The sequence below is a fragment of the Petromyzon marinus genome (genome assembly GCF_048934315.1).
Source record: "Petromyzon marinus isolate PM22_M1 ecotype Great Lakes invasive population chromosome 80 unlocalized genomic scaffold, UKy_Petmar_22M1.pri1.0 chr80_unloc.3, whole genome shotgun sequence".
In the NCBI taxonomy this organism is placed as follows: domain Eukaryota; kingdom Metazoa; phylum Chordata; class Hyperoartia; order Petromyzontiformes; family Petromyzontidae; genus Petromyzon; species Petromyzon marinus.
Window position 1 is genome coordinate 356,083 of NW_027422631.1, and position 137,221 is coordinate 493,303.

At 51.4% G+C, this 137,221-nt stretch overlaps 10 protein-coding genes across 10 annotated transcripts in view; all 10 read left to right on the forward strand.

Annotated features, from left to right (window-relative positions):
• The first annotated feature begins 2,637 nt into the window (after positions 1-2,637).
• On the forward strand, positions 2,638-17,418 carry LOC142908345 (uncharacterized). Its single transcript, XM_076058910.1, has 9 exons — positions 2,638-2,853; positions 4,769-4,936; positions 6,336-6,412; positions 7,229-7,421; positions 8,136-8,270; positions 8,972-9,237; positions 9,965-10,032; positions 10,721-10,977; positions 13,642-17,418. The coding sequence occupies exons 1-9, from the start codon at positions 2,733-2,735 to the stop codon at positions 14,664-14,666; spliced, it is 2,310 nt and encodes a 769-aa protein (XP_075915025.1). The 5' UTR covers positions 2,638-2,732; the 3' UTR covers positions 14,667-17,418.
• A 7,842-nt stretch (positions 17,419-25,260) lies between these two features.
• On the forward strand, positions 25,261-33,853 carry LOC142908346 (histone-lysine N-methyltransferase PRDM7-like). Its single transcript, XM_076058911.1, has 8 exons — positions 25,261-25,421; positions 27,340-27,507; positions 28,990-29,066; positions 29,884-30,076; positions 30,643-30,777; positions 31,250-31,575; positions 32,715-32,896; positions 33,484-33,853. The coding sequence occupies exons 1-8, from the start codon at positions 25,301-25,303 to the stop codon at positions 33,836-33,838; spliced, it is 1,557 nt and encodes a 518-aa protein (XP_075915026.1). The 5' UTR covers positions 25,261-25,300; the 3' UTR covers positions 33,839-33,853.
• Positions 33,854-34,103: 250 nt separating this feature from the next.
• On the forward strand, positions 34,104-35,352 carry LOC142908347 (uncharacterized). Its single transcript, XM_076058912.1, has 2 exons — positions 34,104-34,128; positions 34,214-35,352. The coding sequence occupies exons 1-2, from the start codon at positions 34,104-34,106 to the stop codon at positions 34,990-34,992; spliced, it is 804 nt and encodes a 267-aa protein (XP_075915027.1). The 3' UTR covers positions 34,993-35,352.
• Positions 35,353-38,015: 2,663 nt separating this feature from the next.
• LOC142908348 (histone-lysine N-methyltransferase PRDM7-like) lies at positions 38,016-45,518 on the forward strand. Its single transcript, XM_076058913.1, has 6 exons — positions 38,016-38,222; positions 39,979-40,146; positions 41,410-41,486; positions 42,304-42,496; positions 43,707-43,810; positions 44,949-45,518. The coding sequence occupies exons 1-6, from the start codon at positions 38,102-38,104 to the stop codon at positions 45,516-45,518; spliced, it is 1,233 nt and encodes a 410-aa protein (XP_075915028.1). The 5' UTR covers positions 38,016-38,101.
• Positions 45,519-46,353: 835 nt separating this feature from the next.
• Positions 46,354-52,208, forward strand: LOC142908349 (uncharacterized). Its single transcript, XM_076058914.1, has 3 exons — positions 46,354-46,641; positions 47,330-47,595; positions 48,662-52,208. The coding sequence occupies exons 1-3, from the start codon at positions 46,637-46,639 to the stop codon at positions 49,438-49,440; spliced, it is 1,050 nt and encodes a 349-aa protein (XP_075915029.1). The 5' UTR covers positions 46,354-46,636; the 3' UTR covers positions 49,441-52,208.
• Positions 52,209-60,990: 8,782 nt separating this feature from the next.
• LOC116937519 (uncharacterized) lies at positions 60,991-76,354 on the forward strand. The gene is made up of 8 exons (XM_076058915.1): positions 60,991-61,156; positions 63,072-63,239; positions 64,708-64,784; positions 65,602-65,794; positions 66,625-66,759; positions 67,321-67,793; positions 70,404-70,716; positions 71,766-76,354. The coding sequence occupies exons 1-8, from the start codon at positions 61,036-61,038 to the stop codon at positions 72,962-72,964; spliced, it is 2,679 nt and encodes an 892-aa protein (XP_075915030.1). The 5' UTR covers positions 60,991-61,035; the 3' UTR covers positions 72,965-76,354.
• Positions 76,355-82,768: 6,414 nt separating this feature from the next.
• On the forward strand, positions 82,769-96,985 carry LOC116937524 (histone-lysine N-methyltransferase PRDM9-like). Its single transcript, XM_076058916.1, has 9 exons — positions 82,769-82,894; positions 84,941-85,108; positions 87,787-87,863; positions 88,695-88,887; positions 89,548-89,682; positions 90,253-90,518; positions 91,386-91,453; positions 92,103-92,368; positions 93,461-96,985. The coding sequence occupies exons 1-9, from the start codon at positions 82,774-82,776 to the stop codon at positions 94,237-94,239; spliced, it is 2,073 nt and encodes a 690-aa protein (XP_075915031.1). The 5' UTR covers positions 82,769-82,773; the 3' UTR covers positions 94,240-96,985.
• Positions 96,986-103,074: 6,089 nt separating this feature from the next.
• On the forward strand, positions 103,075-105,415 carry LOC142908343 (histone-lysine N-methyltransferase PRDM7-like). The gene is made up of 2 exons (XM_076058906.1): positions 103,075-103,195; positions 105,109-105,415. The coding sequence occupies exons 1-2, from the start codon at positions 103,075-103,077 to the stop codon at positions 105,336-105,338; spliced, it is 351 nt and encodes a 116-aa protein (XP_075915021.1). The 3' UTR covers positions 105,339-105,415.
• A 1,298-nt stretch (positions 105,416-106,713) lies between these two features.
• On the forward strand, positions 106,714-117,349 carry LOC116937520 (uncharacterized). Its single transcript, XM_076058917.1, has 7 exons — positions 106,714-106,974; positions 107,785-107,977; positions 108,638-108,772; positions 109,416-109,681; positions 110,559-110,626; positions 111,280-111,542; positions 113,353-117,349. Exons 1-7 carry the CDS (start codon positions 106,723-106,725, stop codon positions 114,297-114,299), a joined length of 2,124 nt encoding a protein of 707 aa, XP_075915032.1. The 5' UTR covers positions 106,714-106,722; the 3' UTR covers positions 114,300-117,349.
• An 8,517-nt stretch (positions 117,350-125,866) lies between these two features.
• The window catches only part of LOC142908350 (histone-lysine N-methyltransferase PRDM7-like), a 12,932-nt gene continuing 1,577 nt past the window's right edge, over positions 125,867-137,221 (forward strand). The window contains exons 1-8 of the mRNA XM_076058918.1: positions 125,867-126,138; positions 128,057-128,224; positions 129,693-129,769; positions 130,587-130,779; positions 131,610-131,744; positions 132,306-132,778; positions 133,868-133,935; positions 134,997-135,265. Coding sequence (XP_075915033.1) covers positions 126,018-126,138; positions 128,057-128,224; positions 129,693-129,769; positions 130,587-130,779; positions 131,610-131,744; positions 132,306-132,778; positions 133,868-133,935; positions 134,997-135,265 — 1,504 coding nt within the window. The 5' untranslated portion in view covers positions 125,867-126,017. The remainder of the gene's footprint in view (positions 126,139-128,056; positions 128,225-129,692; positions 129,770-130,586; positions 130,780-131,609; positions 131,745-132,305; positions 132,779-133,867; positions 133,936-134,996; positions 135,266-137,221) is intronic.

Below are 137,221 nucleotides of genomic sequence, written 5' to 3' on the forward strand. Positions count from 1 at the left end.
ACCATAAAGATTCAGATTTATTTTAAAAAAATCTGATTACGTCATTGCGTAGTGACGTCACCCGTATCGCATCTCCCCTCTCGGAGTCTGTTGGGATCAAAGCGCGATGACGTCATACGTCTCCCTCACCCCCCGCAACCCCCACCCCCACTCCCCACTCCTCTCGACCCCCACTTCCTAAACTCCCCCCACTCCCCCCACCCCACCCCCCACCCCCACTCCCCCATTCGAATTTTCCCGCGCCGAGCCAAGGAAGGGAGAAGCCGCGTCAATGGCGTCAGCTCCCTCAGAGGCACGGACGTTACATTACACGGGGATTACATTACACGGGGATTACATTACACTGGGATTACATTACACGGGGATTACATTACATGGGGATTACATTATATAGGGATTGCATTACACGGGGATTACATTTGGGTTGCGTTACACGGATATTACATTCACATGACATACGGGGATTACAAGTTACATCACCTGAGGTAATATTACCTTATCTGAAGGATTACATTTAGATTACATTACACGATGATTATTATAAGGGTTACATTACACGGGGGTTACATTGCAGTCCGTATTTAAAATCGTGTAAGATTTACGCTACGAGACGACTTCACGTTACGATTACAGCTCCACATCTAGTACAGTGTTGACACGAGCGACTAATTAATTGTACAATATTTACTTTGCACTGAATGAGAATGTCGCGGTGAAGATTACCTTATAATATAACGTGATTTTATTCGGATTGCATCACATTCTGATTACCTTACCCTCAGTGAGGTAATGTTACCTCACCTGAGGTAAAGTTATCTCACCTGAGGTAAAGTTACCTCTACCTAACGTAATGTTACCTCACTTGAGGTAAAGTTACCTCACCTGAGGTAAAGTTATCTCACCTGAGGTAAATTGAACTAACGTGGGGTAATGTTACCTCTACCTGAGGTAAAGTTACTTCACCTCAGGAAAAGTTACCTCAACTGAAGTAATTTAACTTCACCTACGGTAATGTTACCTCGCATGAGGTAAAGTTACCTCATTTGAGATACTGTTACTTTACCTGAGGTAAATTTACCTCGCCTAAGGTAAAGTTACCTCATCTGAGGTAAAGTTATCTCACCTGAGGTAAAGTTACCTCTACTTAACGTTATATTACATCACTTGAGGTAAAGCTACTTCACCTGAGGTAATGTTTCCTCTACCTGAAGTAAAGTTATCTCATCTGAGGTAAATTTACCTCGCCTAAGGTAAAGTTATCTCAACTGAGGTAAAGTTTCCTCTACCTGAGGTAAAGTTACCTCTCCTGAGGTAACGTTACCTCCCCTGAGGTAACGTTACCTCTCCTGAGGTAAAGTTACCTCTACCTAACGTAATGTTACCTCACTTGAGGTAAAGTTATCTCATTTGAGGTAAAGTTACCTCACCTGAGGTAAAGTTATCTCACCTGAGGTAAATTTAACTAACGTTGGGTAATGTTACCTCTACCTGAGGTAAAGTTACTTCACCTCAAGAAAAGTTACCTCACCTGAAGTAATTTTACTTCACCAAAGGTAATGTTACCTCGCATGAGGTAAAGTTATCTCTCTTGAGATGTTACTTCACCTGAGGTAATTTTACCTCTGCCTGAGGTAAAGTTACCTGGCCTGAGGTAAAGTTACCTCTGCCTGAGGTAAAGTTACCTCACCTGAGATAAAGTTACCTCTACCTAACGTAATGTTACCTCACTTGAGGTAAAGTAATCTCATTTGTGGTAAAGTTACCTCACCTGAGGTAAAGTTAGCTCACATGAGGTAAAGTTAGCTCACATGAGGTAAAGTTAGCTCACATGAGGTAAAGTTACCGCATCTGAGGTAAATTTAACTAACGTGGGGTAAAGTTACCTCTATCTGGAGCTAGTACGTCATGGTAGAGGTGGGGAGTCCTCACACTTTACCACAAAGACAAAGATCCCCCGTGTAGCCTCTAACAGGCTGTTAGTGAGCAGCACCCATTTAGGCTACCGGCACTGTGGCACACGAGGGGGTGGGTGGCCAGCACCACGCCCGGCCGCCTTTGTCTCCCCAGTGGCGATGTTCACACACCGCTACACCGGGTGCTCATTTGAGGCCGAGTCGACCTAGGGGACGAGGTCCCAGGACCGGTTCAGATGGTCGTCACCGCTGTTGGTGGTGGCCGTGAGCGGGAATGGAACTCGGGTCTCTGCCGGCTTCGTAGCGCAGCGCTCGGCCAACACCGGCGACGATCTTCTAACCCGGTCCTGGGCCTCGTCCCCTAGGTCGACTCAGCCTCAAATGAGCACCTTGTGTAGCGGTGTGTGAACATCGCCACTGGGGAGACAAAGGCGGCCGGGCGTGGTGCTGGCCACCCACCCCCTCGCGCTTTGTTCCGGCCTTCATAGGCGCTGCTCGCTAACAGCGCTTGCCCAGACAGTCTGTTAAGGCCACACGGGGGATCTTTGTCTCGTATCCCTGTGACTCGCTATCCGTGTGACTACATCTCCGTGACTCGCTATCCGTGTGACTCCATCTCCATGACTCGCTATCCGTGTGACGCCATCTCCGTGACTCGCTATCCGTGTGACTCCATCTCCGTGACTCGCTATCCGTGTGAGTCCATCTCCGTGACTCGCTATCCGTGTGACTCCGTCTCCGTGACTGCTTCTCCGTGACTGCGTCTGACCGTCGTCCGCGTCTCGTCCCCTCCGTGTCTCTGCGCCTCAGCAGCAGGAGATGGGCGACTTCCGAGACATCAGAGGCTTCTTCACCAAGGCCGAGTGGAGCGACCTGGCCGAGTGCGAGAAGCGGCGCTACAGGAACATCAAGCAGAACCACGCCGTCATGCTGAACCTCGGTGGGTACGGCAGGCCCGAGCCTCTTCACAAATAAACTAATTGTCGTAGTGATTATAATGATAATGAGACCAGAACGTCGTAGCAGAGTGCCATGCACGGGGCGCCACGGTGGCTATGAGATGTTAACTACCTCGCCTGGTATACAGGAGGTCGTGGGTTCGATGCCGACCCTGACGATGCCTGTCACATATCTGGAGTCTGCGTGTGTCTCTCCCTGGTGAGATGTTAACTACCTCGCCTGTTATACAGGATGTCGTGGGTTTGATGCCGACCCTGACGATGGCTGTCATATATCTGGAGTCTGCGTGTGTCTCTCCCCGGTGAGATGTTAACTACCTCGCCTGGTCTACAGGAGGTCGTGGGTTCGATGCCTGTCCTCTGGGTTGTTGCTCCACAATGTAGAATCAACATCACGCGTTTAACGTATTTGGCTGCTGCTGTAAATGTCCACGTGGTGAGCCACTTGGTTGAGCTGTCATTTGTGGCAGCCAGGTGGCTTCTGAAGAAGAAGCCGATAGCTCAGTGGACTTCACTTGGTGAAGTAAAAATAGATTTAGTTTGTGTATTGTGTCGTTGTAACTTTCCTGGCCCCGTGCCCCCTATGGGACATCTGTGAAAAAGAGCTTCATAGCTCATCGGATTCCTAATGTTGGAGAGTAAACCCACAACATTTACAAAAATAGTTTATTTTGTGTGTGTGTGTGATTTGTTTACCTTTCCTATACTTTGCACTCCTATCGTGTTTACTGTATTGCTTGGTGTTGTTGTAGCAGCCACATTATATAGATGAACGTAGTGGCGGTGGTACACCGTTACGCTGTGTAAAATAATCAGCACATTTTTGGCAATAATTACGTTTTTTTCCTCGCGATTCGAGACACCGGACAGAAGGATATTTCGGGTTGGTGGTGGTAGTGGTGGTGGTGCGTCAAAATCAGTTGTCGTGATGCCGTAGTGGCAGGAAGACGGAACGTGACACGAGCAGAATTGAACACGAAGCTTCGCAGTCTGTTGACGTACAGCGGCGCCCAGTCTGATGACGATCTGCTGCTCCGTGCTCCAGTCGTGCCCAGTGTGATGACGATCTGCTGCTCTGTGCTCCAGCGGCTGCTCCGTGCTCCAGCGGCAAGATTTGACTCCTCGTGCCCCTAGAGACTCGGTGGGACGGTTCCTCGATATGACTCGTGGTGTCGCCACCGCACGTTCGGAATGGGGGACGCGGCTGCTGAATCTGAGGGCAACTTCTGACGGAGAGTCCTGCAGCTCACTCAAGGGACGACAGCGACGCCGTCGGGACTGTGAAAAATAAGAATAGGTTTTACGCTTTAGGGGAATGAAACAGGAGGCGGTTAAGATGTTCAAACACCAGATAGATTGTAGCTTTTGCAAGGAATCAAGTTACCGCATTAACCACGCGTACTTGTGGCGAACACGACAAACAAACACTCTCTGATAATATTTAATCGTTGTCTTTGAAACTGATTGGTCTACCCCAGAGACAGCCTTCTTCATGGTCTAGTCTCACCAGTGTCAGACCAGAGAACAACACCAAAAGGCGACCGGTACAAAGACAATGCAGCATCGAGAGCATTGATAGCTCGGGATGAGCAGCTACATGACGGGACCTTTTTGCGAGTATCAAAGTGTGAAAAATAAAAATCGATTTTTCCCTTTCTGGCAATCAAACAGGAGGGAGGCGTTAAGATGTCCACACACCAAATAGATTATTCCTTTTGCAAGGAATCAAAGCTACTGCATTAACCACGCGTGCTTGTGGCGAACACGACAAACAAACACTCTCCGATAATAATCACATCGTCAGGACTGTGTTACGAGGAACCGGTGTGTCGCTATGCTGCACCGGTGTACCGCCAATACGTCCAAATAACAATGACCGACTGCCTCCTTGCGCAGGGATGAACCCGGCCCAGCCCGAGTTCATGCGCGCACGCGGCAAGCGCAGAGCGAGGAGGAATGGAGCGGAGTGCGGGCGGTCGAGCGACTCCGACGAGGAATGGACGAGGAGGAGGAAGAGGAAGGAGGTGGCGGTGCACGGAGGACGAAGAGGCGGAGGAGGCAAACGTAAAAGGGCGCTTGCACAGCGTGCAGAAACCCCCTGTAGACTCACACAGAGACCCCTGTAGACTCACGCAGAGACCCCCTTTAGACTCACACAGAGACCCCCTGTAGACTCATACAAAGACTCCCTGTAGACTCATACAGAGACTCCCTGTAGACTCATATAGAGACCCCCTGTAGACTCACACAGAGACCCCCTGTAGACTCACACAGAGACCCCTGTAGACTCACGCAGAGACCCCCTGTAGACTCATACAGAGACCCCCTGTAGACTCACACAGAGACCCCTGTAAACTCACACAGAGACCCCCTGTAGACTCACACAGAGACCCCCTGTAGACTCACACAGAGACCCCCTGTAGACTCACACAGAGACCCCCTGTAGACTCACACAGAGACCCCCTGTAGACTCACACAGAGACCCCTGTAGACTCACACAGAGACCCCTGTAGACTCACACAGAGACCCCCCGTAGACTCACACAGAGACCCCCTGTAGACTCACGCAGAGACCCCTGTAGACTCACACAGAGACCCCTGTAAACTCACACAGAGACCCCTGTAGACTCGCACAGAGACCCCCTGTAGACTCACACAGAGACCCCCTGTAGACTCACACAGAGACCCGTGTAGACTAACACAGAGACCCCCTGTAGACTCACACAGACCTGTGTAGACTCACACAGAGACCCCCTGTAGACTCACACAGAGACCCCTGTAAACTCACACAGAGACCCCTGTAGACTCACACAGGGACCCCTGTAGACTCACACAGAGGCCCCCTGTAGACTCACACAGAGACCCCCTGTAGACTCACACAGAGACCCCCTGTAGACTCACACAGAGCCCCCTGTAGACTCACACAGAGCGCCCTGTAGATTCACACAAAGACCCCTGTAGACTCATGCAGAGGCCCCCTGAAGACTCACGAAGAGACCCCCTGTAGACTCACACAGAGACCCCTGTAGACTCACACAGAGACCCCCAACCCATGGAACCTGGTTCTGTCCTGTGATAACAGTCTGTTAAGGCTGCACAAGGTAGATCATTAATTTATTTGTAAATATGTGAGTGAGTAAATGCCTGCATGCGTAAATACACACGTGGGTGTGTTCACACGTGTGTGCGTGTGTTAACGGGTATCCATGTGTTCACACACATGGACACGTGTGTGCGTGTGTTCACTTGTGTGCGTGTGTTCATGTGTGTGTGGGTTCACACGTGCGTGCGTGTGTTCACGTGTGTGTGCGTGTGTTCACACGTGTGTGCGTGTGTTCACGTGCGTGTGTTCACGTGTGTGCGTGTTTTCACGTGTGTGCGTGTGTTCACACGTGCGTGTGTTCACGTGTGTGTATTCACACGTGTGTGCGTGTGTTCACACGTGTGTGCGTGTGTTCACGCAGGAGGAGGCAAGGGGGCTGCTTCACGCTGGGCTACCGTGGGAGAGTCGCACGCGAGGGCAGCTCCCAGCAAGCGCAAGGTCTCTGTGCACAGCGCACGGCACTCCTCTCGTTACAGCTGCTGTTGTTGTTGTCTTTAGTTTGTTGACCTTCCCACGCACCTCCCATTAGCGAGGTTGGCTACGTACGGTGCCAAAGAAATTCAACATACGTACGGACTACTAAACACTACTATACCAGGGACGTGCGGTCAGGGGAGGCAGGCGAGGCTAGAGCCTCACCTGTCATATACTCCAATGAAAATAGCTGTTACGAAAAGTAAAAAAGAAATTCCACTGATCTGTGTTATAAATGTCATTTCTGTATGATTCCAATCATTACAGAGAGATGGTAACAGGCACGCACTTATTGCCCGCGCTCCATCCAGTTTCTGAGGGGTTGCGCAATCAGAGGGGAGGCTGAGCTCGTCGCTGCCTCACCTCTCGTCTCCCTGTATTAGCAGCGGATCTCCGCAAATTTGGCGATTTTGACGATCAAAATTATTGGAGTCGTACAGAAATGACGTAACACAGATCAGCGGAAGAATCTTAATTTGTATTTTATTACTTTTTACTTTTCGTAGAAGAGGCTTGGCCTGCCATACCCACCGAGGTTCAGCATGACGACGGCATGGTTCTGCTTGATGTATGGAATCAGATATACAGAATCAGAATATCAGAATTAGAATTTGTATTGTACTGGAGGAATCCGATGAGGTGTCAGGGTCGAGATCAAACCCGCGACCTCCTGCGTACCAGGCGAGGGAGTTAACATCTCCTAGCCACCGCTGGTCACCGCACCAACTCTGCCCCCCGCACCCCCTTCCGCCCCCTCACCCCACCGCCCCCTCCGCTCAGACTAAAGCGGAAGCCCTGGAGTACGTGTGGAGCATCTTGCAGGGCATGGAGGAGGAGCAGCAGCAGGAGGAGGAGTTCAGGGGATTTGAGCTGAGGGAGGTGCACAAGGCCAGGATGGCGATGTTCAGGCTGGAGCGCAGAGCCACCGCCTGCAAGGAGGCCCTGAGGGTGGTGCTCCAGAGGATACGTGGAGGTGCGTAGCCTGCAGCGGTGATTTCTATTCACACCGCAACTCCACGCTCCCCCTCTATTCTCACCGGAACTCCACGCTCCCCTCTATTCCCACCGCAACTCCACGCTCCCCTCTATTCTCACCGGAACTCCACACTCCCCTCTATTCTCACCGGAACTCCACACTCCCCTCTATTCTCACCGGAACTCCATACTCCCCTCTATTCTCACCGGAACTCCACACTCCCCTCTGTTCTCACCGGAACTCCACGCTCCCCTCTATTCCCACCGGAACTCGGCAATCTTCTGCTGCTGCTGATGGAAGTCGCCACTGCTGTTGATGCTACTGCTACATGTGCTCCCGTCAGTGCTGCTGCTGGTACTGATGCAGCCTATGAACCAAACAATGTTTATTTTACCAGGGTGAGCCCCACTGAGCTGTGTAGCTGTTTTTTCAGAAGCGTCCTGGCTATCACAAATGATAGCTCAAAGTAGTTGACTTTTCACCATCGTCATCACGTGGACATTTATAGCGGCCAAATTACCCTCAACGCGTGACGTCGATTCTGAACGTCGAGGGGAAAACCGGAGGACCCGGGGAAAAATCCACGCAACCACGTGGAGGTACAACACGCAGACTCCAAACATATAGCATGGGTCGTCAGGGTCGGGATGGAACCCACGACCTCCCGTACACCGGGAGAGGTGTTCAACATCTCGCCGCGTTTGCCCGCAGGCTCCTCCGTGCCGCCGGCCTCCTCCGCCCAGGCTGCGGCGGTGTCGCTCAGCGCTCGCTCTCGCTACGGCCTGCGGCAGCGCGAGAGGAAAGTCTACACAGAGGTGGAGGAGCCCCAGGACGACGACTTCTTCTGTGAGACCCCTGCTCCCTCTACCTCTCTCTTTCTCACTCTCACTCTGTTACTTTCTCACTCTCTGTCACTCTCTCTCACACTCTCACTTACTCACACTCTCACCTATCTCTCACTTTCTCACACTCTCTCTCACTGTCACTCTCTCTCTCTCACTGTCACTCTCTCTCACTCTCTCTCACTGTCACTCTCTCACTCTCTCTCTCACTGTCACTTTCTCACTCTCTCCCTCACTCACTGCCACTTACTCAAACTCTCACCTATCTCTCTCGCTTTGTTACAGTCTCACTGTCTCACACTCTCACCTATCTCTCTCACTTTGTTACACTCTCACTTTCTCACACTCTCACCTATCTCCCTCTATTGCTCCCGCGCTCTCACTCCATATATTCCACCTGCTCCCTCTCACTCTCTCCCCCTCGCCCTCCTTCTCACACGCTCCCTTTCTTGCACTCTCACTCACCTCTCTCTCTTTTGCTTCCTCGCTCAGGGATGCTGGCAGGTAGGGAGGGGAGGGATGCAGGGAGGGTTACAGGGGATACATCTCCGATGAGCGAGCTAAATAAGTTCACCATGCAGAGAGGGAGGGATGGAGGCATCTGTCTGGAGCGCTCCTCACCCTCTCACTCTCTCACAGTGCCACTGCTGCTGCTGCTACTGCGATTCGCCCCCCTCCTGCTGCTGCTGCTGCTGTGGCTCTCAGTCTGCGAGCTGTGCAGGGATTTCTACCTGGGGGAGTGCTCCGTGCACGGCCCGCCAGAGTTCATCGCGGACGCGGCCGTGGCCCCGGGAGTGGCCGACAGGGCCCGGCTCAGCCTGCCCCAGGGCCTCACCGTCGGCGCCTCCTCCATCGCCGGCGCCGGCCTCGGGGTGTGGAGCAACAGGAAGAAGCTGCCCAAGGGGGTGATGTTTGGGCCCTACCAGGGAGAGGTGTCTGAGGAGAACCCCGTGAGCGAGTACTGCTGGCTGGTGAGCTGCTGCTGATGCTGCTGCCACTGCCACTGCTGCAGCCTTCTCCTATTCCTACATCATCATCGACGTCGTGTGTGTGGAGAGGAGGCTCGTGAGGGAGATACAGAGAAACCCATAGCTTCACACAGTCACCCACAGACTCACACAGAAGAGACCCAGAGACTCGCACGGAGACCTAGAGACTCGCACAGGGACCCAAAGTCTCGCACAGAGCCCTAGAGGCTTGCACAGAGACCTAGAGACTCGCACAGAGACCCAAAGTCTCGCACAGAGACCCAGAGACTCACACAGAGACCCAGAGACTGGCACAGAGAGACCCAGAGACTTTCACAGAGACTCAAAGTCTCGCACAGAGACCCAGAGACTCACACAGAGACCCACAGATTCATAGAGAGACCCAAAATTTAACGTCATTATGAGTTCAACTTGTAACCCACAGCAGCCGCTCGCTCGCAAGGACAGAACAACTTCGATGCGCGAGGAGGAACCACAGACGCGTGGTTCCATCTCACGCGCTCCTTACGCAAAAATAAACCACGACACCTCGCCGCTGATCTCGTTTAAAATTCATTTCTTTAGAACTGCTCTTAGTGTTTAGTTTGTTGTCCTTCCCCCCGCACCTCCGATCAGCACGGTTGGCTACGTCCGGTACGAAAGAAGTTCAAGTTACGGTCCAACTCACATGAATTATCCGTGGATCTGCTCGTGTGCGTGTGTGTTTCAGATTTACAAAAACAAAAAGGATCGTGAATATGTTGATGCTCAGGATGAATCAAAATCAAATTGGATGAGGTGATTCGTGTCTTAAGGACCACTACACAGAGAGACCAGAACCACTCCACACAGAGACCAGAACCACTACAGAGACCAGAACCACCAAACAGAGACCAGAACCACCACACAGAGACCAGAACCACTACACACAGAGACCAGAACCACCACACACAGAGACCAGAACCACTACACATAGACCAGAACCACGACACACAGAGACCAGAACCACTACACACAGAGACCAGCACTACTACATACAGAAACCAGAACCACTACAGAGACCAGAACCACCACACAGAGACCAGAACCACGACACAGAGACCAGAACCACTATACAGAGACCAGAACCACCACACACAGAGACCAGAACCACCACACACAGAGACCAGAACCACTACAGAGACCAGAACTACTACACACAGACCAGAACCAGTACACACAGAGACCAGAACCACTACACATAGAGACCTGAACCACGACACACAGAGACCAGAACCACCACACACAGAGACCAGAACCACCACACACAGAGACCAGAACCACTGCACCCAGAGACCCTGGGCCTCCCCTTGGTCGACTCTGCATCAAATGAGCACCCGGTACTGAGCGTGGTTCCAGCCCCACCACCCCCACGTAGCGCCCAGTGCCGGCCCTTAATAGGCGCTCGCTAACGGCCCCACCCCGCCCCCCGCGTCTGCCCCCGCAGGTTCGTCAACTGCGCGAGGAATGAGCAGGAGCAGAACCTGGTGGCCTTCCAGCACCGGGGGCAGATTTACTACCGCACGTTCCGTGCCGTGGGGCCCGGCTCTGAGCTGCTGGTCTGGTACGGCGAGGAGTTCGCCCAGGAGCTGGGCATCGCCTGCGAGGCCGGGCCCTCGCGACGCAGCAGCAGCAGCGAGTTGGCTCCCAGGGCCACCGCCAGAGACCTGCAGCCCGTGCAGCCTCCACCAAGCGAGGAACACTGTGAGCACCGCTCACCAGAGACTCACCACTGCTCACCAGACTATAGCCACCACTCACCAGACTATAGCCACCACTCACCAGAGATGATAGCCACCACTCACCAGAGATGATAGCCACCACTCACCAGAGATGATAGCCACCACTCACCAGAGATGATAGCCACCACTCACCAGCAATGATAGCCACCACTCACCAGAGATGATAGCTACCGCTCACCAGAGATGATAGCCACCACTCACCAGAGATGATAGCCACCACTCACCGGAGATGATAGCCACCACTCACCAGAGATGATAGCCACCACTCACCAGCAATGATAGCCACCACTCACCAGAGATGATAGCTTCCGCTCACCAGAGATGACAGCAACCACTCACCAGAGATGATAGCCAACGCTCAGCAGAGATGATAGCCACCACACACCATAGATGATAGCCATCACTCACCAGAGATGATAGCCACCACTCACCAGAGATGATAGCCACCACTCACCAGAGATGATAACCACCACTCACCAGAGATGATAGCCACCACTCACCAGAGATGATAGCCACCACTCACCAGAGATGATAGCCACCACTCACCAGAGATGATAGCCACCACTCACCAGAAATAATAGCCACCTCACCAGAGATGATAGCCACCACTCACCAGAGGTGATAGCCACCACTCACCAGAGATGATAGCCACCGCTCACCAGAGATGATAGCCACCACTCACCAGCAATGATAGCCACCACTCACCAGAGGTGATAGCCACCACTCACCAGAGATGATAGCCACCACTCACCAGCAATGATAGCCACCACTCACCAGAGATGATAGCTACCGCTCACCAGAGATGATAGCCACCACTCACCAGAGATGATAGCCACCACTCACCAGAGATGATAGCCACCACTCACCAGAGGTGATAGCCACCACTCACCAGAGATGATAGCCACCGCTCACCAGAGATGATAGCCACCACTCACCAGCAATGATAGCCACCACTCACCAGAGATGATAGCCACCACTCACCAGAGATGATAGCCACCACTCACCAGCAATGATAGCCACCACTCACCAGAGATGATAGCTACCGCTCACCAGAGATGATAGCCACCACTCACCAGAGATGATAGCCACCACTCACCGGAGATGATAGCCACCACTCACCAGAGATGATAGCCACCACTCACCAGCAATGATAGCCACCACTTACCAGAGATGATAGCTTCTGCTCACCAGAAATGACAGCAACCACTCACCAGAGATGATAGCCACCGCTCAGCAGAGATGATAGCCACCACACACCATAGATGATAGCCATCACTCACCAGAGATGATAGCCACCACTCAACAGAGATGATAGCCGCCACTCACCAGAGATGATAACCACCACTCACCAAAGATGATAGCCACCACTCACCAGAGATGATAGCCACCACTCACCAGAGATGATAGCCACCACTCACCAGAGATGATAGCCACCACTCACCAGAAATAATAGCCACCTCACCAGAGCTGATAGCCACCACTCATCAGAGATGATAGCCACCACTCACCAGATATGATAGCCACCACTCACCAGACATGATAGCCACCACTCACCAGAGATGATAGCCACCACTCTCCAGAGATGATAGCTACCACTCACCAGAGATGATAGCCACCACTCACCAGAGATGATAGCCCCTGCTCACCAGAGATGATAGCCACCACTCACCAGAGATGATAGCCACCACTCACCAGAGATGATAGCCACCACTCACCAGCAATGATAGCCACCACTCACCAGAGGTGATAGCCACCACTCACCAGAGATGATAGCCACCGCTCACCAGAGATGATAGCCACCACTCACCAGCAATGATAGCCACCACTCACCAGAGGTGATAGCCACCACTCACCAGAGATGATAGCCACCACTCACCAGAGATAATAGCCACCACTCAACAGAGATGATAGCCACCACTCACCAGCAATGATAGCCACCACTCACCAGAGATGATAGTCACCACTCACCAGGGATGATAGCCACCACTCACCAGAGACGATAGCCACCAATCACCAGAGATGATAGCCAACGCTCACCAGAGATGATAGCCATCACTCGCCAGAGATGATAGCCACTGCTCACCAGACTATAGCCACCACTCACCAGAGATGATAGCCACTGCTCACCAGAGATTATAGGCACCACCCACACTGATAAGGTGCAAGTTAGTAACTGGTGTGGTGTGTAGTAGTAAACATCGCCACTGAGAAGACAAAGGCGGCCATGTGTGGTGCTGGCCACCCTCCCACTCGTGTGCCGTGCTGGCCTTCATCGGTGCCCGATAACAACACTTGTCCCAAAAGTGTATACAGGCTAGACGGGGGTTCTTTGTCTCTGTGTGTGTATATAGAATGGAGCCCACTGCACTACGAACCCGGCCACCTGAGTTCGATTCCCACTCACGGTCAAAGTCAGTGGTGAATGTTTAGGCCTCCCCTAGGTTGACTCAGCCTCAAATGAATACCTAGCTTAAACGTGGAAACATCGCCACTGGAGAGACAAAAGCGGCCGGGCCTGGTGTTGGCCACCTACTCCCTCTTGTGCCATGCCGGCCTTCATAGGTACTCGCAAACAGCACTTGCCCAACAGTCTGATATGGCTGTTGGGGACCTTTACCTTTATATATACACACACACACACGTGTTCAAGAGTGTTCATGTCTAGGTGTTGGTGTGTGCGTCTTGTGCCTCTGGGATGACGCAGGTGGAGTGGGTGTGGAGGTCACAAGGCTGCCGTGTCCTGCCTGCAACCGTCAGTTCATCTGCCGCTCTAGTCTAGAGCATCACGTGCAGAAAAGACACGCCCCTAAGCCCAGTAACAAAAGTCATCAGTGTGACCAATGTCCATACAGCACAGACCGCAAGAGTAGCTTGAAGATACACCAGAGAACACACACGGGAGAGAAACCGTTCAAGTGCACCGTGTGTGAGAAGGCGTTTGCACAACTACCAGATCTTCACAGGCACCAGAGAACACACACGGGAGAGAAGCCGTTCAAGTGCACCGTGTGTGAGAAGGCGTTTGCAGACCCATCAACTCTTCACAGGCACCAGAGAACACACACGGGAGAGAAGCCGTTCAAGTGCACCGTGTGTGAGAAGGCGTTTGCACAACTACCAGATCTTCACAGGCACCAGAGAACACACACGGGAGAGAAGCCGTTCAAGTGCACCGTGTGTGAGAAGGCGTTTGCACAACTACCACATCTTCACAGCCACCAGAGAACACACACGGGAGAGAAGCCGTTCAAGTGCACCGTGTGTGAGAAGGCGTTTGCACGGCTATCAACTCTTCACAGCCACCAGAGAACACACACGGGAGAGAAGCCGTTCAAGTGCACCGTGTGTGAGAAGGCGTTTGCACGGCCATCAACTCTTCACAGCCACCAGAGAACACACACGGGAGAGAAGCCGTTCAAGTGCACCGTGTGTGAGAAAGCGTTTGCAGACCCATCCAGTCTTCACAGCCATCAGAGAACACACACGGGAGAGAAGCCGTTCAAATGCACCGTGAGTGAGAAGGCGTTTGCACGGCCATCAACTCTTCACAGCCACCAGAGAACACACACCGGCCAGAATGCATTTTCTCATCCACGTGGAAACAGAAAAGTCAGCCATCCTGAGCACAAAGCGCACAACGCCGAGCTGTGAATTAGTTTCCAACAACAGGCCACGTGATTAGCCGAGGCTGTGCCACTCTTGAAACTGATTTTGAATGTGAACACGGAAACCTACGGAATCCTCCTACACCTGCCTCACACCCTGTGGGGGGCGGGAGATTAAACCGACCCGGCCACCCCTCGATTGCAAGTGCGGAGTTCTCGGTACCAACCACTGCACGTCCCCCACCTCCACCCCCACCACCTGGGGGTCCCTGTGTGTGTGAGTGTGCAGAGTCCCCCGTGCAGAGCTGCACTGTTGTTACCCTAGAGGGGGGCACCGCAGGGCGATCCACCTACAGATACCCCAGTCTGCACGTCTCCCGCCGGTCTCCGTGAGCACCGCGTGCCGTCTCGTAGCCCTGCCCCGTGCGACGTACGTACAGTACGTACAGTGCGTACCCATCCAGCGGTAGGCCGAACCGCGGCCGATGACGAAGGCGGCGTCCGCTCACGAATCTCCGTGCACTCAGTCCCGTAGCCCCGAGCCATCGCTCGCGCGATATTCACTTTGCTGCTGAGAGGAAAGCTACGGGGAGGAGGTGGGGGGGTGGGGGGTTGGTAGGAGAGGACATCTGTGGAACGGCTGGAGATCTGCGGAGAAGAGCTTCACAGCTCATCGGATTCCTGCGGTCTGAAAAAAAATATTCTGAGATGGCGTTTGGGGGGGTGTAGGCATGAGTGGGGCATCTGCACTTGGATCGCCCTGCGTGTTGTTGCTGCTGCCTCCCCCGTTGAAAATGTTCCCGGCGTGAACTTCGCCCTTTGCCGTTGCGACGACGCCGCTCGCAGTGCGTGAACGTCGTCGTCGGAACAACGAAACGCAGTGAGAACTAAAGTAACTTTATCGGTAGCGAGGCTCCCACAGGGCCACGCGGGGCAGGGAGCGTGGCACAGTTTTGGCGCCGGCTAGCGCAGAGTGGCGGCGGTCGTGTCGCTACGCTTCTCTGCGGTGAGCAACGACGTCTTGATAACAACAACAGCAGCAGCCGCTCGCTCAATTCGTGGGATTCTGTGGTGAATGGTGACACCCACCCTGTAACTCTGCGGATGTCTCGGACGAGTGAAAGTGTTGAGAGATTCTCTGCATCGTCCCGGTTGCTCGCGTGTCGTCGCACGGTGGTGGCGCGCGTTGACTCTTACACGGTTAAGAAAGTTGAGCGTTAGTTTGTGATTCTGTTTAAAATTATATATATACATACTTAAACTAACAAAAATAATCTTGGGATTTTACCAAGTAAGGTCCAACTGGATACGTAGTGGCTCTTTTATCAGACGCTACCACCTGGCCATCACAAATGAAAGCTCAGCGAAGTGGCTCATCATTGTGTGGACATTGATTGCGACCAGATACTCTGATTGCGTGATCTCGATTGTAAATGTCGAGGGAAAATCCGGAGGACCTGGAGAAAAATCCACACGATCACAGGGAGAGAGAGAGAGACGCGCAAACTCAAAATATACAGCAGGCATCAGGGTCGGAATCGAACCAACGATCTCCTGTATACCAGGAGAGGTGGTTAACATCTCAACATGCGTTCAGAGTATTTGGCTGCTGTAAATGTCACGTGACAAGCCATTTCGGTGCGCCGCCGTCATTTGTGATAGGCAGGTCGCTACCACACAGCTCAGTGGAGGCCTTACCTGGAAAAGTAAAGTGAAGTAAAAAAACAAAAACCTGCTGTTGAGAATGACCTCACCGGACCGGTGGAGGCAGCGCTGACGTCTTGGTCCCAGTTGGCAGCGCCGGCGTCTCGTTGGTTGTGAAGGCAGCCCAGCTCACACAGCCCGTGCCGGTGTCTCCAGGAGGTCCCAGCGACTTGCTCTGTGTCAGTGTCTCCAGGAGGTGGGAGCGACTTGCTCTGTGGTGACACTTTTCCGTGACAAAGGTTTGGTCTTTGTTGTTATTGGGTTCGAGATCTCGTAAACATAAACATTGTGTCGTTAATTCTAGATTTGAAGCTTTCGTGACTGCAAGGATCCATACTCTTTGGTTCTATTCGGTAAAGTAACGTAGGTAAAAAATAAATAAACAAAAATCACGACGTTTCGGCCACAACACAAGTGGCCTTCATCAGGTGAAGGGACCAACCTGTCCAGAGGACAGCGTTGGAGTGAAAAAGTCAAGCGCAGGTCGCCTCCTTTAAGCTGTGAATGGGTAAACAGAAAAAACGCTTTGACAAAGGAATTATCATAAAATGTAAAGCTGTGCAAGCTCGCAAATAGCATCAAAAATACAGTAGCACCACCGTGAGAGTTTGGGATGCCACTAATTGAATGAACATACTGTACCATTAAAAATTCCTTTAACGTTTTGTTCGATTTGGAACATCTTTCCAATGGTTGCTTAATTTGAAGCCATCTTCTCGGTTGAAATTGTGACTGTGTTTGTTAATCTGAATTGCCTCGTGAACAAATCTCTGATAGAAACCCGTGGGTTTACATAGAACCTTGGTATCGGAGAAAACTATATCGTGATCACCCACAGCGTTGTAACAGTGATCAGCCACGCCAGAAAAATTCGTTCTGCCATGTTTCAAATCTGATTTGGGCTCGCGAATTCGGTCAGAGACATGTCGTTTCGTTTCCCCGATATAGCAGTCACCACAGGTGCAGATCAATTTGTAAACTCCAGGGTACTGTAAGTCAGGAATGACATCCTTCACGGAAGGGATCAGGTCACGGATTTTGTGTACTGTATTGAACCGGACCAGGATCTTGTGTTTGTTTAGAATTTTGGAGATCTTTTTACTAACGCCTGCTATATATGGTAGTGTGATGGTTTTGATCGGAGTATCAAGTGGTTGTTTCTGTATGGAGGGAGAAACAGCTTGGCGGATGGTACGGTCAGAGTATCCATTCCTTTTGAGGGTCAGATGTACATGTTTTAATTCACTGGTCAAGTGGTGTTGGTCCGAAATTCAATGAGCCCTGTGGTATAACGTTTTGATGAGATAATTATTTTGTGTCGGGTGGTGGTGGGAATCAGGTTTCAAGTAGGAATCTGTGTGGGTGGGTTTCCTGTAGACAGAATGTCCCAATGAGCCATCAGGTCTCCTCTCAAACAGAACATCCAAGAATGGCAGCTTGCCATCTTTCTTCACTTCCATGGTGAATTTGATGGCGGGGTGTCTGGAATTGATGTGGTCTAGGAAAAGGTTCAAAGCTGGGAGGCCATGTGGCCAAATGACGAAAGTGTCATCCACATATCTCTTCCACAGGGAAGAGATATGTGATTCCCACCACCACCCGACGCAAAATAATTATTTCATCAAAACGTTATACCACAGGGCTCATTGCATTTCGGACCAACACCACTTGACCAGTGAATTAAAACATGTACATCTGACCCTCAAAAGGAATGGATACTCTGACCGTACCATCCGCCAAGCTGTTTCTCCCTCCATACAGAAACAACCACTTGATACTCCGATCAAAACCATCACACTACCATATAAAGCAGGCGTTAGTAAAAAGATCTCCAAAATTCTAAACAAACACAAGATCCTGGTCCGGTTCAATACAGTACACAAAATCCGTGACCTGATCCCTTTCGTGAAGGATGTCATTCCTGACTTACAGTACCCCGGAGTTTACAAATTGATCTGCACCTGTGGTGACTGCTATATCGGGGAGACGAAACGACATGTCTCTGACCGAATTCGCGAGCACAAATCAGATTTGAAACACGGCAGAACGAATTCTTCTGCCATGGCTGATCACTGTTACAACGCTGTGGGTGATCACGATATAGTCTTCTCCGATACCAAGGTTCTATTTAAACCCACGGGTTTCTATCAGATATTTTTTCACGAGGCAATTCAGATTTACAAACACAGACACAATTTCAACCGAGAAAATGGCTTCAAATTAAGCAACCATTGGAAAGATGTTCTAAATCGAACCAAACGTTAAAGGAATTTTTAATGGTACAGTATGTTCATTCAATTAGCGGCATCCCAAACTCTCACGGTGGTGCTAATGTATTTTTGATGCTATTTGCGAGCTTGCACAGCTTTACATTTTATGATAATTCCTTTGTCAAGGCGTTTTTTCTGTTTACCCACTCACAGCTTAAAGGAGGCGACCTGTGCTTGACTTTTTTCACTCCAACGCTGTCTTCTTGGACAGGTTGGTCCCTTCACCTGATGAAGGCCACTTGTGTTGTGGCCGAAACGTCGTGATTTTTGGTTTTTTTTTTTACCTACGTGACTTTACCGAATAGAACCAAAGGGTATTGTGTCGTTAACCCACCATCACCCACCACCATCGCCTGACATGGCCAGTCAGGGTTTGTCACGTAAACGAAACGTGCCAATTGGTTACCGACTTCAGCACACACGGCGCTTGCGTGTCGGGGAGAGTGAACCCACCACAGCGTTTACAATTCGAGTACCGGTGACGTTTCGCCGGCGATTACAAACACCGGCGACCGGCTTCATCGGGCGACGTGCCAGGATTGTGATCCAATGCCATCTAACCCGGCGGCAACGACGACAAAAACCTTCGTCGCAGATACCGCCGGTCGCGAGAGACCGCGCGTGGCGCTTTGTGTTGCCGTCGCGTTGCCGCGAATCGTCGAAGCGCGTTCACGGTCCGTCGTTCTCCCGCAACGCGGCGGTGGTTGTTGCGTTCCTGAAGAACAACCGCGTTGTGGAGAAATAATATAAACTATAGGGGGGGTGGGGGGGGTGAAGCGTGGTCCGCGATAACACGCGAGATGATGGGCAAGACAGAGGCGGGACTAAGACCGAGGCGCGTGGGTAGCGTCTAGAAGCATCCAGCAGCATCCCAACGCCTCCTCTTCGTTGCGACGCCGCTACGCCGAGGGCAGCCGCACGTAGAACCGCTTACTCCTACTCGCGTTGAGACGTAGTTCCGTTCGCTCGGTCGCGTCGCATCCAATCCGCGTCCTCGTTACGGACGGCGTGTGTCCCCTTACGATACATTCACGGCGTTACGTCGTCCAGTTGGCGTCGTTAGAACTAACACGCGGCGTTGTAGCGGAACCAGACTGTACCCGTTGTCTCCTGCTGTTCAACGCTGAGGCCGCATCGACCGTTCCAATAGTCGCTGTAGCCATTGCGAGCCCCAAGCTGTTGTTGGCTCCCGGCTCTTAAACTCGCGTTTTTCTGGATTTTCTTGTTGTTATTCTGTCTCTCGCTGTTCAAATAAACCTACCGTTAAAATTATAGACTGATCATTTCTTTTGTCAGTGGGCAAACGTACAAAATCAGCAGGGGATCAAATGCTTTTTTCCCCCTCACTGTCATCTGTAATCGTTACACACAGCAGCACCTGGTCACAACTGCTCGCCGCTGATCCTAACAACACCAATCCTAGTCGTCATCCCTGCACGTCAAGGATGGTAAAACTATGACCCAACAAACTTACACATCACACTGTCCTACAGACTTCACTTCACACGCCCCTACAGACTTCACTTCACACGCTCCTACAGACTTCACTTCACACGCCCCTACAGAGTTGTGTTGGTCACGTGCCTACCTTTCCTATACTCTGCACTCCCATGGTGTTTATTGTATTGTGTTTGTTGTTGTGGCGTTCTGACCCCGTGCACCTACTGTGGACGTCTGTGGATAATAAAGAGCTTCACAGCTCATCGGATTCCTCCTCCAGAATAAAAAAAATAAACTTAAAAACTCTGATGACGTCACTGCGTGGTGACGTCACGCGTCTCGCCCCCCCCACTCCCCCGTTACCCCCCACCCCTCCCACCCGCGATGCCCCCCCCCACTCCCCCGTTACCCCCCACTCACCCCCACCCCCGATGCCCCCTCCCCCCACCCCCCACTCCCCCCCACCACCACCAACCGCCGCCATTGGCCACTCAGTGACGGTGACGTCCACCCGGCGCCTGTGCCAGGCTGGGTGCACTTCGAGGCTGCCGCGTGAAGTGAGGTGGTGACGTCACGCGAGCGTTGTGTTTAACGATTACAGTGGCACGCGGCCTGCACTACGTGAGGGTTACTTTGACACAACGTTACCTCTATCTGAGGTAAAGTTACCTCTATCTGGGGTAAAGTTACCTCTTCCTGAGGTAAAGTTACCTCACCTGAGGTAAAGTTACCTCTATCTGAGGTAATGTTACCTCTACCTGAGGTAATGTTACCTCTACCTGAGGTAAAGTTACCTCTATCTGAGGTAACTTTACCTCTATCTGAGGTAATGTTACCTCTATCTGAGGTAAAGTTACCTCTTCCTGAGGTAAAGTTACCTCACCTGAGGTAAAGTTACCTCTTCCTGAGGTAAAGTTACCTCTATCTGAGATAATGTTACCTCTACCTGAGGTAATGTTACCTCTATCTGAGGTAAAGTTACCTCTTCCTGAGGTAAAGTTACCTCACCTGAGGTAAAGTTACCTCTTCCTGAGGTAAAGTTACCTCTATCTGAGGTAATGTTACCTCTACCTGAGGTAAAGTTACCTCTATCTGAGGTAAAGTTACCTCTATCTGAGGTAAAGTTACCTCACCTGAGGTAATGTTACCTCTACCTGAGGTAAAGTTACCTCTATCTGAGGTAATGTTACCTCTATCTGAGGTAATGTTACCTCTACCTGAGGTAAAGTTACCTCATCTGAGGTAAAGTTACCTCATCTGAGGTAAAATTACCTCGCCTGAGGTAAGATTACCTCTACCTAACGTTATATTACATCACAAGGGGCACAGCAAAATGACTCTACAGTAATTTTGCTGTGCGCCTTTTTTACACCTGATGAAGGAAGCTTGTGTTGCCCCGAAACGTCGTGATTTAATTTAGTTGTTTTGTTTTATTTTTTACCTTCGTTACTTTACCGAAAAAACCAAATAGTATGAATCCTTATTCTTGGTTCTTTCGGTAAAGTCACCACGTAGAAGGGAAACAATAAAATAATAAAAATATAAAACAATAAAATTCTCACCTGACGATGATTGCTGCTTTGTGTTGCAGTCGAAACGTCGTGAGAATTTTGTTTTTATATTTTTATTATTTTATTGTTTCCCTTCTACGTGGTGGTGACTTTACCGAAAGAACCAAGAATATAAATCCGTGCAGTCACGAAAGCTTTAAACCAAAGAGTATGAATCCTTGTAAAAGGTTTAAGTTTGGTGTTTTAACATCTTAACGCAGCTGTTTTGTTGCCAGAAAAAAGGGGAAAACCTCTTCTTATATTTTCGGTCCTGACAAAGGAGGTCACCGTGAAATTAATTAATCGATTTGAGATTTTGTTTTTGTCGTTGGAGGTTTTTATTCAGATTGAGGATCCATAATTAGAGGTTTGTTTTTTTCTAGCGTTGCGTCGCGTCAATATAAATGTTGTGTCGTTAAAACCGACACCACCCGACACAGCCAATTAGCAAGAGGGTTTGTCACGTGAACAGAACGTGCCAACTCGTGATTTAGTACAGCACTAGTGTATAGTGTAGTGCATATTGTAGTGTATAGTGTAGTGTATAGTGTAGTGTATAGTGTAGTGTATAGTGTGTAGTGTAGTGTATAGTAGTGTAGTGTATAGTGTAGTGTATAGTGTAGTGTATAGTAGTGTAGTGTATAGTAGTGTATAGTGTAGTGTATAGTAGTGTAGTGTATAGTGCAGTGTATAGTGTAGTGTATAGTGTAGTGTATAGTAGTGTAGTGTATAGTGTAGTGTATAGTAGTGCAGTGTATAGTGTAGTGTATAGTGTAGTGTATAGTGCAGCGTATAGTGTAGTGTATAGTGTAGTGTATAGTGTAGTGTATAATGTAGCACTACACCGGTTGTGTGTTGGAGAGCAAATCCACAACATTTATAAATCTGAGTAAGACGTTTCGCCAGTAATCACAACCAGCATCATCAGGCGGACAGCCAGATTGTGCCCCTTACTGAATATCTGTGACACAAAGAGCTTCATAGCTTATCGGATACCCCCTACACCATAAAGATTCAGATTTATTTTTAAAAAAAATCTGATTACATCATTGTGTGGTGACGTCACCCGTATCGCATCTCCCCCCTCGGAGTCTGTTGGGATCAAAGCGCGATGACGTCATACGTCTCCCTCACCCCCCACAACCCCCACCCCCCCACACTCCTCTCGACCCCCACTCCCTAAACTCCCCCACCCCTCCTCACCTTCACCCCCCCACCCCCCACCCCACCCCCACTCCCCCCACCTCCACCCCCCACTCCCCCATTCGAATTTTCCCGCGCCGAGCCAAGGAAGGGAGAAGCCGCGTCAATGGCGTCAGCTCACACAGAGGCAAGGACGTTACATTACACGGGGATTACATTACACGGGATTACATTACACGGGGATTACATTGCACGCCGATTACATTACACGGGGATTACATTACAATGGGATTACATCACACGGGCATTGCATTACACGGGGATTACATTGCACGGGGATTACATTACACGGGGATTACATTACACGGGGATTACATTACACGGGGATTACATTATATGGGGATTGCATTACACGGGAATTACATTTGGGTTGCGTTACACGGATATTACATTCACATGACATACGGGGATTACAAGTTACATCACCTGAGGTAATGTTACCTTATCTGAAGGATTACATTTTGATTACATTACACGGTGACTATTATAAGGGTTACATTACACGGGGGTTACATTGCAGTCCGTATTTAAAATCGTGTAAGATTTACGCTACGAGACGACTTCACGTTACGATTACAGCTCCACATCTGGTACAGTGTTGACACGAGCGACTAATTAATTGTACAATATTTACTTTGCACTGAATGAGAATGTCGCGGTGAAGATTACCTTATAATATAACGTGATTTTATTCGGATTGCATCACATTCTGATTACCTTACCCTCAGTGAGGTAATGTTACCTCACCTGAGGTAAAGTTATCTCACCTGAGGTAAAGTTACCTCTACCTAACGTAATGTTACCTCACTTGAGGTAAAGTTACCTCACCTGAGGTAAAGTTATCTCACCTGAGGTAAATTGAACTAACGTGGGGTAATGTTACCTCTACCTGAGGTAAAGTTACTTCACCTCAGGAAAAGTTACCTCAACTGAAGTAATTTAACTTCACCTACGGTAATGTTACCTCGCATGAGGTAAAGTTACCTCATTTGAGATACTGTTACTTTACCTGAGGTAAATTTACCTCGCCTAAGGTAAAGTTACCTCATCTGAGGTAAAGTTATCTCACCTGAGGTAAAGTTACCTCTACTTAACGTTATATTACATCACCTGAGGTAAAGTTACCTCTCCTGAGGTAATGTTACCTCACCTGAGGTAAAGTTACCACTACCTAACGTAATGTTACCTCACTTGAGGTAAAGTTATCTCATTTGAGGTAAAGTTACCTCACCTGAGGTAAAGTTATCTCACCTGTGGTAAATTTAACTAACGTGGGGTAATATTACCTCTACCTGAGGTAAAGTTACTTCACCTCAAGATAAGTTACCTCACCTGAAGTAATTTTACTTCACCAAAGGTAATGTTACCTCGCATGAGGTAAAGTTATCTCTCTTGAGATGTTACTTCACCTGAGGTAATTTTACCTCTGCTTGAGGTAAAGTTACCTGGCCTGAGGTAAAGTTACCTCACCTGAGATAAAGTTACCTCCCCTGAGGTAAAGTTATCTCACCTGAGGTAATGTTACCTCTCCTGAGGTAACGTTACCTCACCTGAGGTAAAGTTACCTCTACCTAACGTAATGTTACCTCACTTGAGGTAAAGTAATCTCATTTGTGGTAAAGTTAACTCACCTGAGGTAAAGTTAGCTCACATGAGGTAAAGTTAGCTCACATGAGGTAAAGTTATCTCACCTGAGGTAAAGTTACCTCACCTGAGGTAAATTTAACTAACGTGGGGTAAAGTTACCTCTATCTGGAGCTAGTACGTCATGGTAAAGTGTGGGGAGTCCCCACACTTTACCACAAAGACAAAGATCCCCCGTGTAGCCTCTAACAGGCTGTTAGTGAGCAGCACCCATTAAGGCTACCGGCACTGTGGCACACGAGGGGGTGGGTGGCCAGCACCACGCCCGGCCGCCTTTGTCTCCCCAGTGGCGATGTTCACACACCGCTACACCGGGTGCTCATTTGAGGCCGAGGCGACCTAGGGGACGAGGTCCCAGGACCGGTTCAGATGATCGTCACCGCTGTTGGTGGTGGCCGTGAGCGGGAATGGAACTCGGGTCTCTGCCGGCTTCGTAGCGCAGCGCTCGGCCAACACCGGCGACGATCTTCTAACCCGGTCCTGGGCCTCGTCCCCTAGGTCGACTCAGCCTCAAATGAGCACCCGGTGCAGCGAGTGTGAAGTAGTGAACATCGCCACTGGGGAGACAAAGGCGGCCGGGCGTGGTGCTGGCCACTCACCCCCTCGCGCGTCGTTCCGGCCTTCATAGGCGCTGCTCGCTAACAGCGCTTGCCCAGACAGTCTGTTAAGGCCACACGGGGGATCTTTGTCTCGTATCCCTGTGACTCGCTATCCGTGTGACTCCTTCTCCGTGACTCGCTATCCGTGTGACTCCATCTCCGTGACTCGCTATCCGTGTGACTCCGTCTCTGTGACTGCTTCTCCGTGACTGCGTCTGACCGTCGTCCGCGTCTCGTCCCCTCCGTGTCTCTGCGCCTCAGCAGCAGGAGATGGGCGACTTCCGAGACATCAGAGGCTTCTTCACCAAGGCCGAGTGGAGCGACCTGGCCGAGTGCGAGAAGCGGCGCTACAGGAACATCAAGCAGAACCACGCCGTCATGCTGAACCTCGGTGGGTACGGCAGGCCCGAGCCTCTTCACAAATAAACTAATTGTCGTAGTGATTATAATGATAATGAGACCAGAACGTCGTAGCAGAGTGCCATGCACGGGGCGCCACGGTGGCTATGAGATGTTAACTACCTCGCCTGGTATACAGGAGGTCGTGGGTTCGATGCCGACCCTGACGATGCCTGTCACATATCTGGAGTCTGCGTGTGTCTCTCCCCGGTGAGATGTTAACTACCTCGCCTGTTCTACAGGATGTCGTGGGTTTGATGCCGACCCTGACGATGGCTGTCATATATCTGGAGTCTGCGTGTGTCTCTCCCCGGTGAGATGTTAACTACCTCGCCTGGTCTACAGGAGGTCGTGGGTTCGATGCCTGTCCTCTGGGTTGTTGCTCCACAATGTAGAATCAACATCACGCGTTTAACGTATTTGGCTGCTGCTGTAAATGTCCACGTGGTGAGCCACTTGGTTGAGCTGTCATTTGTGGCAGCCAGGTGGCTTCTGAAGAAGAAGCCGATAGCTCAGTGGACTTCACTTGGTGAAGTAAAAATAGATTTAGTTTGTGTATTGTGTCGTTGTTGTAACTTTCCTGGCCCCGTGCCCCCTATGGGACATCTGTGAAAAAGAGCTTCATAGCTCATCGGATTCCTAATGTTGGAGAGTAAACCCACAACATTTACAAAAATAGTTTATTTTGTGTGTGTGTGTGATTTGTTTACCTTTCCTATACTTTGCACTCCTATCGTGTTTACTGTATTGCTTGGTGTTGTTGTAGCAGCCACATTATATAGATGAACGTAGTGGCGGTGGTACACCGTTACGCTGTGTAAAATAATCAGCACATTTTTGGCAATAATTACGTTTTTTTCCTCGCGATTCGAGACACCGGACAGAAGGATATTTCGGGTTGGTGGTGGTAGTGGTGGTGGTGCGTCAAAATCAGTTGTCGTGATGCCGTAGTGGCAGGAAGACGGAACGTGACACGAGCAGAATTGAACACGAAGCTTCGCAGTCTGTTGACGTACAGCGGCGCCCAGTCTGATGACGATCTGCTGCTCCGTGCTCCAGTCGTGCCCAGTGTGATGACGATCTGCTGCTCTGTGCTCCAGCGGCTGCTCCGTGCTCCAGCGGCAAGATTTGACTCCTCGTGCCCCTAGAGACTCGGTGGGACGGTTCCTCGATACGACTCGTGGTGTCGCCACCGCACGTTCGGAATGGGGGACGCGGCTGCTGAATCTGAGTGCAACTTCTGACGGAGAGTCCTGCAGCTCACTCAAGGGACGACAGCGACGCCGTCGGGACTGTGAAAAATAAGAATAGGTTTTACGCTTTAGGGGAATGAAACAGGAGGCGGTTAAGATGTTCAAACACCAGATAGATTGTAGCTTTTGCAAGGAATCAAGTTACCGCATTAACCACGCGTACTTGTGGCGAACACGACAAACAAACACTCTCTGATAATATTTAATCGTTGTCTTTGAAACTGATTGGTCTACCCCAGAGACAGCCTTCTTCATGGTCTAGTCTCACCAGTGTCAGACCAGAGAACAACACCAAAAGGCGACCGGTACAAAGACAATGCAGCATCGAGAGCATTGATAGCTCGGGATGAGCAGCTACATGACGGGACCTTTTTGCGAGTATCAAAGTGTGAAAAATAAAAATCGATTTTTCCCTTTCTGGCAATCAAACAGGAGGGAGGCGTTAAGATGTCCACACACCAAATAGATTATTCCTTTTGCAAGGAATCAAAGCTACTGCATTAACCACGCGTGCTTGTGGCGAACACGACAAACAAACACTCTCCGATAATAATCACATCGTCAGGACTGTGTTACGAGGAACCGGTGTGTCGCTATGCTGCACCGGTGTACCGCCAATACGTCCAAATAACAATGACCAACTGCCTCCTTGCGCAGGGATGAACCCGGCCCAGCCCGAGTTCATGCGCGCACGCGGCAAGCGCAGGGCGAGGGGGAATGGAGCGGAGTGCGGGCGGTCGAGCGACTCCGACGAGGAATGGACGAGGAGGAGGAAGAGGAAGGAGGTGGCGGTGCACGGAGGACGAAGAGGCGGAGGAGGCAAACGTAAAAGGGCGCTTGCACAGCGTGCAGAAACCCCCTGTAGACTCACACAGAGACCCCTGTAGACTCACGCAGAGACCCCCTTTAGACTCACACAGAGACCCCCTGTAGACTCATACAAAGACTCCCTGTAGACTCATACAGAGACTCCCTGTAGACTCATATAGAGACCCCCTGTAGACTCACACAGAGACCCCCTGTAGACTCACACAGAGACCCCTCTAGACTCACGCAGAGACCCCCTGCAGACTCACACAGAGACCCCCTGTAGACTCACACAGAGACCCCTGTAGACTCATACAGAGACCCCCTGTAGACTCACACAGAGACCCCTGTAAACTCACACAGAGACCCCCTGTAGACTCACACAGAGACCCCCTGTAGACTCACACAGAGACCCCTGTAGACTCACACAGAGACCCCCTGTAGACTCACACAGAGACCCCTGTAGACTCACATAGAGACCCCTGTAGACTCACACAGAGACCCCTGTAGACTCACACAGAGACCCCCCGTAGACTCACACAGAGATCCCCTGTAGACTCACGCAGAGACCCCTGTAGACTCACACAGAGACCCCTGTAAACTCACACAGAGACCCCTGTAGACTCGCACAGAGACCCCCTGTAGACTCACACAGAGACCCCCTGTAGACTCACACAGAGACCCGTGTAGACTAACACAGAGACCCCCTGTAGACTCACACAGACCTGTGTAGACTCACACAGAGACCCCCTGTAGACTCACACAGAGACCCCTGTAAACTCACACAGAGACCCCTGTAGACTCACACAGGGACCCCTGTAGACTCACACAGAGGCCCCCTGTAGACTCACACAGAGACCCCCTGTAGACTCACACAGAGACCCCCTGTAGACTCACACAGAGACCCCCTGTAGACTCACACAGAGCGCCCTGTAGATTCACACAAAGACCCCTGTAGACTCATGCAGAGGCCCCCTGAAGACTCACGAAGAGACCCCTGTAGACTCACACAGAGACCCCTGTAGACTCACACAGAGACCCCCAACCCATGGAACCTGGTTCTGTCCTGTGATAACAGTCTGTTAAGGCTGCACAAGGGAGATCATTAATTTATTTGTAAATATGTGAGTGAGTAAATGCCTGCATGCGTAAATACACACGTGGGTGTGTTCACACGTGTGTGCGTGTGTTAACGGGTATCCATGTGTTCACACACATGGACACGTGTGTGCGTGTGTTCACTTGTGTGCGTGTGTTCATGTGTGTGTGGGTTCACACGTGCGTGCGTGTGTTCACGCGTGTGTGCGTGTGTTCACACGTGTGTGCGTGTGTTCACGTGCGTGTGTTCACGTGTGTGCGTGTTTTCACGTGTGTGCGTGTGTTCACACGTGCGTGTGTTCACGTGTGTGTATTCACACGTGTGTGCGTGTGTTCACACGTGTGTGCGTGTGTTCACACGTGTGTGCGTGTGTTCACACGTGTGTGCGTGTGTTCACGCAGGAGGAGGCAAGGGGGCTGCTTCACGCTGGGCTACCGTGGGAGAGTCGCACGCGAGGGCAGCTCCCAGCAAGCGCAAGGTCTCTGTGCACAGCGCACGGCACTCCTCTCGTTACAGCTGCTGTTGTTGTTGTCTTTAGTTTGTTGACCTTCCCACGCACCTCCCATTAGCGAGGTTGGCTACGTACGTTGCCAAAGAAATTCAACATACGTACGGACTACTAAACACTACTATACCAGGGACGTGCGGTCAGGGGAGGCAGGCGAGGCTTGAGCCTCACCTGTCATATACTCCAATGAAAATAGCTGTTACGAAAAGTAAAAAATAAAAATTTCCACTGCTCTGTTATAAATGTCATTTCTGTATAATCCCAATCATTACAGAGAGATGGTAACAGGCACGCGCTTATTGCCCGCGCTCCATCCAGTTTCTGAGGGGTTGCGCAATCAGAGGGGAGGCTGAGCTCGTCGCTGCCTCACCTCTCGTCTCCCTGTATTTGCAGCGGAGCTCCACAAATTTGGCGATTTTGACGATCAAAATTATTGGAGTCGTACAGAAATGACGAAATACAGATCAGTGGAAGAATCTTAATTAGTATTTTATTACTTTTTACTTTTCGTAGAAGAGGCTTGGCCTGCCATACCCACCGAGGTTCAGCATGACGACGGCATGGTTATGCGTGATGTATGGAATCAGATATACAGAATCAGAATATCAGAATTAGAATATGTATTGTACTGGAGGAATCCGATGAGGTGTCAGGGTCGAGATCGAACCCGCGACCTCCTGCGTACCAGGCGAGGGAGTGAACATCTCCTAGCCACCGCTGGTCACCGCACCAACTCTGTCCCCCACACCCCCTTCCGACCCCTCACCCCACCGCCCCCTCCGCTCAGACTAAAGCGGAAGCCCTGGAGTACGTGTGGAGCATCTTGCAGGGCGTGGAGGAGGAGCAGCAGCAGGAGGAGGAGTTCAGGGGATTTGAGCTGAGGGAGGTGCACAAGGCCAGGATGGCGATGTTCAGGCTGGAGCGCAGAGCCACCGCCTGCAAGGAGGCCCTGAGGGTGGTGCTCCAGAGGATACGTGGAGGTGCGTAGCCTGCAGCGGTGATTTCTATTCTCACCGCAACTCCAACATCAATAGTCCCGCACCACTTCTTCATGACCCTTGGGCAACACCCATTTCAAACCTTTTAAAACACTCTGCCTCAGCAGCAGACCATGCTTTCTCACTTGATGACGGACGCTTGTGTTGCACCCGAAACGTCGTGATTTATTTTATTTTATACCTACTACGTGACTTTACCGAAAGAACCAAAGAGTATGGATTCCTGCAGTCACGAAAGCTTCAAATCAAGCGTGACGTTGATTCTAAATGTCCAGGAAAAAAACCGGAGGACCCGGAGAAAAATCCACGCAACCACGTGGAGGTACGACACGCAGACTCCAAACGTACAGCGTGGGTCGTCAGGGTCGGAATGGAATCCACGACCTCCCGTAGACCACGCGAGGGAGTCAACATCTCGCCACGGAGGAGAGAGAGAGAGAGACGCGCGGGCTCCAGATGTACGGCAGGCTTCGTCAGGGTCGGGATGGAACCCACGACCTCCCGCACACCGGGAGAGGTGGTCAACATCTCGCCGCGTTTGCCCGCAGGCTCCTCCGTGCCGCCGGCCTCCTCCGCCCAGGCTGCGGTGGTGTCGCTCAGCGCTCGCTCTCGCTACGGCCTGCGGCAGCGCGAGAGGAAAGTCTACACAGAGGTGGAGGAGCCCCAGGATGACGACTTCTTCTGTGAGACCCCCTGCTCCCTCTACCTCTCTCTCTCACTTTCTCACTCTCTCTGTTACTCTGTTACTTTCTGTCACTCTCACTCACTGTCACTCTCTCACTGTCACTTTCTCACTCTCTCACTGTCACTCTATCACACTCTCACCTATCTCTCTCGCTTTGTTACGCTCTCACTGTCTCACACTCTCGCCTATCTCTCTCGCTTTGTTACACGCTCCCTTTCTCGCACTCTCACTCACCCCTCTCTCTTTTGCTCCCTCGCTCAGGGATATAGGGAGGGAGGGGAGGGATGCAGGGAGGGTGACAGGGGATACATCTCCGATGAGCGAGCTAAATAAGTTCACCATGCAGAGAATGAGGGAGGGAGGCATCTGTCTGGAGCGCTCCTCACCCTCTCACTCTCTCACAGTGCCACTGCTGCTGCTGCTACTGCGATTCGCCCCCCTCCTGCTGCTGCTGCTGCTGTGGCTCTCAGTCTGCGAGCTGTGCAGGGATTTCTACCTGGGGGAGTGCTCCGTGCACGGCCCGCCAGAGTTCATCGCGGACGTGGCCGTGGCCCCGGGAGTGGCCGACAGGGCCCGGCTCAGCCTGCCCCAGGTCCTCACCGTCGGCGCCTCCTCCATCGCCGGCGCCGGCCTCGGGGTGTGGAGCAACAGGAAGAAGCTGCCCAAGGGGGTGATGTTTGGGCCCTACCAGGGAGAGGTGTCTGAGGAGAACCCCATGAGCGAGTATTGCTGGCTGGTGAGCTGCTGCTGCTGCTGCTGCAGCCTCCTCCTATTCCTACATCATCATCGTCGTCGTGTGTGGAGAGGAGGCTCGTGAGGGAGATACAGAGAAACCCATAGCTTCACACAGTCACCCACAGACTCACACAGAAGAGGCCCAGAGACTCACACAGAAGAGGCCCAGAGACTCACACAGAGACCCAGAGACTTGCACAGAGACGCATAGACTCACACAGAGACCCAGAGCCTCACACAGAGACCCAGATACTTGCACAGAGACCTACAGACTCACACAGAGACCCAGAGACTCGCACAGAGACCCAGAGACTTGCACAGAGACCCAGAGACTCGCACAGAGCCCTAGAGACTTGCACAGAGACTCACACAGGGACCCACAGATTTACAGAGAGACCCACAGACTCACACAGAGACCCAGAGTCTCACACAGAGACCCAGAGACTCGCACAGAGAGCCCCACAGACTTGCACAGAGACCCAGAGACTCGCATAGAGACCTAGATACTTGCACAGAGACCAGAGACTTGCACAGAGACCCACAGTCTTACACAGAGACCCAGAGTCTCGCACAGAGACCCAAAGTCTCGCACAGAGACCCAGAGACTCGCACAGAGACCCAGAGTCTCGCACAGAGACCCAAAGTCTCGCACAGAGACCCAAAGACTCGCACAGAGACTCAGATAATCGCACAGAGACCCAAAGTCTCACACAGAGACCCACAGACTCGCACAGAGCCCTAGAGACTTGCACAGAGACTCACACAGGGACCCACAGATTCACAGAGAGACCCAAAATTTAACGTCATTATGAGTTCAACTTGTAACCCACAGTAGCCGCTCGCTCGCAAGGACAGAACAACTTCGATGCGCGAGGAGGAACCACAGACTAGTGGTTCCGCCTCACGCACTCCTTACGCAAAAATAAACCACGACACCTCGCCGCTGATCTCGTCAAGAAGCATAAACCATCATCACGTAAACTCTGTTCATGCTCGCAGCGGCGGCGGCGGCGTTTGTCTACACATCGTGCAAAGACGGTGGTCACCGCATGGCGCGGCGCTTACAGACGCACTTCTGCGGCCGTCTGGAAGGTTCTTGCTTCCAATATTAGGAAGCCACTGGGAGCTATGCACTTTTAAATCTTGTAGATTTAAAATTCATTTCTTTAGAACTGCTTTTAGTGTTTAGTTTGTTGTCCTTCCCCCGCACCTCCGATCAGCACGGTTGGCTACGTCCGGTATGAAAGAAGTTCAAGTTACGGTCCAACTCACGTGAATTATCCGTGGATCTGCTCGTGTGCGTGTGTGTTTCAGATTTACAAAAACAAAAAGGATCGTGAATATGTTGATGCTCAGGATGAATCAAAATCAAACTGGATGAGGTGATTCTTGTCTTAAGGACCACTACACAGAGAGACCAGAACCACACCACACAGAGACCAGAACCACTACAGAGACCAGAACCACCAAACAGAGACCAGAACCATCACACAGAGACCAGAACCACAACACACAGAGACCAGAACCACCACACACAGAGACCAGAACCACTACACATAGACCAGAACCACCACACACAGAGACCAGAACCACTATACAGAGACCAGAACCACCACACACAGAGACCAGAACCACCACACACAGAGACCAGAACCACTACAGAGACCAGAACTACTACACACAGACCAGAACCACCACACACAGAGACCAGAACCACGACACACAGAGACCAGAACCACTACACACAGAGACCAGAACCACTAGACACAGAGACCAGAACCACTACACACAGAGACCAGAACCACTGCACACAGAGACCCTGGGCCTCCCCTTGTTCGACTCGGCATCAAATTAGCACCCGGTACTGAGCGTGGTTCCAGCCACACCACCCGCACGTAGCGCCCAGTGCCGGCCCTTAATAGGCGCTCGCTAACGGCGCCCACCCCGCCCCCCGCGTCTGCCCCCGCAGGTTCGTCAACTGCGCGAGGAATGAGCAGGAGCAGAACCTGGTGGCCTTCCAGCACCGGGGGCAGATTTACGACCGCACGTTCCGTGCCGTGGGGCCCGGCTCTGAGCTGCTGGTCTGGTACGGCGAGGAGTTCGCCCAGGAGCTGGGCATCGCCTGCGAGGCCGGGCCCTCGCGACGCCGCAGCAGCAGCAGCAGCAGCGAGTTGGCTCCCAGGGCCACCGCCAGAGACCTGCAGCCCGTGCAGCCTCCACCAAGCGAGGAACTCTGTGAGCACCGCTCACCAGAGACTCACCACTGCTCACCAGACTATAGCCACCACTCACCAGGGATGATAGCCACCACTCACCAGAGATGATAGCCACCGCTCACCAGAGATGATAGCCACCACTCACCAGAGATGATAGCCACTGCTCACCAGAGATGATAGCCACTGCTCACCAGAGGTGATAGGCACCACACACACTACTAAGGTACACATTTGTAACAGTTGTGGTGTGTAGTAGTAAACATTGCCACTGGGGAGACAAAGGCGGCCATGTGTGGTCCTGGCCACCCTCCCACTCGTGTGCCGTGCCGGCCTTCATAGGTACTCGCAAACAGCACTTGCCCAACAGTCTGATATGGCTGTTGGGGACCTTTACCTTTGTATATACACACACGCGTGTTCAAGAGTGTTCATGTCTAGGTGTTGGTGTGTGCACGTGTGTCTTATACCTCTGGGATGACGCAGGTGGAGTGGGTGTGGAGGTGACAAGGCTGCCGTGTCCTGCCTGCAACCGTCAGTTCATCTTCCGCTCTAGTCTAGAGCATCACGTGCAGAGGAGACACCCCACTAAGCCCAGTAACAAAAGTCATCAGTGTGACCAATGTCCATACAGCACAGACAACAAGAATCACTTAAAGATACACCAGAGAACACACACGGGAGAGAAGCCGTTCAAGTGCACCGTGTGTGAGAAGGCGTTTGTACAATTAGCACATCTTCATAGGCACCAGAGATCACACACGGGAGAGAAGCCCTTCAAGTGCACCGTGTGTGAGAAGGCGTTTGCACAACTACCAGATCTTCACAGGCACCAGAGAACACACACGGGAGAGAAGCCGTTCAAGTGCACCGTGTGTGAGAAGGCGTTCGCAGACCCATCAACTCTTCACGAGCACCAGAGAACACACACGGGAGAGAAGCCGTTCAAGTGCACCGTGTGTGAGAAGGCGTTTGCACAGCTATCAACACTTCACAGGCACCAGAGAACACACACGGGAGAGAAGCCGTTCACGTGCACCGTGTGTGAGAAGGCGTTTGCACGGCTATCAACTCTTCACAGCCACCAGAGAACACACACGGGAGAGAAGCCGTTCAAGTGCACCGTGTGTGAGAAGGCGTTTGAACGGCCATCAACACTTCACAGGCACCAGAGAACACACACCGGCCAGAATGCATTTTCTCATCCACGTGGAAACAGAAAAGTCAGCCATCCTGAGCACAAAGCGTACAGCGCCGAGCTGTGAATTAGTTTCCAACAACAGGCCACGTGATTAACCGAGGCTGTGCCACTCTTGAAACTGATTTTGAATGTGAACACGGAAACCTACGGAATCCTCCTACACCTGCCTCACACCCTGTGGGGGGCGGGAGATTAAACCGACCCGGCCACCCCTCGATTGCAAGTGCGGAGTTCTCGGTCCCAACCACTGCACGTCCCCCACCTCCACCCCCACCACCTGGGGGTCCCCGTGTGTGTGAGTGTGCAGAGTCCCCCGTGCAGAGCTGCACTGTTGTTACCCTAGAGGGGGGCACCGCAGGGCGATCCACCTACAGATACCCCAGTCTGCACGTCTCCCGCCGGTCTCCGTGAGCACCGCGTGCCGTCTCGGATACCCCCTACACCATAAAGATTCAGATTTATTTTCAAAAAATCTGGATACGTCATTGCGTGGTGACGTCACCCGTATCGCATCTCCCCCTCGGAGTCTGTTGGGAGCAAAGCGCGATGACGTCATACGTCTCCCTCACCCCCCCCACTCCCCCCAACTCCCCCACCCCCAACTCCCCCACCCCCCACCCCACCCCCACCCCCCACTCCCCCCACCCCCCACTCCCCCATTCGAATTTTCCCGACGCCGATCCAAGGAAGGGAGAAGCCGCGTCAATGGCGTCAGCTCACACAGAGGCAAGGACGTTACATTACACGGGGATTACATTACACGGGATTACATTACACGGGGATTACATTACACGGCGATTACATTACACGGGGATTACATTACAAGGGGATTACATCACACGGGCATTGCATTACACGGGGATTACATTGCACGGGGATTACAGTACACGGGGATTACATGACACGGGGATTACATTACACGGGGATTACATTATATGGGGATTGCATTACACGGGAATTACATTTGGGTTGCGTTACACGGATATTACATTCACATGACATACGGGGATTACAAGTTACATCACCTGAGGTAATGTTACCTTATCTGAAGGATTACATTTTGATTACATTACACGGTGACTATTATAAGGGTTACATTACACGGGGGTTACATTGCAGTCCGTATTTAAAATCGTGTAAGATTTACGCTACGAGACGACTTCACGTTACGATTACAGCTCCACATCTGGTACAGTGTTGACACGAGCAACTAATTAATTGTACAATATTTACTTTGCAGTGAATGAGAATGTCGCGGTGAAGATTACCTTATAATATAACGTGATTTTATTCGGATTGCATCACATTCTGATTACCTTACCCTCAGTGAGGTAATGTTACCTCACCTGAGGTAAAGTTATCTCACCTGAGGTAAAGTTACCTCTACCTAACGTAATGTTACCTCACTTGAGGTAAAGTTACCTCACCTGAGGTAAAGTTATCTCACCTGAGGTAAATTGAACTAACGTGGGGTAATGTTACCTCTACCTGAGGTAAAGTTACTTCACCTCAGGAAAAGTTACCTCAACTGAAGTAATTTAACTTCACCTACGGTAATGTTACCTCGCATGAGGTAAAGTTACCTCATTTGAGATATTGTTACTTTACCTGAGGTAAATTTACCTCGCCTAAGGTAAAGTTACCTCATCTGAGGTAAAGTTATCTCACCTGAGGTAAAGTTACCTCTACTTAACGTTATATTACATCACTTGAGGTAAAGCTACTTCACCTGAGGTAATGTTTCCTCTACCTGAAGTAAAGTTATCTCATCTGTGGTAAATTTACCTCGCCTAAGGTAAAGTTATCTCAACTGAGGTAAAGTTTCCTCTACCTGAGGTAATGTTACCTCACCTGAGATAAAGTTACCTCCCCTGAGGTAACGTTACCTCACCTGAGGTAAAGTTACCTCTACCTAACGTAATGTTACCTCACTTGAGGTAAAGTTATCTCATTTGAGGTAAAGTTACCTCACCTGAGGTAAAGTTATCTCACCTGAGGTAAATTTAACTAACGTGGGGTAATATTACCTCTACCTGAGGTAAAGTTACTTCACCTCAAGAAAAGTTACCTCACCTGAAGTAATTTTACTTCACCAAAGGTAATGTTACCTCGCATGAGGTAAAGTTATCTCTCTTGAGATGTTACTTCACCTGAGGTAATTTTACCTCTGCCTGAGGTAAAGTTACCTGGCCTGAGGTAAAGTTACCTCACCTGAGATAAAGTTACCTCACCTGAGGTAAAGTTACCTCTACCTAACGTAATGTTACCTCACTTGAGGTAAAGTAATCTCATTTGTGGTAAAGTTACCTCACCTGAGGTAAAGTTAGCTCACATGAGGTAAAGTTAGCTCACATGAGGTAAAGTTACCGCATCTGAGGTAAATTTAACTAACGTGGGGTAAAGTTACCTCTATCTGGAGCTAATACGTCATGGTAGAGGTGGGGAGTCCTCACACTTTACCACAAAGACAAAGATCCCCCGTGTAGCCTCTAACAGGCTGTTAGTGAGCAGCACCCATTAAGGCTACCGGCACTGTGGCACACGAGGGGGTGGGTGGCCAGCACCACGCCCGGCCGCCTTTGTCTCCCCAGTGGCGATGTTCACACACCGCTACACCGGGTGCTCATTTGAGGCCGAGTCGACCTAGGGGACGAGGTCCCAGGACCGGTTCAGATGATCGTCACCGCTGTTGGTGGTGGCCGTGAGCGGGAATGGAACTCGGGTCTCTGCCGGCTTCGTAGCGCAGCGCTCGGCCAACACCGGCGACGATCTTCTAACCCGGTCCTGGGCCTCGTCCCCTAGGTCGACTCAGCCTCAAATGAGCACCCGGTGTAGCGAGTGTGAAGTAGTGAACATCGCCACTGGGGAGACAAAGGCGGCCGGGCGTGGTGCTGGCCACCCACCCCCTCGCGCGTCGTTCCGGCCTTCATAGGCGCTGCTCGCTAACAGCGCTTGCCCAGACAGTCTGTTAAGGCCACACGGGGGATCTTTGTCTCGTATCCCTGTGACTCGCTATCCGTGTGACTCCTTCTCCGTGACTCGCTATCCGTGTGACTCCATCTCCGTGACTCGCTATCTGTGTGACTCCGTCTCCGTGACTGCTTCTCCGTGACTGCGTCTGACCGTCGTCCGCGTCTCGTCCCCTCCGTGTCTCTGCGCCTCAGCAGCAGGAGATGGGCGACTTCCGAGACATCAGAGGCTTCTTCACCAAGGCCGAGTGGGGCGACCTGGCCGAGTGCGAGAAGCGGCGCTACAGGAACATCAAGCAGAACCACGCCGTCATGCTGAACCTCGGTGGGTACGGCAGGCCCGAGCCTCTTCACAAATAAACTAATTGTCGTAGTGATTATAATGATGAGACCAGAACGTCGTAGCAGAGTGCCATGCACGGGGCGCCACGGTGGCTATGAGATGTTAACTACCTCGCCTGGTCTACACGAGGTCGTGGGTTCGATGCCGACCCTGACGATGCCTGTCACATATCTGGAGTCTGCGTGTGTCTCTCCCCGGTGAGATGTTAACTACCTCGCCTGGTCTACAGGAGGTCGTGGGTTCGATGCCTGTCCTCTGGGTTGTCGCTCCACAATGTAGAATCAACATCACGCGTTTAACGTTTTTGGCTGCTGCTGTAAATGTCTACGTGGTGAGCCACTTGGTTGAGCTGTCATTTGTGGCAGCCAGGTGGCTTCTGAAGAAGAAGCCGATAGCTCAGTGGACTTCACTTGGTGAAGTGCCCCCTATGGGACATCTGTGAAAAAGAGCTTCATAGCTCATCGGATTCCTAATGTTGGAGAGTAAACCCACAACATTTACAAAAATAGTTTATTTTGTGTGTGTGTGATTTGTTTACCTTTCCTATACTTTGCACTCCTATCGTGTTTACTGTATTGCTTGGTGTTGTTGTAGCAGCCACATTATATAGATGAACGTAGTGGCGGTGGTACACCGTTACGCTGTGTAAAATAATCAGCACATTTTTGGCAATAATTACGTTTTTTTCCTCGCGATTCGAGACACCGGACAGAAGGATATTTCGGGTTGGTGGTGGTAGTGGTGGTGGTGCGTCAAAATCAGTTGTCGTGATGCCGTAGTGGCAGGAAGACGGAACGTGACACGAGCAGAATTGAACACGAAGCTTCGCAGTCTGTTGACGTACAGCGGCGCCCAGTCTGATGACGATCTGCTGCTCCGTGCTCCAGTCGTGCCCAGTGTGATGACGATCTGCTGCTCTGTGCTCCAGCGGCTGTTCCGTGCTCCAGCGGCAAGATTTGACTCCTCGTGCCCCTAGAGACTCGGTGGGACGGTTCCTCGATACGACTCGTGGTGTCGCCACCGCACGTTCGGAATGGGGGACGCGGCTGCTGAATCTGAGTGCAACTTCTGACGGAGAGTCCTGCAGCTCACTCAAGGGGCGACAGCGACGCCGTCGGGACTGTGAAAAATAAGAATAGGTTTTACGCTTTAGGGGAATGAAACAGGAGGCGGTTAAGATGTTCAAACACCAGATAGATTGTAGCTTTTGCAAGGAATCAAGTTACCGCATTAACCACGCGTACTTGTGGCGAACACGACAAACAAACACTCTCTGATAATATTTAATCGTTGTCTTTGAAACTGATTGGTCTACCCCAGAGACAGCCTTCTTCATGGTCTAGTCTCACCAGTGTCAGACCAGAGAACAACACCAAAAGGCGACCGGTACAAAGACAATGCAGCATCGAGAGCATTGATAGCTCGGGATGAGCAGCTACATGACGGGACCTTTTTGCGAGTATCAATGTGTGAAAAATAAAAATCGATTTTTCCCTTTCTGGCAATCAAACAGGAGGGAGGCGTTAAGATGTCCACACACCAAATAGATTATTCCTTTTGCAAGGAATCAAAGCTACTGCATTAACCACGCGTGCTTGTGGCGAACACGACAAACAAACACTCTCCGATAATAATCACATCGTCAGGACTGTGTTACGAGGAACCGGTGTGTCGCTATGCTGCACCGGTGTACCGCCAATACGTCCAAATAACAATGACCGACTGCCTCCTTGCGCAGGGATGAACCCGGCCCAGCCCGAGTTCATGCGCGCACGCGGCAAGCACAGGGCGAGGGGGAATGGAGCGGAGTGCGGGCGGTCGAGCGACTCCGACGAGGAATGGACGAGGAGGAGGAAGAGGAAGGAGGTGGCGGTGCACGGAGGACGAAGAGGCGGAGGAGGCAAACGTAAAAGGGCGCTTGCACAGCGTGCAGAAACCCCCTGTAGACTCACACAGAGACCCCTGTAGACTCACGCAGAGACCCCCTTTAGACTCACACAGAGACCCCCTGTAGACTCATACAAAGACTCCCTGTAGACTCATACAGAGACTCCCTGTAGACTCATATAGAGACCCCCTGTAGACTCACACAGAGACCCCCTGTAGACTCACACAGAGACCCCTGTAGACTCACGCAGAGACCCCCTGCAGACTCACACAGAGACCCCCTGTAGACTCACACAGAGACCCCTGTAGACTCATACAGAGACCCCCTGTAGACTCACACAGAGACCCCTGTAAACTCACACAGAGACCCCCTGTAGACTCACACAGAGACCCCCTGTAGACTCACACAGAGACCCCCTGTAGACTCACACAGAGACCCCCTGTAGACTCACACAGAGACCCCCTGTAGACTCACACAGAGACCCCTGTAGACTCACACAGAGACCCCTGTAGACTCACACAGAGACCCCCCGTAGACTCACACAGAGACCCCCTGTAGACTCACGCAGAGACCCCTGTAGACTCACACAGAGACCCCTGTAAACTCACACAGAGACCCCTGTAGACTCACACAGGGACCCCTGTAGACTCACACAGAGGCCCCCTGTAGACTCACACAGAGACCCCCTGTAGACTCACACAGAGACCCCCTGTAGACTCACACAGAGTGCCCTGTAGATTCACACAAAGACCCCTGTAGACTCATGCAGAGGCCCCCTGAAGACTCACGAAGAGACCCCTGTAGACTCACACAGAGACCCCTGTAGACTCACACAGAGACCCCCAACCCATGGAACCTGGTTCTGTCCTGTGATAACAGTCTGTTAAGGCTGCACAAGGGAGATCATTAATTTATTTGTAAATATGTGAGTGAGTAAATGCCTGCATGCGTAAATACACACGTGGGTGTGTTCACACGTGTGTGCGTGTGTTAACGGGTATCCATGTGTTCACACACATGGACACGTGTGTGCGTGTGTTCACTTGTGTGCGTGTGTTCATGTGTGTGTGGGTTCACACGTGCGTGCGTGTGTTCACGTGTGTGTGCGTGTGTTCACACGTGTGTGCGTGTGTTCACGTGCGTGTGTTCACGTGTGTGCGTGTTTTCACGTGTGTGCGTGTGTTCACACGTGCGTGTGTTCACGTGTGTGTATTCACACGTGTGTGCGTGTGTTCACACGTGTGTGCGTGTGTTCACACGTGTGTGCGTGTGTTCACGCAGGAGGAGGCAAGGGGGCTGCTTCACGCTGGGCTACCGTGGGAGAGTCGCACGCGAGGGCAGCTCCCAGCAAGCGCAAGGTCTCTGTGCACAGCGCACGGCACTCCTCTCGTTACAGCTGCTGTTGTTGTTGTCTTTAGTTTGTTGACCTTCCCACGCACCTCCCATTAGCGAGGTTGGCTACGTACGGTGCCAAAGAAATTCAACATACGTACGGACTACTAAACACTACTATACCAGGGACGTGCGGTCAGGGGAGGCAGGCGAGGCTTGAGCCTCACCTGTCATATACTCCAATGAAAATAGCTGTTACGAAAAGTAAAAAATAAAAATTTCCACTGCTCTGTTATAAATGTCATTTCTGTATAATTCCAATCATTACAGAGAGATAGTAACAGGCACGCGCTTATTGCCCGCGCTCCATCCAGTTTCTGAGGGGTTGCGCAATCAGAGGGGAGGCTGAGCTCGTCGCTGTCTCACCTCTCGTCTCCCTGTATTTGCAGCGGAGCTCCGCAAATTTGGCGATTTTGACGATCAAAATTATTGGAGTCGTACAGAAATGACGAAACACAGATCAGTGGAAGAATCTTAATTTGTATTTTATTACTTTTTACTTTTCGTAGAAGAGTCTTGGCCTGCCATACCCACGGAGGTTCAGCATGACGACGGCATGGTTCTGCTTGATGTCTGGAATCAGATATACAGAATCAGAATATCAGAATTAGAATATGTATTGTAATGGAGGAATCCGATGAGGTGTCAGGGTCGAGATCGAACCCGCGACCTCCTGCGTACCAGGCGAGGGAGTTAACATCTCCTAGCCACCGCTGGTCACCGCACCAACTCTGTCCCCCACACCCCCTTCCGACCCCTCACCCCACCGCCCCCTCCGCTCAGACTAAAGCGGAAGCCCTGGAGTACGTGTGGAGCATCTTGCAGGGCGTGGAGGAGGAGCAGCAGCAGGAGGAGGAGTTCAGGGGATTTGAGCTGAGGGAGGTGCACAAGGCCAGGATGGCGATGTTCAGGCTGGAGCGCAGAGCCACCGCCTGCAAGGAGGCCCTGAGGGTGGTGCTCCAGAGGATACGTGGAGGTGCGTAGCCTGCAGCGGTGATTTCTATTCACACCGCAACTCCACGCTCCCCTCTATTCACACCGCAACTCCACGCTCCCCTCTATTCTCACCAGAATTCCACGCTCCCCCTCTATTCTCACCGGAACTCCACACTCCACCTCTATTCTCATCGGAACTCCACACTCCACCTCTATTCCCACCGGAACTCCACGCTCCCCTCTATTCTCACCGGAACTCCACACTCCACTCTATTCTCACCGGAACTCCACGCTCCCATCTATTCTCACCGGAACTCCACACTCCCCTCTATTCTCACCGGAACTCCACGCTCCCCTCTATTCTCACCGGAACTCCACGCTCCCCCTCTATTCTCACTGGAACTCCACACTCCCCTCTATTCTCACCGGAACTCCACGTTCCCCTCTATTCTCACCGGAACTCCACGCTCCCCCTCTATTTTCACCGGAACTCCACACTCCCCTCTATTCTCACCGGAACTCCATGCTCCCCTCTATTCTCACCGGAACTCCACGCTCCCCTCTATTCTCACCGGAACTCCACGCTCCTCTATTCTCACTGGAACTCCACGCTCCCCTCTATTCTCACCGGAACTCCACACTCCCCTCTATTCTCACCGGAACTCCACGCTCCTCTATTCTCACCGGAACTCCACGCTCCCCCGCTATTCTCACCGGAACTCCACACTCCCCTCTATTCTCACCGGAACTCCACGCTCCCCTCTATTCTCACCGGAACTCCACGTTCCCCTCTATTCTCACCGGAACTCCACACTCCCCTCTATTCTCACCGGAACTCCACGCTTCCCTCTATTCTCTTCGGAACTCCACGCTCCCCTCTATTCTCACCGGAACTCCACTCTATTCTCACCGGAACTCCACGCTCCCATCTATTCTCACCGGAACTCCACACTCCCCTCTATTCTCACCGGAACTCCACACTCCCCTCTATTCTCACCGGAACTCCACGCTCCCCTCTATTCTCACTGGAACTCCACGCTCCCCCTCTATTCTCACCGGAACTCCACGCTCCCCTCTATTCTCACCGGAACTCCACGCTCCCCTCTATTCTCACCGGAATCCACGCAACCACGGGGAGGTACAACACGCAGACTCCACACGTACAGGGTGAGTCGTCAGGGTCGGGATCGCTTCCACGACCTCTCGTAGACCACGTGAGGGAGTCAACATCTCGCCGCGTTTGCCCGCAGGCTCCTCCGTGCCGCCGGCCTCCTCCGCCCAGGCTGCGGCGGTGTCGCTCAGCGCTCGCTCTCGCTACGGCCTGCGGCAGCGCGAGAGGAAAGTCTACACAGAGGTGGAGGAGCCCCAGGACGACGACTTCTTCTGTGAGACCCCCTGCTCCCTCTACCTCTCTCTCTCACTGTCTCAGTCACTCACTGTCACATTCTCAACTATCTCTCTCACTTTGTTACACTCTCACTGTCTCACACTCTCACCTATCTCTCTCGCTTTGTTACACTCTCACTGTCTCACACTCTCACCTATCTCTCTCACTTTGTTACACTCTCACTGTCTCACACTCTCACCCATCTCTCTCGCTTTGTTACACTCTCACTGTCTCACACTCTCTCCTATCTCTCTCACTTTGTTACACTCTCACTGTCTCACACTCTCTCCTATCTCTCTAACTTTGTTACACTCTCACTGTCTCACACTCTCACCTATCTCTCTCACTTTGTTACACTCTCACTGTCTCACACTCTCACCTATCTCTCTCACTTTGTTACACTCTCACTGTCTCACACTCTCACCTATCTCTCTCGCTTTGTTACACTCTCACTGTCTCACACTCTCACCTATCTCTCTCACTTTGTTACACTCTCACTGTCTCACACACTCACCTATCTCTCTCGCTTTGTTACACTCTCACTGTCTCACACTCTCACCTATCTCTCTCACTTTGTTACACTCTCACTGTCTCACACTCTCACCTATCTCTCTCGCTTTGTTACACTCTCACTGTCTCACACTCTCACCTATCTCTCTCACTTTGTTACACTCTCACTGTCTCACACTCTCACCTATCTCTCTCACTTTGTTAGTCTCACTGTCTCACACTCTCACCTATCTCTCTCGCTTTGTTACACTCTCACTGTCTCACACTCTCACCTATCTCTCTCGCTTTGTTACACTCTCACTGTCTCACACTCTCACCTATCTCTCTCGCTTTGTTACACTCTCACTGTCTCACACTCTCACCTATCTCTCTCGCTTTGTTATACTCTCACATTCTCACACTCTCACCTATCTCTCTCACTTTGTTACACTCTCACTTTCTCACACTCTCACCTATCTCCTCTCTATTGCTTCCGCGTTCTCACTCGATATATTCCACCTGCTCCCTCTCACTCTCTCCCCCTCGCCCTCCCTCTCACACGCTCCCTTTCTCGCACTCTCACTCACCCCTTTCTCTCTTTTGCTCCCTCACTCAGGGATGCAGCGAGGAAGGGAGGGATGCAGGGAGGGTGACAGGGGATACATCTCCGATGGGCGAGCTAAATAAGTTCACCATGCAGAGAGGGAGGGAGGGAGGCATCTGTCTGGAGCGCTCCTCACCCTCTCACTCTCTCACAGTGCCACTGCTGCTGCTGCTGCTGCTACTGCGATTCGCCCCCCTCCTGCTGCTGCTGCTGCCGCTGTGGCTCTCAGTCTGCGAGCTGTGCAGGGATTTCTACCTGGGGGAGTGCTCCGTGCACGGCCCGCCAGAGTTCATCGCGGACGCGGCCGTGGCCCCGGGAGTGGCCGACAGGGCCCGGCTCAGCCTGCCCCAGGGCCTCACCGTCGGCGCCTCCTCCATCGCCGGCGCCGGCCTCGGGGTGTGGAGCAACAGGAAGAAGCTGCCCAAGGGGGTGATGTTTGGGCCCTACCAGGGAGAGGTGTCTGAGGAGAACCCTGTGAGCGAGTACTGCTGGCTGGTGAGCTGCTGCTGCTGCCAATGCTGCAGCCTCCTCCTATTCCTACATCATCATCGTCGTTGTCGTGTGTGGAGAGGAGGCTCGTGAAGGAGATACAGAGAAACCCATAGCTTCACACAGTCACCCACAGACTCACACAGAAGAGACCTTAGAGACTCACGCAGAGACCCAGAGACTCACACAGAGACCTTAGAGACTCGCACAGAGACCCAAAGTCTCACACAGAGACCCAGAGACTCGCACAGAGACCCAGAGAATCGCACAGAGACCCACAGACTCACACAGAGAGACCCACAGACTCACACAGAGACCTAGAGACTTGCACAGAGACCCACAGTCTCACACAGAGACCCAGAGACTCGCACAGAGACTTGCACAGAGACCCACAGAATCGCACAGAGACCCACAGTCTCACACAGAGACCCAGAGAATCGCACAGAGACCCACAGTCTCACACAGAGACCCAGAGACTCGCACAGAGACCCAGAGACTCGCACAGAGACTCAGAGACTCGCACAGAGACCCACAGTCTCATATAGAGACCCAGAGACTCGCACAGAGACTCACACAGAGACCCACAGATTCACAGAGGGACCCACAGATTCACAGAGAGACCCAAAATTTAACGTCATAATGAGTTCAACTTGTAACCCACAGTAGCCGCTCGCTCGCAAGGACAGAACAACTTCGATGCGTAAGGAGGAACCAGAGACTAGTGGTTCCTCCTCACGCGCTCCTTACGCAAAAATAAACCATGACACCTCGCCGCTGATCTCATCAAGAAGCATAAACCATCATCACGTAAACTCTGTTCATGCTCGCAGCAGCAGCAGCAGCGGCGTTTGGCTACCCATCGTGCAAAGACGGTGGTCACCGCATGGCGCGGCGCTTACAGACGCACTTCTGCGGCCGTCTGGAAGGTTCTTGCTTCCAATATTAGGAAGCCACTGGGAGCTATGCACTTTTAAATCTTGTAGATTTAAAATTCATTTCTTTAGAACTGCTTTTAGTGTTTAGTTTGTTGTCCTTCCCCCGCACCTCCGATCAGCACGGTTGGCTACGTCCGGTATGAAAGAAGTTCAAGTTACGGTCCAACTCACGTGAGTTATCCGTGGATCTGCTCGTGTGCGTGTGTGTTTCAGATTTACAAAAACAAAAAGGATCGTGAATATGTTGATGCTCAGGATGAATCAAAATCAAACTGGATGAGGTGATTCTTGTCTTAAGGACCACTACACAGAGATCGGAACCACTACACACAGAGACCAGAACGACCACACACAGAGAACAGAACCACCACATATAGAGACCAGAACCACTAAATACAGAGACCAGAACCACTACACACAGAGACCAGAACGACCACACACAGAGAACAGAACCACCACATATAGAGACCAGAACCACTAAATACAGAGACCAGAACCACCACACAGAGACCAAAACCACTACACACAGAGACCAGAACCACTACACACAGAGACCAGAACCATCACACACAGAGACCTGAACCACTACACACAGAGACCAGAACCACTACACACAGAGACCAGAACCACGACACACAGAGACCAGAACCACTACACACAGAGACCAGAACCACCACACACAGAGACCAGAACCACGACACACAGAGACCAGAACCACTACACATAGAGACCAGAACCACTACACACAGAGACCAGAACCACGACACACAGAGACCAGAACCACCACACACAGAGACCACAACCACTGCACACAGAGACCCTGGGCCTCCCCTTGGTCGACTCGGCATCAAATAAGCACCCGGTACTGAGCGTGGTTCCAGCCACACCACCCCCACGTAGCGCCCAGTGCCGGCCCTTAATAGGCGCTCGCTAACGGCCCCACCCCGCCCCCCGCGTCTGCCCCCGCAGGTTCGTCAACTGCGCGAGGAATGAGCAGGAGCAGAACCTGGTGGCCTTCCAGCACCGGGGGCAGATTTACTACCGCACGTTCCGTGCCGTGGGGCCCGGCTCTGAGCTGCTGGTCTGGTACGGCGAGGAGTTCGCCCAGGAGCTGGGCATCGCCTGCGAGGCCGGGCCCACGCGACGCCGCAGCAGCAGCAGCAGCAGCGAGTTGGCTCCCAGGGCCACTGCCAGAGACCTGCAGCCCGTGCGGCCTCCACCAAGCGAGGAACACTGTGAGCACCGCTCACCAGAGACTCACCACTGCTCACCAAACTATAGCCACCACTCACCAGAGATAATACCCACCACTCACCAGAGATGATAGCCACCGCTCACCAGAGATGATAGGCACCACTCACCAGAGATGATAGGCACCACTCACCAGATATGATAGTCACCACTCACCAGAGATGATATCCACCGCTCACCAGAGATGATAGCCACCACTCACCAGAGATGATAGTCAACACTCACCAGAGATGATAGCCACCACTCACCAGAGATGATAGCCACCACTCACCAGAGATGATAGCCACCACTCACCAGAGATGATAGCCACCACTCACCAGAGATGATAGCCACCACTCACCAGAGATGATATCCACCACTCACCAGATATGATAGCCACCACTCACCAGAAATGATAGCCACCACTCACCAGAGATGATAGCCACCACTCACCAAAGATGATAGCCACCGCTTACCAGAGATGATAGCCACTGCTCACCAGAGATGATAGGCACCACCCACACTAATAAGGTGCAAGTTAGTAACAGGTGTGGTGTGTAGTAGTAAACATCGCCACTGGGGAGACAAAGGCGGCCATGTGTGGTGCTGGCCGCCCTCCCACTCGTGTGCCGTGCTGGCCTTCATCGGTGCCCGATAACAGCACTTGTCCCAAAAGTATATACAGGCTACACGGGGGTTCTTTGTCTTTGTGTGTATATATAATGGGGCCCATTGCACTATGAACCCGGCCACCTGAGTTCGATTCCCACTCACGGTCAACGTCATTGGTGAATATTTAGGCCTCCCCTAGGTTGACTCAGCCTCAAATGAGTACCTAGCTTAAACGTGGAAACATCGCCACTGGAGAGACAAAAGCGGCCGGGCCTGGTGTTGGCCACCTACTCCCTCGTGTGCCATGCCAGCCTTCATAGGTACTCGCAAACAGCACTTGCCCCAACATTCTGAAATGGCTGTTGGGGACCTTTACCTTTGTATATACACACACACGTGTTCAAGAGTGTTCATGTCTAGGTGTTGGTGTGTGCGTCTTGTGCCTCTGGGATGACGCAGGTGGAGTGGGTGTGGAGGTCACAAGGCTGCCGTGTCCTGCCTGCAACCGTCAGTTCATCTGCCGCTCTAGTCTAGAGCATCACGTGCAGAGGAGACACCCCACTAAGCCCAGTAACAAAAGTCATCAGTGTGACCAATGTCCATACAGCACAGACCGCAAGAGTAGCTTGAAGATACACCAGAGAACACACACGGGAGAGAAGCCGTTCAAGTGCACCGTGTGTGAGAAGGCGTTTGCACGGCTATCACACCTTCACAGGCACCAGAGAACACACACGGGAGAGAAGCCGTTCAAGTGCACCGTGTGTGAGAAGGCGTTTGCATTACTATCAACTCTTCACAGCCACCAGAGAACACACACGGGAGAGAAGCCGTTCAAGTGCAACGTGTGTGAGAAGGCGTTTGCACTGCTATCAGCTCTTCACAGCCACCAGAGAACACACACGGCAGAGAAGCCGTTCAAGTGCACCGTGTGTGAGAAGGCGTTTGCACAACTACCACATCTTCACAGCCACCAGAGAACACACACGGGAGAGAAGCCGTTCAAGTGCACCGTGTGTAAGAAGGCGTTTGCAGACCCATCAAATCTTCACAGGCACCAGAGAACACACACGGGAGAGAAGCCGTTCAAGTGCACCGTGTGTGAGAAGGCGTTTGCAGACCCATCAACACTTCACAGGCACCAGAGAACACACACCGGCCAGAATGCATTTTCTCATCCACGTGGAAACAGAAAAGTCACCCATCCTGAGCAAAAAGCGCACAGCGCCGAGCTGTGAATTAGTTTCCAACAACAGGCCACGTGATTAGCCGAGGCTGTGCCACTCTTGAAACTGATTTTGAATGTGAACACGGAAACCTACGGAATCCTCCTACACCTGCCTCACACCCTGTGGGGGGCGGGAGATTAAACCGACCCGGCCACCCCTCGATTGCAAGTGCGGAATTCTCGGTCCCAACCACTGCACGTCCCCACCCCCACCACCTGGGGGTCCCTGTGAGTGTGCAGAGTCCCCCGTGCAGAGCTGCACTGTTGTCACCCTAGAGGGGGGCACCGCAGGGCTATCCACCTACAGATACCCCAGTCTGCACGTCTCCCGCCGGTCTCCGTGAGCACCGCGTGCCGTCTCGTAGCCCTGCCCCGTGCGACGTATGTACAGTACGTACAGTGCGTACAGTACGTACCCATCCAGCGGTAGGCAGAACCGCGGCTGATGACGAAGGCGGCGTCCGCTCACGAATCTCCGTGCACTCAGTCCCGTAGCCCCGAGCCATCGCTCGCGCGATATTCACTTTGCTGCTGAGAGGAAAGCTACGGGGAGGAGGTGGGGGGGTGGGGGGTTGGTAGGAGAGGACATCTGTGGAACGGCTGGAGATCTGCGGAGAAGAGCTTCACAGCTCATCGGATTCCTGCGGCCTGAAAAAAAATATTCTGAGATGGCGTTTGGGGGGGTGTAGGCATGAGTGGGGCATCTGCACTTGGATCGCCCTGCGTGTTGTTGCTGCTGCCTCCCCCGTTGAAAATGTTCCCGGCGTGAACTTCGCCCTTTGCCGTTGCGACGACTCCGCTCGCAGTGCGTGAACGTCGTCGTCGGAACAACGAAACGCAGTGAGAACTAAAGTAACTTTATCGGTAGCGAGGCTCCCACAGGGCCACGCGGGGCAGGGAGCGTGGCACAGTTTTGGCGCCGGCTAGCGCAGAGTGGCGGCGGTCGTGTCGCTACGCTTCTCTGCGGTGAGCAACGACGTCTTGATAACAACAACAGCAGCAGCCGCTCGCTCAATTCGTGGGATTCTGTGGTGAACGGTGACACCCACCCCGTGAACGGTGACACCCACCCTGTAACTCTGCGGATGTCTCGGACGAGTGAAAGTGTTGAGAGATTCTCTGCATCGTCCCGGTTGCTCGCGTGTCGTCGCACGGTGGTGGCGCGCGTTGACTCTTACACGGTTAAGAAAGTTGAGCGTTAGTTTGTGATTCTGTTTAAAATTATATATATACATACTTAAACTAACAAAAATAATCTTGGGATTTTACCAAGTAAGGTCCAACTGGATACGTAGTGGCTCTTTTATCAGACGCTACCACCTGGCCATCACAAATGAAAGCTCAGCGAAGTGGCTCATCATTGTGTGGACATTGATTGCGACCAGATACTCTGATTGCGTGATCTCGATTGTAAATGTCGAGGGAAAATCCGGAGGACCTGGAGAAAAATCCACACGATCACAGGGAGAGAGAGAGAGACGCGCAAACTCAAAATATACAGCAGGCATCAGGGTCGGAATCGAACCAACGATCTCCTGTATACCAGGAGAGGTGGTTAACATCTCAACATGCGTTCAGAGTATTTGGCTGCTGTAAATGTCACGTGACAAGCCATTTCGGTGCGCCGCCGTCATTTGTGATAGGCAGGTCGCTACCACACAGCTCAGTGGAGGCCTTACCTGGAAAAGTAAAGTGAAGTAAAAAAACAAAACCTGCTGTTGAGAATGACCTCACCGGACCGGTGGAGGCAGCGCTGACGTCTTGGTCCCAATTGGCAGCGCCGGCGTCTCGTTGGTTGTGAAGGCAGCCCAGCTCACACAGCCCGTGCCGGTGTCTCCAGGAGGTCCCAGCGACTTGCTCTGTGTCAGTGTCTCCAGGAGGTGGGAGCGACTTGCTCTGTGGTGACACTTTTCCGTGACAAAGGTTTGGTCTTTGTTGTTATTGGGTTCGAGATCTCGTAAACATAAACATTGTGTCGTTAATTCTAGATTTGAAGCTTTCGTGACTGCAAGGATCCATACTCTTTGGTTCTATTCGGTAAAGTAACGTAGGTAAAAAATAAATAAACAAAAATCACGACGTTTCGGCCACAACACAAGTGGCCTTCATCAGGTGAAGGGACCAACCTGTCCAGAGGACAGCGTTGGAGTGAAAAAGTCAAGCGCAGGTCGCCTCCTTTAAGCTGTGAGTGGGTAAACAGAAAAAACGCCTTGACAAAGGAATTATCATAAAATGTAAAGCTGTGCAAGCTCGCAAATAGCATCAAAAATACAGTAGCACCACCGTGAGAGTTTGGGATGCCACTAATTGAATGAACATACTGTACCATTAAAAATTCCTTTAACGTTTTGTTCGATTTGGAACATCTTTCCAATGGTTGCTTAATTTGAAGCCATCTTCTCGGTTGAAATTGTGTCTGTGTTTGTTAATCTGAATTGCCTCGTGAACAAATCTCTGATAGAAACCCGTGGGTTTACATAGAACCTTGGTATCGGAGAAAACTATATCGTGATCACCCACAGCGTTGTAACAGTGATCAGCCACGCCAGAAAAATTCGTTCTGCCATGTTTCAAATCTGATTTGGGCTCGCGAATTCGGTCAGAGACATGTCGTTTCGTCTCCCCGATATAGCAGTCACCACAGGTGCAGATCAATTTGTAAACTCCAGGGTACTGTAAGTCAGGAATGACATCCTTCACGGAAGGGATCAGGTCACGGATTTTGTGTACTGTATTGAACCGGACCAGGATCTTGTGTTTGTTTAGAATTTTGGAGATCTTTTTACTAACGCCTGCTATATATGGTAGTGTGATGGTTTTGATCGGAGTATCAAGTGGTTGTTTCTGTATGGAGGGAGAAACAGCTTGGCGGATGGTACGGTCAGAGTATCCATTCCTTTTGAGGGTCAGATGTACATGTTTTAATTCACTGCTCAAGTGGTGTTGGTCCGAAATTCAATGAGCCCTGTGGTATAACGTTTTGATGAGATAATTATTTTGTGTCGGGTGGTGGTGGGAATCAGGTTTCAAGTAGGAATCTGTGTGGGTGGGTTTCCTGTAGACAGAATGTCCCAATGAGCCATCAGGTCTCCTCTCAAACAGAACATCCAAGAATGGCAGCTTGCCATCTTTCTTCATTTCCATGGTGAATTTGATGGCGGGGTGTCTGGAATTGATGTGGTCTAGGAAAAGGTTCAAAGCTGGGAGGCCATGTGGCCAAATGACGAAAGTGTCATCCACATATCTCTTCCACAGGGAAGAGATATGTGATTCCCACCACCACCCGACGCAAAATAATTATTTCATCAAAACGTTATACCACAGGGCTCATTGCATTTTGGACCAACACCACTTGACCAGTGAATTAAAACATGTACATCTGACCCTCAAAAGGAATGGATACTCTGACCGTACCATCCGCCAAGCTGTTTCTCCCTCCATACAGAAACAACCACTTGATACTCCGATCAAAACCATCACACTACCATATAAAGCAGGCGTTAGTAAAAAGATCTCCAAAATTCTAAACAAACACAAGATCCTGGTCCGGTTCAATACAGTACACAAAATCCGTGACCTGATCCCTTTCGTGAAGGATGTCATTCCTGACTTACAGTACCCCGGAGTTTACAAATTGATCTGCACCTGTGGTGACTGCTATATCGGGGAGACGAAACGACATGTCTCTGACCGAATTCGCGAGCACAAATCAGATTTGAAACACGGCAGAACGAATTCTTCTGCCATGGCTGATCACTGTTACAACGCTGTGGGTGATCACGATATAGTCTTCTCCGATACCAAGGTTCTATTTAAACCCACGGGTTTCTATCAGATATTTTTTCACGAGGCAATTCAGATTTACAAACACAGACACAATTTCAACCGAGAAAATGGCTTCAAATTAAGCAACCATTGGAAAGATGTTCTAAATCGAACCAAACGTTAAAGGAATTTTTAATGGTACAGTATGTTCATTCAATTAGCGGCATCCCAAACTCTCACGGTGGTCCTAATGTATTTTTGATGCTATTTGCGAGCTTGCACAGCTTTACATTTTATGATAATTCCTTTGTCAAGGCGTTTTTTCTGTTTACCCACTCACAGCTTAAAGGAGGCGACCTGTGCTTGACTTTTTTCACTCGAACGCTGTCCTCTTGGACAGGTTGGTCCCTTCACCTGATGAAGGCCACTTGTGTTGTGGCCGAAACGTCGTGATTTTTGGTTTTTTTTTTTACCTACGTGACTTTACCGAATAGAACCAAAGGGTATTGTGTCGTTAACCCACCATCACCCACCACCATCGCCTGACATGGCCAGTCAGGGTTTGTCACGTAAACGAAACGTGCCAATTGGTTACCGACTTCAGCACACACGGCGCTTGCGTGTCGGGGAGAGTGAACCCACAACAGCATTTACAATTCGAGTACCGGTGACGTTTCGCCGGCGATTAAATAACAACGGCGACCGGCTTCATCGGGCGACGTGCCAGGATTGTGATCCAACGCCATCTAACCCGGCGGCAACGACGACAAAAACCTTCGTCGCAGATACTGCCGGTCGCGAGAGACCGTGCGTGGCGCTTTGTGTTGCCGTCGCGTTGCCGCGAATCGTCGAAGCGCGTTCACGGTCCGTCGTTCTCCTGCAAAGCGGCGGTGGTTGTTGCGTTCCTGAAGAACAACCGCGTTGTGGAGAAATAATATAAACTATAGTGGGGGTGGGGGGGTGAAGCGTGGTCCGCGATAACACGCGAGATGATGGGCAAGACAGAGGCGGGACTAAGACCGAGGCGCGTGGGTAGCGTCTAGAAGCATCCAGCAGCATCCCAACGCCTCCTCTTCGTTGCGACGCCGCTACGCCGAGGGCAGCCGCACGTAGAACCGCTTACTCCTACTCGCGTTGAGACGTAGTTCCGTTCGCTCGGTCGCGTCGCATCCAATCCGCGTCCGCGTTACGGACGGCGTGTATCCCCTTACGATACATTCACGGCGTTACGTCGTCCAGTTGGCGTCGTTAGAACTAACACGCGGCGTTGTAGCGGAACCAGACTGTACCCGTTGTCTCCTGCTGTTCAACGCAGAGGCCGCATCGACCGTTACAATAGTCGTTGTAGCCATTGCGAGCCCCAAGCTGTTGTTGGCTCCCGGCTCTTAAACTCGCGTTTTTCTGGATTTTCTTGTTGTTATTCTGTCTCTCGCTGTTCAAATAAACCAACCGTTAAAATTATAGACTGATCATTTCTTTTGTCAGTGGGCAAACGTACAAAATCAACAGGGGATCAAATGCTTTTTTCCCCCTCACTGTCATCTGTAATCGTTACACACAGCAGCACCTGGTCACAACTGCTCGCCGCTGATCCTAACAACACCGATCCTAGTCGTCATCCCTGCACGTCAAGGATGGTAAAACTATGACCCAACAAACTTACACATCACACTGTCCTACAGATTTCAATTCACACGCCCCTACAGACTTCACTTCACACGCCGCTACAGACTTCAATTCACACGCCCCTACAGACTTCAATTCACACGCCTCTACAGACTTCACTTCACACGCCCCTACAGACTTCACATCACACTGTCCTACAGACTTCAATTCACACGCCCCTACAGACTTCACTTCACACGCCGCTACAGACTTCAATTCACACGCCCCTACAGACTTCACTTCACACGCCCCTACAGACTTCACTTCACACGCCCCTACAGATTTCAATTCACACGCCCCCACAGACTTCAATTCACACGCCCCTACAGAGTTGTGTTGGTTCCTATACTCTGCACTCCCATGGTGTTTATTGTATTGTGTTTGTTGTTGTGGCGTTCTGACCCCGTGCACCTACTGTGGACGTCTGTGGATAAAAAGAGCTTCACAGCTCATCGGATTCCTCCAGAATAAAAAAAATTAAACTTAAAAACTCTGATGACGTCACTGCGTGGTGACGTCACGCGTCTCGCCCCCCCCACTCCTCCGTTACCCCCCACCCCTCCCACCCCCGTTACCCCCCCCACTCCCCCCCACCACCAACCACCGCCATTGGCCACTCAGTGACGGTGACGTCCCCACGGCGCCTGTGCCAGGCTGGGTGCACTTCGAGGCTGCCGCGTGAAGTGAGGTGGTGACGTCACGCGAGCGTTGTGTTTAACGATTACAGTGGCACGCGGCCTGCACTACGTAAGGGTTACTTTGACACAACGTTACCTCTATCTGAGGTAAAGTTACCTCTATCTGAGGTAAAGTTACCTCTACCTGAGGTAAAGTTACCTCTATCTGAGGTAATGTTACCTCTACCTGAGGTAAAGTTACTTCTATCTGAGGTAATGTTACCTCACCTGAGGTAATGTTACCTCTATATGAGGTAAAGTTACCTCCATCTGAGGTAACGTTACCTCTACCTGAGGTAATGTTACCTCTATATGAGGTAATGTTACCTCTACCTGAGGTAAAGTTACCTCTATCTGAGGTAAAGTTACCTCTACCTGAGGTAAAGTTACCTCTATCTGAGGTAAAGTTACCTCACCTGAGGTAAAGTTACCTCTACCTGAGGTAAAGTTACCTCTATCTGAGGTAAAGTTACCTCTACCTGGGGTAATGTTACCTCCATCTGAGGTAATGTTACCTCCACCTGAGGTAAAGTTACCTCTACCTGAGGTAAAGTTACCTCTATCTGAGGTAAAGTTACCTCTACCTGAGGTAAAGTTACCTCTACCTGGGGTAATGTTACCTCTATCTGAGGTAATGTTACCTCCACCTGAGGTAAAGTTACCTCTACCTGAGGTAAAGTTACTTCACCTGAGGTAAAGTTACCTCTTCCTGGGGTAAAGTTACCTCTACCTGAGGTAATGTTACCTCTATCTGAGGTAAAGTTGCTTCACCTGAGGTAACGTTACCTCACCTGAGGTAACGTTACCTCACCTGAGGTAAAGTTACCTCACCTGAGATAATGTTATCTCTACCTGAGGTAAAGTTACCTCACCTGAGATAATGTTACCTCTACCTGAGGTAAAGTTACCTCACCTTCCATTGCATTCCGATTATCTAACCCTGAGGTAATAATCACGCGAGCATTGTGTTTAACGATTTAACCACGTGAGATTATAACGCTAATATTACGATATGAGCATTATCTGAAGTGAAGTGAATACGTTAGGATTACCTCAAATAATGTTACATTTACCTGAGGTGATGTTACCTCCCCGAGGTAAAGTTACCTCTACCTGAGGTAAAGTTACCTCATCTGAGGTAAAGTTACCTCTATCTGAGGTAAAGTTACCTCACCTGAGGTAATGTTACCTCACCTAAGGTAAAGTTACCTCACTTGAGATAATGTTACCTCTTCCTGAGGTAAAGTTATCTCGCCTGACGTAAAGTTAACTCACCTAAGGTAAAGTTACCTCATCTGAGGTAACGTTACCTCGCCTGAGGTAAAGTTATCTCATCTGAGGTAAAGTTACCTCACTTGAGATAATGTTTCCTCTATCTGAGATAAAGTTATCTCGCTTAAGGTAAAGTTACCTCATCTGAGGTAAAGTTACCTCACCTGAGGTAAAGTTACCTCGCCTGAGGTAAGATTACCTCTACTTAACGTTATATTACATCACAAGGGGCACAGCAAAATGACTGGTTCTTTCGGTAAAGTCACCACGTAGAAGGGAAACAATAAAATAATAAAAATATAAAACAATAAAATTCACACCTGATGATGATTGCTTGTGTTGCAGTCGAAACGTCGTGAGAATTTTATTGTTTTTATATTTTTATTATTTTATTGTTTCCCTTCTACGTGGTGATGACTTTACCGAAAGAACCAAGAATATGAATCCCTGCAGTCACGAAAGCTTTAAACCAAAGAGTATGAATCCTTGTAAAAGGTTTAAGTTTGGTGTTTTAACATCTTAACGCAGCTGTTTTGTTGCCAAAAAAAAGGTGAAAACCTGTTCTCATATTTTGGTCCTGGCAAAGGAGGTCACCATGAAATTAATTAATCGATTGAGATTTTGTTTTTGTCGTTGGAGGTTTTTATTCAGATTGAGGATCCATAATTAGAGGGGTTTTTTTTCTGGCGTTGCATCACGTCAATATAAATGTTGTGTCGTTAAAACCGACACCACCCGACACAGCCAATTAGTAAGAGGGTTTGTCACGTGAACAGAACGTGCCAACTCGTGATTTAGTACAGCACTAGTGTATAGTGTAGTGCATATTGTAGTGTATAGTGGTGTAGTGTATAGTGTAGTGTATAGTGTAGTGTGTAGTGCAGTGTATAGTGTAGTGTATAGTAGTGTAGTGTTTAGTGTAGTGTATAGTGTAGTCTGTAGTGTAGTGTATAGTGTAGTGTATAGTAGTGCAGTGTATAGTGTAGTGTATAGTATAGTGTGGTGTATAGTGTAGTGTATAGTAGTGTAGTGTGTAGTGCAGTGTATAGTGTAGTCTGTAGTGTAGTGTATAGTGTAGTGTATAGTGTAGTGTATAGTGTAGTCTGTAGTGTAGTGTATAGTGTAGTGTATAGTGTAGTGTATAGTGTAGTGTATAGTAGTGTAGTGTATAGTGTAGTCTGTAGTGTAGTGTATAGTGTAGTGTATAGTAGTGTATAGTGTAGTGTATAGGAGTGTAGTGTATAGTGTAGTCTGTAGTGTAGTGTATAGTGTAGTGTATAGTGTATAGTAGTGTAGTGTATAGTGTAGTGTATAGTGTAGTGTATAGTGTAGTGTATAGTAGTGTATAGTGTAGTGTATAGTGTAGTGTATAGTAGTGTAGTGTATAGTGTAGCACTACACCGGTTGTGTGTTGGAGAGCAAATCCACAACATTTATAAATCTGAGAAAGACGTTTCGCCAGTAATCACAACCAGCATCATCAGGCGGACAGGCAGATTGTGCCGCTTACTGAATATCTGTGACACAAAGAGCTTTATAGCTTATCGGATACCCCCTACACCATAAAATTACAGATTTAAAAATATCTGATTACGTCATTGCGTGGTGACGTCACCCGTATCGCATCTCCCCCCTCCGAGTCTGTTGGGATCAAAGCGTGATGACGTCATACGTCTCCCTCACCCCCACAACCCCCACCCCCCACCCCCTCCCCCACCCCCCACGCCCACTCCCCCCACCCCCCACCCCCCCATTCGAATTTTCCCGCGCCGAGCCAAGGAAGGGAGAAGCCGCGTCAATGGCGTCAGCTCCCACAGAGGCAAGGACGTTACATTACACGGGGATTACATTACACGGTGATTACATTACATGGGGATTACACTACACGGGGATTACATTACAAGGGAATTACATTACACGGGCATTACATTACATGGGGATCACATTACACGGAGATTACATTCACAATACATTATACGGGGATTATAAGTTACATCACCTGAGGTAATGTTACCTTATATGAAGGATTACATTTGGATTGCATTGCACGGTGATTATTATAAGGGTTACATTACACGGGGGTTACATTGCAGTCCGTATTTAAAATCGTGTAAGATTTAGGCTACGAGACGACTTCACGTTACGATTACAGCTCCACATCTAGTACAGTGTTGACACGAGCGACTAATTAATTGTACAATATTTACTTTGCACTGAATGAGAATGTCGCGGTGAAGATTACCTTATAATGTAACGTGATTTTATTCGGATTGCATCACATTCTGATTACCTTACCCTCAGTGAGGTAATGTTACCTCACCTGAGGTAAAGTTATCTCACCTGAGGTAAAGTTACCTCTACCTAACGTAATGTTACCTCACTTGAGGTAAAGTTACCTCACCTGAGGTAAGTTATCTCACCTGAGGTAAATTTAACTAACGTTGGGTAATGTTACCTCTACCTGAGGTAAAGTTACTTCACCTCAGGAAGAGTTACCTCAACTGAAGTAATTTAACTTCACCTACGGTAATGTTACCTCGCATGAGGTAAAGTTACCTCATTTGAGATACTGTTACTTTACCTGAGGTAAATTTACCTCGCCTAAGGTAAAGTTACCTCATCTGAGGTAAAGTTATCTCACCTGAGGTAAAGTTACCTCTACTTAACGTTATATTACATCACTTGAGGTAAAGCTACTTCACCTGAGGTAATGTTTCCTCTACCTGAAGTAAAGTTATCTCATCTGAGGTAAATTTACCTCGCCTAAGGTAAAGTTATCTCAACTGAGATAAAGTTTCCTCTACCTGAGGTAATGTTACCTCACCTGAGATAAAGTTACCTCTATCTGAGGTAACGTTACCTCACCTGAGGTAAAGTTACCTCTACCTAACGTAATGTTACCTCACTTGAGGTAAAGTTATCTCATTTGAGGTAAAGTTACCTCACCTGAGGTAAAGTTATCTCACCTGAGGTAAATTTAACTAACGTGGGGTAATATTACCTCTACCTGAGGTAAAGTTACTTCACCTCAAGAAAAGTTACCTCACCTGAAGTAATTTTACTTCACCAAAGGTAATGTTACCTCGCATGAGGTAAAGTTATCTCTCTTGAGATGTTACTTCACCTGAGGTAATGTTACCTCACTTGAAGTAAAGTTACCTGGCCTGAGGTAAAGTTACCTCACCTGAGGTAAAGTTACCTCACCTGAGGTAAAGTTACCTCTACCTAACGTAATGTTACCTCACTTGAGGTAAAGTAATCTCATTTGTGGTAAAGTTACCTCACCTGAGGTAAAGTTAGCTCACATGAGGTAAAGTTAGCTCACATGAGGTAAAGTTAGCTCACATGAGGTAAAGTTACCGCATCTGAGGTAAATTTAACTAACGTGGGGTAAAGTTACCTCTATCTGGAGCTAATACGTCATGGTAGAGGTGGGGAGTCCCCACACTTTACCACAAAGACAAAGATCCCCCGTGTAGCCTCTAACAGGCTGTTAGTGAGCAGCACCCATTAAGGCTACCGGCACTGTGGCACACGAGGGGGTGGGTGGCCAGCACCACGCCCGGCCGCCTTTGTCTCCCCAGTGGCGATGTTCACACACCGCTACACCGGGTGCTCATTTGAGGCCGAGTCGACCTAGGGGACGAGGTCCCAGGACCGGTTCAGATGATCGTCACCGCTGTTGGTGGTGGCCGTGAGCGGGAATGGAACTCGGGTCTCTGCCGGCTTCGTAGCGCAGCGCTCGGCCAACACCGGCGACGATCTTCTAACCCGGTCCTGGGCCTCGTCCCCTAGGTCGACTCAGCCTCAAATGAGCACCCGGTGTAGCGAGTGTGAAGTAGTGAACATCGCCACTGGGGAGACAAAGGCGGCCGGGCGTGGTGCTGGCCACCCACCCCCTCGCGCGTCGTTCCGGCCTTCATAGGCGCTGCTCGCTAACAGCGCTTGCCCAGACAGTCTGTTAAGGCCACACGGGGGATCTTTGTCTCGTATCCCTGTGACTCGCTATCCGTGTGACTCCTTCTCCGTGACTCGCTATCCGTGTGACTCCATCTCCGTGACTCGCAATCCGTGTGACTCCATCTCTGTGACTCGCTATCCGTGTGACTCCATCTCCGTGACTCGCTATCCGTGTGACTCCGTCTCCGTGACTGCATCTCCGTGACTGCGTCTGACCGTCGTCCGCGTCTCGTCCCCTCCGTGTCTCTGCGCCTCAGCAGCAGGAGATGGGCGACTTCCCAGACATCAGAGGCTTCTTCACCAAGGCCGAGTGGGGCGACCTGGCCGAGTGCGAGAAGCGGCGCTACAGGAACATCAAGCAGAACCACGCCGTCATGCTGAACCTCGGTGGGTACGGCAGGCCCGAGCCTCTTCACAAATAAACTAATTGTCGTAGTGATTATAATGATGAGACCAGAACGTCGTAGCAGAGTGCCATGCACGGGGCGCCACGGTGGCTATGAGATGTTAACTACCTCGCCTGGTCTACAGGAGGTCGTGGGTTCGATGCCGACCCTGACGATGCCTGTCACATATCTGGAGTCTGCGTGTGTCTCTCCCCGGTGAGATGTTAACTACCTCGCCTGTTCTACAGGATGTCGTGGGTTTGATGCCGACCCTGACGATGGCTGTCATATATCTGGAGTCTGCGTGTGTCTCTCCCCGGTGAGATGTTAACTACCTCGCCTGGTCTACAGGAGGTCGTGGGTTCGATGCCTGTCCTCTGGGTTGTCGCTCCACAATGTAGAATCAACATCACGCGTTTAACGTATTTGGCTGCTGCTGTAAATGTCCACGTGGTGAGCCACTTGGTTGAGCTGTCATTTGTGGCAGCCAGGTGGCTTCTGAAGAAGAAGCCGATAGCTCAGTGGACTTCACTTGGTGAAGTAAAAATAGATTTAGTTTGTGTATTGTGTCATTGTTGTAACTTTCCTGGCCCCGTGCCCCCTATGGGACATCTGTGAAAAAGAGCTTCATAGCTCATCGGGTTCCTAATGTTGGAGAGTAAACCCACAACATTTACAAAAATAGTTTATTTTGTGTGTGTGTGTGATTTGTTTACCTTTCCTATACTTTGCACTCCTATCGTGTTTACTGTATTGCTTGGTGTTGTTGTAGCAGCCACATTATATAGATGAACGTAGTGGCGGTGGTACACCGTTACGCTGTGTAAAATAATCAGCACATTTTTGGCAATAATTACGTTTTTTTCCTCGCGATTCGAGACACCGGACAGAAGGATATTTCGGGTTGGTGGTGGTAGTGGTGGTGGTGCGTCAAAATCAGTTGTCGTGATGCCGTAGTGGCAGGAAGACGGAACGTGACATGAGCAGAATTGAACACGAAGCTTCGCAGTCTGTTGACGTACAGCGGCGCCCAGTCTGATGACGATCTGCTGCTCCGTGCTCCAGTCGTGCCCAGTGTGATGACGATCTGCTGCTCTGTGCTCCAGCGGCTGCTCCGTGCTCCAGCGGCAAGATTTGACTCCTCGTGCCCCTAGAGACTCGGTGGGACGGTTCCTCGATACGACTCGTGGTGTCGCCACCGCACGTTCGGAATGGGGGACGCGGCTGCTGAATCTGAGTGCAACTTCTGACGGAGAGTCCTGCAGCTCACTCAAGGGGCGACAGCGACGCCGTCGGGACTGTGAAAAATAAGAATAGGTTTTACGCTTTAGGGGAATGAAACAGGAGGCGGTTAAGATGTTCAAACACCAGATAGATTGTAGCTTTTGCAAGGAATCAAGTTACCGCATTAACCACGCGTACTTGTGGCGAACACGACAAACAAACACTCTCTGATAATATTTAATCGTTGTCTTTGAAACTGATTGGTCTACCCCAGAGACAGCCTTCTTCATGGTCTAGTCTCACCAGTGTCAGACCAGAGAACAACACCAAAAGGCGACCGGTACAAAGACAATGCAGCATCGAGAGCATTGATAGCTCGGGATGAGCAGCTACATGACGGGACCTTTTTGCGAGTATCAAAGTGTGAAAAATAAAAATCGATTTTTCCCTTTCTGGCAATCAAACAGGAGGGAGGCGTTAAGATGTCCACACACCAAATAGATTATTCCTTTTGCAAGGAATCAAAGCTACTGCATTAACCACGCGTGCTTGTGGCGAACACGACAAACAAACACTCTCCGATAATAATCACATCGTCAGGACTGTGTTACGAGGAACCGGTGTGTCGCTATGCTGCACCGGTGTACCGCCAATACGTCCAAATAACAATGACCGACTGCCTCCTTGCGCAGGGATGAACCCGGCCCAGCCCGAGTTCATGCGCGCACGCGGCAAGCGCAGGGCGAGGGGGAATGGAGCGGAGTGCGGGCGGTCGAGCGACTCCGACGAGGAATGGACGAGGAGGAGGAAGAGGAAGGAGGTGGCGGTGCACGGAGGACGAAGAGGCGGAGGAGGCAAACGTAAAAGGGCGCTTGCACAGCGTGCAGAAACCCCCTGTAGACTCACACAGAGACCCCTGTAGACTCACGCAGAGACCCCCTTTAGACTCACACAGAGACCCCCTGTAGACTCATACAAAGACTCCCTGTAGACTCATACAGAGACTCCCTGTAGACTCATATAGAGACCCCCTGTAGACTCACACAGAGACCCCCTGTAGACTCACACAGAGACCCCTGTAGACTCACGCAGAGACCCCCTGTAGACTCATACAGAGACCCCCTGTAGACTCACACAGAGACGCCTGTAAACTCACACAGAGACCCCCTGTAGACTTTTTACAGAGACCCCCTGTAGACTCACACAGAGACGCCTGTAAACTCACACAGAGACCCCCTGTAGACTCACACAGAGACCCCCTGTAGACTCACACAGAGACCCCCTGTAGACTCACACAGAGACCCCCTGTAGACTCACACAGAGACCCCCTGTAGACTCACACAGAGACCCCTGTAGACTCACACAGAGACCCCTGTAGACTCACACAGAGACCCCCCGTAGACTCACACAGAGACCCCCTGTAGACTCACGCAGAGACCCCTGTAGACTCACACAGAGACCCCTGTAAACTCACACAGAGACCCCTGTAGACTCGCACAGAGACCCCCTGTAGACTCACACAGAGACCCCCTGTAGACTCACACAGAGACCCGTGTAGACTAACACAGAGACCCCCTGTAGACTCACACAGACCTGTCTAGACTCACACAGAGACCCCCTGTAGACTCACACAGAGACCCCTGTAAACTCACACAGAGACCCCTGTAGACTCACACAGGGACCCCTGTAGACTCACACAGAGGCCCCCTGTAGACTCACACAGAGACCCCCTGTAGACTCACACAGAGACCCCCTGTAGACTCACACAGAGCCCCCTGTAGACTCACACAGAGCGCCCTGTAGATTCACACAAAGACCCCTGTAGACTCATGCAGAGGCCCCCTGAAGACTCACGAAGAGACCCCCTGTAGACTCACACAGAGACCCCTGTAGACTCACACAGAGACCCCCAACCCATGGAACCTGGTTCTGTCCTGTGATAACAGTCTGTTAAGGCTGCACAAGGTAGATCATTAATTTATTTGTAAATATGTGAGTGAGTAAATGCCTGCATGCGTAAATACACACGTGGGTGTGTTCACACGTGTGTGCGTGTGTTAACGGGTATCCATGTGTTCACACACATGGACACGTGTGTGCGTGTGTTCACTTGTGTGCGTGTGTTCATGTGTGTGTGGGTTCACACGTGCGTGCGTGTGTTCACGTGTGTGTGCGTGTGTTCACACGTGTGTGCGTGTGTTCACGTGCGTGTGTTCACGTGTGTGCGTGTTTTCACGTGTGTGCGTGTGTTCACACGTGCGTGTGTTCACGTGTGTGTATTCACACGTGTGTGCGTGTGTTCACACGTGTGTGCGTGTGTTCACGCAGGAGGAGGCAAGGGGGCTGCTTCACGCTGGGCTACCGTGGGAGAGTCGCACGCGAGGGCAGCTCCCAGCAAGCGCAAGGTCTCTGTGCACAGCGCACGGCACTCCTCTCGTTACAGCTGCTGTTGTTGTTGTCTTTAGTTTGTTGACCTTCCCACGCACCTCCCATTAGCGAGGTTGGCTACGTACGGTGCCAAAGAAATTCAACATACGTACGGACTACTAAACACTACTATACCAGGGACGTGCGGTCAGGGGAGGCAGGCGAGGCTTGAGCCTCACCTGTCATATACTCCAATGAAAATAGCTGTTACGAAAAGTAAAAAATAAAAATTTCCACTGCTCTGTTATAAATGTCATTTCTGTATAATCCCAATCATTACAGAGAGATGGTAACAGGCACGTGCTTATTGCCCGCGCTCCATCCAGTTTCTGAGGGGTTGCGCAATCAGAGGGGAGGCTGAGCTCGTCGCTGCCTCACCTCTCGTCTCCCTGTATTTGCAGCGGAGCTCCGCAAATTTGGCGATTTTGACGATCAAAATTATTGGAGTCGTACAGAAATGACGAAATACAGATCAGTGGAAGAATCTTAATTAGTATTTTATTACTTTTTACTTTTCGTAGAAGAGGCTTGGCCTGCCATACCCACCGAGGTTCAGCATGACGACGGCATGGTTATGCGTGATGTATGGAATCAGATATACAGAATCAGAATATCAGAATTAGAATATGTATTGTACTGGAGGAATCCGATGAGGTGTCAGGGTCGAGATCAAACCCGCGACCTCCTGCGTACCAGGCGAGGGAGTGAACATCTCCTAGCCACCGCTGGTCACCGCACCAACTCTGCCCCCCACACCCCCTTCCGATCCCTCACCCCACCGCCCCCTCCGCTCAGACTAAAGCGGAAGCCCTGGAGTACGTGTGGAGCATCTTGCAGGGCGTGGAGGAGGAGCAGCAGCAGGAGGAGGAGTTCAGGGGATTTGAGCTGAGGGAGGTGCACAAGGCCAGGATGGCGATGTTCAGGCTGGAGCGCAGAGCCACCGCCTGCAAGGAGGCCCTGAGGGTGGTGCTCCAGAGGATGCGTGGAGGTGCGTAGCCTGCAGCGGTGATTTCTATTCACACCGCAACTCCACGCTCCCCCTCTATTCTCACCGGAACTCCACGCTCCCCTCTATTCTCACCGGAACTCCACACTCCCCTCTATTCTTACCGGAACTCCACGCTCCCCCTCTATTCTCACCGGAACTCCACACTCCACTCTATTCTCACCGGAACTCCACACTCCTCTCTATTCTCACCGGAACTCCACACTCCACCTCTATTCTCACCGGAACTCCACGCTCCCCTCTATTCCCACCGGAATTCCGCAATCTTCCTCTGCTGCTGATGGAAGTCGCCAATGCTGTTGATGCTACTGCTACATGTGCTCCCGTCAGTGCTGCTGCTGGTACTAATGCAGCCTATGAACCAAACAATGTTTATTTTACCAGGGTGAGCCCCACTGAGCTGTGTAGCTGTTTTTTCAGAAGCGTCCTGGCTATCACAAATGATACCTCAACGTAGTTGACTTTTCACCATCGTCATCACGTGGACATTTATAGCGGCCAAATTACCCTCAACGCGTGACGTCGATTCTGAACGTCGAGGAGAAAACCTGAGGACCCGGAGAAAAATCCACGCAACCACGGGGAGGTACGACACGCAGACTCCAAACGTACAGCGTGGGTCGTCAGGGTCGGGATCGCACCCACGACCTCCCGTAGACCACGCGAGGGAGTCAACATCTCGTCACGGAGGAGAGAGAGAGAGAGACGCGCGGGCTCCAGATGTACGGCAGGTTTCGTCAGGGTCGGGATGGAACCCACGACCTCCCGTACACCGGGAGAGGCGGTCAACATCTCGCCGCGTTTGCCCGCAGGCTTCTCCGTGCCGCCGGCCTCCTCCGCCCAGGCTGCGGCGGTGTCGCTCAGCGCTCGCTCTCGCTACGGCCTGCGGCAGCGCGAGAGGAAAGTCTACACAGAGGTGGAGGAGCCCCAGGACGACGACGACTTCTGTGAGACTCCCTGCTCCCTCTACCTCTCTCTCTCACTTTCTCACTCTCACTGTCACTCTGTTACTTTCTCACTCTCTCTCTCACTGTCAATCTCTCACTGTCACTTTCACACTCTCTCTCACACTGTCACTTTCCCACACCCTCACCTATCTCTCTCGCTTTGTTACACTCTCACTGTCTCACACTCTCACCTATCTCACTCGCTTTGTTACACTCTCACTGTCTCACACTCTCACCTATCTCTCTCCCTTTGTTACACTCTCACTGTCTCACACTCTCACCTATCTCTCTCCCTTTGTAACACTCTCACTGTCTCACACTCTCACCTATCTCTCTCGCTTTGTTACACTCTCACTGTCACTTTCTCACCTATCTCTCTCGCTTTGTTACACTCTCACTGTCTCACACTCTCACCTATGTCCCTCTATTGCTCCCGCGTTCTCACTCGATATATTCCACCTGCTCCCTCTCACTCTCTCCCCCTCGCCCTCCCTCTCACACGCTCCCTTTCTCGCACTCTCACTCACCTCTCTCTCTTTTGCTCCTCGCTCGGGGATGCAGGGAGGGAGGGGAGGGATGCAGGGAGGGTGACAGGGAATACATCTCCGATGAGCGAGCTAAATAATTTCACCATGCAGAGAGGGAGGGAGGGAGGCATCTGTCTGGAGCGCTCCTCACCCTCTCACTCTCTCACAGTGCCACTGCTGCTGCTGCTGTTGCTACTGCGATTCACCCCCCTCCTGCTGCTGCTGCTGCTGTGGCTCTCAGTCTGCGAGCTGTGCAGGGATTTCTACCTGGGGGAGTGCTCCGTGCACGGCCCGCCAGAGTTCATCGCGGACGCGGCCGTGGCCCCGGGAGTGGCCGACAGGGCCCGGCTCAGCCTGCCCCAGGGCCTCACCGTCGGCGCCTCCTCCATCGCCGGCGCCGGCCTCGGGGTGTGGAGCAACAGGAAGAAGCTGCCCAAGGGGGTGATGTTTGGGCCCTACCAGGGAGAGGTGTCTGAGGAGAACCCCGTGAGCGAGTACTGCTGGCTGGTGAGCTGCTGCTGCTGCCACTGCTGCAGCCTCCTCCTATTCCTACATCATCATCGTCATCGTGTGTGTGGAGAGGAGGCTCGTGAAGGAGATGGAGAGAAACCCATAGCTTCACACAGTCACCCACAGACTCGCACAGAGACCTTAGAGACTCGCACAGAGACCCAAAATCTCGCACAGAGACCCAGAGACTCTTACAGAGACCCAGAGAATCGCACAGAGACCCACAGACTCACACAGAGAGACCCACAGTCTCACACAGAGACCTAGAGACTCGCACAGAGACTTGCACAGAGACCCACAGAATCGCACAGAGACCCACAGTCTCACACAGAGACCCAGAGAATCGCACAGAGACCCACAGTCTCACACAGAGACCCAGAGAATCGCACAGAGACCCACAGTCTCACACAGAGACCCAGAGACTCGCACAGAGACCCAGAGACTCGCACAGAGACTCGCACAGAAACCCACAGTCTCATACAGAGACCCAGAGACTCGCACAGAGACTCACACAGGGACCCACAGATTCACAGAGGGACCCACAGATTCACAGAGGGACCCAAAATTTAACGTCATAATGAGTTCAACTTGTAACCCACAGTAGCCGCTCGCTCGCAAGGACAGAACAACTTCGATGCGTAAGGAGGAACCACAGACTGGTGGTTCCTCCTCACGCACTCCTTACGCAAAAATAAACCACGACACCTCGCGGCTGATCTCGTCAAGAAGCATAAACCATCATCACGCAAACTCTGTTCATGCTCGCAGCAGCAGCAGCGGCGGCGTTTGGCTACACATCGTGCAAAGACGATGGTCAGCGCATGGCGCGGCTCTTACAGACGCACTTCTGCGGCCGTCTGGAAGGTTCTTGCTTCCAATATGAGGAAGCCACTGGGAGCTATGCACTTTTAAATCTTGTAGATTTAAAATTCATTTCTTTAGAACTGCTCTTAGTGTTTAGTTTGTTGTCCTTCCCCCCGCACCTCCGATCAGCACGGTTGGCTACGTCCGGTACGAAAGAAGTTCAAGTTACGGTCCAACTCACATTAATTATCCGTGGATCTGCTCGTGTGCGTGTGTGTTTCAGATTTACAAAAACAAAAAGGATCGTGAATATGTTGATGCTCAGGATGAATCAAAATCAAATTGGATGAGGTGATTCTTGTCTTAAGGACCACTGCACAGAGACACCAGAACCACCACACACAGAGACCAGAACCACTACAGAGACCAGAACCACCAAACAGACCAGAACCGCTACACACAGAGACCAGAACCACTACAGAGACCAGAACCACTACACACAGAGACCAGAACCACCACACACAGAGACCAGAACCACTACACAAAGTGACCAGAACCACTACACACAGAGACCAGAACCACTACACACAGAGACCAGAACCATGACATACAGAGACCAGAACCACCACACAGAGACCAGAACCACTACACATAGAGACCAGAACCACTACACAGAGACCAGAACTACTACACACAGAGACCAGAACCACTACACATAGAGACCAGAACCACTACACACAGAGACCAGAACCACTACACATAGAGACCAGAACCACTACACACAGAGACCAGAACTACTACACACAGAGACCAGAACCACTACAGAGACCAGAACCACTACACAGAGACCAGAACCACTACACAGAGACCAGAACCACCACACACAGAGACCAGAACCACCACACACAGAGACCAGAACCACTACACATAGAGACCTGAACCACGACACACAGAGATCGGAACCACTACACACAGAGACCAGAACCACCACACAGAGACCAGAACCACTACACACAGAGACCAGAACCACCACACGTAGAGACCAGAACCACTACACACAGAGACCCGAACCACTACACACAGAGACCAGAACCACTACACACAGAGACCAGAACCACCACACAGAGACCAGAACCACCACACACAGAGACCAGAACCAAGACACACAGAGACCAGAACTACTACACACAGAGACCAGAACCACTACACACAGAGACCAGAACCACGACACATAGAGACCAGAACCACTGCACATAGACCAGAACAACTACACAAAGACCAGAACCACTACACAGAGACCAGAACCACCACACACAGAGACCAGAACCACGACACATAGAGACCAGAACCACTACACACAGAGACCAGAACCACCACACACAGAGACCAGAACCACTACAGAGACCAAAACCACCAAACAGAGACCAGAACCACTACACACAGAGACCAGAACCACTACAGAGACCAGAACCACTATACAGAGACCAGAACCACCACACACAGAGACCAGAATCACCACACACAGAGACCGGAACCACTACAGAGACCAGAACTACTACACACAGACCAGAACCACTACACACAGAGACCAGAACCACTACACATAGAGACCTGAACCACGACACACAGAGACCAGAACCACCACACACAGAGACCAGAACCACTACACACAGAGACCAGAACCACTGCACACAGAGACCCTGGGCCTCCCCTTGTTCGACTCGGCATCAAATGAGCACCCGGTACTGAGCGTGGTTCCAGCCCCACCACCCCAACGTAGCGCCCAGTGCCGGCCCTTAATAGGCGCTCGCTAACGGCGCCCACCCCGCCCCCCGCGTCTGCCCCCGCAGGTTCGTCAACTGCGCGAGGAATGAGCAGGAGCAGAACCTGGTGGCCTTCCAGCACCGGGGGCAGATTTACTACCGCACGTTCCGTGCCGTGGGGCCCGGCTCTGAGCTGCTGGTCTGGTACGGCGAGGAGTTCGCCCAGGAGCTGGGCATCGCCTGCGAGGCCGGGCCCTCGCGACGCCGCAGCAGCAGCAGCAGCAGCGAGTTGGCTCCCAGGGCCACCGCCAGAGACCTGCAGCCCGTGCAGCCTCCACCAAGCGAGGAACACTGTGAGCACCGCTCACCAGAGACTCACCACTGCTCACCAGACTATAGCCACTACTCACCAGAGATGATAGCCACCACTCACCAGAGATGATAGCCACCACTCACCAGAGATGATAGCCACCACTCACCAGCAATGATAGCCACCACTCACCAGAGATGATAGCCACCACTCACCAGCAATGATAGCCACCACTCACCAGAGATGATAGCCACCGCTCACCAGAGATGATAGCCACCGCTCACCAGAGATGATAGCCACCACTCACCAGAGATGATAGCTCCCACTCACCAGCAATGATAGCCACCACTCACCAGAAATGATAGCCACCACTCACCAGAGATGATAGCCACCACTCACCAGAGATGATAGCCACCACTCACCAGAGATGATAGCCACCACTCACCAGAGATGATAGCCACCGCTTACCAGAGATGATAGCCACCGCTCACCAGAGATGATAGCCACCGCTTACCAGAGATGATAGCCACTGCTCACCAGAGATGATAGGCACCACCCACACTAATAAGGTGCAAGTTAGTAACAGGTGTGGTGTGTAGTAGTAAACATCGCCACTGGGGAGACAAAGGCGGCCATGTGTGGTGCTGGCCGCCCTCCCACTCGTGTGCCGTGCTGGCCTTCATCGGTGCCCGATAACAGCACTTGTCCCATAAGTATATACAGGCTACACGGGGGTTCTTTGTCTTTGTGTGTATATATAATGGGGCCCAGGCCACCTGAGTTCGATTCCCACTCACGGTCAACGTCAGTGGTGAATATTTAGGCCTCCCCTAGGTTGACTCAGCCTCAAATGAGTACCTAGCTTAAACGTGGAAACATCGCCACTGGAGAGACAAAGGCGGCCGGGCCTGGTGTTGGCCACCTACTCCCTCGTGTGCCATGCCAGCCTTCATAGGTACTCGCAAACAGCACTTGCCCCAATAGTCTGATATGGCTGTTGGGGACCTTTACCTTTGTATATACACACACGTGTTCAAGAGTGCTCATGTCTAGGTGTTGGTGTGTGCGTCTTGTGCCTCTGGGATGACGCAGGTGTAGTGGGTGTGGAGGTCACAAGGCTGCCGTGTCCTGCCTGCAACCGTCAGTTCATCTTCCGCTCTAGTCTAGAGCATCACGTGCAGAGGAGACACCCCACTAAGCCCAGTAACAAAAGTCATCAGTGTGACCAATGTCCATACAGCACAGACCGCAAGAGTAGCTTGAAGATACACCAGAGAACACACACGAGAGAGAAGCCGTTCAAGTGCACCGTGTGTGAGAAGGCGTTTGCACATCTACAACATCTTCACAACCACCAGAGAACACACACGGGAGAGAAGCCGTTCAAGTGCACCGTGTGTGAGAAGGCGTTTGCACAACTACCACATCTTCACAGCCACCAGAGAACACACACGGGAGAGAAGCCGTTCAAGTGCACCGTGTGTGAGAAGGCGTTTGCACATCTACAACATCTTCACAGCCACCAGAGAACACACACGGGAGAGAAGCCGTTCAAGTGCACCGTGTGTGAGAAGGCGTTTGCACAACTACCACATCTTCACAGCCACCAGAGAACGCACACGGGAGAGAAGCTGTTCAAGTGCACCGTGTGTGAGAAGGCGTTTGCACAACTACCAGATCTTCACAGGCACCAGAGAACACACACGGAAGAGAAGCCGTTCAAGTGCACCGTGTGTGAGAAGGCGTTTGCACGGCTATCAGATCTCCACAGCCACCAGAGAACACACACGGGAGAGAAGCCGTTCAAGTGCACCGTGTGTGAGAAGGCGTTTGCATTACTATCAACACTTCATAGCCACCAGAGAACACACACGGGAGAGAAGCCGTTCAAGTGCACCGTGTGTGAGAAGGCGTTTGCACGGCCATCAACACTTCACAGGCACCAGAGAACACACACGGGAGAGAAGCCGTTCAAGTGCACCGTGTGTGAGAAGGCGTTTGCATTACTATCAACACTTCATAGCCACCAGAGAACACACACGGGAGAGAAGCCGTTCAAGTGCACCGTGTGTGAGAAGGCGTTTGCACGGCCATCAACTCTTCACAGCCACCAGAGAACACACACGGGAGAGAAGCCATTCAAGTGCACCGTGTGTGAGAAGGCGTTTGCACGGCCATCAACACTTCACAGCCACCAGAGAACACACACCGGCCAGAATGCATTTTCTCATCCACGTGAAAACAGAAAAGTCAGCCATCCTGAGCACAAAGCGCACAGCGCCGAGCTGTGAATTAGTTTCAAACAACAGGCCACGTGATTAGCCGAGGCTGTGCCACTCTTGAAACTGATTTTGAACGTGAACACGGAAACCTACGGAATCCTCCTACACCTGCCTCACACCCTGTGGGGGGCGGGAGATTAAACCGGTCCCAACCACTGCACGTCCCCACCCCACCCCCACCACCTGGGGGTCCCTGTGTGTGTGAGTGTGCAGAGTCCCCCGTGCAGAGCTGCACTGTTGTTACCCTAGAGGGGGGCACCGCAGGGCGATCCACCTACAGATACCCCAGTCTGCACGTCTCCCGCCGCTCTCCGTGAGCACCGCGTGCCGACTCGTAGCCCTGCCCCGTGCGACGTACGTACAGTGCGTACCCATCCAGCGGTAGGCCGAACCGCGGCCGATGACGAAGGTGGCGTCCGCTCACGAATCTCCGTGCACTCAGTCCCGTAGCCCCGAGCCATCGCTTGCGCGATATTCACTTTGCTGCTGAGAGGGAAGCTACGGGGAGGAGGTGGGGGGTGGGGGGTTGGTAGGAGAGGACATCTGTGGAACGGCTGGAGATCTGCGGAGAAGAGCTTCATAGCTCATCGGATTCCTGTGGCCTGAAAAAATATTCAGAGATGGCATTGGGGGGGTGTATGCATGAGTGGGCCATCTGCGCTTGGATCACCATGCGTGTTGTTGCTGCTGCCTCCCCCGTTGAAAATGTTCCCGGCGTGAACTTTGACCCTTTGCCGTTGCGACGACGCCGCGCGCCGTGCGTGAACGTCGTCGTCGTCGGAACAACGAAACGCAGTGAGAACTAAAGTAACTTTATCGGTAGCGAGGCTCCCACAGGGCCACGCGGGGCAGGGAGCGTGGCACAGTTTTGGCGCCGGCTAGCGCAGAGTGGCGGCGGTCGTGTCGCTACGCTTCTCTGCGGTGAGCAACGACGTCTTGATAACAACAGCAGCAGTCGCTCGCTCAATTCGTGGGATTCTGCGGTGAACGGTGAAACCCACCCCGTGAAAGGTGACGCCCACCCCGTGAACGGTGACGCCCACCCCGTGAACGGTGACGCCCACCCCGTGAACGGTGACGCCCACCCCGTGAACGGCGACGCCCACCCCGTGAACGGCGACGCCCACCCAGTGAACGGCGACGCCCACCCCGTGAACGGTGACACCCACCCCGTGAACGGCGACGCCCACCCAGTGAACCGTGACACCCACCCTGTAACTCTGCAGACGTCTCGGACGTGGGAAAGTGTTGAGAGATTCTTTGCATCGTCCCGGTTGCTCGCGTGTCGTCGCACGGTGGTGGCGCGCGTTGACTCTTACACGGTTAAGAAAGTTGAGCGTTAGTTTGTGATTCTGTTTAAAATTATATACTTACTTAAACTAACAAAAATTATCTTGGGATTTTACTAAGTAAGGTCCAACAGAATATGTAGAGGCTCTTTTATCAGACGCTACCACCTGGCCATCACAAATGAAAGCTCAGCGAAGTGGCTCATCATTGTGTGGACATTGATAGCGGCCAGATACTCTGATTGCGTGATCTCGATTCTAAATGTCGAGGGGAAAAACCGGAGGACCTGGAGAAAAATCCACACGACCACGGGGAGAGAGAGAGAGACACGCGCAAACTCAAAATATACAGCAGGCGTCAGGGTCGGAATCGAACCAACGATCTCCTGTATACCAGGAGAGGTGGTTAACATCTCAACATGCGTTCAGAGTATTTGGCTGCTGTAAATGTCACGTGACAAGCAACTTCGGTGCGCCGCCGTCATTTGTGATAGGCAGGTCGCTACCGCACAGCTCAGTGGGGGCCTTACCTGGAAAAGTAAAGTGAAGTAAAAAAACAAAAACCTGCTGTTGAGAATGACCTCACCGGACCGGTGGAGGCAGCGCTGACGTCTTGGTCCCAATTGGCAGCGCCGGCGTCTCGTTGGTTGTGAAGGCAGCCCAGCTCACACAGCCCGTGCCGGTGTCTCCAGGAGGTGGGAGCGACTTGCTCTGTGTCAGTGTCTCCAGGAGGTCCCAGCGACTTGCTCTGTGTCAGTGTCTCCAGGAGGTCCCAGCGACCTGCTCTGTCAGTGTCTCCAGGAGGTGGGAGCGACTTGCTCTGTGTCAGTGTCTCCAGGAGGTGGGAGCGACTTGCTCTGTGTCAGTGTCTCCAGGAGGTCCCAGCGACTTGCTCTGTGTCAGTGTCTCCAGGAGGTGGGAGCGACTTGCTCTGTGTCAGTGTCTCCAGGAGGTGGGAGCGACTTGCCCTGTGTCAGTGTCTCCAGGAGGTGGGAGCGACTTGCTCTGTGTCAGTGTCTCCAGGAGGTCCCAGCGACTTGCTCTGTCAGTGTCTCCAGGAGGTGGGAGCGACTTGCTCTGTGGCGACACTTTTCCGTGACAGAGGTTTGGTTTTTGTTATTGTTGTTGTTGGGTTAGAGATCTCGTAAACATAAACATTGTGTCGTTAACCCACCACCACCCACCACCATCGCCTGGCACGGCCAATCAGTAACGGTTTGTCACGTAAACGAAACGTGCCAATTGGTTACCAACTTCAGCACACACGGCGCTTGTGTGTCGGGGAGAGTGAACCCACCACAGCATTTACAATTCGAGTACCGGTGACGTTTCACCGGCGATTACAAACAACGGCGACCGGCTTCATCGGGCGACGTGCCAGGATTGTGATCCAACGCCATCTAACCCGGCGGCAACGACGACAAAAACCTTCGTCGCAGATACCGCCGGTCGCGAGAGACCGCGCGTGGCGCTTTGTGTTGCCGTCGCGTTGCCGCGAATCGTCGAAGCGCGTTCACGGTCCGTCGTTCTCCCGCAACGCGGCGGTGGTTGTTGCGTTCCTGAAGAACAACCGCGTTGTGGAGAAATAATATAAACTATAGTGGGGGGTGAAGCGTGGTCCGCGATAACACGCGAGATGATGGGCAAGACAGAGGCGGGACTAAGACCGAGGCGCGTGGGTAGCGTCTAGAAGCATCCAGCAGCATCCCAACGCCTCCTCCTCGTTGCGACGCCGCTACGCCGAGGGCAGCCGCACGTAGAACCGCTTACTCCTACTCGCGTTGAGACGTAGTTCCGTTCGCTCGGTCGCGTCGCATCCAATCCGCGTCCTCGTTACGGACGGCGTGTATCCCCTTACGATACGTTCACGGCGTTACGTCGTCCAATTGGCGTCGTTAGAACTAACACGCAGAGTTGTAGCGGAACCAGACTGTACCCGTTGTCTCCTGCTGTTCAACGCAGAGGCCGCATTGACCGTTCCAATAGTCACTGTAGCCATTGCGAGCCCCAAGTTGTTGTTGGCTCCCGGCTCTTAAACTCGCGTTTTTCTGGATTTTCTTGTTGTTATTCTGTCTCTCGCTGTTCAAATAAACCAACCGTTAAAATTAAAGACTGATCATTTCTTTTGTCAGTGGGCAAACGTACAAAATCAGCAGGGATCAAATGCTTTTTTCCCCCTCACTGTCATCTGTAATCGTTACACACAGCAGCACCTGGTCACAACTGCTCGCCGCTGATCCTAACAACACCGATCCAGTCGTCATCCCTGCACGTCAAGGATGGTAAAACTATGACCCAACAAACTTACACATCACACTGTCCTACAGACTTCACTTCACACGCCCCTACAGACTTCACTTCACACGCCGCTACAGACTTCAATTCACACGCTCCTACAGACTTCAATTCACACGCCCCTACAGACTTCACTTCACACGCCCCTACAGACTTCACATCACACTGTCCTACAGACTTCAATTCACACGCCCCTACAGACTTCACTTCACACGCCCCTACAGACTTCTATTCACACGCCCCCACAGACTTCAATTCACACGCCCCTACAGAGTTGTGTTGGTCACGTGCCTACCTTTCCTATACTCTGCACTCCCATGGTGTTTATTGTATTGTTTGTTGTTGTGGCGTTCTGACCCCGTGCACCTACTGTGGACGTCTGTGGATGATAAAGAGCTTCACAGCTCATCGGATTCCTCCAGAATAAAAAAAATTAAACTTAAAAACTCGGATGACGTCACTGCGTGGTGACGTCACGCGTCTCGCCCCCCCCCCACTCCCCCGTTACCCCCCACCCCTCCCACCCCCGTTACCCCCCCCCCACTCCCCCCCACCACCAACCACCGCCATTGGCCACTCAGTGATGGTGACGTCCCCACGGCGCCTGTGCCAGGCTGGGTGCACTTCGAGGCTGCCGCGTGAAGTGAGGTGGTGACGTCACGCGAGCGTTGTGTTTAACGATTACAGTGGCACGCGGCCTGCACTACGTGAGGGTTACTTTGACACAACGTTACCTCTATCTGAGGTAAAGTTACCTCTACCTGAGGTAAAGTTACCTCTATCTGAGGTAAAGTTACCTCTACCTGAGGTAAAGTTACCTCACCTGAGGTAAAGTTACCTCTATCTGAGGTAAAGTTACCTCTACCTGGGGTAAAGTTACCTCTATATGAGGTAATGTTACCTCTACCTGAGGTAAAGTTACCTCTATCTGAGGTAATGTTACCTCTACCTGAGGTAAAGTTACCTCTATCTGAGGTAATGTTACCTCACCTGAGGTAATGTTACCTCTATATGAGGTAAAGTTACCTCCATCTGAGGTAACGTTACCTCTACCTGAGGTAATGTTACCTCTATATGAGGTAATGTTACCTCTACCTGAGGTAAAGTTACCTCTATCTGAGGTAAAGTTACCTCTACCTGAGGTAAAGTTACCTCTATCTGAGGTAAAGTTACCTCACCTGAGGTAAAGTTACCTCTACCTGAGGTAAAGTTACCTCTACCTGAGGTAATGTTACCTCGACCTGAGGTAAAGTTACCTCTACCTGAGGTAATGTTACCTCACCTAAGGTAAAGTTACCTCATCTGAGGTAAAGTTACCTCACTTGAGATAATGTTACCTCTACCTGAGGTAAAGTTATCTCGCCTGACGTAAAGTTAACTCACCTAAGGTAAAGTTACCTCATCTGAGGTAACGTTACCTCGCCTGAGGTAAAGTTAACTAACCTGGGGTATAGTTACCTCTACCTGAGATAAAGTTATCTCGCTTAAGGTAAAGTAACCTCATCTGAGGTAAAGTTACCTCTACCTGAGGTAATGTTACCTCTATCTGAGGTAAAGTTACCTCGCCTGAGGTAAAGTTATCTCATCTGAGGTAAAGTTACCTCACTTGAGATAATGTTTCCTCTATCTGAGATAAAGTTATCTCGCTTAAGGTAAAGTTACCTCATCTGAGGTAAAGTTACCTCACCTGAGGTAAAGTTACCTCGCCTGAGGTAAGATTACCTCTAATTAACGTTATATTACATCACAAGGGGCACAGCAAAATGACTGGTTCTTTCGGTAAAGTCACCACGTAGAAGGTAAACAATAAAATAATAAAAATATAAAACAATAAAATTCACACCTGATGATGATTGCTTGTGTTGCAGTCGAAACGTCGTGAGAATTTTATTGTTTTTATATTTTTATTATTTTATTGTTTCCCTTCTACGTGGTGATGACTTTACCGAAAGAACCAAGAATATGAATCCCTGCAGTCACGAAAGCTTTAAACCAAAGAGTATGAATCCTTGTAAAAGGTTTAAGTTTGGTGTTTTAACATCTTAACGCAGCTGTTTTGTTGCCAGAAAAAAGGGGAAAACCTGTTCTCATATTTTGGTCCTGGCAAAGGAGGTCACCATGAAATTAATTAATCGATTGAGATTTTGTTTTTGTCGTTGGAGGTTTTTATTCAGATTGAGGATCCATAATTAGAGGGGTTTTTTTCTGGCGTTGCGTTGCGTCAATATAAATGTTGTGTCGTTAAAACCGACACCACCCGACACAGCCAATTAGTAAGAGGGTTTGTCACGTGAGCAGAACGTGCCAACTCGTGATTTAGTACAGCACTAGTGTATAGTGTAGTGTATAGTGTAGTGTATAGTAGTGTATAGTGTAGTGTGTAGTGTATAGTGTAGTGTATAGTGTTGTGTATAGTAGTGTATAGTGTAGTGTATAGTGTAGTGTATAGTGTAGTGTATAGTAGTGTAGTTTATAGTGTAGTGTATAGTATAGTATACAGTAGTGTAGTGTATAGTGTAGTTTATAGTAGTGTAATGTATAGTAGTGTATAGTGTATAGTAGTGTAGTGTATAGTGTAGTGTATAGTAGTGTAGTGTATAGTGTAGTGTATAGTGTAGTGTATAGTAGTGTAGTGTAGTGTATAGTGTAGTGTATAGTGGTGTAGTGTATAGTAGTGTATAGTGTAGTGTATAGTGTAGTGTATAGTGTCGTGTATAGTGTAGTGTATAGTGTAGTGTATAGTGTAGTGTATAGTAGTGTAGTGTATAGTAGTGTAGTAGTGTATAGTGTAGTGTATAGTGTAGTGTATAGTAGTGTATAGTGTAGTGTATAGTGTATAGTAGTGTATAGTGTAGTGTATAGTGTAGTGTATAGTGTAGCACTACACCGGTTGTGTTTTGGAGAGCAAATCCACAACATTTATAAATCTGAGTAAGACGTTTCGCCAGTAATCACAACCAGCATCATCAGGCGGACAGCCAGATTGTGCCCCTTACTGAATATCTGTGACACAAAGAGCTTTATAGCTTATCGGATACCCCCTACACCATAAAGATTCAGATTTATTTTAAAAAATCTGATTACGTCATTGCGTAGTGACGTCACCCGTATCGCATCTCCCCTCTCGGAGTCTGTTGGGATCAAAGCGCGATGACGTCATACGTCTCCCTCACCCCCCGCAACCCCCAATCCCACTCCCCACTCCTCTCGACCCCCACTCCCTAAACTCCCCCACCCCTCCTCACCTTCACCCCCACCCCCACTCCATTCCCCACCCCCACTGCCCCCACCCCCCACTCCCCCAACTCCCTAAACTCCTCCCACTCCCCCCACTCCCCCACCCCCAACCCCCACCCCCCACCCCCCACCCCCACCCCCACCCCCCACCCCCACCCCCACCCCACCCCCACTCCCCCATTCGAATTTTCCCGCGCCGAGCCAAGGAAGGGAGAAGCCGCGTCAATGGCGTCAGCTCCCACAGAGGCAAGGACGTTACATTACACGGGGATTACATTACACGGGGATTACATTACACGAGGATTACATTACACGGGGATTACATTACACGGGGATTACATCGCACGGGGATTGCATTACCACGGAGATTGCATTACCACGGGGATTACATTACACGGGGATTACATTACACGGGGATTACATTCGGGTAACATTACACGGAGATTACATTCACAATACATTATACGGGGATTATAAGTTACATCACCTGAGGTAATGTTACCTTATATGAAGGATTACATTTTGATTACATTACACGGTGATTATTAGAAGGGTTACATTACACGGGGGTTACATTGCAGTCCGTATTTTAAATCGTGTAAGATTTAGGCTACGAGACGACTTCACGTTACGATTACAGCTCCACATCTAGTACAGTGTTGACACGAGCGACTAATTAATTGTATAATATTTACTTTGCACTGAATGAGAATGTCGCGGTGAAGATTACCTTATAATGTAACGTGATTTTATTCGGATTGCATCACGTTCTGATTACCTTACCCTCAGTGAGGTAATGTTACCTCACCTGAGGTAAAGTTATCTCACCTGAGGTAAAGTTACCTCTACCTAACGTAATGTTACCTCACTTGAGGTAAAGTTACCTCACCTGAGGTAAAGTTATCTCACCTGAGGTAAATTGAACTAACGTGGGGTAATGTTACCTCTACCTGAGGTAAAGTTACTTCACCTCAGGAAAAGTTACCTCAACTGAAGTAATTTACCTTCACCTACGGTAATGTTACCTCGCATGAGGTAAAGTTACCTCATTTGAGATACTGTTACTTTACCTGAGGTAAATTTACCTCGCCTAAGGTAAAGTTACCTCATCTGAGGTAAAGTTATCTCACCTGAGGTAAAGTTACCTCTACTTAACGTTATATTACATCACTTGAGGTAAAGCTACTTCACCTGAGGTAATGTTTCCTCTACCTGAAGTAAAGTTATCTCATCTGAGGTAAATTTACCTCGCCTAAGGTAAAGTTATCTCAACTGAGATAAAGTTTCCTCTACCTGAGGTAATGTTACCTCACCTGAGGTAAAGTTACCTCTCCTGAGGTAACGTTACCTCACCTGAGGTAAAGTTACCTCTACCTAACGTAATGTTACCTCACTTGAGGTAAAGTTATCTCATTTGAGGTAAAGTTACCTCACCTGAGGTAAAGTTATCTCACCTGAGGTAAATTTAACTAACGTGGGGTAATATTACCTCTACCTGAGGTAAAGTTACTTCACCTCAAGAAAAGTTACCTCACCTGAAGTAATTTTACTTCACCAAAGGTAATGTTACCTCGCATGAGGTAAAGTTATCTCTCTTGAGATGTTACTTCACCTGAGGTAATTTTACCTCTGCCTGAGGTAAAGTTACCTGGCCTGAGGTAAAGTTACCTCACCTGAGATAAAGTTACCTCACCTGAGGTAAAGTTACCTCCCCTGAGGTAAAGTTACCTCACCTGAGGTAAAGTTACCTCTACCTAACGTAATGTTACCTCACTTGAGGTAAAGTAATCTCATTTGTGGTAAAGTTACCTCACCTGAGGTAAAGTTAGTTCACATGAGGTAAAGTTAGCTCACATGAGGTAAAGTTACCGCATCTGAGGTAAATTTACCTTTAACTAACGTAATGTCACCTCACCTGAGGTAAAGTTATCTCACCTGAGGTAAAGTTACCTCACCTGAGGTAAATTTAACTAACGTGGGGTAAAGTTACCTCTATCTGGAGCTAGTACGTCATGGTAAAGTGTGGGGAGTCCCCACACTTTACCACAAAGACAAAGATCCCCCGTGTAGCCTCTAACAGGCTGTTAGTGAGCAGCACCCATTTAGGCTACCGGCACTGTGGCACACGAGGGGGTGGGTGGCCAGCACCACGCCCGGCCGCCTTTGTCTCCCCAGTGGCGATGTTCACACACCGCTACACCGGGTGCTCATTTGAGGCCGAGTCGACCTAGGGGACGAGGTCCCAGGACCGGTTCAGATGATCGTCACCGCTGTTGGTGGTGGCCGTGAGCGGGAATGGAACTCGGGTCTCTGCCGGCTTCGTAGCGCAGCGCTCGGCCAACACCGGCGACGATCTTCTAACCCGGTCCTGGGCCTCGTCCCCTAGGTCGACTCAGCCTCAAATGAGCACCCGGTGTAGCGGGTGTGAAGTAGTGAACATCGCCACTGGGGAGACAAAGGCGGCCGGGCGTGGTGCTGGCCACCCACCCCCTCGCGCGTCGTTCCGGCCTTCATAGGCGCTACTCGCTAACAGCGCTTGCCCAGACAGTCTGTTAAGGCCACACGGGGGATCTTTGTCTCGTATCCCTGTCACTCGCTATTCGTGTGACTCCATCTCCGTGACTCGCTATCCGTGTGACTCCATCTCCGTCACTCGCTATTCGTGTGACTCCATCTCCGTGACTCGCTATCCGTGTGACTCCATCTCCGTCACTCGCTATCCGTGTGACTCCATCTCCGTCACTCGCTATCCGTGTGACTCCATCTCCGTGACTCGCTATCCGTGTGACTCCATCTCCGTGACTCGCTATCCGTGTGACTCCATCTCCGTGACTCGCTATCCGTGTGACTCCATCTCCGTGACTCGCTATCCGTGTGACTCCATCTCCGTGACTCGCTATCCGTGTGACTCCATCTCCGTGACTGCGTCTCCGTGACTGCGTCTGACCGTCGTCCGCGTCTCGTCCCCTTCGTGTCTCTGCACCTCAGCAGCAGGAGATGGGCGACTTCCCAGACATCAGAGGCTTCTTCACCAAGGCCGAGTGGGGCGATCTGGCCGAGTGCGAGAAGCGGCGCTACAGGAACATCAAGCAGAACCACGCCGTCATGCTGAACCTCGGTGGGTACGGCAGGCCCTAGCCTCTTCACAACTAAACTAATTGTCGTAGTGATTATAATGATGATGAGACCAGAACGTCGTAGCAGAGTGCCATGCACGGGGCGCCACGGTGGCTATGAGATGTTAACTCCCTCGCCTGGTCTACAGGAGGTCATGGGTTTGATGCCGACCCTGACGATGCCTATCACATATCTGGAGTCTGCGTGTGTCTCTCCCCCGTGAAATGTTAACTACCTCGCCTGGTCTACAGGAGGTCGTGGGTTCGATGCCTGTCATATATGTGGAGTCTACGTGTGTCTCTCCCCGGTGAGATGTTAACTACCTCGCCTGGTGTACAGGAGGTTGTGGGTTCGATGCCGACCCTGACGATGCCTGTCATATATCTGGAGTCTGCGTGTGTCTCTCCCCCGTGAGATGTTAACTCCCTCGCCTGGTCTACAGGAGGTCGTGGGTTCGATCCCGGTCCTCTGGGTTGTCGCTCCACAATGTAGAATCAACATCACGCGTTTAACGTATTTGGCTGCTGCTGTAAATGTCCACGTGGTGAGCCACTTGGTTGAGCTGTCATTTGTGGCAGCCAGGTGGCTTCTGAAGAAGCCGATAGCTCAGTGGACTTCACCTGGTGAAGTAAAAATAGATTTAGTTTTAGAATAATGATTTGTTTACCTTTCCTCTACTTTGCACTGCTATCGTGTTTGTGTATTGTGTCGTTGTTGTTGTCATTTTCCTGGCCCCGTGCCCCCTATGGGACATGTGTGAAAAAGAGCTTCATAGCTCATCGGATTCCTAATGTTGGAGAGTAAACCCACAAAATTTACAAAAATAGTTTATTTTGTGTGTGTGTGATTTGTTAACCTTTCCTATACTTTGCACTCCTATCGTGTTTACTGTATTGCTTGGTGTTGTTGTAGCAGCCACATTATATAGATGAACGTAGTGGCGGTGGTACACCGTTACGCTGTATAAAATAATCAGCACATTGTTGGCGATAATTTTTTATTTTCCTCGCGATTCGAGACCCCGGTCAGAAGGATATTACGGGGTGGTGGTGGTGGTGGTGCGTCAAAATCAGTTGTTGTGATGCCGTAGCGGCGGGAAGACGGAACGGGACACGAGCAGAACTGAACACGAAGCTTCGCAGTCTGTTGACGTACAGCGGCGCCCAGTCTGATGACGATCTGCTGCTCCGTGCTCCAGTCGTGCCCAGTGTGATGACGATCTGCTGCTCTGTGCTCCAGCGGCTGCTCCGTGCTCCAGCGGCAAGATTTGACTCCTCGTGCCCCTAGAGACTCGGTGGGACGGTTCCTCGATACGACTCGTGGTGTCGCCACCGCACATTCGGAATGGGGGACGCGGCTGCTGAATCTGAGTGCAACTTCTGACGGACAGTCCTGCAGCTCACTCAAGGGGCGACAGCGACATCGTCGGGACTATGAAAAATAAGAATAGGTTTTACGCTTTAGGGGAATGAAACAGGAGGCGGTTAAGATGTTCAAACACCAGATAGATTGTAGATTTTGCAAGGAATCAAGTTACCGCATTAACCACGCGTACTTGTGGCGAACACGACAAACAAACACTCTCCGGTAATATTTAATCGTTGCCTTTGAAACTGATTGGTCTACCCCAGAGACAGCCTTCTTCATGGCCCAGTCTCACCAGTGTCAGACCAGAAAACAACACCAAAAGGCGACCAGTACAAAGACAATGCAGCATCGAGAGCATTGATAGCTCGGGGTGAGCAGCTATATGACGGAACCTTTTTGCGAGTATCAAAGCGTGAAAAATAAGAATCGGTTTCACCCTTTCTGGCAATAAAACAGGAGGCGTTAAGATGTCCACACACCAAATAGATTATTCCTTTTGCAAGGAATCAAAGCTACTGCATTAACCACGCGTGCTTGTGGCGAACACGACAAACAAACACTCTCCGATAATAATCTTACATCGTCAGGACTGTGTTACGAGGAACCGGTGAGTCGCTATGCTGCACCGGTGTACCGCCAATACGTCCAAATAACAATGACCGACTGCCTCCTTGCGCAGGGATGAACCCGGCCCAGCCCGAGTTCATGCGAGCACGCGGCAAGCGCAGGGCGAGGGGGAATGGAGCGGAGTGCGGGCGGTCGAGCGACTCCGACGAGGAATGGACGAGGAGGAGGAAGACGAAGGAGGTGGCGGTGCACGGAGGACGAAGAGGCGGAGGAGGCAAACGTAAAAGGGCGCTTGCACAGCGTGCAGAGACCCCCTGTAGACTCACACAGAGACCCTCTGTAGACTCACACAGAGACCCCTGTAGACTCACACAGAGACCCACTGTAGACTCACGCAGAGACCCCTGTAGAGTCACACAGAGACCCCTGTAGACTCACACAGAGACCCCTGTAGACTCACACAGAGACCCCCTGTAGACTCACACAGAGAACCCTGTAGACTCACACAGAGACCCACTGTAGACTCACGCAGAGTCCCCCTGTAGAGTCACACAGAGACCCCTGTAGACTCACACAGAGACCCCTGTAGACTCACACAGAGACCCCCTGTAGACTCACACAGAGACCCCTGTAGACTCACGCAGAGGCCACCTGTAGACTCACACAGAGACCCCCTGTAGACTCACACAGAGGCCCCCTGTAGACTCACACAGAGACCCCTGTAGACTCACACAGAGACCCCCTGTAGACTCACACAGAGACCCCTGTAGACTCACACAGAGACCCCCTGTAGATCCACACAGGGACCCCCTGTAGACTCACATAGAGACCCCTGTAGACTCACACAGAGACCCCTGTAGACTCACACAGAGACCCCCTGTAGACTCACACAGAGACCCCCTGTAGACTCACGCAGAGGCCACCTGTAGACTCACACAGAGACCCCCTGTAGACTCACACAGAGGCCCCCTGTAGACTCACACAGAGACCCCTGTAGACTCACACAGAGACCCCCTGTAGACTCACACAGAGACCCCTGTAGACTCACACAGAGACCCCCTGTAGATCCACACAGGGACCCCCTGTAGACTCACATAGAGACCCCTGTAGACTCACACAGAGACCCCTGTAGACTCACACAGAGACCCCCTGTAGACTCACACAGAGACCCCTGTAGACTCACGCAGTGACCCCTGTAGACTCACACAGAGACCCCCTGTAGACTCACGCAGAGACCCCCTGTAGACTCACACAGAGACCCCCTGTAGACTCACACAGAGACCCCCTGTAGACTCACACAGAGACCCCTGTAGACTCACACAGAGACCCCTGTAGACTCACACAGAGACCCCTGTAGACTCACACAGAGACCCCCTGTAGATTCACACAGGGACCCCCTGTAGACTCACATAGAGACCCCTGTAGACTCACACAGAGACCCCCTGTAGACTCACACAGAGACCCCCTGTAGACTCACGCAGTGACCCCTGTAGACTCACACAGAGACCCCCTGTAGACTCACACAGAGACCCCTGTACACTCACACAGAGACCCCCTGTAGACTCACACAGAGACCCCTGTAGACTCACACAGAGACCCCCTGTAGACTCACACAGAGACCCTTGTAGACTCACACAGAGACCCCCTGTAGACTCACACAGAGACCCCTGTAGACTCACACAGAGACCCCTGTAGACTCACACAGAGACCCCCTGTAGACTCACACAGAGACCCCTGTAGACTCACACAGAGACCCCCTGTAGACTCATACAGAGCCCCCCTGTCGACTCACACAGAGACCCCCTGTAGACTCACACAGAGACCCCTGTAGACTCACACAGAGACCCCCTGTAGACTCACACAGAGACCCCTGTAGACTCACACAGAGACCCCTGTAGACTCACACGGAGATCCCCTGTAGACTCACAGAGACCCCTGTAGACTCACACGGAGACCCCCTGTAGACTCACACAGAGACCCTGTAGACTCACACGGAGACCCCCTGTAGACTCACACAGAGACCCCCTGTAGACTCACACAGAGACCCCCTGTAGACTCACACAGAGACCCCCTGTAGACTCACACAGAGACCCCTGTAGACTCACACAGAGACCCTGTAGACTCATGCAAACACCCCTGTAGACTCACACGGAGACCCCCTGTAGACTCACACAGAGACCCCTGTAGACTCACACAGAGACCCCTGTAAACTCACACAGAGACCCCCTGTAGACTCACACAGAGACCCCTGTAGACTCACACAGAGACCCCTGTAGACTCACACAGAGACCCCTGTAGACTCACGCAGAGACCCCTGTAGACTCACACAGAGACCCCCTGTAGACTCACACAGAGACCCCCTGTAGACTCACACAGAGACCCCTGTAGACTCACGCAGAGACCCCTGTAGACTGTTAAGGCTGCACAAGGGAGATAATTTATTTGTAAATATGTGAGTGAGTAAATGCGTGCATGCGTAAATACGCACGTGGGTGTGTTCACACGTGTGTGCGTGTGTTAACGCCTGTGCATATGGGTAGCGGTAGTGTAGCGGTAAGCGCGCTGCGCTATGAACCTGGCGACCCGGGTTTGATTCCCGCTCACGGTCAACACCAGTGACAATTATCTGAACCGGTCCTTGGCCTCCCCTAGGTCGACTCAGCCTCAAATGAGCACCTGGTGCGGTGTGTAAACATTGCCACTGGGGAGACAAAGGCGGTCGGGCGTGGTGCTGGCCACCCACCCCCTCGTGTACCATTCCGGCCTTCGTAGGTGCTCACTAAGAGCACTTGCCCCTACAGTCTGTTAAGGCTATACGGGGGATCTTTGTCTTTGCATATATTCATGCGTGTCCGTGTGAACACACGTGTGTGCGTGCGTTCACACGTGTGTGTGTTCACACGTGTGTGCGTGTGTTCACGTGTGTGCGTTCACACGTGTGTGCGTGTGTTCACGCAGGAGGAGGCAAGGGGGCTGCTTCACGCTGGGCTACCGTGGGAGAGTCGCACGCGAGGGCAGCTCCCAGCAAGCGCAAGGTCTCTGTGCACAGCGCACGGCACTCCTCTCGTTACAGCTGCTGCTGTTGTTGTTGTCTTTAGTTTGTTGTCCTTCCCACGCACCTCCCATTAGCGAGGTTGGCTACGTACGGTGCCAAAGAACTTCAACGTACGTACGTACTACTAAACACTACTATACCAGGGACGTGCGGTCAGGGGAGGCAGGCGAGGCTAGAGCCTCACCTCTCATATACTCCAATGAAAATAACTGTTACGAAACGTAAAAAACAATGTTTCCACTGATCTGTGTTATAAATGTCATTTCTGTATAATTCCAATCATTACAGAGAGATGGTAACAGGCACGCGCTTATTGCCCGCGCTCCATCCAGTTTCTGAGGGGTTGCGCAATCAGAGGGGAGGCTGAGCTCGTCGCTGCCTCACCTCTCGTCTCCCTGTATTTGCAGCGGAGCTCCGCACATTTGGCGATTTTGACGATCAACATTATTGGAGTCGTACAGAAATGACGTAACACGGATCAGTGGAAGAATCTTAATTTGTATTTTATTACTTTTTACTTTTCGTAGAAGAGGCTTGGCCTGCCATACCCACCGAGGTTCAGCATGACGACGGCATGGTTCTGCTTGATGTATGGAATCAGATATACAGAATCAGAATATCAGAATTAGAATTTGTATTGTACTGGAGGAATCCGATGAGGTGTCGGGGTCGAGATCGAACCCACGACCTACTGCGACCTCCTGCATACCAGGCGAGGGAGTGAACATCTCCTAGCCACCGCTGGTCACCGCACCAACTCTGCCCCCCACACCCCCTCCCGACCCCTCACCCCACCGCCCCCTCCGCTCAGACTAAAGCGGAAGCCCTGGAGTACGTGTGGAGCATCTTGCAGGGCGTGGAGGAGGAGCAGCAGCAGGAGGAGGAGTTCAGGGGATTTGAGCTGAGGGAGGTGCACAAGGCCAGGATGGCGATGTTCAGGCTGGAGCGCAGAGCCACCGCCTGCAAGGAGGCCCTGAGGGTGGTGCTCCAGAGGATACGTGGAGGTGCGTAGCCTGCAGCGGTGATTTCTATTCACACCGCAACTCCAACATCAATAGCCCCGCACCACTTCTTCATGACCCTTGGGCAACACCCATTTCAAACCTTTTAGAACACTCTGCCTCAGCAGCAGACCATGCTTTCTCACTTGATGACGGACGCTTGTGTTGCACCCGAAACGTCGTGATTTATTTTATTTTATACCTACTACGTGACTTTACCGAAAGAACCAAAGAGTATGGATTCCTGCAGTCACGAAAGCTTCAAATCAAGAGTGACGTTGATTCTAAATGTCCAGGAAAAAACGCAGGACCCGGGGAAAAATCCACGCAACCACGGGGAGGTACAACACGCAGACTCACCGGAACTCCACGCTCCTCTCTATTCTCACCGGAACTCCACACTTCCCTCTATTCTCACCGGAAACCACGCAACCACGGGGAGGTACAACACGCAGACTCCAAACATACAGCGTGGGTCGTTAGGGTCGGGATCGCACCCACGACCTCCCGTAGACCACGCGAGGGAGTCAACGTCTCGCCACGGAGAGAGAGAGAGACGCACGGACTCCAGATGTACGGCAGGCTTCGTCAGGGTCGGGATGGAACCCACGACCTCCCGTACACCGGGAGAGGTGGTCAACATCTCGCCGCGTTTGCCCGCAGGCTCCTCCGTGCCGCCGGCCTCCTCCGCCCAGGCTGCGGCGGTGTCGCTCAGCGCTCGCTCTCGCTACGGCCTGCGGCAGCGCGAGAGGAAAGTCTACACAGAGGTGGAGGAGCCCCAGGACGACGACTTCTTCTGTGAGACCCCCTGCTCCCTCTACCTCTCTCTCTCACTTTCTCACTCTCTCACTCTCTGTTACTCTCTCACTCTCTCTCACTGTCACTTTCTTACTCTCACTTTGTCACACTCTCTCACTGTCACTTTCTCACTCTCTGTCACTTTCTCACTCTCTCTCTCTCTTACTCTAACTTTCTCACACTCTCTCTCTCGCTTTGTTACACTCTCACTGTCTCACACTCTCACCTATCTCCCTCTATTGCTCCCGCGCTCTCACTCGATATATTCCACCTGCTCCCTCTCACTCTCTCCCCCTCGCCCTCCCTCTCACACGCTCCCTTTCTCGCACTCTCACTCACCTCTCTCTCTTTTGCTCCCTCGCTCAGGGATGCAGGGAGGGAGGGATGCAGGGAGGGTGACAGGGGATACATCTCCGATGAGCGAGCTAAATAAGTTCACCATGCAGAGAGGGAGGGATGGAGGCATCTGTCTGGAGCGCTCCTCACCCTCTCACTCTCTCACAGTGCCACTGCTGCTGCTGCTTCTGCTACTGCGATTCGCCCCCCTGCTGCTGCTGCTGTGGCTCTCAGTCTGCGAGCTGTGCAGGGATTTCTACCTGGGGGAGTGCTCCGTGCACGGCCCGCCAGAGTTCATCGCGGACGCGGCCGTGGCCCCGGGAGTGGCCGACAGGGCCCGGCTCAGCCTGCCCCAGGGCCTCACCGTCGGCGCCTCCTCCATCGCCGGCGCCGGCCTCGGGGTGTGGAGCAACAGGAAGAAGCTGCCCAAGGGGGTGATGTTTGGGCCCTACCAGGGAGAGGTGTCTGAGGAGAACCCCGTGAGCGAGTACTGCTGGCTGGTGAGCTGCTGCTGCTGCTGCTGCCACTGCCACTGCTGCAGCCTCCTCCTATTCCTACATCATCATCGTCGTCGTCGTGTGTGGAGAGGAGGCTCGTGAGGGAGATACAGAGAAACCCATAGCTTCACACAGTCACCCACAGACTCACACAGAGACCTTAGAGACTCGCACAGAGACCCAAAGTCTCGCACAGAGACCTAGAGACTCGCACAGAGACCCACAGACTTGCACAGAGACCCAGAGACTCGCACAGAGCCCTAGAGACTTGCACAGAGACCCACAGACTTGCACAGAGACCCAGAGACTCGCACAGAGCCCTAGAGACTTGCACAGAGACTCAGAGACTCACACAGGGACCCACAGATTCACAGAGAGACCCAAAATTTAACGTCATTATGAGTTCAACTTGTAACCCACAGTAGCCGCTCGCTTGCAAGGACAGAACAACTTCGATGCGCGAGGAGGAACCACAGACTGGTGGTTCCTCCTCACGCACTCCTTATGCAAAAATAAACCACGACACCTCGCCGCTGATCTCGTCAAGAAGCATAAACCATCATCACGCAAACTCTGTTCATGCTCGCAGCAGCAGCAGCAGCGTCGTTTGTCTACACATCGTGCTTACAGACGCACTTCTGTGGCCGTCTGGAAGGTTCTTCCTTACAATATTAGGAAGCTACTGGAGCTATGCACTTTTAAATCTTGTAGATTGAAAATTCATTTCTTTAGAACTGCTTTTATTGTTTAGTTTGTTGTCCTTCCCCCCCACCTCCGATCAGCACGGTTGGCTACGTCCGGTATGAAAGAAGTTCAAGTTACGGTCCAACTCACATTAATTATCCGTGGATCTGCTCGTGTGTGTTTCAGATTTACAAAAACAAAAAGGATCGTGAATATGTTGATGCTCAGGATGAATCTAAATCAAACTGGATGAGGTGATTCTTGTCTTAAGAACCACTACAAAGAGATCGGAACCACTACCGAGACCAGAACCACTAAACAGAGACCAGAACCACTACACACAGAGACCAGAACCACTACACACAGAGGCCAGAACCACCACACACAGAGACCAGAACCACCACACAGAGACTAGAACCATGACACACAGAGACCAGAACCACTACACAGAGACCAGAACCACCACACACAGAGACCAGAACCACTACACACAGAGGCCAGAACCACCAAACAGAGACCAGAACCACCACACAGAGACTAGAACCATGACACACAGAGACCAGAACCACTACACAGAGACCAGAACCACCACACACAGAGACCAGAACCACTACAAACAGAGACCAGAACCACTACAGAGACCAGAACCACCATACACAGAGACGAGAACCACCACACACAGAGACCAGAACCACCACACACAGAGACCAGAACCACCACACACAGAGAACAGAACCACTGCCCACAGAGACCCTTGGCCTCCCCTTGGTCGACTCTGCATCAAATGAGCACCCGGTACTGAGCGTGGTTCCAGCCACACCACCCCCACGTAGCGCCCAGTGCCGGCCCTTAATAGGCGCTCGCTAACGGCGCCCACCCCGCCCCCCGCGTCTGCCCCCGCAGGTTCGTCAACTGCGCGAGGAATGAGCAGGAGCAGAACCTGGTGGCCTTCCAGCACCGGGGGCAGATTTACTACCGCACGTTCCGTGCCGTGGGGCCTGGCTCTGAGCTGCTGGTCTGGTACGGCGAGGAGTTCGCCCAGGAGCTGGGCATCGCCTGCGAGGCCGGGCCCTCGCGACGCCGCAGCAGCAGCAGCAGCAGCGAGTTGGCTCCCAGGGCCACCGCCAGAGACCGGCAGCCCGTGCAGCCTCCACCAAGCGAGGAACACTGTGAGCACCGCTCACCAGAGACTCACCACTGCTCACCAGACTATAGCCACCACTCACCAGAGATGATAGCCACCACTCACCAGATATGATAGCCACCACTCACCAGAGATGATAGCCACCACTCACCAGAGATGATAGCCACTGCTCACCAGAGATGATAGCCACCACTCACCAGAGATGATAGCCACCACTCACCAGCAATGATACCCACCACTCACCAGAGATGATAGCTTCCGCTCACCAGAGATGATAGCCACCGCTCACCAGAGATGATAGCCACCACTCACCAGAGATGATAGCCACCACTCACCAGCAATGATAGCCACCACTCACCAGAGATGATAGCCACCACTCACCAGAGATGATAGCCACCACTCACCAGAGATGATAGCCACCACTCACCAGAGATGATAGCCACCACTCACCAGAGATGATAGCCACCACTTACCAGAGACGATAGCCACCGCTCACCAGAGATGATAGCCACCGCTTACCAGAGATGATAGCCACTGCTCACCAGAGATGATAGGCACCACCCACACTAATAAGGTGCAAGTTAGTAACAGGTGTGGTGTGTAGTAGTAAACATCGCCACTGGGGAGACAAAGGCGGCCATGTGTGGTGCTGGCCACCCTCCCACTCGTGTGCCGTGCTGGCCTTCATCGGTGCCCGATAACAGCACTTGTCCCAAAAGTATATACAGGCTATACGGGGGTTCTTTGTCTTTGTGTGTATATATAATGGGGCCCATTGCACTACGAACCCGGCCAACTGAGTTCGATTCTCACTCACGGTCAACGTAAGTGGTGAATATTTAGGCCTCCCCTAGATTGACTCAGCCTCAAATGAGTACCTAGCTTAAACGTGGAAACATCGCCACTGGAGAAACAAAGGCGGTCGGGCCTGGTGTTTGTCACCTTCTCCCTCGTGTGCCATGCCGGCCTTCATAGGTACTCGCAAACAGCACTTGCCCAACAGTCTGATATGGCTGTTGGGGACCTTTACCTTTGTATATACACACACACGTGTTCAAGAGTGTTCATGTCTAGGTGTTGGTATGCGCGTGTGTCTTGTGCCTCTGGGATGACGCAGGTGGAGTGGGTGTGGAGGTCACAAGGCTGCCGTGTCCTGCCTGCAACCGTCAGTTCATCTGCCGCTCTAGTCTAGAGCATCACGTGCAGAGGAGACACCCCGTTAAGCCCAGTAACAAAAGTCATCAGTGTGACCAATGTCCATACAGCACAGACCGCAAGAGTAGCTTGAAGATACACCAGAGAACACACACGGGAGAGAAACCGTTCAAGTGCACCGTGTGTGAGAAGGCGTTTGCACAAATACCAGATCTTCACAGGCACCAGAGAACACACACGGGAGAGAAGCCGTTCAAGTGCACCGTGTGTGAGAAGGCGTTTGCACAACTACCACATCTTCACAGGCACCAGAGAACACACACGGGAGAGAAGCCGTTCAAGTGCACCGTGTGTGAGAAGGCGTTTGCACGGCTATCAACTCTTCACAGCCACCAGAGAACACACACGGGAGAGAAGCCGTTCAAGTGCACCGTGTGTGAGAAGGCGTTTGCACAACCACCAGATCTTCACAGGCACCAGAGAACACACACGGGAGAGAAGCCGTTCAAGTGCACCGTGTGTGAGAAGGCGTTTGCACGGCTATCAACTCTTCACAGCCACCAGAGAACACACACGGGAGAGAAGCCGTTCAAGTGCACCGTGTGTGAGAAGGCGTTTGAACGGCCATCAACACTTCACAGGCACCAGAGAACACACACCGGCCAGAATGCATTTTCTCATCCACGTGGAAACAGAAAAGTCAGCCATCCTGAGCACAAAGCGCACAGCGCCGAGCTGTGAATTAGTTTCCAACAACAGGCCACGTGATTAGCCGAGGCTGTGCCACTCTTGAAACTGATTTTGAATGTGAGCACGGAAACCTACGGAATCCTCCTACACCTGCCTCACACCCTGTGGGGGGCGGGAGATTAAACCGACCCGGCCACCCCTTGATTGCAAGTGCGGAGTTCTCGGTCCCAACCACTGCACGTCCCCACCCCCCCACCCCCACCACCTGGGGGTCCCTGTGTGTGTGAGTGCGCAGAGTCCCCCGTGCAGAGCTGCACTGTTGTCACCCTAGAGGGGGGCACCGCAGGGCGATCCACCGACAGATACCCCAGTCTGCACGTCCCCCGCCGGTCTCCGTGAGCACCGCGTGCCGTCTCGTAGCCCTGCCCCGTGCGACGTACGGGGCAGGGCTACGCGGGTACAGTGTGTACAGTACGTACAGTGCGTACCCATCCAGCGCTAGGCCGAACCGCTGCCGATGACGAAGGTGGCGTCCGCTCACGAATCTCCGTGCACTCAGTCCCGTAGCCCCGAGCCATCGTTTGCGCGATATTCACTTTGCTGCTGAGAGGAAAGCTGCGGGGAGGAGGTGGGGGGGTGGGGGGTTGGTAGGAGAGGACATCTGTGGAACGGCTGGAGATCTGCGGAGAAGAGCTTCACAGCTCATCGGATTCCTGCGGTCTGAAAAAAAATATTTTGAGATGGCGTTTGGGGGGGTGTAGGCATGAGTGGGGCATCTGCACTTGGATCACCCTGCGTGTTGTTGCTGCTGCCTCCCCCGTTGAAAATGTTCCCGGCGTGAACTTCGCCCTTTGCCGTTGCGACGACTCCGCTCGCAGTGCGTGAACGTCGTCGTCGTCGTCACAACGAAACGCAGTGAGAACTAAAGTAACTTTATCGGTAGCGAGGCTCCCACAGGGCCACGCGGGGCAGGGAGCGTGGCACAGTTTTGGCGCCGGCTAGCGCAGAGTGGCGGCGGTCGTGTCGCTACGCTTCTCTGCGGTGAGCAACGACGTCTTGATAACAACAGCAGCAGTCGCTCGCTCAATTCGTGGGATTCTGCGGTGAACGGCGACACCCACCCCGTGAACGGTGACGCCCACCCCGTGAACGGCGACGCCCACCCCGTGAACGGCGACGCCCACCCCGTGAACGGCGACGCCCACCCCGTGAACGGCGACGCCCACCCAGTGAACGGCGACGCCCACCCCGTGAACGGCGACGCCCACCCCGTGAACGGCGACGCCCACCCCGTGAACGGCGACGCCCACCCCGTGAACGGTGACACCCACCCCGTGAACGGCGACGCCCACCCAGTGAACCGTGACACCCACCCTGTAACTCTGCAGACGTCTCGGACGTGGGAAAGTGTTGAGAGATTCTCTGCATCGTCCCGGTTGCTTGCGTGTCGTCGCACGGTGGTGGCGCGCGTTGACTCTTACACGGTTAAGAAAGTTGAGCGTTAGTTTGTGATTCTGTTTAAAATTATATACTTACTTAAACTAACAAAAATTATCTTGGGATTTTACTAAGTAAGGTCCAACAGAATATGTAGAGGCTCTTTTATCAGACGCTACCACCTGGCCATCACAAATGAAAGCTCAGCGAAGTGGCTCATCATTGTGTGGACATTGATAGCGGCCAGATACTCTGATTGCGTGATCTCGATTCTAAATGTCGAGGGGAAAAACCGGAGGACCTGGAGAAAAATCCACACGACCACGGGGAGAGAGAGAGAGACGCGTAAACTCAAAATATACAGCAGGCGTCAGGGTCGGAATCGAACCAACGATCTCCTGTATACCAGGAGAGGTGGTTAACATCTCAACATGCGTTCAGAGTATTTGGCTGCTGTAAATGTCACGTGACAAGCCACTTCGGTGCGCCGCCGTCATTTGTGATAGGCGGGTCGCTACTACGCAGCTCAGTGGGGGCCTTACCTGGAAAAGTAAAGTGAAGTTAAAAAACAAAACCTGCTGTTGAGAATGACCTCACCAGACCGGTGGAGGCAGTGCTGACGTCTTGGTCCCAGTTGGCAGCGCCGGCGTCTCGTTGGTTGTGAAGGCAGCCCAGCTCTCACAGCCCGTGCCGGTGTCTCCAGGAGGTGGGAGCGACTTGCTCTGTGTCAGTGTCTCCAGGAGGTCCCAGCGACTTGCCCTGTGTCAGTGTCTCCAGGAGGTCCCAGCGACTTGCTCTGTGTCAGTGTCTCCAGGAGGTGGGAGCGACTTGCCCTGTGGCGACACTTTTCCGTGACAGAGGTTTGTTCTTTGTTGTTGTTGGGTTAGAGATCTCGTAAACATAAACACTGTGTCGTTAACCCACCACCACCCACCACCGTCACCTGACACGGCCAATCAGTCAGGGTTTGTCACGTAAACGAAACGTGCCAATTGGTTACCAACTTCAGCACACGGCGCTTGTGTGTCGGGGAGAGTGAACCCACAACAGCGTTCACAATTCGAGTACCGGTGACGTTTCACCGGCGATTACAAACAACGGCGACCGGCTTCATCGGGCGACGTGCCAGGATTGTGATCCAACGCCATCTAACCCGGCGGCAACGACGACAAAAACCTTCGTCGCAGATACCGCCGGTCGCGAGAGACCGCGCGTGGCGCTTTGTGTTGCAGTCGCGTTGCCGCGAATCGTCGAAGCGCGTTCACGGTCCGTCGTTCTCCTGCAACGCGGCGGTGGTTGTTGCGTTCCTGAAGAACAACCGCGTTGTGGAGAAATAATATAAACTATAGGGGGGGTGGGGGGGGGTGAAGCGTGGTCCGCGATAACACGCGAGATGATGGGCAAGACAGAGGCGGGACTAAGACCGAGGCGCGTGGGTAGCGTCTAGAAGCATCCAGCAGCATCCCAACGCCTCCTCGTTGCCACGCCGCTACGCCGGGGGCCGCCGCACGTAGAACCGCTTACTCCTACTCGCGTTGAGACGTAGTTCCGTTCGCTCGGTCGCGTCGCATCCAATCCGCGTCCTCGTTACGGACGGCGTGTATCCCCTTACGATACATTCACGGCGTTACGTCGTCCAGTTGGCGTCGTTAGAACTAACACGCAGCGTTGTAGCGGAACCAGACTATACCCGTTGTCTCCTGCTGTTCAACGCAGAGGCCGCATCGACCATTACAATAGTCGCTGTAGCCATTGCGAGCCCCAAGTTGTTGTTGGCTCCCGGCTCTTAAACTCGCGTTTTTCTGGATTTTCTTGTTGTTATTCTGTCTCTCGCTGTTCAAATAAACCAACCGTTAAAATTATAGACTGATCATTTCTTTTGTCAGTGGGCAAACGTACAAAATCAGCAGGGGATCAAATGCTTTTTTCCCCCTCACTGTCATCTGTAATCGTTATACACAGCAGCACCTGGTCACAACTGCTCGCCGCTGATCCTAACAACACCAATCCTAGTCGTCATCCCTGCACGTCAAGGATGGTAAAACTATGACCCAACAAACTTACACATCACACTGTCCTACAGACTTCACTTCACACGCCCCTACAGACTTCAATTCACACGCCCCTACAGACTACAATTCACACGCCCCTACAGACTACAAATCACACGCCCCAACAGACTTCAATTCACGCGCCCCTACAGACTTCAATTCACACGCCCCTACAGATTTGTGTTGGTCACGTGCCTACCTTTCCTATACTCTGCACTCCCATGGTGTTTGTTGTATTGTGTTTGTTGTTGTGGAGTTCTGACCCCGTGCCCCTACTGTGGACGTCTGTGGATAATAAAGAGCTTCACAGCTCATCGGATTCCTCCTCCAGAATAAACATTTTTTTAACTTAAAAACTCTGATGACGTCACTGCGTGGTGACGTCACGCGTCTCGCCCCCCCCACTCCCCCGTTACCCCCCACTCACGCCCACCCCCGATGCCCCCACCCCCCACTCCCCCCCACCACCACCAACCGCCGCCATTGGCCACTCAGTGACGGTGACGTCCCCACGGCGCCTGTGCCAGGCTGGGTGCACTTCGAGGCTGCCGCGTGAAGTGAGGTGGTGACGTCACGCGAGCGTTGTGTTTAACGATTACAGTGGCACGCGGCCTGCACTACGTGAGGGTTACTTTGACACAACGTTACCTCTATCTGGGGTAAAGTTACCTCTATCTGAGGTAAAGTTACCTCTATCTGAGGTAAAGTTACCTCTACCTGAGGTAAAGTTACCTCACCTGAGGTAAAGTTACCTCACCTGAGGTAAAGTTACCTCTATCTGAGGTAAAGTTACCTCTATCTGAGGTAATGTTACCTCTACCTGAGGTAAAGTTACCTCTATCTGAGGTAAAGTTACCTCTATCTGGGGTAAAGTTACCTCTATCTGGGGTAAAGTTACCTCTACCTGGGGTAATGTTACCTCTATCTGAGGTAAAGTTACCTCTATCTGGGGTAAAGTTACCTCTACCTGAGGTAAAGTTACCTCTACCTGAGGTAATGTTACCTCACCTGAGGTAAAGTTACCTCTATCTGAGGTAATGTTACCTCTACCTGAGGTTAAGTTACCTCTACCTGAGGTATAGTTACCTCTACCTGAGGTAATGTTACCTCTACCTGAGGTTAAGTTACCTCTATCTGAGGTAATGTTACCTCTATCTGAGGTAAAGTTACCTCACCTGAGGTAAAGTTAACTAACCTGAGATAAAGTTACCTCACCTGAGGTAAAGTTACCTCACCTGAGGTAATGTTACCTCTACCTGAGGTAAAGTTATCTCTATCTGAGGTAAAGTTACCTCACCTGAGGTAAAGTTATCTCACCTGAGGTAAAGTTACCTCATTTGAGGTAAAGTTACCTCGCCTGAGGTAAGATTACATCTACCTAACGTTATATTACATCACAAGGGGCACAGCAAAATGACTCTACAGTTATTTTGCTGTGCCCCTTTTTTACACCTGATGAAGGAAGCTTGTGTTGCCTCCGAAACGTCGTGATTTAATTTAGTTGTTTTATTTAATTTTTTACCTTCGTCACTTTACCGAAAAAAACAAATAGTATGAATCCTTATTCTTGGTTCTTTCGGTAAAGTCACCACGTAGAAGGGAAACAATAAAATAATAAAAATATAAAACAATAAAATTCTCACCTGATGATGATTGCTTCTTGTGTTGCAGTCGAAACGTCGTGAGAATTTTATTGTTTTATATTTTTATTATTTTATTGTTTCCCTTCTACGTGGTGGTGACTTTACCGAAAGAACCAAGAATATAAATCCCTGCAGTCACGAAAGCTTTAAACCAAAGAGTATGAATCCTTGTAAAAGGTTTAAGTTTGGTGTTTTAACATCTTAACGCAGCTGTTTTGTTGCCAGAAAAAAAGGGGAAAACCTGTTCTCATATTTTTGGTCCTGGCAAAGGAGGTCACCATGAAATTAATTAATCGATTTTAGATTTAGTTTTTGTCGTTAGAGGTTTTTATTCAGATTGAGGATCCATAATTAGAGGGGTTTTTTCTGGCGTTGCATCGCATGAATATAAATGTTGTGTCGTTAAAACCGACACCACCCGACACAGCCAATTAGTAAGAGGGTTTGTCATGTGAACAAAACGTGCCAACTCGTGATTTAGTACAGCACTAGTGTATAGTGTAGTGTCTAGTGTAGTGTAGTGTGTAGTGTATAGTGTAGTGTGGTGTATAGTGTAGTGTATGGTGTAGTGTATAGTGTAGTGTGTAGTGTAGTGTACAGTGTAGTGTATAGTGTAGTGTATAGTGGCGTGCATAGTGCAGTGTATAGTGTAGTGTATACTGTAGTGTATAGTAGTGTAGTGTATAGTGTAGTGAGTAGTGTAGTGTATAGTAGTGTATAGTAGTGTATAGTGTAGTGTATAGTAGTGTATAGTGTAGCGTATTGTGTAGTGTATAGTAGTGTATAGTGTAGTGTATATTAGTGTAGTGTATAGTGTAGTGTATAGTAGTGTAGTGTATAGTGTAGTGTATAGTAGTGTAGTGTATAGTGTATAGTAGTGTATAGTGTAGTGTATAGTGTATAGTAGTGTAGTAGTGTATAGTGTAGTGTACAATAGTGTATAGTGTAGTGTATAGAAGTGTAGTGTATAGTGTAATGTATAGTGTAGCACTACACCGGTTGTGTGTTGGAGAGTAAATCCACAACATTTATAAATCTGAGTAAGACGTTTCGCCAGTAATCACAACCAGCATCATCAGACAAACAGCCAGATTGTGCCCCTTACTGAATATCTGTGACACAAAGAGCTTTATAGCTTATCGGATACCCCCTACACCATAAAGATTCTGATTTATTTTCAAAAAAATCTGATTGCGTCATTGTGTGGTGACGTCACCCGTATCGCATCTCCCCCTCGGAGTCTGTTGGGAGCATAGCGCGAAGACGTCATACGTCTCCCTCACCCCCCGCAACCCCCAACCCCACTCCCCACTCCTCTCGACCCCCACTCCCTAAACTCCCCCACCCCTCCTCACCTTCACCCCCCCACTCCATTCCCCACCCCCACTCCCCCCCCACCCCCACTCCCCCAACTCCCTAAACTCCTCCCACTCCCCCCACCCCCCACTCCCCCACCCCCACCCCCCACTCCCACTCCCCCCACCCCCCACCTCCAACTCCCCCCAACCCCCACTCCCCCAACTCCCTAAACTCCTCCCACTCCCCCCACCCCCCACCCCCCACTCCCCCACCCCCCACTCCCACCCCCCACCCCCACCCCCCACCCCACCCCCACCCCCACCCCCCACTCCCCCATTCGAATTTTCCCGCGCCGAGCCAAGGAAGGGAGAAGCCGCGTCAATGGCGTCAGCTCCCACAGAGGCAAGGACGTTACATTACACGGGGATTACATTACACGGGGATTACATTACAAGGGGATTACATTACATGGGGATTACATTACACGGGGATTACATCGCACGGGGATTGCATTACCACGGAGATTGCATTACCACGGGGATTACATTACACGGGGATTACATTACACGGGGATTACATTCGGGTAACATTACACGGAGATTACATTCACAATGCATTATACGGGGATTATAAGTTACATCACCTGAGGTAATGTTACCTTATATGAAGGATTACATTTTGATTACATTACACGGTGATTATTAGAAGGGTTACATTACACGGGGGTTACATTACAGTCCGTAATTAAAATCGTGTAAGATTTACGCTACGAGACGACTTCACGTTACGATTACAGCTCCACATCTAGTACAGTGTTGACACGAGCGACTAATTAACTGTACAATATTTACTTTGCACTGAATGAGAATGTCGCGGTGAAGATTACCTTATAATATAACGTGATTTTATTCGGATTGCATCACGTTCTGATTACCTTACCCTCAGTGAGGTAATGTTACCTCACCTGAGGTAAAGTTATCTCACCTGAGGTAAAGTTATCTCACCTGAGGTAAAGTTACCTCTACCTAACGTAATGTTACCTCACTTGAGGTAAAGTAACTTCACCTCAGGAAGAGTTACCTCAACTGAAGTAATTCAACTTCACCTAAGGTAATGTTACCTCGCATTATCTCAAATGAGAAGTTACCTCATTTGAGATAATGTTACTTTACCTGAGGTAAATTTACCTCGCCTAAGGTAAAGTTACCTCATCTGAGGTAAAGTTTCCTCTACCTGAGGTAATGTTACCTCACCTGAGGTAAAGTTACCTCACCTGAGGTAAAGTTACCTCATTTGAGATAATGTTACTTTACCTGAGGTAAATTTACCTCGCCTAAGGTAAAGTTATCTCAACTGAGGTAAAGTTTCCTCTACCTGAGGTAATGTTACCTCACCTGAGGTAAAGTTACCTCTCCTGAGGTAACGTTACCTCACCTGAGGTAAAGTTACCTCACCTGAGGTAAAGTTACCTCTCCTGAGGTAACGTTACCTCACCTGAGGTAAAGTTACCTCTACCTAACGTAATGTTACCTCACTTGAGGTAAAGTAATCTCATTTGTGGTAAAGTTACCTCACCTGAGGTAAAGTTAGCTCACATGAGGTAAAGTTAGCTCACATGAGGTAAAGTTAGCTCACATGAGGTAAAGTTACCGCATCTGAGGTAAATTTAACTAACGTGGGGTAAAGCTACCTCTATCTGGAGCTAGTACGTCATGGTAGAGGTGGGGAGTCCTCACACTTTACCACAAAGACAAAGATCCCCCGTGTAGCCTCTAACAGGCTGTTAGTGAGCAGCACCCATTAAGGCTACCGGCACTGTGGCACACGAGGGGGTGGGTGGCCAGCACCACGCCCGGCCGCCTTTGTCTCCCCAGTGGCGATGTTCACACACCGCTACACCGGGTGCTCATTTGAGGCCGAGTCGACCTAGGGGACGAGGTCCCAGGACCGGTTCAGATGATCGTCACCGCTGTTGGTGGTGGCCGTGAGCGGGAATGGAACTCGTGTCTCTGCCGGCTTCGTAGCGCAGCGCTCGGCCAACACCGGCGACGATCTTCTAACCCGGTCCTGGGCCTCGTCCCCTAGGTCGACTCAGCCTCAAATGAGCACCCGGTGTAGCGAGTGTGAAGTAGTGAACATCGCCACTGGGGAGACAAAGGCGGCCGGGCGTGGTGCTGGCCACCCACCCCCTCGCGCGTCGTTCCGGCCTTCATAGGCGCTGCTCGCTAACAGCGCTTGCCCAGACAGTCTGTTAAGGCCACACGGGGGATCTTTGTCTCGTATCCCTGTGACTCGCTATCCGTGTGACTCCTTCTCCGTGACTCGCTATCCGTGTGACTCCATCTCCGTGACTCGCTATCCGTGTGACTCCGTCTCCGTGACTGCTTCTCCGTGACTGCGTCTGACCGTCGTCCGCGTCTCGTCCCCTCCGTGTCTCTGCGCCTCAGCAGCAGGAGATGGGCGACTTCCGAGACATCAGAGGCTTCTTCACCAAGGCCGAGTGGAGCGACCTGGCCGAGTGCGAGAAGCGGCGCTACAGGAACATCAAGCAGAACCACGCCGTCATGCTGAACCTCGGTGGGTTAGGCAGGCCCGAGCCTCTTCACAACTAAACTAATTGTCGTAGTAATTATAATGATGATGAGACCAGAACGTCGTAGCAGAGTGCCATGCACGGGGCGCCACGGTGGCTATGAGATGTTAACTACCTCGCCTGGTCTACAGGAAGTCGTGGGTTCGATGCCGACCCTGACGATGCCTGTCACATATCTGGAGTCTGCGTGTGTCTCTCCCCCGGTGAGATGTTAACTACCTCGCCTGGTATAGAGGAGGTCGTGGGTTCGATGCCGACCCTGACGATGGCTGTCATATATCTGGAGTCTGCGTGTGTCTCTCCCCGGTGAGATGTTAACTACCTCGCCTGGTCTACAGGAGGTCGTGGGTTCGATGCCTGTCCTCTGGGTTGTCGCTCCACAATGTAGAATCAACATCACGCGTTTAACGTATTTGGCTGCTGCTGTAAATGTCCACGTGGTGAGCCACTTGGTTGAGCTGTCATTTGTGGCAGCCAGGTGGCTTCTGAAGAAGAAGCCGATAGCTCAGTGGACTTCACTTGGTGAAGTAAAAATAGATTTAGTTTGTGTATTGTGTCGTTGTTGTAACTTTCCTGGCCCCGTGCCCCCTATGGGACATCTGTGAAAAAGAGCTTCATAGCTCATCGGATTCCTAATGTTGGAGAGTAAACCCACAACATTTACAAAAATAGTTTATTTTGTGTGTGTGTGATTTGTTTACCTTTCCTATACTTTGCACTCCTATCGTGTTTACTGTATTGCTTGGTGTTGTTGTAGCAGCCACATTATATAGATGAACGTAGTGGCGGTGGTACACCGTTACGCTGTGTAAAATAATCAGCACATTTTTGGCAATAATTACGTTTTTTTCCTCGCGATTCGAGACACCGGACAGAAGGATATTTCGGGTTGGTGGTGGTAGTGGTGGTGGTGCGTCAAAATCAGTTGTCGTGATGCCGTAGTGGCAGGAAGACGGAACGTGACACGAGCAGAATTGAACACGAAGCTTCGCAGTCTGTTGACGTACAGCGGCGCCCAGTCTGATGACGATCTGCTGCTCCGTGCTCCAGTCGTGCCCAGTGTGATGACGATCTGCTGCTCTGTGCTCCAGCGGCTGCTCCGTGCTCCAGCGGCAATATTTGACTCCTCGTGCCCCTAGAGACTCGGTGGGACGGTTCCTCGATACGACTCGTGGTGTCGCCACCGCACGTTCGGAATGGGGGACGCGGCTGCTGAATCTGAGTGCAACTTCTGACGGAGAGTCCTGCAGCTCACTCAAGGGGCGACAGCGATATCGTCGGGACTGTGAAAAATAAGAATAGGTTTTACGCTTTAGGGGAATGAAACAGGAGGCGGTTAAGATGTTCAAACACCAGATAGATTGTAGCTTTTGCAAGGAATCAAGTTACCGCATTAACCACGCGTACTTGTGGCGAACACGACAAACAAACACTCTCCGGTAATATTTAATCGTTGCCTTTGAAACTGATTGGTCTACCCCAGAGACAGCCTTCTTCATGGCCCAGTCTCACCAGTGTCAGACCAGAGAACAACACCAAAAGGCGACCAGTACAAAGACAATGCAGCATCGAGAGCATTGATAGCTCGGGGTGAGCAGCTATATGACGGAACCTTTTTGCGAGTATCAAAGCGTGAAAAATAAGAATCGGTTTCACCCTTTCTGGCAATAAAACAGGAGGCGTTAAGATGTCCACACACCAAATAGATTATTCCTTTTGCAAGGAATCAAAGCTACTGCATTAACCACGCGTGCTTGTGTTGAACACAACAAACAAACACTCTCCGATAATAATCACATTGTCAGGACTGTGTTACGAGGAACCGGTGAGTCGCTATGCTGCACCGGTGTACCGCCAATACGTCCAAATAACAATGACCGACTGCCTCCTTGCGCAGGGATGAACCCGGCCCAGCCCGAGTTCATGCGAGCACGCGGCAAGCGCAGGGCGAGGGGGAATGGAGCGGAGTGCGGGCGGTCGAGCGACTCCGACGAGGAATGGACGAGGAGGAAGAAGAGGAAGGAGGTGGCGGTGCACGGAGGACGAAGAGGCGGAGGAGGCAAACGTAAAAGGGCGCTTGCACAGCGTGCAGAGACCCCCTGTAGACTCACACAGAGACCCCTGTAGACTCACGCAGTGACCCCTGTAGACTCACACAGAGACCCCTGTATACTCACGCAGAGACCCCTGTGGACTCACACAGAGACCCCCTGTAGACTCACACAGAGACCCCTGTAGACTCACGCAGAGACTCCCTGTAGACTTACGCAGAGACCCCCTGTAGACTCACACAGAGACCCTGTAGACTCACACAGAGACCCCTGTAGACTCACACAGAGACCCCTGTAGACTCACACAGAGACTCCCTGTAGATTCACGCAGAGACCCCTGTGGACTCACAGAGACCCCCTGTAGACTCACACAGAGACCCTGTAGACTCACACAGAGACCCCTGTAGACTCACACAGAGACCCCTGTAGACTGACGCAGAGACCCCCTGTAGACTCACACAGAGACCCCTGTAGACTCACACAGAGACCCCCTGTACACTCACGCAGAGACCCGCTGTAGACTCACACAGAGACCCCTGTAGACTCACACAGAGACCCCCGTAGACTCACGCAGAGACCCCTGTAGACTCACACAGAGACCCCTGTAGACTCACGCAGAGACCCCCTGTAGACTCACACAGAGACCCCTGTAGACTCACACAGAGACCCCCTGTAGACTCACACAGAGACCCCATGTAGACTCACACAGAGGCCCCTGTAGACTCACACAGAGACCCCCTGTAGACTCACACAGAGATCCCTGTAGACTCACACAGAGACCCCTGTAGACTCACACAGAGACCCCTGTAGACTCACACAGAGACCCCATGTAGACTCACTCAGAGACCCCCTGTAGACTCACACAGAGACACCCTGTAGACTCACACAGAGACCCCCAACCCATGGAACCTGGTTCTGTCATGTGACAACAGTCTGTTAAGGCTGCACAAGGGAGATAATTTATTTGTAAATGTGAGTGAGTAAATGCGTGCATGCGTAAATACGCACGTGGGTGTGTTCACACGTGTGTGCGTGTGTTAACGCGTGTGTTAATGCATTTCCGCGTATGCACACGTGTCCATTTCTTCACACGTGTGTGCGTGTGTTAACGCGTGTGCATATGGGTAGCGGTAGTGTAGCTGTTAGCGCTACACTGCGCTATGAACCTGGCGACCCGGGTTCGATTATCCGCTCACGGTCAACACCAGTGACAATTATCTGAACCGGTCCTTGGCCTCCCCTAGCTCGACTCAGCCTCAAATGAGTACCTGGTGCGGTGTGTAAACATCGCCACTGGGGAGACAATGGCGGTCGGGCGTGGTGCTGGCCACCCACCGCCTCGTCTACCGTTCTGGCCTTCATAGGTGCTAACAGCACTTGCCCCTACAGTCTGTTAAGGCTCTACGGGGGATCTTTGTCTTTGCATATGTTCATGCGTGTCCGTGTGTTCACGTGTGTGCATGTGTTCACGTGTGTGCGTGTGTTCACGTGTGTGCGTGTGTTCACACGTGTGTGCATGTGTTCACGTGTGCGTGTGTTCACGTGTGTGCGTGTGTTCACGTGTGCGTGTGTTCACGTGTGTGAGTGTGTTCACGTGTGTGTGCGTGTGTTCACACGTGTGTGCGTGTGTTCACGCAGGAGGCAAGGGGGCTGCTTCACGCTGGGCTACCGTGGGAGAATCGCACGCGAGGGCAGCTCCCAGCAAGCGCAAGGTCTCTGTGCACAGCGCACGGCACTCCTCTCGTTACAGCTGCTGCTGCTGTTGTTGTCTTTAGTTTGTTGTCCTTCCCACGCACCTCCCATTAGCGAGGTTGGCTACGTACGGTGCCAAAGAAATTCAACATACATACGTACTACTAAACACTACTATACCAGGCACAGGGGAGGCAGGCGAGGCAGAGCCTCACCTGTCATATACTCCAATGAAAATAGCTGTTACGAAAAGTAAAAAAGAAATTCCACTGATCTGTGTTATAAATGTAATTTCTGTATAATTTCAATCATTACAGAGAGATGGTAACAGGCACGCGCTTATTGCCCGCGCTCCATCCAGTTTCTGAGGGGTTGCGCAATCAGAGGGGAGGCTGAGCTCGTCGCTGCCTCACCTCTCGTCTCCCTGTATTTGCAGCGGAGCTCCGCAAATTTGGCGATTTTGACGATCAAAATTATTGGAGTCGTACAGAAATGACGAAACACTGATCAGTGGAAGAATCTTAATTTGTATTTTATTACTTTTTACTTTTCGTAGAAGAGGCCCGGCCTGCCATACCCACCGAGGTTCAGCATGACGACGGCATGGTTCTGCTTGATGTATGGAATCAGATATACAGAATCAGAATATCAGAATTAGAATTTGTATTGTACTGGAGGAACCCGATGAGGTGTCAGGGTCGAGATCGAACCCGTGACCTCCTGCGTACCAGGCGAGGGAGTGAACATCTCCTAGCCACCGCTGGTCACCGCACCAACTCTGCCCCCCACACCCCCTTCCGATCCCTCACCCCACCGCCCCCTCCGCTCAGACTAAAGCGGAAGCCCTGGAGTACGTGTGGAGCATCTTGCAGGGCGTGGAGGAGGAGCAGCAGCAGGAGGAGGAGTTCAGGGGATTTGAGCTGAGGGAGGTGCACAAGGCCAGGATGGCGATGTTCAGGTTGGAGCGCAGAGCCACCGCCTGCAAGGAGGCACTGAGGGTGGTGCTCCAGAGGATACGTGGAGGTGGGTAGCCTGCAGCGGTGATTTCTATTCCCACCGCAACTCCAACATCAATAGCCCCGCACCACTTCTTCTTGACCCTTGGGCAACACCCATTTCAAACCTTTTAGAACACTCTGCCTCAGCAGCAGACCATGCTTTCTCACTTGATGACGGACGCTTGTGTTGCACCCGAAACGTCGTGATTTATTTTATTTTATACCTACTACGTGACTTTACCGAAAGAACCAAAGAGTATGGATTCCTGCAGTCACGAAAGCTTCAAATCAAGAGTGACGTTGATTCTAAATGTCCAGGAAAAAACGCAGGACCCGGGGAAAAATCCACGCAACCACGGGGAGGTACAACACGCAGACTCACCGGAACTCCACGCTCCTCTCTATTCTCACCGGAACTCCACACTTCCCTCTATTCTCACCGGAAACCACGCAACCACGGGGAGGTACAACACGCAGACTCCAAACATACAGCGTGGGTCGTTAGGGTCGGGATCGCACCCACGACCTCCCGTAGACCACGCGAGGGAGTCAACGTCTCGCCACGGAGAGAGAGAGAGACGCACGGACTCCAGATGTACGGCAGGCTTCGTCAGGGTCGGGATGGAACCCACGACCTCCCGTACACCGGGAGAGGTGGTCAACATCTCGCCGCGTTTGCCCGCAGGCTCCTCCGTGCCGCCGGCCTCCTCCGCCCAGGCTGCGGCGGTGTCGCTCAGCGCTCGCTCTCGCTACGGCCTGCGGCAGCGCGAGAGGAAAGTCTACACAGAGGTGGAGGAGCCCCAGGACGACGACTTCTTCTGTGAGACCCAATGCTGCCTCTACCTCTCTCTCTCTCACTTTCTCACTCTCTCTGTTACTCTGTTACTTTCTCACTCTCTCTCACTGTCACTCTCTCTCACACTGTCACTTTGTCACTCTCTCTCACACTGTCAGTTTCTCACTCTCTCTCACATTCTCTCTCACACTGTCACTCTCTCACTCTCTCTCACACTGTCACTTTCTCTCTCTCTCTCACTGTCACTCTCTCACTGTCACTCTCTCTCACTCTCTCTCTCTCACTTTGTTACACTCTCACTTTCTCACACTCTCACCTATCTCCCTCTATTGCTCCCGAGCTCTCACTCGATATATTCCACCTGCTCCCTCTCACTCTCTCCCCCTAGCCCTCCCTCTCACACGCTCCCTTTCTCGCACTCTCACTCACCTCTCTCTCTTTTGCTCCCTCACTCAGGGATGCAGGGAGGGAGGGAGGGATACAGGGAGGGTGACAGGGGATACATCTCCGATGAGCGAGCTAAATAAGTTCACCATGCAGAGAGGGAGGGAGGGAGGCATCTGTCTGGAGCGCTCCTCACCCTCTCACTCTCTCACAGTGCCACTGCTGCTGCTGCTGTTGCTACTGCGATTCGCCCCCCTCCTGCTGCTGCTGCTGTGGCTCTCAGTCTGCGAGCTGTGCAGGGATTTCTACCTGGGGGAGTGCTCCGTGCACGGCCCGCCAGAGTTCATCGCGGACGCGGCCGTGGCCCCGGGAGTGGCCGACAGGGCCCGGCTCAGCCTGCCCCAGGGCCTCACCGTCGGCGCCTCCTCCATCGCCGGCGCCGGCCTCGGGGTGTGGAGCAACAGGAAGAAGCTGCCCAAGGGGGTGATGTTTGGGCCCTACCAGGGAGAGGTGTCTGAGGAGAACCCCGTGAGCGAGTACTGCTGGCTGGTGAGCTGCTGCTGCTGCTGCCACTGCCACTGCTGCCACTGCCACTGCTGCAGCCTCCTCCTATTCCTACATCATCATCGTCGTCGTCGTGTGTGGAGAGGAGGCTCGTGAGGGAGATACAGAGAAAGCCATAGCTTCACACAGTCACCCACAGACTCGCACAGAGACCTTAGAGACTCGCACAGAGACCCAGAGACGCGCACAGAGACCCAAAGTCTCGCACAGAGACCTAGAAACTCGCACAGAGACCCACAGACTTGCACAGAGACCCAGAGACTCGCAAAGAGCCCTAGAGACTTGGACAGAGACTCAGAGACTCACACAGGGACCCACAGACTCACAGAGAGACCCAAAATTTAACGTCATTATGAGTTCAACTTGTAACCCACAGTAGCCGCTCGCTCGCAAGGACAGAACAACTTCGATGCGTAAGGAGGAACCACAGACTGGTGGTTCCTCCTCACGCACTCCTTACGCAAAAATAAACCACGACACCTCGCGGCTGATCTCGTCAAGAAGCATAAACCATCATCACGCAAACTCTGTTGATGCTCGCAGCAGCAGCAGCGGCGGCGTTTGGCGACCCATCGTGCAAAGACGATGGTCAGCGCATGGCCCGGCTCTTACAGACGCACTTCTGCGGCCGTCTGGAAGGTTCTTGCTTCCAATATGAGGAAGCCACTGGGAGCTATGCACTTTTAAATCTTGTAGATTTAAAATTCATTTCTTTAGAACTGCTCTTAGTGTTTAGTTTGTTGTCCTTCCCCCCGCACCTCCGATCAGCACGGTTGGCTACGTCCGGTACGAAAGAAGTTCAAGTTACGGTCCAACTCACGTGAATTATCCGTGGATCTGCTCGTGTGCGTGTGTGTTTCAGATTTACAAAAACAAAAAGGATCGTGAATATGTTGATGCTCAGGATGAATCAAAATCAAACTGGATGAGGTGATTCTTGTCTTAAGGACCACTACACAGAGATCGGAACAACTACACACAGAGACCAGAACGACCACACACAGAGAACAGAACCACCACATATAGAGACCAGAACCACTACACACAGAGACCAGAACCACTACACACAGAGACCAGAACCACTCCAGAGACCAGAACCACCACACAGAGACCAGAACCATGACACACAGAGACCAGAACCACTACACACAGAGACTAGAACCACTACACACAGAGACCAGAACCACCACACACAGAGACCAGAACCACTACACACAGAGACCAGAACCACGACACACAGAGACCAGAACCACTACACATAGAGACCAGAACCACTACAGAGACCAGAACTACTACACACAGACCAGAACCACTACACACAGAGACGAGAACCACTACACATAGAGACCTGAACCACGACAGAGACCAGAACCACCACACACAGAGACCAGAACCACCACACACAGAGACCAGAACCACTGCACCCAGAGACCCTGGGCCTCCCCTTGGTCGACTCTGCATCAAATGAGCACCCGGTACTGAGCGTGGTTCCAGCCCCACCACCCCCACGTAGCGCCCAGTGCCGGCCCTTAATAGGCGCTCGCTAACGGTGCCCACCCCGCCCCCCGCGTCTGCCCCCGCAGGTTCGTCAACTGCGCGAGGAATGAGCAGGAGCAGAACCTGGTGGCCTTCCAGCACCGGGGGCAGATTTACTACCGCACGTTCCGTGCCGTGGGGCCCGGCTCTGAGCTGCTGGTCTGGTACGGCGAGGAGTTCGCCCAGGAGCTGGGCATCGCCTGCGAGGCCGGGCCCTCGCGACGCCGCAGCAGCAGCAGCAGCGAGTTGGCTCCCAGGGCCACCGCCAGAGACCTGCAGCCCGTGCAGCCTCCACCAAGCGAGGAACACTGTGAGCACCGCTCACCAGAGACTCACCACTGCTCACCAGACTATAGCCACCACTCACCAGAGATAATAGCCACCACTCACCAGGGATGATAGCCACCGCTCACCAGAGATGATAGCCACCACTCACCAGAGATGATAGGCACCACTCACCAGATATGATAGTCACCACTCACCAGAGATGATAGCCACTACCCACCAGAGATGGTAGCCACCACTCACCAGAGATGATAGCCACCATTCACCAGAGATGATAGCCACCACTCACCAGAGATGATAGCCACCACTCACCAGAGATGATAACCACCACTCACCAGAGATGATAGCCACCACTCACCAGAGATGATAGCCAACGCTCACCAGAGATGATAGCCACCACTCACCAGAGATGATAGCCACCACTCACCAGAGATGATAGCCACCGCTCACCAGACAGAAATGGTAGCCACCACTCACCAGAGATGATAGCCACCACTCACCAGAGATGATAGCCACCACTCACTAAAGATGGTAGCCACCACTCACCAGAGATGATAGTCACCACTCACCAGAGATGATAGCAACCACTCACCAGAGATGATAGTCACCACTCACCAGATATGATAGTGACCACTTACCAGAGATGATAGCCACCGCTCACTAGAGATGATAGCCACCACTCACCAGAGACGATAGTCACCACTCACCAAAGATGATAGTCACCACTCACCAGAGATGATAACCACCATTCACAAGAGATGATAGCCACCACTCACCAGAGATGATAGTCACCACTCACCAGAGATGATAGCAACCACTCACCAGAGATGATAGCCACCACTCACCAGAGATGATAGCCACCACTCACCAGAGATGATAGCCACCACTCACCAGAGATGATAGCCACCACTCACCAAAGATGATAGCCACCGCTCAACAGAGATGTTAGCCACCACTCACCAGAGATGATAGCCACCACTCACCAGAGATGTTAGCCACCGTTCACCGAAAATGATAGCCACCACTCACCAGAGACGATAGCCACCACTCACCAGAGATTATATCCACCGCTTACCAGAGATGATAGCCACCACTCACCAGAGATGATAGCCACCACTCACCAGAGATGATATCCACCACTCACCAGATATGATAGCCACCACTCACCAGAAATGATAGCCACCACTCACCAGAGATGATAGCCACCACTCACCAGAGATGATATCCACCGCTCACCAGAGATGGTAGCCACTGCTCACCAGAGATGATAAGCACCACACACACTGCTAAGGTGCAAGTTCGTAACAGGTTTGGTGTGTAGTAGTAGTAAACATCGCCACTGGGGAGACAAAGGCGGCCATGTGTGGTGCTGGCCACCCTCCCACTCGTGTGCTGTTCTGGCCTTCATAGGTGCCCGATAACAGCACTTGCCCCAAAAGTGTATACAGGCTAGACGGGGGTTCTTTATCTTTGTGTGTATATATAATGGGGCCCACTGCACTACGAACCCGGCCACCTGAGTTCGATTCCCACTCACGGCCAACGTCAGTGGTGAATATTTAGGCCTCCCCTAGGTTGACTCAGCCTCAAATGAGTACCTAGCTTATACGTGGAAACATCACCACTGGAGAGACAAAGGCGGCCGGGCCTGGTGTTGGCCACCTACTCAATCGTGTGCCATGCCGGCCTTCATAGGTACTCACAAACAGCACTTGCCCAACTGATATGGCTGTTGGGGACCTTTACCTGTGTATATACACACACACGTGTTCAAGAGTGTTCATGTCTAGCTGTTGGTGTGTGCGCGCGTGTCTTGTGCCTCTGGGATGACGCAGGTGGAGTGGGTGTGGAGGTCACAAGGCTGCCGTGTCCTGCCTGCAACCGTCAGTTCATCTGCCGCTCTAGTCTAGAGCATCACGTGCAGAGGAGACACGCCACTAAGCCCAGTAACAAAAGTCATCAGTGTGACCAATGTCCATACAGCACAGACTACATGAATCACTTGAAGATACACCAGATAACACACACGGGAGAGAAGCCGTTCAACTGCACCGTGTGTGAGAAGGCGTTTGCACAACTACCACATCTTCACAGCCACCAGAGAACACACACGGGAGAGAAGCCGTTCAAGTGCACCGTGTGTGAGAAGGCGTTTGCACAACTACCACATCTTCACAGCCACCAGAGAACACACACGGGAGAGAAGCCGTTCAAGTGCACCGTGTGTGAGAAGGCGTTTGCACAACTACCAGATCTTCACAGGCACCAGAGAACACACACGGGAGAGAAGCCGTTCAAGTGCACCGTGTGTGAGAAGGCATTTGCAGACCCATCCAGTCTTCACAGGCACCAGAGAACACACACGGGAGAGAAGCCGTTCAAGTGCACCGTGTGTGAGAAGGCGTTTGCACGGCCATCAACTCTTCACAGCCACCAGAGAACACACACGGGAGAGAAGCCGTTCAAGTGCACCGTGTGTGAGAAGGCGTTTGCACGGCCATCAACACTTCACAGCCACCAGAGAACACACACGGGAGAGAAGCCGTTCAAGTGCACCGTGTGTGAGAAGGCGTTTGCAGACCCATCCAGTCTTCACAGCCACCAGAGAACACACACGGGAGAGAAACCGTTCAAGTGCACCGTGTGTGAGAAGGCGTTTGCACGGCCATCAACACTTCACAGGCACCAGAGAACACACAACGGCCAGAATGCATTTTCTCATCCACGTGAAAACAGAAAAGTCAGCCATCCTGAGCACAAAGCGCACAGCGCCAAGCTGTGAATTAGTTTCAAACAACAGGCCACGTGATTAGCCGAGGCTGTGCCACTCTTGAAAGTGATTTTGAATGTGAACACGGAAACCTACGGAATCCTACACCTGCCTCAAACCCTGTGGGGGGCGGGAGATTAAACCGACCCGGCCACCCCTCGATTGCAAGTGCGGAGTTCTCGGTCCCAATCACTGCACGTTCCCCACCTCCACCCCCACCACCTGGGGATCCCTGTGTGTGTGAGTGTGCAGAGTCCCCCGTGCAGAGCTGCACTGTTGTTACCCTAGAGGGGGGCACCGCAGGGCGATCCACCTACAGATACCCCAGTCTGCACGTCTCCCGCCGGTCTCCGTGAGCACCGCGTGCCGTCTCGTAGCCCTGCCCCGTGCGACGTACGTACAGTGCGTACAGTACGTACAGTGCGTACAGTACATACCCATCGAGTGGTAGGCCGAACCGCGGCCAATGACGAAGGCGGCGTCCGCTCACGAATCTCCGTGCACTCAGTCCCGTAGCCCCGAGCCATCGCTTGCGCGATATTCACTTTGCTGCTGAGAGGAAAGGAGGGGGTTGGTAGGAGAGGACATCTGTGGAACGGCTGGAGATCTGCGGAGAAGAGCTTCACAGCTCATTGGATTCCTGCGGTCTGAAAAAATATTGTGAGATGGCGTTTGGGGGGGTGTAGGCATGAGTGGGGCATCCGCGCTTGGATCGCCCTGTGTGTTGTTGCTGCTGCCTCCCCCGTTGAAAATGTTCCCGGCGTGAACTTTGACCCTTTGCCGTTGCGACGACGCCGTGCGTGAACGTCGTCGTCGTCGGAACAACAAAACGCAGTGAGAACTAAAGTAACTTTATTGGTAGCGAGGCTCCCACAGGGCCACGCGGGGCAGGGAGCGTGGCACAGTTTTGGCGCCGGCTAGCGCAGAGTGGTGGCGGTCGTGTCGCTACGCTTCTCTGCGATGAGCAACGACGTCTTGATAACAACATCAGCAGCCGCTCGCTCAATTCGTGGGATTCTGCGGTGAACGCTGACACCCACCCCGTGAACGGTGACACCCACAGCGTGAACGGTGACGCCCACCCCGTGAACGGCGACGCCCACCCCGTGAACGGTGACGCCCACCCCGTGAACGGCGACGCCCACCCCGTGAACGGCGACGCCCACCCCGTGAACTGCGACGCCCACCCCGTGAACTGCGACGCCCACCCCGTGAACGGCGACGCCCACCCCGTGAACGGCGACGCCCACCCCGTGAACGGTGACGCCCACCCCGTGAACGGCGACGCCCACCCCGTGAACGGCGACGCCCACCCCGTGAACGGCGACGCCCACCCCGTGAACGGCGACGCCCACCCCATTAACGGCGACGCCCACCCCGTGAACGGTGACTCCCAGCCTGTAAGGTCCAACTGGATACGTAGTGGCTCTTTTATCAGACGCGAACACCTGGTCATCACAAATGAAAGCTCAACGAAGTGGCTCATCATTGTGTGGACATTGATAGCGGCCAGATACTCTGATTGCGTGATCTCGATTCTAAATGTCGAGGGGAAAAACCGGAGGACCTGGAGAAAAATCCACACGACCACGGGGAGAGAGAGAGAGAGATGCGCAAACTCAAAATATACAGCAGGCGTCAGGGTCGGAATCGAACCAACGATCTCCTGTATACCAGGAGAGGTGGTTAACATCTCAACATGCGTTCAGAGTATTTGCCTGCTGTAAATGTCACGTGACAAGCCACTTCGGTGCGCCACCGTCATTTGTGATAGGCGGGTCGCTACCACACAGCTCAGCGGGGGCCTTACCTGGAAAAGTAAAGTGAAGTAAAAAAACAAAACCTGCTGTTGAGAATGACCTCACCGGACCGGTGGAGGCAGCGCTGACGTCTTGGTCCCAGCTGGCAGCGCCGGCGTCTCGTTGGTTGTGAAGGCAGCCCAGCTCACACAGCCCGTGCCGGTGTCTCCAGGAGGTGGGAGCGACTTGCCTTGTATCAGTGTCTCCAGGAGGTCCCAGCGACTTGCTCTGTGGTGACACTTTTCCGTGACAGAGGTTTGGTTGTTTTTGTTGTTGTTGGGTTAGAGATCTCGTAAACATAAACACTGTGTCGTTAACCCACCAACACCCACCACCGTCGCCTGGCACGGCCAATCAGTCAGGGTTTGTCACGTAAACGAAACGTGCCAATTGGTTACCAACTTCAGCACACACGGCGCTTGTGTGTCGGGGAAAGTGAACCCACAACAGCATTTACAATTCGAGTACCGGTGACGTTTCGCCGGCGATTACAAACAACGGCGACCGGCTTCATCGGGCGACGTACCAGGATTGTGATCCAACGCCATCTAACCCGGCGGCAACGACGACAAAAACCTTCGTCGCAGATACCGCCGGTCGCGAGAGACCGCGCGTGGCGCTTTGTGTTGCCGTCGCGTTGCCGCGAATCGTCGAAGCGCGTTCACGGTCCGTCGTTCTCCTGCAACGCGGCGGTGGTTGTTGCGTTCCTGAAGAACAACCGCGTTGTGGAGAGATAATATAAACTATAGCGGGGGGGTGGGTGAAGCGTGGTCCGCGATAACACGCGAGATGATGGGCAAGACAGAGGCGGGACTAAGACCGAGGCGCGTGGGTAGCGTCTAGAAGCATCCAGCAGCATCCCAACGCCTCCTCCTCGTTGCGACGCCGCTACGCCGAGGGCAGCCGCACGTAGAACCGCTTATTCCTGCTCGCGTTGACACGTAGTTCCGTTCGCTCGGTCGCGTCGCATCCAATCCGCGTCTGCGTTACAGACGGCGTGTGTCCCCCTGCGATACATTCACGGCGTTGTGTCGTCCAGTTGGCGTCGTTAGAACTAACACGCAGCGTTGTAGCGGAACCAGACTGTACCCGTTGTCTCCTGCTGTTCAACGCAGAGGCCGCATTGACCATTACAATAGTCGCTGTAGCCATTGCGAGCCCCAAGTTGTTGTTGGCTCCCGGCTCTTAAACTCGCGTTTTTCTGGATTTTCTTGTTGTTATTCTGTCTCTCGCTGTTCAAATAAACCAACCGTTAAAATTATAGACTGATCATTTCTTTTGTCAGTGGGCAAACGTACAAAATCAGCAGGGGATCAAATGCTTTTTTCCTCCTCACTGTCATCTGTAATCGTTACACACAGCAGCACCTGGTCACAACTGCTCGCCGCTGATCCTAACAACACCGATCCTAGTCGTCATCCCTGCACGTCAAGGATGGTAAAACTATGACCCAACAAACTTACACATCACACTGTCCTACAGATTTCAATTCACACGCCCCTACAGACTTCACTTCACACGCCGCTACAGACTTCAATTCACACGCCCCTACAGACTTCAATTCACACGCCCCTACAGACTACAATTCACACGCCCCTACAGACTACAATTCACACGCCGCTACAGATTTCAATTCACACGCCCCCACAGACTTCAATTCACACGCCCCTACAGAGTTGTGTTGGTCACGTGCCTACCTTTCCTATACTCTGCACTCCCATGGTGTTTATTGTATTGTGTTTGTTGTTGTGGCGTTCTGACCCCGTGCCCCTACTGTGGACATCTGTGGATAATAAAGAGCTTCACAGCTCATCGGATTCCTCCTCCAGAATAAAAAAAAATTAACTTAAAAACTCTGATGACGTCACTGCGTGGTGACGTCACGCGTCTCGCCCCTCCCCACTCCCCCGTTACCCCCCACTCCCGTTGCCCCCTCCACTCCCCCCCACCTCCACCAACCGCCGCCATTGGCCACTCAGTGACGGTGACGTCCCCACGGCGCCTGTGCCAGGCTGGGTGCACTTCGAGGCTGCCGCGTGAAGTGAGGTGGTGACGTCACGCGAGCGTTGTGTTTAACGATTGCAGTGGCACGCGGCCTGCACTACGTGAGGGTTACTTTGACACAACGTTACCTCTACCTGGGGTAAAGTTACCTCTACCTGAGGTAAAGTTACCTCTATCTGAGGTAAAGTTACCTCTATATGAGGTAATGTTACCTCTACCTGAGGTAAAGTTACCTCTATCTGAGGTAAAGTTACCTCTACCTGAGGTAAAGTTACCTCTATCTGAGGTAAAGTTACCTCACCTGAGGTAATGTTACCTCACTTAAGGTGAAGTTATCTCTATCTGAGGTAAAGTTATCTCACCTGAGGTAATGTTACCTCTATCTGATGTAAAGTTACCTCGCCTGAGGTAAAGTTAACTCTACTTGAGGTAAAGTTACCTCTAACTGAGGTAATGTTACTTCACCTGAGGTAAAGTTACCTCTACCTGAGGTAAAGTTACCTCTACCTGAGGTAAAGTTGCCTCACCTGAGGTAAAGTTGCCTCACCTGAGGTAAAGTTACCTCTACCTGAGGTAAAGTTACTTCACCTGAGGTAAAGTTACCTCATTTGAGGTAAAGTTACCTCGCCTGAGGTAAGATTACCTCTACCTAACATTATATTACATCACAAGGGGCACAGCAAAATGACTCTACAGTTATTTTGCTGTGCCCCTTTTTTACACCTGATGAAGGAAGCTTGTGTTGCCTCCGAAACGTCGTGATTTAATTTATAGTCATTTTATTTTTTACCTTCGTTACTTTACCGAAAAAAAACAAATAGTATGAATCCTTATTCTTGGTTCTTTCGGTAAAGTCACCACGTAGAAGGGAAACAATAAAATAATAAAAATAATAAAACAATACAATTCTCACCTGATGATGATTGCTTCTTGTGTTGTAGTCAAAACGTCGTGAGAATTTTATTGTTTTATATTTTTATTATTTTATTGTTTCCCTTCTACGTGGTGGTGACTTTACCGAAAGAACCAAGAATATGAATCCCTGCAGTCACGAAAGCTTTAAACCAAAGAGTATGAATCCTTGTAAAAGGTTTAAGTTTGGTGTTTTAACATCTTAACGCAGCTGTTTTGTTGCCAGAAAAAAGGGGAAAACCTCTTCTTATATTTTGGTCCTGGCAAAGGAGGTCACCATGAAATTAATTAATCGATTTTAGATTTTGTTTTTGTCGTTTGAGGTTTTTATTCAGATTGAGGATCCATAATTAGAGGGTTTTTTTTCTGGCGTTGCGTCGCGTCAATACAAATGTTGTGTCGTTAAAACCGACACCACCCGACACAGCCAATTAGTAAGAGGGTTTGTCACGTGAACAGAACGTGCCAACTCGTGATTTAGTACAGCACTAGTGAATAGTGTAGTGTATTGTATAGTGTAGTGTGGTGTATAGTGTAGTGTATAGTGTGGTGTGTAGTGTATAGTGTAGTGTATAGTGTAGTGTATAGTGTCGTGCATAGTGCAGTGTATAGTATAGTGTATACTGTAGTGTATAGTAGTGTAGTGTATAGTGTAGTGAGTAGTGTAGTGTATAGTAGTGTATAGTGTAGTGTAATGTATAGTAGTGTATAGTAGTGTATAGTGTAGTGTATAGTAGTGTATAGTGTAGCGTATTGTGTAGTGTATAGTAGTGTAGTGTATAGTGTAGTGTATAGTGTAGTGTATAGTGTAGTGTATAGTGTATAGTAGTGTAGTGTATAGTGTAGTGTATAGTAGTGTAGTAGTGTATAGTGTAGTGTATAGTATAGTGTAGTGTATAGTAGTGTATAGTGTAGTGTATAGTAGTGTAGTGTATAGTGTAGTGTATAGTGTAGTGTATAGTGTAGCACTACACCGGTTGTGTGTTGGAGAGTAAATCCACAACATTTATAAATCTGAGAAAGACGTTTCGCCAGTAATCACAACCAGCATCATCAGGCGGACAGCCAGATTGTGCCCCTTACTGAATATCTGTGACACAAAGAGCTTTATAGCTTATCGGATACCCCCTACACCATAAAGATTCTGATTTATTTTTTAAAAAAATCTGATTACGTCATTGCGTAGTGACGTCACCCGTAGCGCATCTCCCCCCCCTCGGAGTCTGTTGGGAGCAAAGCGCGATGACGTCATACGTCTCCCTTACCCCCCGCAACCCCCACCCCCCACTTCTCTCGACCCCCCACTCCCTAAACTCCCCCACCCCTCCTCACCTTCACCCCCCCACCCCCACTCCATTCCCCACCCCACCCCCACTCCCCCAACCCCCACTCCCCCAACTCCCTAAACTCCTCCCACTCCCCCCACCCCCCACTGCCCCCACCCCCACTCCCCCAACTCACTAAACTCCTCCCACTCCCCCCACCCCCCGCAACCCCCACCCCACACCCCCACCCCCACTCCCCCATTCGAATTTTCCCGCGCCGAGCCAAGGAAGGGAGAAGCCGCGTCAATGGCGTCAGCTCCCACAGAGGCAAGGACGTTACATTACACGGGGATTACATTACACGGGGATTACATTACACAGGGATTACATTACGCGGGGATTACACTACACGGGGATTACATTACACGGGGATGACATTGCACGGGGATTGTATTACACGGGGATTACATTACACGGGGATTACATTACACGGGGATTACATTCGGGTTGCACTACACGGATATTACATTCACAATACATTATACGGGGATTACAAGTTACATCACCTGAGGTAATGTTACCTTATCTGAAGGATTACATTTTGATTACATTACACGGTGACTATTATAAGGGTTACATTACACGGGGGTTACATTGCAGTCCGTATTTTAAATCGTGTAAGATTTAGGCTACGAGACGACTTCACGTTACGATTACAGCTCCACATCTGGTACAGTGTTGACACGAGCGACTAATTAATTGTACAATATTTACTTTGCACTGAATGAGAATGTCGCGGTGAAGATTACCTGATAATGTAACGTGATTTTATTCGGATTGCATCACATTCTGATTACCTTACCCTCAGTGCCGGATTAAGTTAGTTCGGGCCTGTAGTATAATTATGTTATAAAGATGCCCAATTTTTTTTTTACGTAAACATTAAAACACAAATGTTTTACTTGCACAAAAGGTACCTCACCTGAGGTAATGTTACCTCTATCTGAGGTAATGTTACCTCACCTGAGGTAAAGTTACCTCACCTGAGGTAATGTTACCTCTATCTGAGGTAATGTTACCTCACCTGAGGTAATGTTACCTCTATCTGAGGTAAAGTTACCTCACCTGAGGTAAAGTTACCTCACCTGAAGTAAAGTTACCTCAACTGAGGTAACGTTACCTCACCTGAGATAAAGTTACCTCTACCTAACATAATGTTACCTCACTTGAGGTAAAGTTACCTCTATGTGAGGTAACGTTACCTCACCTGAGGTAATATTACCTCTAGCTGAGGTAATATTACCTCACCTGAGGTAAAGGTACCTCACCTGAGGTAATGTTACCTTGGCTGAGGTAATGTTACCTCACCTAAGGTAAAGTTACCTCCCTTGAGGTGAAGTTACCTCACCTGAGTTGAAGTTAGCTCACCTAAGGAAATGTTAGTTCACCTAAGGTAATGTTACCTCACCTGAGGTAAAGTTACTTTACCTGAGGTAAAGTTACCTCTATCTGCGGTAAAGTTACCTCACCTGAGGTAAAGTTACCTCACTTGAGGTAATGTTACCTCACCTGAGGTAAAGTTACCTCTATCTGAGGTAATGTTACCTCACCTGAGATAAAGTTACCTCTACCTGAAGTAATGTTACCTCAACTGAGGTAAAGTTACCTCACCTGAGGTAATGTTACCTCACCTGAGGTAATGTTACCTCTATCTGAGGTAAAGTTACCTCACCTGAGGTAAAGTTACCTCTATCTGAGATAAAGTTACCTCGCCTGAGGTAAAGTTACCTCTATCTGAGGTAATGTTACCTCTACATGAGGTAAAGTTACCTCTATCTGAGGTAAAGTTATCTCACCTGAGGTAAAGTTACCTCACCTGAGGTAAAGTTACCTCGCCTGAGGTAAGATTTCCTCTACCCAACGTTATATTACATCACAAGGGGCACAGCAAAATGACTCTACAGTTATTTTGCTGTGCCCCTTTTTTACACCTGATGAAGGAAGCTTGTGTTGCCCCGAAACGTCGTGATTTAATTTAGTTGTTTTATTTTATTTTTTACCTTCGTTACTTTACCGAAAAAAACAAATAGTATGAATCCTTATTCTTGGTTCTTTCGGTAAAGTCACCACGTAGAAGGGAAACAATAAAATAATAAAAATATAAAACAATAAAATTATCACCTGATGATGATTGCTTCTTGTGTTGCAGTCAAAACGTCGTGAGAATTTTATTGTTTTATATTTTTATTATTTTATTGTTTCCCTTCTACGTGGTGGCGACTTTACCGAAAGAACCAAGAATATGAATCCCTGCAGTCACGAAAGCTTTAAACCAAAGAGTATGAATCCTTGTAAAAGGTTTAAGTTTGGTGTTTTAACATCTTAACGCAGCTGTTTTGTTGCCAGAAAAAAGGGGAAAACCTCTTCTCATATTTTGGTCCTGGCAAAGGAGGTCACCATGAAATTAATTAATCGATTGAGATTTTGTTTTTGTCGTTGGGGGTTTTTATTCAGATTGAGGATCCATAATTAGAGGGTTTTTTTTCTGGCGTTGCGTCGCGTCAATATAAATGTTGTGTCGTTAAAACCGACACCACCCGACACAGCCAATTAGTAAGAGGGTTTGTCACGTGAACAGAACGTGCCAACTCGTGATTTAGTACAGCACTAGTGTATAGTGTAGTGCATATTGTAGTGTATAGTGTAGTGTATAGTGTAGTGTATAGTGTGTAGTGTAGTGTATAGTAGTGTAGTGTATAGTAGTGTAGTGTATAGTAGTGTAGTGTATAGTGTAGTGTATAGTAGTGTAGTGTATAGTAGTGTATAGTGTAGTGTATAGTAGTGTAGTGTATAGTGCAGTGTATAGTGTAGTGTATAGTGCAGCGTATAGTGTAGTGTATAGTGTAGTGTATAGTGTAGTGTATAATGTAGCACTACACCGGTTGTGTGTTGGAGAGCAAATCCACAACATTTATAAATCTGAGAAAGACGTTTCGCCAGTAATCACAACCAGCATCATCAGGCGGACAGCCAGATTGTGCCCCTTACTGAATATCTGTGACACAAAGAGCTTTCTAGCTTATCGGATACCTCCTGCACCATAAAGATTCTGATTAAAAAAAATCTGTTTGCGTCATTGCGTGGTGACGTCACCCGTATCGCATCTCCCCCCTCGGAGTCTGTTGGGAGCAAAGCGCGATGACGTCATACGTCTCCCTCACCCCCTCCGCAACCCCCACCCCCCACTCCTCTCGACCCCCACTTCCTAAACTCCTCCCACTCCCCCCCACCCCCCACCCCCACTCCCCCATTCGAATTTTCCCGCGCCGAGTCAAGGAAGGGAGAAGCCGCGTCAATGGCGTCAGCTCCCTCAGAGGCACGGACGTTACATTATACGGGGATTACATTACACTGGGATTACATTACACGGGGATTACATTACACGAGGATTACATTACACGGGCATTACATTACACGGGGATTACATTACATGGGGATTACATTACACGGGGATTACATTACACGGGGATTACATTACACGGGGATTACATTACGTGGGGATTACATTATATAGGGATTGCATTACACAGGGATTACATTTGGGTTGCGTTACACGGATATTACATTCACATGACATACGGGGATTACAAGTTACATCACCTGAGGTAATGTTACCTTATCTGAAGGATTACATTTGGACTACATTGCACGGTGATTATTATAAGGGTTACATTACACGGGGGTTATATTGCAGTCCGTATTTAAAATCGTGTAAGATTTACGCTACGAGACGACTTCACGTTACGATTACAGCTCCACATCTGGTACAGTGTTGACACGAGCGACTAATTAATTGTACAATATTTACTTTGCACTGAATGAGAATGTCGCGGTGAAGATTACCTTATAATATAACGTGATTTTATTCGGATTGCATCACATTCTGATTACCTTGCCCTCAGTGAGGTAATGTTACCTCACCTGAGGTAAAGTTATCTCACCTGAGGTAAAGTTACCTCTACCTAACGTAATGTTACCTCACTTGAGGTAAAGTTACCTCACCTGAGGTAAAGTTATCTCACCTGAGGTAACGTTACCTCACCTGAGGTAAAGTTACCTCTACCTAACGTAATGTTACCTCACTTGAGGTAAAGTAACTTCACCTCAGGAAGAGTTACCTCAACTGAAGTAATTCAACTTCACCTAAGGTAATGTTACCTCGCATTATCTCAAATGAGAAGTTACCTCATTTGAGATACTGTTACTTTACCTGAGGTAAATTTACCTCGCCTAAGGTAAAGTTACCTCATCTGAGGTAAAGTTTCCTCTACCTGAGGTAATGTTACCTCACCTGAGGTAAAGTTACCTCTACCTAACGTAATGTTACCTCACTTGAGGTAAAGTTATCTCACCTGAGGTAAATTTAACTAACGTGGGGTAATGTTACCTCTACCTGAGGTAAAGTTACTTCACCTCAAGAAAAGTTACCTCACCTGAAGTAATTTTACTTCACCAAAGGTAATGTTACCTCGCATGAGGTAAAGTTATCTCTCTTGAGATGTTACTTCACCTGAGGTATTTTTACCTCTGCCTGAGGTAATTTTACCTCTGCTTGAGGTAAAGTTACCTGGCCTGAGGTAAAGTTACCTCATCTGAGGTAAAGTTACCTCACCTGAGGTAATGTTACCTCTACCTAACGTAATGTTACCTCACTTGAGGTAAAGTAATCTCATTTGTGGTAAAGTTACCTCACCTGAGGTAAAGTTAGCTCACATGAGGTAAAGTTAGCTCACATGAGGTAAAGTTACCGCATCTGAGGTAAATTTACCTCTAACGTAATGTAACCTCACCTGAGGTAAAGTTATCTCACCTGAGGTAAAGTTACCTCACCTGAGGTAAATTTAACTAACGTGGGGTAAAGTTACCTCTATCTGGAGCTAGTACGTCATGGTAGAGGTGGGGAGTCCTCACACTTTACCACAAAGACAAAGATCCCCCGTGTAGCCTCTAACAGGCTGTTAGTGAGCAGCACCCATTAAGGCTACCGGCACTGTGGCACACGAGGGGGTGGGTGGCCAGCACCACGCCCGGCCGCCTTTGTCTCCCCAGTGGCGATGTTCACACACCGCTACACCGGGTGCTCATTTGAGGCCGAGTCGACCTAGGGGACGAGGTCCCAGGACCGGTTCAGATGATCGTCACCGCTGTTGGTGGTGGCCGTGAGCGGGAATGGAACTCGGGTCTCTGCCGGCTTCGTAGCGCAGCGCTCGGCCAACACCGGCGACGATCTTCTAACCCGGTCCTGGGCCTCGTCCCCTAGGTCGACTCAGCCTCAAATGAGCACCCGGTGTAGCGAGTGTGAAGTAGTGAACATCGCCACTGGGGAGACAAAGGCGGCGGGCGTGGTGCTGGCCACCCACCCCCTCGCGCGTCGTTCCGGCCTTCATAGGCGCTGCTCGCTAACAGCGCTTGCCCAGACAGTCTGTTAAGGCCACACGGGGGATCTTTGTCTCGTATCCCTGTGACTCGCTATCCGTGTGACTCCTTCTCCGTGACTCGCTATCCGTGTGACTCCATCTCCATGACTCGCTATCCGTGTGACTCCTTCTCCGTGACTCGCTATCCGTGTGACTCCATCTCCGTGACTCGCTATCCGTGTGACTCCGTCTCCGTGACTGCTTCTCCGTGACTGCGTCTGACCGTCGTCCGCGTCTCGTCCCCTCCGTGTCTCTGCGCCTCAGCAGCAGGAGATGGGCGACTTCCGAGACATCAGAGGCTTCTTCACCAAGGCCGAGTGGGGCGACCTGGCCGAGTGCGAGAAGCGGCGCTACAGGAACATCAAGCAGAACCACGCCGTCATGCTGAACCTCGGTGGGTACGGCAGGCCCGAGCCTCTTCACAAATAAACTAATTGTCGTAGTGATTATAATGATAATGAGACCAGAACGTCGTAGCAGAGTGCCATGCACGGGGCGCCACGGTGGCTATGAGATGTTAACTACCTCGCCTGGTATACAGGAGGTCGTGGGTTCGATGCCGACCCTGACGATGCCTGTCACATATCTGGAGTCTGCGTGTGTCTCTCCCTGGTGAGATGTTAACTACCTCGCCTGTTCTACAGGATGTCGTGGGTTTGATGCCGACCCTGATGATGGCTGTCATATATCTGGAGTCTGCGTGTGTCTCTCCCCGGTGAGATGTTAACTACCTCGCCTGGTCTACAGGAGGTCGTGGGTTCGATGCCTGTCCTCTGGGTTGTTGCTCCACAATGTAGAATCAACATCACGCGTTTAACGTATTTGGCTGCTGCTGTAAATGTCCACGTGGTGAGCCACTTGGTTGAGCTGTCATTTGTGGCAGCCAGGTGGCTTCTGAAGAAGAAGCCGATAGCTCAGTGGACTTCACTTGGTGAAGTAAAAATAGATTTAGTTTGTGTATTGTGTCGTTGTTGTAACTTTCCTGGCCCCGTGCCCCCTATGGGACATCTGTGAAAAAGAGCTTCATAGCTCATCGGATTCCTAATGTTGGAGAGTAAACCCACAACATTTACAAAAATAGTTTATTTTGTGTGTGTGTGTGATTTGTTTACCTTTCCTATACTTTGCACTCCTATCGTGTTTACTGTATTGCTTGGTGTTGTTGTAGCAGCCACATTATATAGATGAACGTAGTGGCGGTGGTACACCGTTACGCTGTGTAAAATAATCAGCACATTTTTGGCAATAATTACGTTTTTTTCCTCGCGATTCGAGACACCGGACAGAAGGATATTTCGGGTTGGTGGTGGTAGTGGTGGTGGTGCGTCAAAATCAGTTGTCGTGATGCCGTAGTGGCAGGAAGACGGAACGTGACACGAGCAGAATTGAACACGAAGCTTCGCAGTCTGTTGACGTACAGCGGCGCCCAGTCTGATGACGATCTGCTGCTCCGTGCTCCAGTCGTGCCCAGTGTGATGACGATCTGCTGCTCTGTGCTCCAGCGGCTGCTCCGTGCTCCAGCGGCAAGATTTGACTCCTCGTGCCCCTAGAGACTCGGTGGGACGGTTCCTCGATACGACTCGTGGTGTCGCCACCGCACGTTCGGAATGGGGGACGCGGCTGCTGAATCTGAGGGCAACTTCTGACGGAGAGTCCTGCAGCTCACTCAAGGGACGACAGCGACGCCGTCGGGACTGTGAAAAATAAGAATAGGTTTTACGCTTTAGGGGAATGAAACAGGAGGCGGTTAAGATGTTCAAACACCAGATAGATTGTAGCTTTTGCAAGGAATCAAGTTACCGCATTAACCACGCGTACTTGTGGCGAACACGACAAACAAACACTCTCTGATAATATTTAATCGTTGTCTTTGAAACTGATTGGTCTACCCCAGAGACAGCCTTCTTCATGGTCTAGTCTCACCAGTGTCAGACCAGAGAACAACACCAAAAGGCGACCGGTACAAAGACAATGCAGCATCGAGAGCATTGATAGCTCGGGATGAGCAGCTACATGACGGGACCTTTTTGCGAGTATCAAAGTGTGAAAAATAAAAATCGATTTTTCCCTTTCTGGCAATCAAACAGGAGGGAGGCGTTAAGATGTCCACACACCAAATAGATTATTCCTTTTGCAAGGAATCAAAGCTACTGCATTAACCACGCGTGCTTGTGGCGAACACGACAAACAAACACTCTCCGATAATAATCACATCGTCAGGACTGTGTTACGAGGAACCGGTGTGTCGCTATGCTGCACCGGTGTACCGCCAATACGTCCAAATAACAATGACCGACTGCCTCCTTGCGCAGGGATGAACCCGGCCCAGCCCGAGTTCATGCGCGCACGCGGCAAGCGCAGAGCGAGGGGGAATGGAGCGGAGTGCGGGCGGTCGAGCGACTCCGACGAGGAATGGACGAGGAGGAGGAAGAGGAAGGAGGTGGCGGTGCACGGAGGACGAAGAGGCGGAGGAGGCAAACGTAAAAGGGCGCTTGCACAGCGTGCAGAAACCCCCTGTAGACTCACACAGAGACCCCTGTAGACTCACGCAGAGACCCCCTTTAGACTCACACAGAGACCCCCTGTAGACTCATACAAAGACTCCCTGTAGACTCATACAGAGACTCCCTGTAGACTCATATAGAGACCCCCTGTAGACTCACACAGAGACCCCCTGTAGACTCATACAGAGACCCCTGTAGACTCACGCAGAGACCCCCTGTAGACTCATACAGAGACCCCCTGTAGACTCACACAGAGACGCCTGTAAACTCACACAGAGACCCCCTGTAGACTTTTTACAGAGACCCCCTGTAGACTCACACAGAGACGCCTGTAAACTCACACAGAGACCCCCTGTAGACTCACACAGAGACCCCCTGTAGACTCACACAGAGACCCCCTGTAGACTCACACAGAGACCCCCTGTAGACTCACACAGAGACCCCCTGTAGACTCACACAGAGACCCCTGTAGACTCACACAGAGACCCCTGTAGACTCACACAGAGACCCCCCGTAGACTCACACAGAGACCCCCTGTAGACTCACGCAGAGACCCCTGTAGACTCACACAGAGACCCCTGTAAACTCACACAGAGACCCCTGTAGACTCGCACAGAGACCCCCTGTAGACTCACACAGAGACCCCCTGTAGACTCACACAGAGACCCGTGTAGACTAACACAGAGACCCCCTGTAGACTCACACAGACCTGTGTAGACTCACACAGAGACCCCCTGTAGACTCACACAGAGACCCCTGTAAACTCACACAGAGACCCCTGTAGACTCACACAGGGACCCCTGTAGACTCACACAGAGGCCCCCTGTAGACTCACACAGAGACCCCCTGTAGACTCACACAGAGACCCCCTGTAGACTCACACAGAGCCCCCTGTAGACTCACACAGAGCGCCCTGTAGATTCACACAAAGACCCCTGTAGACTCATGCAGAGGCCCCCTGAAGACTCACGAAGAGACCCCCTGTAGACTCACACAGAGACCCCTGTAGACTCACACAGAGACCCCCAACCCATGGAACCTGGTTCTGTCCTGTGATAACAGTCTGTTAAGGCTGCACAAGGTAGATCATTAATTTATTTGTAAATATGTGAGTGAGTAAATGCCTGCATGCGTAAATACACACGTGGGTGTGTTCACACGTGTGTGCGTGTGTTAACGGGTATCCATGTGTTCACACACATGGACACGTGTGTGCGTGTGTTCACTTGTGTGCGTGTGTTCATGTGTGTGTGGGTTCACACGTGCGTGCGTGTGTTCACGTGTGTGTGCGTGTGTTCACACGTGTGTGCGTGTGTTCACGTGCGTGTGTTCACGTGTGTGCGTGTTTTCACGTGTGTGCGTGTGTTCACACGTGCGTGTGTTCACGTGTGTGTATTCACACGTGTGTGCGTGTGTTCACACGTGTGTGCGTGTGTTCACGCAGGAGGAGGCAAGGGGGCTGCTTCACGCTGGGCTACCGTGGGAGAGTCGCACGCGAGGGCAGCTCCCAGCAAGCGCAAGGTCTCTGTGCACAGCGCACGGCACTCCTCTCGTTACAGCTGCTGTTGTTGTTGTCTTTAGTTTGTTGACCTTCCCACGCACCTCCCATTAGCGAGGTTGGCTACGTACGGTGCCAAAGAAATTCAACATACGTACGGACTACTAAACACTACTATACCAGGGACGTGCGGTCAGGGGAGGCAGGCGAGGCTTGAGCCTCACCTGTCATATACTCCAATGAAAATAGCTGTTACGAAAAGTAAAAAATAAAAATTTCCACTGCTCTGTTATAAATGTCATTTCTGTATAATCCCAGTCATAACAGAGAGATGGTAACAGGCACGTGCTTATTGCCCGCGCTCCATCCAGTTTCTGAGGGGTTGCGCAATCAGAGGGGAGGCTGAGCTCGTCGCTGCCTCACCTCTCGTCTCCCTGTATTTGCAGCGGAGCTCCGCAAATTTGGCGATTTTGACGATCAAAATTATTGGAGTCGTACAGAAATGACGAAATACAGATCAGTGGAAGAATCTTAATTAGTATTTTATTACTTTTTACTTTTCGTAGAAGAGGCTTGGCCTGCCATACCCACCGAGGTTCAGCATGACGACGGCATGGTTATGCGTGATGTATGGAATCAGATATACAGAATCAGAATATCAGAATTAGAATATGTATTGTACTGGAGGAATCCGATGAGGTGTCAGGGTCGAGATCAAACCCGCGACCTCCTGCGTACCAGGCGAGGGAGTGAACATCTCCTAGCCACCGCTGGTCACCGCACCAACTCTGCCCCCCACACCCCCTTCCGATCCCTCACCCCACCGCCCCCTCCGCTCAGACTAAAGCGGAAGCCCTGGAGTACGTGTGGAGCATCTTGCAGGGCGTGGAGGAGGAGCAGCAGCAGGAGGAGGAGTTCAGGGGATTTGAGCTGAGGGAGGTGCACAAGGCCAGGATGGCGATGTTCAGGCTGGAGCGCAGAGCCACCGCCTGCAAGGAGGCCCTGAGGGTGGTGCTCCAGAGGATGCGTGGAGGTGCGTAGCCTGCAGCGGTGATTTCTATTCACACCGCAACTCCACGCTCCCCCTCTATTCTCACCGGAACTCCACGCTCCCCTCTATTCTCACCGGAACTCCACACTCCCCTCTATTCTTACCGGAACTCCACGCTCCCCCTCTATTCTCACCGGAACTCCACACTCCACTCTATTCTCACCGGAACTCCACACTCCTCTCTATTCTCACCGGAACTCCACACTCCACCTCTATTCTCACCGGAACTCCACGCTCCCCTCTATTCCCACCGGAATTCCGCAATCTTCCTCTGCTGCTGATGGAAGTCGCCAATGCTGTTGATGCTACTGCTACATGTGCTCCCGTCAGTGCTGCTGCTGGTACTAATGCAGCCTATGAACCAAACAATGTTTATTTTACCAGGGTGAGCCCCACTGAGCTGTGTAGCTGTTTTTTCAGAAGCGTCCTGGCTATCACAAATGATACCTCAACGTAGTTGACTTTTCACCATCGTCATCACGTGGACATTTATAGCGGCCAAATTACCCTCAACGCGTGACGTCGATTCTGAACGTCGAGGAGAAAACCTGAGGACCCGGAGAAAAATCCACGCAACCACGGGGAGGTACGACACGCAGACTCCAAACGTACAGCGTGGGTCGTCAGGGTCGGGATCACACCCACGACCTCCCGTAGACCACGCGAGGGAGTCAACATCTCGTCACGGAGGAGAGAGAGAGAGAGACGCGCGGGCTCCAGATGTACGGCAGGTTTCGTCAGGGTCGGGATGGAACCCACGACCTCCCGTACACCGGGAGAGGCGGTCAACATCTCGCCGCGTTTGCCCGCAGGCTCCTCCGTGCCGCCGGCCTCCTCCGCCCAGGCTGCGGCGGTGTCGCTCAGCGCTCGCTCTCGCTACGGCCTGCGGCAGCGCGAGAGGAAAGTCTACACAGAGGTGGAGGAGCCCCAGGACGACGACGACTTCTGTGAGACTCCCTGCTCCCTCTACCTCTCTCTCTCACTTTCTCACTCTCACTGTCACTCTGTTACTTTCTCACTCTCTCTCTCACTGTCAATCTCTCACTGTCACTTTCACACTCTCTCTCACACTGTCACTTTCCCACACCCTCACCTATCTCTCTCGCTTTGTTACACTCTCACTGTCTCACACTCTCACCTATCTCACTCGCTTTGTTACACTCTCACTGTCTCACACTCTCACCTATCTCTCTCCCTTTGTTACACTCTCACTGTCTCACACTCTCACCTATCTCTCTCCCTTTGTAACACTCTCACTGTCTCACACTCTCACCTATCTCTCTCGCTTTGTTACACTCTCACTGTCACTTTCTCACCTATCTCTCTCGCTTTGTTACACTCTCACTGTCTCACACTCTCACCTATGTCCCTCTATTGCTCCCGCGTTCTCACTCGATATATTCCACCTGCTCCCTCTCACTCTCTCCCCCTCGCCCTCCCTCTCACACGCTCCCTTTCTCGCACTCTCACTCACCTCTCTCTCTTTTGCTCCTCGCTCGGGGATGCAGGGAGGGAGGGGAGGGATGCAGGGAGGGTGACAGGGAATACATCTCCGATGAGCGAGCTAAATAATTTCACCATGCAGAGAGGGAGGGAGGGAGGCATCTGTCTGGAGCGCTCCTCACCCTCTCACTCTCTCACAGTGCCACTGCTGCTGCTGCTGTTGCTACTGCGATTCACCCCCCTCCTGCTGCTGCTGCTGCTGTGGCTCTCAGTCTGCGAGCTGTGCAGGGATTTCTACCTGGGGGAGTGCTCCGTGCACGGCCCGCCAGAGTTCATCGCGGACGCGGCCGTGGCCCCGGGAGTGGCCGACAGGGCCCGGCTCAGCCTGCCCCAGGGCCTCACCGTCGGCGCCTCCTCCATCGCCGGCGCCGGCCTCGGGGTGTGGAGCAACAGGAAGAAGCTGCCCAAGGGGGTGATGTTTGGGCCCTACCAGGGAGAGGTGTCTGAGGAGAACCCCGTGAGCGAGTACTGCTGGCTGGTGAGCTGCTGCTGCTGCCACTGCTGCAGCCTCCTCCTATTCCTACATCATCATCGTCATCGTGTGTGTGGAGAGGAGGCTCGTGAAGGAGATGGAGAGAAACCCATAGCTTCACACAGTCACCCACAGACTCGCACAGAGACCTTAGAGACTCGCACAGAGACCCAAAATCTCGCACAGAGACCCAGAGACTCTTACAGAGACCCAGAGAATCGCACAGAGACCCACAGACTCACACAGAGAGACCCACAGTCTCACACAGAGACCTAGAGACTCGCACAGAGACTTGCACAGAGACCCACAGAATCGCACAGAGACCCACAGTCTCACACAGAGACCCAGAGAATCGCACAGAGACCCACAGTCTCACACAGAGACCCAGAGAATCGCACAGAGACCCACAGTCTCACACAGAGACCCAGAGACTCGCACAGAGACCCAGAGACTCGCACAGAGACTCGCACAGAAACCCACAGTCTCATACAGAGACCCAGAGACTCGCACAGAGACTCACACAGGGACCCACAGATTCACAGAGGGACCCACAGATTCACAGAGGGACCCAAAATTTAACGTCATAATGAGTTCAACTTGTAACCCACAGTAGCCGCTCGCTCGCAAGGACAGAACAACTTCGATGCGTAAGGAGGAACCACAGACTGGTGGTTCCTCCTCACGCACTCCTTACGCAAAAATAAACCACGACACCTCGCGGCTGATCTCGTCAAGAAGCATAAACCATCATCACGCAAACTCTGTTCATGCTCGCAGCAGCAGCAGCGGCGGCGTTTGGCTACACATCGTGCAAAGACGGTGGTCACCGCATGGCGCGGCGCTTACAGACGCACTTCAGCGGCCGTCTGGAAGGCTCTTGCTTACAATATGAGGAAGCCACTGGGAGCTATGCACTTTTAAATATTGTAGATTTAAAATTCATTTCTTTAGAACTGCTTTTAGTGTTTAGTTTGTTGTCCTTCCCCCGCACCTCCGATCAGCACGGTTGGCTACGTCCGGTACGAAAGAAGTTCAAGTTACGGTCCAACTCACATTAATTATCCGTGGATCTGCTCGTGTGCGTGTGTGTTTCAGATTTACAAAAACAAAAAGGATCGTGAATATGTTGATGCTCAGGATGAATCAAAATCAAACTGGATGAGGTGATTCTTGTCTTAAGGACCACTACACAGAGATCGGAACCACTACACACAGAGACCAGAACGACCACACACAGAGAACAGAACCACCACATATAGAGACCAGAACCACTACACACAGAGACCAGAACCACCACACACAGAGACCAGAACCACTAGACACAGAGACCAGAACCACTACACACAGAGACCAGAACCACGACACACAGAGACCAGAACCACTAAACACAGAGACCAGAACCACTAGACACAGAGACCAGAACCACTACAGAGAGACCAGAACCACCACACACAGAGACCAGAACCACTACACACAGAGACCAGAACCACCACACACAGAGACCAGAACCACTACACACAGAGACCAGAACCACCACACAGAGACCAGAACCACCACACACAGAGACCAGAACCACTACACACAGAGACCAGAACCACTACACATAGACCAGAACAACTACACAAAGACCAGAACCACTACACAGAGACCAGAACCACCACACACAGAGACCAGAACCACGACACATAGAGACCAGAACCACTACACATAGACCAGAACAACTACACACAGAGACCAGAACCACCACACACAGAGACCAGAACCACTACAGAGACCAGAACCACCACACAGAGACCAGAACCACTACACACAGAGACCAGAACCACTATACAGAGACCAGAACCACCACACACAGAGACCAGAATCACCACACACAGAGACCAGAACCACTACAGAGACCAGAACTACTACACACAGACAGGAACCACTACACACAGAGACCAGAACCACTACACACAGAGACCAGAACCACTACACATAGAGACCTGAACCACGACACACAGAGACCAGAACCACCACACACAGAGACCAGAACCACCACACACAGAGACCACAACCACTGCACACAGAGACCCTGGGCCTCCCCTTGGTCGACTCGGCATCAAATGAGCACCCGGTACTGAGCGTGGTTCCAGCCCCACCACCCCAACGTAGCGCCCAGTGCCGGCCCTTACTAGGCGCTCGCTAACGGCGCCCACCCCGCCCCCCGCGTCTGCCCCCGCAGGTTCGTCAACTGCGCGAGGAATGAGCAGGAGCAGAACCTGGTGGCCTTCCAGCACCGGGGGCAGATTTACTACCGCACGTTCCGTGCCGTGGGGCCCGGCTCTGAGCTGCTGGTCTGGTACGGCGAGGAGTTCGCCCAGGAGCTGGGCATCGCCTGCGAGGCCGGGCCCTCGCGACGCCGCAGCAGCAGCAGCAGCAGCAGCGAGTTGGCTCCCAGGGCCACCGCCAGAGACCTGCACCCCGTGCAGCCTCCACCAAGCGAGGAACACTGTGAGCACCGCTCACCAGAGACTCACCACTGCTCACCAGACTATAGCCACCACTCACCAGAGATGATAGCCACCACTCACCAGAGATGATAGCCACCGCTCACCAGAGATGATAGCCACCACTCACCAGAGATGATAGCCACCACTCACCAGAGATGATAGCCACCACTCACCAGCAATGATAGCCACCACTCACCAGAGATGATAGCTACCGCTCACCAGAGATGATAGCCACCACTCACCAGAGATGATAGCCACCACTCACCGGAGATGATAGCCACCACTCACCAGAGATGATAGCCACCGCTCACCAGAGATGATAGCCACCACTCACCAGAGATGATAGCCACCACTCACCAGAGATGATAGCCACCACTCACCAGCAATGATAGCCACCACTCACCAGAGATGATAGCTACCGCTCACCAGAGATGATAGCCACCACTCACCAGAGATGATAGCCACCACTCACCGGAGATGATAGCCACCACTCACCAGAGATGATAGCCACCACTCACCAGCAATGATAGCCACCACTCACCAGAGATGATAGCTTCCGCTCACCAGAGATGACAGCAACCACTCACCAGAGATGATAGCCAACGCTCAGCAGAGATGATAGCCACCACACACCATAGATGATAGCCATCACTCACCAGAGATGATAGCCACCACTCACCAGAGATGATAGCCACCACTCACCAGAGATGATAACCACCACTCACCAGATATGATAGTCACCACTCACCAGAGATGATATCCACCGCTCACCAGAGACGATAGCCACCACTCACCAGCAATGATAGCCACCGCTCACCAGAGATGATAGCCACCGCTCACCAGAGATGATAGCCACCACTCACCAGAGATGATAGGCACCACTCACCAGATATGATAGTCACCACTCACCAGAGATGATATCCACCGCTCACCAGAGATGATAGCCACCACTCACCAGAGATGATAGTCACCACTCACCAGAGATGATAGCCACCACTCACCAGAGATGATAGCCACCACTCACCAGAGATGATAGCCACCACTCACCAGAGATGATAGCTACCGCTCACCAGAGATGATAGCCACCACTCACCAGAGATGATAGCCACCACTCACCGGAGATGATAGCCACCACTCACCAGAGATGATAGCCACCACTCACCAGAGATGATAGCTTCCGCTCACCAGAGATGAGAGCAACCACTCACCAGAGATGATAGCCACCACTCACCAGAGATGATAGCCACCACTCACCAGAGATGATAGCCACCACTCACCAGAGATGATAGCCACCACTCACCAGCAATGATAGCCACCACTCACCAGAGATGATAGCTACCGCTCACCAGAGATGATAGCCACCACTCACCAGAGATGATAGCCACCACTCACCGGAGATGATAGCCACCACTCACCAGAGATGATAGCCACCACTCACCAGAGATGATAGCTTCCGCTCACCAGAGATGACAGCAACCACTCACCAGAGATGATAGCCAACGCTCAGCAGAGATGATAGCCACCACACACCATAGATGATAGCCATCACTCACCAGAGATGATAGCCACCACTCACCAGAGATGATAACCACCACTCACCAGAGATGATAGCCACCACTCACCAGAGATGATAGCCACCACTCACCAGAGATGATAGCCACCACTCACCAGAGATGATAGCTTCCGCTCACCAGAGATGACAGCAACCACTCACCAGAGATGATAGCCAACGCTCAGCAGAGATGATAGCCACCACACACCATAGATGATAGCCATCACTCACCAGAGATGATAGCCACCACTCACCAGAGATGATAACCACCACTCACCAGAGATGATAGCCACCATTCACCAGAGATGATAGCCACCACTCACCAGAGATGATAGCCACCACTCACCAGAGATGATAGCTTCCGCTCACCAGAGATGACAGCAACCACTCACCAGAGATGATAGC

Bases quoted from the DNA above. Each gene is read 5' to 3' on its own strand.
- LOC142908345 (XM_076058910.1), top strand. From the start codon at position 2,733: ATGGGCGACTTCCGAGACATCAGAGGCTTCTTCACCAAGGCCGAGTGG. The intron at 4,937-6,335 runs GTAAAAGGGCGC...GTGTTCACGCAG, and splicing joins AAGAGGCGGAGGAGGCAAAC to GAGGAGGCAAGGGGGCTGCT. The intron at 9,238-9,964 runs GTGAGCTGCTGC...TGTGTGTTTCAG, and splicing joins TGAGCGAGTACTGCTGGCTG to ATTTACAAAAACAAAAAGGA.
- LOC142908346 (XM_076058911.1), top strand. From the start codon at position 25,301: ATGGGCGACTTCCGAGACATCAGAGGCTTCTTCACCAAGGCCGAGTGG. The intron at 29,067-29,883 runs GTCTCTGTGCAC...CCCTCCGCTCAG, and splicing joins CAGCTCCCAGCAAGCGCAAG to ACTAAAGCGGAAGCCCTGGA. The intron at 30,077-30,642 runs GTGCGTAGCCTG...GTTTGCCCGCAG, and splicing joins GCTCCAGAGGATACGTGGAG to GCTCCTCCGTGCCGCCGGCC.
- LOC142908347 (XM_076058912.1), top strand. From the start codon at position 34,104: ATGGCTGTTGGGGACCTTTACCTTT. The intron at 34,129-34,213 runs GTATATACACAC...GGGATGACGCAG, and splicing joins TGTTGGGGACCTTTACCTTT to GTGGAGTGGGTGTGGAGGTG.
- LOC142908348 (XM_076058913.1), top strand. From the start codon at position 38,102: ATGGGCGACTTCCGAGACATCAGAGGCTTCTTCACCAAGGCCGAGTGG. The intron at 38,223-39,978 runs GTGGGTACGGCA...CTCCTTGCGCAG, and splicing joins CGCCGTCATGCTGAACCTCG to GGATGAACCCGGCCCAGCCC. The intron at 40,147-41,409 runs GTAAAAGGGCGC...GTGTTCACGCAG, and splicing joins AAGAGGCGGAGGAGGCAAAC to GAGGAGGCAAGGGGGCTGCT.
- LOC142908349 (XM_076058914.1), top strand. The intron at 47,596-48,661 runs GTGAGCACCGCT...GGGATGACGCAG, and splicing joins TCCACCAAGCGAGGAACACT to GTGGAGTGGGTGTGGAGGTC.
- LOC116937519 (XM_076058915.1), top strand. From the start codon at position 61,036: ATGGGCGACTTCCCAGACATCAGAGGCTTCTTCACCAAGGCCGAGTGG. The intron at 66,760-67,320 runs GTGAGACTCCCT...TCGGGGATGCAG, and splicing joins CCAGGACGACGACGACTTCT to GGAGGGAGGGGAGGGATGCA. The intron at 70,717-71,765 runs GTGAGCACCGCT...GGGATGACGCAG, and splicing joins TCCACCAAGCGAGGAACACT to GTGTAGTGGGTGTGGAGGTC.
- LOC116937524 (XM_076058916.1), top strand. From the start codon at position 82,774: ATGGGCGACTTCCCAGACATCAGAGGCTTCTTCACCAAGGCCGAGTGG. The intron at 82,895-84,940 runs GTGGGTACGGCA...CTCCTTGCGCAG, and splicing joins CGCCGTCATGCTGAACCTCG to GGATGAACCCGGCCCAGCCC. The intron at 89,683-90,252 runs GTGAGACCCCCT...TGTGGCTCTCAG, and splicing joins CCAGGACGACGACTTCTTCT to TCTGCGAGCTGTGCAGGGAT.
- LOC142908343 (XM_076058906.1), top strand. From the start codon at position 103,075: ATGGGCGACTTCCGAGACATCAGAGGCTTCTTCACCAAGGCCGAGTGG. The intron at 103,196-105,108 runs GTGGGTTAGGCA...CTCCTTGCGCAG, and splicing joins CGCCGTCATGCTGAACCTCG to GGATGAACCCGGCCCAGCCC.
- LOC116937520 (XM_076058917.1), top strand. From the start codon at position 106,723: ATGTGTTCACGTGTGTGCGTGTGTTCACGTGTGTGCGTGTGTTCACAC. The intron at 106,975-107,784 runs GTCTCTGTGCAC...CCCTCCGCTCAG, and splicing joins CAGCTCCCAGCAAGCGCAAG to ACTAAAGCGGAAGCCCTGGA. The intron at 110,627-111,279 runs GTGATTCTTGTC...CTGCCCCCGCAG, and splicing joins TCAAAATCAAACTGGATGAG to GTTCGTCAACTGCGCGAGGA.